Source organism: Panthera leo, chromosome E3, assembly GCF_018350215.1.
Source record: "Panthera leo isolate Ple1 chromosome E3, P.leo_Ple1_pat1.1, whole genome shotgun sequence".
In the NCBI taxonomy this organism is placed as follows: domain Eukaryota; kingdom Metazoa; phylum Chordata; class Mammalia; order Carnivora; family Felidae; genus Panthera; species Panthera leo.
Genome location: NC_056694.1, coordinates 17560083 through 17693015, shown reverse-complemented (window position 1 = coordinate 17693015; position 132933 = coordinate 17560083). Strand labels below are relative to the sequence as shown.

The window sequence follows — 132933 nt, the reverse complement described above, 5'->3', positions numbered from 1 at the left end:
CCAGGCCTACACATCTAACTGGCTGATTGTTATTTTGGGGGGTATTTTAATTGACTATTCAACTACACTTCACTCCTGTTACTGACATATCAGACCTACTGTTCCTTTATCTGACCCCTTTTTCAAGGGTTTCCCTAGCAATCCTGAGAGTCTGTTATATATTAGAAGCTAAGGATAAGTCAGTGAAAAAAAACAGGCAAAGATCCTCTCCTCAAGGAGCTTACACTGCAAGGGGAGAGTATATGGACAATTTCTAATAAACAGAGGTGAAAGGTATTTCCAGATGCCTCCTTTACCCTCCCTCTCTTTCCCATGCCCAAAATTCCACCCGTTTGTAATACATTGCCTCAAAATTTAGTAGCTTAAACAACAAACATCTATCATCTCAGTTTCTGTGAAGCAGGAATTTAGGAGAGGCTTAGCTGGATGGCTGTAGCTCAGGGTTTCTCATGAGGATGCAAGCAAGGTATTGACCAGGGCTGCAGTCATTTGAAGGTTTGACAGGGCCTGAAGGATTTGCCTCCAAGTTCACTCACATGGCTGTTGGCAGGAGGCCTCAGTTTCTCCCATGTGGGTCTCTCTATAGGGTTCCATAGAGCTACTTACAACATGTCAGCTGGCTTCCTCCAGAACAAGTGATCCAAGATAGAAAGAGCAAAATAAAGTGTCTTTTCTTTAAGTTTTGTTTATTTATTTTGAGAGAGAGAGAGAGCGGGGGAGGGGCGGAGAGAGGGAGAGAGAGATTCCCAAGCAGGCTCCGAACCGTCAGCGAGGAGCCTGACTCGGGGCTCGATCTCAGGAGCCATGAGATCTTGACCTGAGCCAAAATCAAGAGTTGAACACTTAACTGACTGAGCCACCCAGGCGCCCCAAAAGAGAATGTCTTTTCATGACCTGGTGCCCAAAGTCTCATACCATCGGTTCTGCTTTCTTCCATTTATTAGATTCAAGGCACTAGGTCAGCTCCTACTCAAGACGGGGGCGGGGGGGAGAGGGGGGAGTTAGCCTCCAAATCTGAGGGGAGAAGATTCTAAGAATCTATGGATATATTTGGTTTTTTAAATGTTTATTTATTAATTTTGAGAGGAGGGGGCAGGAGGAGCAGAGAGAGAGGGAGAGAGAGAATCCCAAGCAGGCTCCATGCTCAGTGTGGAGCCCAAAGTGTGGCTTGAACTCCCTATTGTGAGATCATGACCTGAGCTGACCTCGAGTCAAATGTTTAACCGACTGAGCCACCCAGGCACCCCTCTATGGATATATTTGTAAAACCACCACACCTCCCACCCTGTTATATCTAGTCTATTTTAATAACTTGCCCTCCCATATAATAGAGTAACTTGCCCATACTCCCAAACCCATCTTGTCCAGGAGTTGCTAAATCTTTCTAAAACATCATCTTAATGTTGTTTTGTCCTTCCTCAAAAATCTCCACTATAAAACACATGACACATTGTAAAGGTTATCACTGAAGCGTTGTTTCTAATACTGATAGAAAACAACTCAAATCCCATCAATAAGAGAGTGATTGAAGAGAGTATGGTGGAATCACACAATGGCAAACTAGGCAGCTGTTGAAAATAACACAGAAGTGCTCTAGGCACTGCTAAGGAAAAAGCTTCCAGACTCATCGAGCAAAGAGCAGAACAGTATATGTAGTATGCTACCTCTTAAGTATAGACAAAGCCAAGGGGAAAATAGTAGATATGGAAATTTGCTTTTGTATGCACAAAGAAACTCTGCAGGGTAGATAAGAATCCAATAAGAATGATTTTCTATAGGGTGCCGGGACTGACTAGAAAATTATTTTTTCAAGTTTATTTATTTATTTTGAGAGAGAGAAAGAGTGCAAGAGTGTGCTCATGAGTGGGGAAGGGGTAGAGGGAGAGGGAGAGAGAGAATCCCAAGCAGGCTCTGCACCATCCGTGCAGAGCCAGGAGCAGGGCTTGAACTCAGGAACAGTGAAATCATGCCGTGAGCGGAAATCAAGAGTCAGACACTTGGGGTGCCTGGGTGGCTCAGTCGGTTAAGCGTCTGACTTTGGGTCAGGTCATGATCTCACAGCTCGCAAGTTTGAGCCCCGAGTCGGGCTCTGTGCTGACTCCGTCTCTCTCTGCCCCTCCCCTGCTCACACTCTCTCTCTTTCTCTCAAAAATAAATAAACATTAAAAAATTTTTAATAAAATAAAAACAGAATTGGGGCGCCTGGGTGGCTCAGTCAGTTAAGCATCCGACTTCGGCTCAGGTCATGATCTCACGGTTTGTGAGTTCGAGCCCCATGTCAGCTCTGTGCTGACAGCTCGGAGCCTGGAGCCTGCTTCGGATTCTGTGTCTCCCTCTCTCTCTGCCCCTCCCCTGCTCATGCTCTGTCTCCATCTGTCTCAAAAATAAATAAAACATTAAAAATAAATTAAAAATAAAAATAAAAACAGGATAATCAAAAGTCAATAGTTTCTTATTACCTGCAAACATCCACTCATTCATTTGTTCTCTGACTCACCTAACAAATCTTTATGGATTCAAGCATACCAGTGCCACTCCCCGTCTTTTTCCCCCACTACATTTCCCCTCCAACTAAGCTGACCTTCGCTGAGCTCTAACTAATCTTTCCACCTCCCATTTCTTTGGGTATTCGTCCCCCCATGGCTGACCTTTATGCCTTAAATCTGTGGCCCTAAATCAGTGGTCCTCAACAGGGGGCAGTGCTACCCATAGGGACTGTTCTGTGAATTTGTGGGGGCATTTTTTTTTTCTTTATCACAGTGGTGGAGGACCTATTGGCATGTAATGGGTGGACCCAGGGATATCAGTTGTCTTGCATAGTACCAAAGAGCCTTATTCAATGAAAAAAAAAAAAATGTCCCTTGCCCTCCACCATTTTCAGAAGGCTCCATGGACATTCATGTAGGTAAGAACACATTTATAATTATCCAAGTACAGAACCAACATTCATTTTATATATATAAACATAAAGTTATAAATGGTTCTAATCTCAGGGGCCTGTCTCGCTCAGTCAGAAGAGCATACGACTCTTGATTTCAGGGTCATGAGTTCAAGCCCCATGAAGGGTGTAGAGATTACTTAAATAAGTAAAACTTAAAAATATATTTAGGGGTGCCTGGGTGGCTCAGTCAGTTAGGCGTCCGACTTCAGCTCGGGTCATGATCTCGCAGCTTGTGAGTTCAAGGCTTGTGAGTTCAAGCCCTGCATCGGTCTCTGTGCTGACAGCTCAGAACCTGGAGCCTGCTTTGGATTCTGTGTCCCTCTCTCTGCCCCTCCCCCACGTGCACTCCCCCTCTCTCCCCCCCCCAGAAATAATAAAACATTAAATATATGTATATTTAAAAATTTTAAGAATAGTTTTAATTCTGACTTTTTCAGAGAGGCAGACAGCCATATATATCAAGGGAAAATTGTATTTTGTTTTTTTGGAATTTCACCAAGAATTGTTGGCATTTTGGAAAATCGTGGCACAGATGGCCAATTTGAATTTGAGTCACCAATGCAACCCATCTGTGACAGTCTGAGCTTGTAGCTACAGAATTCATGAAAATCCTGTATGTAGATGCAAGCATATGATGACTTCATTATGATCACTTCACTAAATCTTTTGGCAAAGCCCTACCCTAGCATTCACACATTGAGATATACATTACTTAAGTTTTTAAAGAATAATATACAGAAAAGTGCACAATTCTTAAGTGTAAGCTCAATGAATTTTCTGGTGAACGTAACCAGAATATAACTGGTGAACTGGTGGATATAACCAGTACCCAGATCAAGAAACCAAAACATTTCTAGCACCTTAGACCCTCCCATGCACTCTCCAATCACTGTCTTTCCCAAGAGTATTGGCTAGTCCAATCTCTAACATTATAGATTAATTTTGCCTCTTTTATATTATTATTTTTTATTCATCTGTATACCCAATGCAGGGCTCCAGCTTACCACCCCAAGGTCAAAAGTCGCATACTCTTCTGACTGAGCCAGCCAAGCACCCCTGGTTTTCCCTTTTTTTATGTAATACAAATGGAATCATACTATATATATAATATGTACATACATATACAGTATATAGCATATACATACATACATACTCTTTCGTGTCTGGATTCTTTTCCTTCTAAAGTTCATATTGTTGTCTGTAATTTGTATTCTAAATCATGTATAGTATACTCTTATACTACTGGATACACATTTTAATATAAATGGCCTGTCTTTTATATTGAGGGTTATATTGAGTTTTTAAAAGTCGGACTGTAGGGGCGCCTGGGTGGTTCAGTCGGTTAAGCGTCCGACTTCGGCTCAGGTCACGATCTCGCGGTCCCTGAGTTCGAGCCCCTCGTCGGGCTCTGGGCTGATGGCTCAGAGCCTGGAGCCTGCTTCAGATTGTGTGTCTCCCTCTCTCTCTCTGCCCCTCCCCCGTTCATGCTCTGTCTCTCTCTGTCTCAAAAACAAATAAAATGTTAACAAAAAAATTAAAAAAAAAAAGTTGGACTGTAAATGAGTTACTTCTCTATTCATTTATTTCATCATCATTAAAGGAGCATTCAAAATATTTATTCTAAACGGCGTGCAGGGTCGCCTGGGTGGTTCAGTCCAACTTTGGCTCAGGTCATTACCTCACGGCTCATGGGTTCAAGCCCCGGGTCGGGCTCTGTGCTGACAGCTCAGAGCTTGGAGCCTGCTTCGGATTCTGTCTCAGTCTTTCTCTGCCCTTCCCCTGCTCACGCTCTCTGTCTCTCCCTCTCAAATATAAAATAAAATGTTAAAAAATTTTTTTAAATAAATAAAAGGCATGCATTATTTCCAACAGGCTGACGACCGAATTGCAGCCTCCTGAGTCTTGCCCTCTGGCCCTTCGGACGATTGGGGTGATCCATACACAGTCTCTCTTCCCGACCCCCTTTCCTTTAAATCTCAGATGATTCATCACATTCTCAGAGAAGTCTTCTCTGGCTCTGTTTCTGTGCTCTTTTGGGAAGCTGTGTACAAGTGGATTTTAGTGTCTATCTCCCTATGCCCTGTGTCCATTTACTTGTCTCTCTGAGGAAAAGGACGCTCACTGTCTCATTCACCGTGGTAGCTTTTGTGTCTGGTATGTGGTTGGAATTCAACAAATGTATTGAGCAAATAAATGGACACCTTAGCCTTCTTGACCAGCCAAGGACATTGCTGTCCTCCATTTAGGCCTCTTTCTCTGAAGGAGAGATCACGGCTGTGTGAATCTGTCAGGTGTGTGGGTCATGGTTCTCCCTGCCCCCCAATTGCCATTCTAGCCCTGAATACCACTGTCCCTCTGCCCCCTCAGCCTGTGACATCAACCACGGTCATTTCCACAAGCCTCTACCTGGACTTGTTTTCTGAGTGCTCCCTAGAGCACTATCCCTCTATCTGAAACCACAGGATGCCAGGAAGTGCCTTTAGACAACATGGGAGCGCTGCAGTTCAACTTCTTCCATCCCAGTTGAGCCAGCTGTCCTCACAGGCACCATCTGCGTGCATTTTCTCCTCCCCGCCCCCTCCTCAAGTGTGATGGGAGCATTCAAATGCCTTTAAGGATTATGTCTACAACGCAGACTTTAAGCCTGTCTTGGAAATGACCGACTGTCTGAAATATCTCTTTAGTTACCGCAGTAGGCACTTTCAGATATTCTGTTTCATTTAATGCTAAAACACTAGTATTTTTGTATTCTAAATCATAGAATAAGTCTGCGACCAATCAGGAGAGAGAAACCACACAGTAATTTGAACAAGGACAAGTTTGTTATAAAGAATTATAGGGGCAGCGAGCTGGCTCAGTTGGTGGAGGGTGCGGCTCTTGATCTTGGGGTCGTGGGTTTGAGCCCCGCGTTGGGTGTGGAGATTGCTTAAAAATAAAATCTTAAAGGGGGCGCCCGGTGGCTCAGTCAGGTAAGCATGGTCAGGTCTTGATCTCAGGGTCATGAGTTCAAGCTCCGTGTTGGGCTCCACATTGGGTGTAAAGCCTGATTAAAAAAAAAAAAAGAAAGAAAGAAAGAATAGAATAGAATCTTTAAAAAAAATTATCAACTGTAACAGGGAAATAGAGAAATGAGGGTTTGGAATGTGTATTAGTTTCCCAGGGCTGTCATAACAAGTTACCACAAACTAGGTGGCTTAAGACAACACAAATCCGTGCTTTCATAGTTCTGGAGACTGGAAATCTGAAATCAAGGCATGAACAGGGTCATACGCCCTCTGAGACCCTGGGGAGTATCCTTCCTTGCTTCTTCCTAGCTCCTGGCAGCTGTTAGCAATCTCTGGTATTCCTTGGTTTCTGGATACATCACTCCAGTCTCTGCCTCTGTTGTACATGGCATTCTTCCTGTGTCTCTGTGCGTGTCTTCACATGGCATTCTCCTTTCTATTTGTGTCCAAATTCCCTTCTTCATACAAGGACACCCGACGCTGGCTTAGGACCCACCCTAATCCAGTACGACCTCATTGATTATACCTGCAAAGATTCTATTTCCAAATAAGGTCACAATTAAAGGAATTGGGGGTTAGGATTTGAACATATATTTGGGAGGGGGAGACACAGTTCTGCCCGCTACAGATAGCAGGAAGTAAAGAGAATTCTAAAGAAGGCAGGAATAGGAGATATAAGAAGACGCTAACCCTTCGCTGGGGATAGAACACCCAAGGAAGAGCCTCTATCTGGGCCTCCCTGGGGCTGAGATCCAGAACTTTTTAGAGAGAGCACAGAAGTGGCTGGGGTGTCACCTCTGGTGGAACATCCTGGATATCTTCCCTCTGGGATGTCAGGGGAAACTAGTCACAGGAAGGCATCTCACCAGAGGCACTCCACTAGGAAACTGCAAGAGGCACATCAGGGAGAGTTTCTGGCCACTGCGCGCTGGTGCTGGAGAAGCTGCAGGGACTGCAGAAGCTGGGGGCTGGGGAACCCACTTACACGGCACGAGCTTGACCATAGGGCTCATTGGAACCAGGAAGAAAATCCTTTCTTCCTGCAATGCCTCCCCAGCTGTCTACTGACAATTTAGTACGATGCCAGCTGGCAAAGAAAATATATTTAAAGGGCCCAGATCCCTTTTCACAGAGGAGGCAAAAAGAGTGAATTTGGAGCTGAGAAGTAATAAATTGGTAACTGATACAGTGACACATCATTGTTTCAGATATTAGTGGACACTTCCCTTCACCTTCTTTTTTATTTTTAATGTTTATTTATTTTTGAGAGAGAGAGAGACAGCTCGAGTGGGGGAAGAGCAGGGAGAGAGGGAGACAGAATCCAAAGCTGGCTCCAGGCTCCGAACTGTCAGCACAGAGCCCAGCGTGGGGCTTGAACCCACAAACCGTGAGATCATGACCTAAGCTGAAGTCCGATGCTTAACCAACTGAGCCACCCAGGCGCCCCAACCTTCTTTTTTCTTTTTAGGTTTATTTATTTATTTTGAGAGAGAGAGAAAGAGAGGGGGAGAATCCCAAGCAGACTCTGCACTGTCCGTGTGGAGCCTGATGCGGGGCTGAAACTCAGGAACTGCAAGATCATGACCTGAGCCAAAATCAAGAGTCAGATACTTAGCCACTTAGCTGACTGAGCCACCTAGGCACCCCTCCCTTCACCTTCTTGATTCTCTACTTCCCCCAACCTTCTCCCTTCCTCTGAAACCCTCACCATAAGCCCTATCACTTCACCATCAGTTCTTCTGACCTTGACACCTCCCTATGATCTCTCCCTCAACAACATCAACAACAACAACAACAACAACAACAACAACAACAACGAGCCAAGTATAGAACTGATGGCAGGTGGCTCTCTAACTGGGGAAGAGGAGTTAGACCATAGGTAGGACCAGCTTTTCTCAGGATTTGCTTACAAATTCTAGCAATAGCTGACCAGAGAGGAAAAGCCCTCAGAGGTGGATCTTGAAAGCTCCTCAGCTGGGGAACTAAGTTGGTCAGGCATGTGCTGCCACCTGGCTGGAATAAGTCCTTTAAGGTGGAGAGGACAGAAGCTGCAGGAAGTAGTAGAGCCAATGGCAATTTTGTGTACAGGGACTTAAACACCAACCTCCTGGGAATAAGCACCTGTTTATCCCCAGGGCAGAGCATGTAGGAGGAGTTGAACTCTTGTTAAATGGTCGATGGGAACCACAACAGCAACCCAAACCCGAAGCTTCCTGTCATTTTTCGGGGGTGGTTCTTAGGAAAGCTCTGTCATTGACCATCCCACCCATTCCAGTCCCCTGCAGCCACAACCCAACTCAACCCACCCCAGCTAATCTGGAGCTCGGGCTAGAGGCTTCTGCAGACAAAGGTACTGAGCAGAGCTGGCTTGAGGGCCAGAAGGGATAGGGTACTCTGAGAGAAAGAAGAGGTGGTTTTTATCTTTTTTTCTTTTTTGACAGAGAGGGAGAGAAAGAGAGAGAGAGAGAGAGAGAGAGCGCGCATGAGCTAGGGAGGGGCAGATGAAGAGGGAGGGAGAGAATCTTAAGCAGGCTCCATGCAGGATCCACTATTAGATCATGACCTGAGCTGAAATCAAGAGCTCAACTGACTGAGCCATCCAGGCGCCCCCATCTTCCTCATTTTACCGGAGACTTCATTTATCAGGCACATTCAGGTGTGTCTTCTCATTTGATCTTTATCTTTCAAGTCGATTTTCAGATAGGCATGATAGAGTTCATTGCTCCCATTTCACAAGTGAGACCACTGAGGTCAAGAATAGTTAAGCAGATGGGAGACCCAGACTCAAAGGGACCCATAACTTCTTTCTTTCTTTTCTTTCTTTCTTTCTTCCTTTCTTTCTAATGTTTATTTATTTTTGAGAGACAGAGAATGGGTGTGTGCACATGAGCGGGGGAAGGACAGAGAGAGAGGGGGGACAGATGATCCTAAGTGGGCTCTGTGCTGACAGCAGAAAGCCTGATGCGGGGTTCAAACTCATGAATTGTGAGATCATGACCTGAGCTGAAGTTGGACACTTAATCAACTGAGCCACCCAGGCACCCTAGAGTTTCTGAACAATGATGCACCGATGGGCCAACCTCCAGCCACATCACCTGCCCCACTGGAAGTTGTGTGGGGCCTCTTGCCAGTGGATCAGCACACATTGACCAGGCCCTAGAGTGTGTACACAGGTGATGGGTGAGGTAAGAGTTGTTGAAATGGTAGTCACAAAAAAGGCAGAGGTAACACGGTGAGGCTATCAGGTTTGCTATTGCTGACCTGAGCTTAGGGCCGAGACACCACAGTCTACATTAAACTTCAATTTGATAAACGCCAGCACCCCAAGTTAGGTCTTAGGGCTGGGCCGTCCCTGCCAAATTCTCAGACCCAGATCTTTTCCTTAAGCCTATGTCCTTTGCCATTGCCTGACTTCTTCAGGAGACCCAGAGAATCAAAACTCTGATCAGGCATGCTCTACCCTTGAGCGCTTTTCTTGCCTTGGGGCTGGGGAAGCACCTGTTTAAGAAAGTGAGAGCCTACAGAGGGCCTCTCAACTCAACAAGGTTGAGAAGGATCTCCAAGCACTCACAGCTGCAAGCATCATCAGACAGCCAGCCCCCATCCAGGGAAGAGAGAACACTTCCCACTGGAAAAGCTGTTGTTCCCCCAACACCAGAAGCCTCATCGTGGATTTCCAGAGGACCCAGCAGGCCTTGTGTTACAAAGAGAATTGCTGTAGGCTTGGGAGAGCTATCTGGATGAGCCCTTGCTTACAGAGTGGGGGAGTCTTCACTTTCCACACCGGCTCTTGCTGAGTCTGTTCTTTCCATATCATTCTCACTATGTCAATACGTTTATCACGAAGTCCCAGAAGGCAGAATTCTGCTGGGTTGGGCTGCACCTTCATCTCAGACCCAGGATTCTAGGCTTCAGGCTTTCTTATTCCACCAAGAAAATTAGGTACTGGTTTGGACGAGGAAATTCTGGGGAAGGAGAACTAGTGGAGGTACAGGCTCTGGTTACGCGGTGAGAGCCGCTTCACAGTTCAAGAAGCTAGTACCTGCCCACTTCCTCCCCACTAATAGCCCGACTCCTGGTAAAGGTTGCATGATGCAGACTCTCCCAAGCAGTGGGAATGCACCCTCGATCCCTTACTACTAAGGGCTATTTCCAGGCCCCTCTTGAAAGAAGGTTAGTGGGAGCCCGGAACAGAGAGGCAAGCTGCCGGACCCTACGGAGCACGCCAAGGTGGGTTATTGGTCCCCTGCAAAGGCGCCCCTATACTGAACACTCGGCGTGCGCCGTAGAAACCCCCACACCTCCAGGAAGGTCAACGCCCCAGCCTCCTCCCAATTTTGGCCCAGCCCAGCAGTCTCTCCGGGACATAGCGCAAACACAGGAGCTGGAGGTGGCATTATCCTTAGTCTCTGGCCCCTAGCCCCTCCCCAGATCTTCTCAGCGACGTGGGAACCCGGCTGAGGAATCCCGGAGGGTAACCGGAACCGCCCTCGATGAGGCCTCTCTAGGAAATTGGGAATTTCACTTGTCGCTAGCAACTCAGTTCACGTTTATTGGCCTGAGAACCAAAAAAAAAAAAAAAAACAAAAAACCGGAAGATGCCCTTAAAAAACGTGGCGGCACTCTAGTCACTACAGCTGCCTCAGTAGTTCAAGAAACTTGGCATAGTCTTCGGCCACTGACTGGCCTTCACAAAACGACTCCATCCGGTCCACTTCGGTTCTTCGAGGACAGAGCTACCTGCCCTCAACTATAATGGCGGCGGTGCCCAATTTGGCTTCTTGCCCCTAGGGAAGATGGCTGCCAGGTGGCTTCACTTAGTTTCTCACCACCCCGGAAGACGGGGATTGGCGATTGGGCGGCGCCCGAAGGCTCCGAGAAGAAGGCCCTCGGCGGTTGGACAGTGCTGGGTAAGGCTGGTTTTAAAGGAGCCGGAGGTGGGAGCCGTCGAAGACCCGGGATCCGCGGGAGGCGGCGGTGAGCGGCGCGCGGGGGAGGGCACCGAGCGGCTGGAGAGAGGGCGGGAGGAGGGAGGGAAGGAAACATTTGAACCATCTGGTCCTGGGCTGGGGAGAGCACTGGGCGGGGAGCCGGGGAGGGGTGGAGGATGGGGTCGGTGGGTGGGACCTCCCGAGATTGGAGTGAAGGGGGTATCTGTTTGACAGTGGATCCCCGGGGATCCGGACTGAGTTCGTGATGCTCAAGCTCGGGCTGCCCCTGTCTGAGTGGAGCTTTGCGGAGCCCAAACTTACAGGGAGAGGAGGATCCTCGCGGCGTCTGATTGGAGGAACCGCGCTGTAGGATTCTTTCCACAGGGATCCAGTGTAGGGGATCTGGTGGGGCGGGGGGTGCCGTCGGTGTGTGAGAGTATTGCTTCTGAGTTCTCGGCCACTCGCTGGCAGTGGATGAGGAGTGCAGAGGGATCCGGCAGAAAGTGAGCCTCCCAGGACCGGGATCCCAGCTGATCCCGGGGGATCTCAGGGCGGATTCTAAAGGGACAAAGGCCCCACCAGGAGGCTCGGGGCCGTGGGAGAACTGGGGCCGCTGCAAGCCAGGTTCTCCCGGGAAGTGCCAGTCTGGGCGCGGGTGATCCACTGATTTCGGGCGACGGCAGCGGGAAGACACTCGCTCCGGACGGCCAGCCGGGGGCGCCCTTTTACGCCCCAGGGCCCCGGCCTGTGGGCTACCGGGAGCCTTGGGCGGACCATGAAGGGCGGAGCCCCAGGGGAGGGGCTGGCCCTCACTCCCCGCTCCCCCGCTCCCCCCCCATCCCAGGCTGCAGCCTGGGATCCCCCAGGGACTCCCCGGAGCCGCCGCTTCCCCCATGGACTTGCCCGGGGACTCCAGGTGAGAGCGCACCCCGCCCGCCTGTCTTGAGCACGGGAAACGGGGAGCCTGGCGACCGTACCGGGGAAACCACAGAACTAACGACAGACCCAGGCGACTGTCTTCTGCTTCTCTCATCCTCCAGCCCACCTGGCCGGCCACGTCTGTGCCGCCAGCCCCTGGCTCGAGCATTATGGGGAGCCAGGAGCCCCAAACGGCCGAGGCTGCAGTCTCTGGCAGCCCCTTCGCCCTTGGAAAAGGCCTCTCGGCGGGTCCTGGCTGTAGTGCTGGAAGATGTTATGGCTGCCCGTATGGTGAGCCCCCTGAACTGAAAGGCCCCTTCTTCTTCAGGTCCTCTCTTCAGTACCAAGGTGAAACTAGATCACTAGTGAGGATAATTGAGGTCCAGATACCTCATTCTCACACCCTGCTCAGGCAGTCTCACTAATACTAGAGTTCTGCTTAGCTCTCAATCCAACCTAGATTTGGGCAGAGTCTCTGGTGCCCATTCCCCACTATCAACCCAGCATTGGTGGTTCAGTGGTAGAATCTCGCCTGCCCCACCATCAACCCTGTTGGGCTGCAACCACATCTCTACACTCTTAAGTATGAGAAACCCTTGCTTTCTTCCCGGGCAAATTTTTAAGCTATCCTTGGGAAGCAGGCTGAGGACTTTGGCTCCATTGCACAGATTAGAAAAAACTGAAGCCCCAAATAGGGCAGTGACTCACCCAAGGTTACTCTCTCCCTTTCATTTCGCCAAATAGCCAGGGTGAGATTACTGCAGCTCAGGACACTGTAATATCTGGCCCCTGATTCAGTTCAACTCACTTCTTTGGGTTCGTAAGTGAATTCTAGCCACAGTCTCTGTCACTTTGATGGCACAGGGCACTGTTAGGTTCAGGGAGGCCCTGTCCAGTCTGACCTCAGTCCATCACCTTGCTCTTGACACTTTCTCCTCAATTAGGTTCCCCTGGTGCCCCAAGAAGAGACCACCACCCCACAACACCGCAGCAACCGCCGAGATTCTGTCCGAAACCAGCCGCCTGCCTCGCCATCCCAACAGGCTACGTGGTCCTCGCAGACCAGGTGAGCATGGCAGGATAGAGGGTAAACGGGACACAACTGAACCCCTCTGATATTCCTGTGTCCTCTCTAGGCCTCCCGACCCACTGCACTTATGCCGAGAGCCCTTGAGCCGCACCCACCGGCCCCCTTCTACCCTGAGACGGAGATCAAGGACAACCCCTGGCCCAGAGGAAGGCCCTTCACAAAAGGTGGACTGGGCCCCCCAGCCTACTCTGGTGGTGATGCTAGAAGACATTGCCAGCTCAAGACCCGCAGCTGAGGTATGAGTATTTTGGGGTAAGGATGTCAGGGCTCGTTCAGCTGGGGTAGCTTTTGCTCTGAGTAAGGAGAATATTATTTTAGATGGAAGACATCGAGGAAAGACGTATATGGAAAAGTCTTTGGTGTGAACCCCGGCAGGCCTTTGGAGACTTGAGAGGGTCGGAATGTGGGTAGCTAAGAAGGCTGAAGGGGGCTTCCTTGCCTCCCCCAAAACATTCTTTGTTTACACCCAGGGCTTTGCTGATGAGACTCCCAACTTCATCATCCCAGCAAGAAGGTGAGAGGGCTGGGGAAGGAATTATCGAAATGTCCAGGCAACACCTGTTACCCAGGCAACTAGAGTTAGGGGCATCAGAATTTACTTGTCCAATCCTTCCTTGTAGCACCTTCAGAAGCCTTAAGGGACAGGGGAGGTGCTGGCTCAGGTGGGATCTGGACCTGGAAGCTCCCTCAGCCTTTACCTTCCCCTTAACCCCAGAGCCAAGCCCATGACCGTGGTTCACCAGCCAATGCTTCCGTCCAGGGACCTGGATCCCCCATTCCAGCCATCTGCCTTGCCTGAAGACCCTCTGGAGAGCCCACCAGGAGGTAAGGACTCAGAGGGATGAGATTTAGGGCTCTGGAAAATCCTAGCTGAGTTTAAAAGTATCAGAGGCAAAGGTGGGGGTAGGGCTTAACTCCTTCCCCTCAGGGAGCTCAGTGTGTGAAGTTGGGGTGTAGACTTCAGAGGTCTGAGGTTCAATTCCTCAATTTAGGACTTAGCTTTTTAGGGGTGGGCTTAGACTTCTGTGGGCAAAGTTTAGTGTTTGGGGGAGGAGCTGAGGCTACTGAAGTAGGGCTTAGACACCTGCAGTTGAGGAATGCCCATCTGAGCCTCTCCTTTCCTTAGCCCCGGATCCTGTACTGGAGCCCCCATCGATCCCACCGCCGTCCAGCCTTTTACGCCCCCGCCTCAGTCCCTGGGGCTTGGCTCCCCTCTTCCGTTCCGTCCGCTCCAAGCTGGAGAGCTTTGCTGACATCTTCCTCACACCCAACAAAGCCCCACGGCCCCCACCCCCATCACCTCCCATGAAGTTGGAGTTGAAGATTGCCATCTCAGAGGCTGAGCAGTCTGGGGCTACTGAGGACACTGCATCTGTCAGTCCCCGGCCCCCTATCCGCCAGTGGCGGGCCCAAGACCACAATCCCCCAGCACCTCTTTCTAAGCCCTCTCTGGGCCGAAGCCACTCCTGCCCCGATCTGGGGCCCCCTGGCCCAGATACCTGCAGCTGGCCCCCTGCTCCACACCACCCGAGCCGGTCACGGCTCCGGCGGCACACTGTGGGTGGTGGAGAGATGGCCCGAGCCCCACCACCCCCTCGGCCCTGTCTCCGGAAAGAGGTCTTCCCTCTTGGAGGAGCGGGAGGCTCTCCTCCCCTCATCACATCTTGTTCGTCCACCGCATCTACTTCCTCCTTCTCTGAACCTGCAGAACCCAGGTAGTGCTCTCAATAAACCCTTCTTAAAGCCCTGGCCACAGTCTGGGCCCAGCCTCCTTCCCTACTATCCAGTGGGCAGGAGATGGGGATATTGCTATGAATATTATTTGTCCCTGAGCCTTGACCTTATCGGCAGGTTGGGCTCAACCAAGGGGAAGGAGCCAAGGGCCTCAGAGGACCAGGTGCTTTCAGACCCTGAGACCAAGGTAGGAGTAGAGATGGGGGGAGGAGACAAGTGGGACTCTGAGTCCATGCTGCACCCTTATCCTCTGCCCTGTTTTGCAGACCATGGGAAAGGTTTCTCGATTCAGAATACGCAGGACACCAGTCCGTCCTCAGCCAAACCTTACACCAATGGGACTGCCTCGACCAATCAGGTGAGTGGCTCATTGTACATGCAGCTGCCTTGGCCAAATAGGTGTAGGCTTGGACCCTCTGAAGTGGGGCTCTGTCTTCTCTCAGGGAGGAGTCAATTTGGTCTGAACATGGTTTGCACTTAGAACTATATGTCTGTCTCAGGCAGCACTCCTGGCCTCAGTGTGTCCCAGAAACTAAAATATAGACCACACCTTGCTTATCCTTTTTTCAGGGCACAATGGCCCTGGGTTTTTCAATGGCCTCTGCTCTTTGCTCCCAGGTTGAACAAGAAGGAGTTCAGCTTAGAAGAAATTTATACCAACAAGAATTATCAGTCACCTACAACCAGGAGGTGAGAAACTCTGAAGGCTTGGGGGTAATAGAGGGAAGGCTGGAACCAGGGGCCACGCTGGTAACCAGCACCCCTCCCTGCCTGGTCCAGGACCTTTGAAACCATCTTTGAGGAGCCCCGGGAGCGCAACGGGACTCTGATTTTCACCAGCTCAAAGAAGCTTCGGCGGGCTGTAGAATTTCGGGACAGCAGCCTTCCTCGATCCCGGCGGCCATCTCGTGGAGTCCGGGCTGCAGCTGGCAGGACCCTTACCTCCAACCTGGCCCCCAGCCCAGATGTGGGACCTCTGCTGCAGCAGCGGCTGGAGGAGCTGGATGCCTCACTCCTGGAGGAGGAGGAAGTGGATAGGGAGCATCCCCATCGGACCTAGGAGCTCCATCTGTTTGTCCGTCCATCCTGAAGCATCTAAGGCAGTTATATTTTTTTCTTTATATTTCTAGTAAAGTTTTCAATATGTTTCTGATTCTTTTGTATGTCTCTGGCTAAGTTTGAGATTGACTGACAGTACCAGCTGATGTTTTTACTTTGGCTCCCAAAGACTGGGAAATGGGGGAGGTGCCAGGGAAGGCAATGAGGGTTTGATACGGGAAGTGGGGGAATGGTCATCGGACATACTTCCTTGATTTAAGAATTTTCCTGTGTGGAGGGATACTTGAGAATCTGTTCCAGAAGATACTGACTCTGAACCCTGGGCAGGGTTCTCTAAATTCACTTACATCAAGGAGGAGACTGAAGGACCCAGAGTGGACCAAGGCCTTGATCAATATGGCCCTGAATTCCTCTGAACATGCAGGCCAGGATTTGCTTCTGGATTCAAGACATAAGAGTAATCAGCTGTAATTGAGCACCTACAACAACCTGTCATGTACTTGCCCTGCAGATAGCACTATGAGAGGGAATTATACCCATTTTACACACAAGCAAGCTGGGGCACCTGGCTGGCTCAGTTGGTAGAGCACGTGACTCCCATCTCGGGGTCATGAGTTTGAGCCCCACATTGGAGGTACAGATTTTTTTTTTTTTTTTTGTAAGTAAAGGAAGGAAGCTGAATGTGTAATGAGATGTCCTTGTTAAAATGGTTAACCCAGGCAAGCAGAGGCCAGAAGTGGCATTCTCCATCTTTGGTAACTTAGGGCCAGAACAGAGCAGTGGCTAAGAGCACAGTAAGGCTTCTTGAGCCCAAATCCTGTGTAGGAAACTCAATGTGTATTAATTCCCCTCCCCCTCTGTAAAACGGGGCTAATATCAGTACCTTCCTAAAAGAACTCTTACTGTCAAATGAGTTAATATGTGAGAAAGTGGCCGTGGCCGGCACACAAGTGCAAAGTGTTTCCTATTAGCACGCGGAGACCACTCTCCCACGCAATGAAACGATAATGAGGACGCAGCTTCCTTCTAGCGCGTCTGGTGCTCGCAAGGCATGCCGCGTGCTCGAGCCACCCGGCACCGAGGGGATCCCGCTGAGTTGCCAGCCGCTCAACAGTACTGCCAACGCGCGTGCGCGAGAAAGCCAGGCGGCCTGTGGACTTAAGGCAAGCGGCGGAAAGGGAGAGGCGACGTAACTTGCTTTCGAGAGGCACTTTCCGCGGCCGCACGCCGCCCAGCGGCCAACCGCCTCCTAGAACTTGCGCACCACCTCCTGGCTCCTAGTCTCGACGCTGTCTGAAGACGGGCCAATGAACAGAGAGCAGGAAGAGGCGGGGTCACCTGAGGGACCGCCCCAAGCGCTTACTTCTAACCAGTCTAGTCACAAGACCTGATGAAGGGCGGGGCTAATCTGACGTATACCCAATCCAAGATTTGAGGGCGGTTACATATTACCCATTCCCCGGAGCTTGACTCCGCCCTTCGCCTTGACGTACACTTCTCAACCTATCAACGACTAAGCTTGTGGAGGGGTGAGGGGAAAGGGGCGGAGTGTGGGAGGAGGCCGAGAGAGGAAGGAGGCGTAGGCTGAGGAGGAAGAGGGAGGAGGGGCAGGGAAGTCCTGACGAAGAAGAGGCCCAGGACTCCAAAGGAGACAACAGGAGGGTGCGCTGGAGCTACCCCGCTGCCCAACGGCTGTTCCGGATCCCTTACGGCGCAAGTCAGGCAGAGACGGAGGAAAGGAGGAAGAGACTTTTATGTCGGCAGACAGAGAAGCTCTACCCGTCACCGTTGCCTCACATCCGGGGCTTTGGAGGGCTGGACCCGCGGCCCCGCCCCCCCCCCTCGCCTTTCATGGCGACCGGAGGCGGAGGCTGGAAGAGCTGGGCCTGGAGGAGGCCCCTTTAAATCTCCTTAAAGGGGCGGCCACTGAACTCGGCAGACTACATCGGCAGCCTTAAAGGGGAAGCCATCGAACAGAAGCTTGACAAATTGAGAACTGTGCTGTTGGGAGAGCTGGAACGAGTGGGGATTCTCACCGCCGTTTCTCTCCCACGCAAGAAGTCCTTTAAAATCAGCTTAAAGGGGAAGTGGCCGCTTGTGGAGGACCAGAAACTTAACTCCCGGGCCCTTAAAGGGGCGGCCTGCTGTTTGGAGGACCCTGGACTCCTTAAAGGGGTGGCCTCTTTTAGCCGGAGGACTTGAGACACTTTTAAAGGGGAGGTCTACGTTTCGGGGCGAGCTTTCGGTCCCTTTTAAAGGGGTGGCCCTTCCTCTTCCTCGGGGAGACTTGTCTCGACCCCTGGCAGGGGGCGGCCACTGCACTAGGCCGGCTGGACACCATCGGGTCGTTTTAAAGGGGTCAGGGGCTGGACAACTTGAGGCCTCGCCTTAAAGGGACGGCCGCCCCGTTTTCAGCGTCTCGGCCCCGCCGGCCCCACAGGGGGGGCCCTCGGGCTTGTCGCCCCGGGGGCGGCGCCGGCTCCCCGGGCCTTGGCCTTGGGGCAAGCTCGGGGCCAGTAGATCCTGCTTTAAAGGGGAAGCCGTGGCCTTTTCGTCCCTGTGCAGCCGCCAGCGCCGCGCCTGCGACCCCGGGCCTGCGGACAGGTCGCTTCGGGCCCCGCCGCCTCCGGATGCGGCGCTGAGGGCGGTCGCCATGGAGACGGCAGCGGCCGCGGCTCCGGGCCCGGGCTGGGCCGCTGAGGGGGAGCGGCGGCGGCGGCGCTGCTCGCGCCGAGACCGAGACCGGGAGCAGCGGCGCCGCCGAGGTCCCGGCGGCGACGCGCCCCGGGCCCTGTTGGCCGCCCCGCGCGGCTCCTCGTCGTCCTCGTCGCCGCCACCGCCGGCCAGGCCTTGGTCGTCAGCCTCGTCTGGAGAGCGGCCCGGAGGCCCGAGACGACGGCGGCCCCGTCCCAGGCCTCGGCCCCCGCGACCCCGAGCTCGGAAGCGGCCTGCCGGCTCGGGCAGCCGCGGGGAGGAAGAGGAGGAGGAGGAGGAGGGGGGCGCAGACGACGGGGAGGCCGAGGAGGAGCCTGAGGAGGAGGAAGAAGAAGAGGAGGACTTGATCGATGGCTTCGCCATCGCCAGCTTCGCCAGCCTTGAGGCCTTGCAGGTGGGGCCTGGTGGGGCTGGGGACCTTTGGGGGCTTCAGAGGGGCAGGGAGAAGGGTATCGTGCCTGGAGTGGGTGGAGTTGAGGGGGGAATGCTGGCACCCCAAACCAGAGCAACCGGCTCCTCTGGCCAGGCCTCTGCCCCACCCTGGGGTGGGAGGAGGTAGAGTTAGTCTCCAGGGACCAACCAGGTTATCTGGTCTGAGAGCCACTTTGGTAGCCTGGTCACCCCCAGAGAGGTCGGGAGCTTTCCTTTCTCCATCTACTTTAGTCCCACCTCCTCCTCCACAGAAGGATGCATCTCTTCAGCCCCCAGAGCGACTGGAACATCGGCTGAAGCATTCTGGGAAGCGGAAGAGGGGGGGCTCCAGTGGGGCCACTGGGGAGCCAGGGGACAGCTCTGATCGGGAGCCTGGCCGGCCCTCTGGGGATCGGGCCCGAAAATGGCCCAATAAACGGAGAAGGAAAGAGGTGAGCTTGTCATAGATCCTTGTCGTTTAAAACTGGGCAGAACGACCTTCACATAGACCTGTTTTTCATCAGTAATGCCACTGCCCATCGTAAACAGTGATTTTATTTTCTAAGGGCAAAGAAGGCAGAGCAAATTTGAGCCCTCTACTCCTCATTCCGGGTCTGACAGAGACATTCCTATAGTCAGACTTTTCTGCTTTTGGCTGGCTCTGTTTCAGACACGTTGATAATTCAGAGCTGTATCAAAGAGATTTCACTGAATCGTAAATGAATTAGATAGGGTCTCAGCCCTCTCTCTTGAGGCAGTAGTAATCTCCCAAGAAAAAAACAATCTGTGAACAAATACCTAGACCAAAATCTGAGAAGCTGTAGAAGGCAGAGGTCTGGGAGAGATGCTGTAGAAACCCACATGAGGAAGCCACTCATTCTGCCTGGGGGATGGGAGGAGGGTTGTGGTTAGGGAAAGCCCCCTAGGATGTCTTAGTCAGGCCTTGAAGGATAGTCATAATTGTGTTAAGAGAAGAAACGAGCCAAGTTGTTTTGAGCAAAAACACAGAGATGTGAGAATGTATTTGGAAGATAGAACATTGGGAACGGTGGGCACTAGCAGGAGAAGTAGCTGGAAAAGGATTGAGCATGTCATGAAAGACCTTGAGTTCTTTGCTGGGGAGTTTAGACTTTATCCAAAGGCCTTGCCAGTCAGCCTCCCTTACCTCTGGACTCTGGTCTTTCTCAGGCCTCCTCCCGTCATTCTCTGGAAGCTGGATACATAGTAAGTGCTCTCCACCTGTACTGGTCCCTCCCCTCTCAATTCCTCTTTGGAAGTCCCCTCTCTACCTTGGGCCCCACTCTTCTTCCCTCTTGTGACATCTCTGTCTTTCCTTCTCCCCAGTGCGATGCAGAAAGCGATCTGGACGAGAGGGTGAGTGGGGGTAGAACTTGTGGGGTGGGCAGTGTTACAACTTGTAAAATGTACTGCAGCTTAAAGGTCTCCTATGTGCAGCAGACAGAGCCTCCCCTTGAGTGGGGAACATAGGTTAGGGTGGGCCAGGATTGCATGTGGGGAGGGGGAGGGAGATTGAGAGGGTAAATGACTTCTTTTCTTTAGTAACTAGCGCCAGATGACCAAAGATTAGAAAGCCCATGTTTTGGTAATCCCACGTTTTTCAAAGCCCTTGGAGATACCAGTGGTTCTCCACAGAAATCCTAGGTGACTGTGAAACTAAGCTGGTCCTTCCTGCTAGCAGTTAGTCTGCTCTCACAGATTAGAGTCCCAAGCAGAGATTATGGCAGTGAAGATTCTAAACTGTTGTGGTCAGTGTCAGAACAAGTCTTATAAATTAGATTTCGGTTTTTGCATCAGGCTTGACGTGCTTGTTTTGAAATAATGTGTTGTAGCAGTTGATGCTCTACTCCTATGACTAACTGAGTTTGTATTCCCTGATGTGTGTCTTGTTTTAGCTTAAAAAGTTGGCTGGACAGGGGCTGTGGTGAACCAGAGAGTTCTTGTCTGTCTTAAAGGAGGTGACCACTGTCTAGTTCTAGCTAATTTCATGCAAGAATAGGAGCCAGTTTTTAAGAGAACCTGCAAGTCTGAGTTTTTATGAGGACGTCTTGCATTTATCAGCAATTAATTTTCAAAGATTTTGCTAACACTTGTGGACCAAACTGATCTGTAAGTCAGGTAGACATGTGGGCCAGCAGTTAGTGATCGCTAACATTTTTGCTTTGATGTGTCTACTTCTTTGCTATGTAAGTTCTACCTTGATTCAGTTCTCCTGGTCTAATTTCAGGCTCAGCTATCCTACCCTTTTTCCCAAGGATAGGCTCTCTGGAGCCCATAGTCTTTGCTGGATTTTAGCTAAGCTGGTGAAATAGACTTATTACCATCACTTATTCCTAGCAGGCTCTAGAGGCTGTTAGCCTTCCTGGGTTAGAGCCTTCCTGAGCAGAACCTGACCCTGTCCCTACCCTTCTTCCCCAGGTCTCCGATGATGACCTCGATCCATCCTTTACTGTCTCAACCAGCAAAGGTTGGTCTCAAGGGCTGGGGCTGGAGACAAGGGAGGGAAGTTGGGTGAGCGTGGGCCTCAACTGAATATGTCTGCTGTCCTGTCCTCACAGCCTCGGGCCCCCACGGCGCCTTCAATGGGAACTGTGAAGCAAAACTCTCCGTAGTCCCTAAAGTGTCGGGCCTGGAGCGGAGCCAGGAACAGCCCCCAGGGCCCGACCCGCTGCTAGTGCCTTTCCCCCCGAAGGAACCACCGCCTGCACCGGCCCCTCGGCCTCCTGTCTCACCCCCTGCACCCCTGCCGGCCGCCCCCAGTCTGCCACCCCCACCCCAGCCCCAGCTGCAGCTTCGGGTCTCGCCCTTCGGCCTCCGCACTTCTCCCTATGGCAGCAGCCTGGACCTCAGCACTGGCAGGTGAGTGGTCCAGGGGTTTGGTCTGATCTGGAAGGACCTGGTCATTTTGGCGCCAACCCCTGCATTCTGTGGCTGGGACATGGGATGGTACCTGTGGGATGTGACTTGAAGAAAGGATTCCGAGGCTGAAAAGTTTTAGAGACGCTGGGTGAAACAGATTTAAAGAAGTTACTTGCTTGCGGGACTTACCAGAACCTTTCCACCCTACATTCACATGCAGGGAAATCCGCTTTGTGCCGTTTCTCAATTTTATTTGCTGGTGAGACCTTCTTGCAGGGCACATCTGCTAGGAATACTGTTCTTCAGAACATACTTTGGGAAATGCTGACATGATGATTAAGGGTGCTGGCTTTGGTGTCAGTCAGACCTGGACTCAAAATCTTGCTCTGCCACATAGTGACTGTGTGATTTTTGACAAGTCACTTAATCTCTCTGAGCCTCCATTTCCTCCTCCTGTAAAAAGAAATAGCAAGAGTACCTTCATCCTAACAAAGCTATTGTGAGGATTAATTATGAGTTAATGCAGTGTTTCCCAAAGTGTGTACGTGCATCGTCAGTGGTGCGTGAGATAATTTGAGCTGTTACGTGAGTAAATTTTTTTCAGTTGTTACTTGCTTTAGAAAAACATGACTAGTATCTCAAACCCTTGATTTCACATGTGTGGCTTGGGCGAGGCTAAGTGAAAAGCCAAGAAAGAGTTAAATTAAAGAAAGAAGTAAATGGTACAGGTGGTTGCACGGACGCAGCAGCAGTTGGGAAGGTGGTGTGACATGTTGGAGATTTGGATTAGCATGTAAAGCAGGTGCCAGCACTTGACCTACAGTAAGTGCTTGTTAAAGGGTAAGAATCACTGACACTATTATTATCATTATCGATGCTGTTCTATTGTTGTCATTTTCATTATCGTTCTTTTTCTTATTCTTGAGAGAACTAAGGCTCAGAGAGGGGCAGTGACTTGCTCAAGGTCACCCAGGGTGTCAATGGCAAGACGGGCCTAGAATTCAGGTCACCTGACTCCTAGGCCAGGCCAGGGAGGTGCTGCTTCCACTGTCTTAGGGTGGGAACCCAGGTGGCTTAGGTTGTAACTAAGCGGCAAAGTGAACGACATGTTTCGTGCTGCAGTTGAGTCAGAAAAGGGCAAGTCATGTGGCCAGAGACGTCCGGGCAGCTGTGTGGAAGAGATCTGGAGAGGGAGAGCGTGGGGGTCGCTGGGTGTGGGAGGTACCTCAGTCTGAGGATGGGCTCCCTGGGCGGGGGTGGGGGTCCTGGGGGCCGGGTTCTACCACCTTCCATGTTGGAGAACCAGGGTCAAGGTATCGCCCAGGCTTCTGACCCCCTCCCGTCAGAGCTGGCACCTCCCAACCCCTCACTCATCTCCCCACTTCTCTCCCCAGCTCTTCACGGCCGCCCCCCAAGGCCCCGGCCCCTCCCGTGGCTCAGCCTCCCCCCTCATCATCCTCTTCGTCCTCTTCCTCCTCATCTGCCTCCTCCTCGTCCGCGCAGCTCACCCACCGGCCCCCGACGCCCTCACTGCCCCTGCCTTTGTCCACCCACAGCTTTCCCCCCCCTGGGCTGCGGCCCCCCCCACCACCCCCCCACCCCTCCTTGTTCTCCCCTGGCCCCACCCTGCCCCCACCCCCACCCCTGCTGCAGGTGCCAGGGCACCCTGGGGCCTCAGCCGCTAACGCCCTTTCTGGTGAGTTTGGGGTCCTGGCCGGGGGGTGGGGGGCCATGGCCCCGGGCTTGGGCCCAGTCGGCTTTGGGGCAGCTGGACCTCAGCAGACATCAGGGCTTGAGGAGGGAGTGGCTAAAGGCCAGAAGGGAAGGCCAGTCACCTGGGCCCAAGGAGGCTGACCTGGTGGCGACAGATATTAAAGCCTTCTCCCCCTCCCCTCCCACAGAGCAGGACCTGATCGGCCAGGACCTGAACTCTCGCTACCTGAATGCCCAGGGTGGCCCCGAGGTGGTGGGGGCAGGGGGCTCCGCCCGGCCCCTGGCCTTCCAGTTCCACCAGCACAACCACCAGCACCAGCACACCCACCAGCACACCCACCAGCACTTCACCCCTTATCCCCCGGGCCTGCTGCCACCCCATGGCCCCCACATGGTGAGCTCCTCATTGGGCTGGTGATGAGGCTCAGAGACTTGGGGGGAGGGTGTGGCTTCCAGGGGAAGATCATGGGTCCCTGGCTGGCAGCTTACTCTTCCCTTCTCTTCCCTAGTTTGAGAAATATCCAGGAAAGATGGAAGGCCTTTTCCGGCATAATGTGAGTGTGTGTGTGTGTGGTGTGTTATGTGATGGATGCATCAATGCGTGTGGCCCTGACTGTTGGGGATCCAGTCTTCAGCTTCAAAAGCAAGAGCCTTGAGCCTGGGAGAGCTCCCTGGGGGATTTTAGGGTGGAGGCCAGAGGATTGATGGGCAGACGAGACGTGGGCTGCCCCTCCACCCCCAGCTTGGACTAGTCCCCTTCTCTCCACAGCCGTACACGGCCTTCCCTCCCGCAGTGCCCGGCCTCCCTCCGGGCCTCCCGCCGGCTGTCTCCTTTGGCTCCCTGCAGGGGGCCTTCCAGCCCAAGGTGAGCTCCCAATCCAAATACCACCACCTCCCACCCTGTACAAACCCAGACGCCCCGGATCCACATACCTTCTTCCGTTCCCCAAAACCACACCCATTCTCCTGTCCTCCCCTTGTGGACCTAGATTTCTTCAGAGCCAATGCACCCTCCCTGTCCCAGCCCCCAGCTTGGTTCCAGACCCCTTTTTATGCCTGGCGCCAGCTCTCCTGACTGATCCCTCCACTCCCCTTTCCCAGAGCACGAACCCCGAGCTGCCACCACGACTGGGGCCAGTGCCGAGCGGGCTTCCCCAAAAGGGGACACAGGTGAGGGGGGCCAAGGCAGGTCCTGGGGGAACTAGAATATCTGTTGAGGGAGAGCAGGGTTGATTGAAAGTGAACGACTGATCCCTGCCTTTAATACACGATCAGGGGCATCCCTGAGAATCGCACGAGAGGGAATTTCTGTAAAGGACAAGGTTTACCATGCATGAGGAATAGGAAATTTCATGAAGTTGTCCCAGAAGTGAGCTTACTAGGAGAGTAGTTTTTGTAGGAGTTTTCTAATTTTTCAAGTTACAAAATCCTTTTTTTTTTTTTTTTTCAAGTGACATCACACCAGGAAGTCCTGTCCATAAAACAATGAATGAAAAGATAAGCTGCTCCTTTGTGAAGTGGCACAGGGAGCAGCCTTAGAGCCCACGGCTCTGGGAATATCATGAAAAGCACAGGATGTGTTTCCTAAAGGGTAGACTAGACCAGAGATTTTGCGATCTCTTTTAGCAGCAGTAAAGGTTTTTTTTACTAGAGGAATCTTCAGCAGAGTCTCACTATGTAAAGCTGTTAGTAGGATAGGTTCTGAGATTGAGAAAGCTGCCTGTCTGCCTCCTCACTCCCCGGTCCTCCAAGCAGGGGCACGTCCTTGGGGCCTGGTTCAAGACCTTAGTGCTGGAGGGGAGATACCCAGAGTGGGAGAGATGGGGAAATCAGTCTTGACAGAGGCAGGCAAGGCCCGAGGGAGCCACACAAGTGCTCTGGTGTTTGGGTGGGGATTGGGGACTGTGGAGACGAGGTGCCCAAGACAGTAAACAGGTCTGAATCGCCGCCAATCTCTGCTTTGCCATCCCCAGATCCCCGACCATTTCCGGCCACCTTTGAGGGTGAGTTTGGTGAGGACCTCAGGCTGCATGAGGCTGCGGGCTGGTGTCAGGGTATTTGGCTAAGGGCGGGTCTTGCTTGGGAATGAGCGAGAAGCCCAAGACATGGAGGCAGCCAGATGTGGAACAGCAGAAAGGGAAAGGCTTACAAGCTACAGACCTGGGTTCTGATGTAACTGGCCGTGGGACCTTGGGCAAGACAGTTTATCTCTCTGAGCCTCAGTTTCCTAGGCTGTGAAATGAACCTAGTCATCCCTCAGTTGTAGGGATGATGAGTGGGGATGTTGTGTGGCAAGGCTGGGCCTAGGACCAGGCCTGGAGTGGGCGATGAGTGAACGTTCTTTCCTTCCCTTTCCCTTTGGTTATCCTTCTGGGGCGGCAGAAACCAGGGAAGTGGTGTGCCATGCACGTGCGCGTGGCTTACATGATCCTGAGACACCAGGAAAAGATGAAGGTACTGGGGCCGGAGGGCTGGGGAGAGCGAGAGTGGGCCAGCCTGAGCCCTGGGCATCTGCCTTTGGCAGAGCTTGGCCGAATTGCTTGGCTCTGTCCCGGTCACTGCCTGAGCATTTTCACAGTTAGTACTAGGTTGTCTGGCTACCTAGGGGGAGGTGGTCTGAGAAGGCTCTGAGAGAGGCAGAGGCTAGGCACCCAAGCCCCTTCTTGGCGCCCGCCAGCCCTTGGAGGGGACCTAGGGGTGGAAGAGCAAGAGCGGGACTTCACCTGGCTCCTCACTCACCACCCCTCTCCCTGTCCCACGCAGGGCGACTCCCACAAGCTTGACTTTCGGAACGACCTCCTGCCCTGCCTTCCGGGGCCCTATGGGGCCCTGCCCCCTGGGCAGGAGCTCTCCCACCCGGCCGCCTCCCTCTTCACTGCGACTGGTGAGTCTGGCCAGCCCTCTCAGGGCCTGAGGTTCCCTGTCTATAGCCCAAGGCCCACCTTGCGCCCACTCAGCCTCACCAGAATCTCCCACCTCTCTGCCCCAGGTGCCGTCCACGCTGCAGCCAACCCTTTCACCGCAGCTCCCGGGGCCCACGGAACCTTTCTGAGCCCCAGCACCCACATTGGTAAGAGCCAAGGGCATGTTGGGCAACCCAGGCCTTGTCCCTGACTTCAGGAGTTCTCAAGCTGGGGATGGAAATTAGACTTGAGAGGCGGCTGGAATGGGGGTAGGCCTGGTTCCACTTGATTCGTGACCTTGGGCGAGTTACTCTAACCCCTCTGAGCCTTGATCTTGTCACCTGTGAAGTGGGATAGGGAAGGGAGAAGCGATTGCCAATCTCTGCCACCTCAGACACTGTCTCTGAAATAGCCAGTGGTAGGGGGTATAGTGTGCCACCTGGGAGAGGAGGGTGGAGGAAGGCTGTGCACGCCCAGGTGAGAACGTAGTCGCTGGCTCCTAGCAGTCTTGTCAGGCTTCGTGGGGAGATTTAACTCGGGTCTGTGTAGACACAAGGGAATTGAGCCTGATAGCATAGGATTAGGTGTTCCTGGAAGAGGAAGTTGTGACACGTTCCCCTAGCGGGGTAGGTTAGTTGTTCTGACTGGCTATGTGCATGAAGTTAGGGTCAGGTTGGGAAAGGCCCTGCATGTCAGGTGGGAGGAAGCCAGCAGAGATCTTCGGGTGAATGGTTTGCTCTAGAGCCAGTCTGGGTGGCTGGTGTCGGGGGATTGTGGGGTAAGACCTTGACCTCTGGAGTCAGAGAGGCCTTGGGCTGGGGGTACCATTTACTGGCTAGATGACCGTTGGCAAGTCACTTCACTTCTCTGAGCCTGTTTCCTCATCTTTAAGTGGGAGTGATCCTGTCTGCCTAGTGGGGCTTGTTGTTTGTGAGGTTAAACAACACGATGCATGTCAAAGCCTAGTGCCTTGCCAGGCCTAAGGAGGTGTTCAGCGCCTGGTGGTTAAAACCAAGACCCAAGCGGCCGAGAGCTCTGGGGCCTGCTTGCTAATAAGCTGCCTCTTCCCTGCCAGTCTTGGTGCCTGATCAGAGCCGGCTACCGACGCTCTGACCATTCCCCTTTTCTCCCACAGATCCCTTTGGGCGTCCCACAAGCTTCGCCTCTTTGGCTGCCCTCTCCAACGGGGCCTTTGGAGGCCTGGGCAGCCCCACATTCAGTGAGTGCGGGTGGGGTGGGGCGGGTGGGTGGCTGTGGCAGTGGGCTGGGGAGGGGGGGGTTGTCCCTGAGTGGGGCCTCCTCCTCGTGGCTCCTGTCACTCCCTGCTTCGCCCTCTGTCTAGACTCCGGCGCCGTCTTTGCCCAGAAAGAAAGCCCAGGGGCTCCACCAGCCTTCGCCTCCCCGCCAGACCCATGGGGCCGCCTGCACCGCAGTCCTCTGGCCTTTCCTGCCTGGGTCCGGCCCCCTGAGGCCGCCCGGACTCCAGGCTCAGACAAGGAGCGGCCTGTGGAGCGGAGAGAGCCCTCTATCACCAAGGAGGAGAAAGACAGGTGTGCTTCCCCGCCCCCCCTCCACCCCCCCACCCCCCCCACTGCCCACACCCCTGGCCCTCCCTCCCCGAAGCCTGGTCTGGTCGCAGCCTGGTCAGACCACTGGAGTACCTCCATTCTTTCCCACAGGGACCTCCCCTTCTCACGGCCCCAGCTCCGAGTTTCTCCTGCTACTCCCAAGGCCAGGGCTGGCGAGGAAGGGGCCAGACCGGCCAAGGAATCAGTGCGGGTAAAGGAAGAACGGAAGGAGGAGGCCGCCGCCGCCGCCGCTGCCGCCGCCGCCGCCGCCGCTGCCGCCGCCGCCGCCGCCGCCACCACCGGGCCTCAGGGCCTTCACCTACTGTTTGAGAGGCCCCGGCCACCCCCTTTTCTGGGCCCTAGTCCCCCAGAGCGCTGCGCTGGCTTTCTGGAGCCAACCTGGTTGGCAGGGCCCCCTCGCCTTGCTAGGCCACCCCGCTTCTATGAGGCTGGCGAGGAGCTGACTGGACCAGGGGCTGTGGCTGCCGCCCGCCTCTACGGTCTGGAGCCTGCCCACCCCCTGCTATACAGCCGCTTGGCCCCGCCACCGCCACCTGCTGCGGCCCCGGGAACCCCTCACCTTCTCAGCAAGACCCCCCCAGGAGCCCTTTTGGGGGCACCACCTCCACTTGTGCCCGCCCCCCGGCCTAGTTCCCCACCTAGGGCCCCTGGCCCAGCCCGGGCTGACAGGTGAGGGAAGGGGAGGGGCGGGGGCCAAGCTCCATCCCCCTTTCCTTTTGACAAGGTCCTAGAGCTGAGGTTTCAAGCCAGGGCTAGAGGGCAGAGGTCATGACCTCACCAGCCATCTCTGAGGTCATGGAACCTGGGAGCAGAAGCCCCAACCCCCACAAGATCAAGCATCAGATGGACCTTGGGGTCACTGGGAGGGCAGAGGTCACAATCCTCTAGAGAGAGGGGTGTGTGTGTGAGTGTGTGTGCGCGCGCGTGTGTGTGTACATGTGAGAGATGAGAGTGGGGGTCATTTCAGAGGTCATAGCTCATGATCTCCTGAGGTACACCATCGCCCCCTCTGAGGGCCCCTAGGCCCTTGGCCTGCCTCCCCAAGGGCTCACTAAGCCAGAGGCCAAAGTGCCCCCCCTCCCCTTCACCTACCACCCAAGTCCTCATGCCCTCTCAGGGCTGGGGGAGGAGGGGCTAACGGAAGGGGGGTTCCATGTACATATTTATCTCCCCTTCCACATAGCCCCCCAGACCTTTTGTACATTTTTACAGGGGTGCCCCTCCCAATAACCCCCCTTCCTGGTTAATTAAATCCTCAGACTGGTGCTGTGTTCCTAGCCTCTGGCCTCTCTGTGGGGGGAGGGGGGATTGTAGAGGGAAGAGCTGGGAGGGGACAGGCAGGAACCCAGGGCTTATCCCTGGAAATATGGAGTCAGCAGGAGACAGAGCAACAGGGGAAGGGACCTGGGTACCTAGGCTGGAAAGAAGGGCAAACGCTTCCTGCTTGGCTAACAGCCCAGGTCCCCCCCGCCCCCCCAACTTGTTCCTGTTACCTCTGTGTGCCACCATTCCCAAAAGGCTCAAATCTCTAAGCTTCAGACTCCACCTCTTAGTGGCTCAGTCCCCCTACTCCATTTCCAAGTGCCCCCAGGACTCCTGGGCCCTGCTCCCCAGAACCCTGTTCCCCAGAATCCTGCCCTAGGCTGGGGGGGTGGGGGGCAGAGAAGGTCACCATGTACCACACACCAAAGAAGGGGGTCGGCCCGGGGGTGGGCCACACAGGCAGCTTCTTCAGCAGCCTCTCGGCAGCAGTCCCAGCCTTCCCAAAGCAGCAGGCGCCCCCAGGCTGGGGCCCAACCTAGAAGGCAGGGGTCAATTTAACAAAAACATAACGTTGACTTTTTTTCCCCGGTGGGGCTTATTCTGTAACATGACTTGCGGATATTTATATAAAAATGAGTGTTACAATGAGGCCCCTTGGCTGCTCTTTCAGTGTGGGGGGGGGGGGGGTCATCCGGCGGCGGGCAAGGGGCATTGGGTCAGGGAGGGATGAGGGAGGACAATACTGAAGACAGGACATGTCCTGGAAGGTTCCCCTTCCCACCTGGGAGAGTGGTTCTTTTACTTGTAGATGGATGAATTGGGGTGTTGGGCATTGACGTTTTTCACACATTTTTATATAACCCAGGGGTACATACTATACGGGTTCAAACCAGACAGAAGGATGGCAAAACTAAATTTCCCGTTCACCTGCCAACCCACGCAAGCCCCATGCCTTTTCTGAGGTAACCACTCGCGATCATTTGATATACGTTCTTCAGGCCCATTTCCGTGTGTTTACGTACGCGTACGTGTACTTGCGTAGTTGTGTTAGAAAAAGATCTGCAGTTTTTTTAAACACTAATTTTTATGTGTGGTCACTATAAAACAAATGCAAATACATACTACAGAGGGAAAGTGCCTCATAATATCACCCCTCAGAGATGACTGCTGCTAATTGTCAGGAGTATATTCCCCCAGTTATTTTTCTAGCTAGAAGCTTAAAATACCGTGAAAAAAAAAAAATGGGATCCTGTGAAATGTACTATTTTTCAAATGTCCTAATTTTCCTTTTTTACACTTAACATTATTTTTTGATGTGATCATTGAAAACCAAGTGACTAGGGGCACCTGGGTGGCTCAGTCGGTTAAGCGTCTGCCTTTAGCTCAGGTCATGATCTCACGGTTCTTGAGTTCGAGCCCCACATCGGGCTCTGTGCTGATAGCATGGAGCCTGCTTGGGATCCTCTCTCCCCTCTCTCTCTGCCTCTGCCTTGCTTGTGCTCACTCTCTCAAAATAAATACACTTTAAAAATGTTAAAAAAAAAAAAAAAAAAAAGTCCAAGTGGCTAAACCCAGCTAGAGCCGCTGGCTCCCCCGCAAGCCACCCAGAATTGTCTTGTCCCACTGTATCCATCGCCTTAGAAGAGATGCGTCTGACATTCTCTACTGTCACTCACTGTACATACCCAAGACTTCTAGGGAAGACTCAAGCCTAGATCGCTCCAACAAGTCACAAACAGGTTGACCAGAAGAAGAAACTTGGCTTGTAGACAAGATTTCACATGGCAGTCCTCGCTTTCAGCTTCTTTAGAAAAATCTAAAAATCCGTTGACGCCATACCTGCTTTCCCTATGACTGCCCCTTGAGATGGGGCATGATCTTTCCACATTGCCACTGTCTCCCCCACTCTATTGTTTAGGAACGAGCCATTGTCACTATTGAGGGTACTTCCCTGATCCCCCATAAACATTTGGGTGTGAAACTCTCAGAAAAATGCTTTCTTTTTTTTTTTAATGTTTACTTTATTTGAGAGAGAGAGGGTGGGGGCATGTGCACATGTGTGAATGGGGGAGGGACAGAGGAGGACAGAAGATCCAAAGCCGTCTCTTTGCTGACAGGAGAGAGCCACATGAGGGGCTCTAACTCATGAACCATGAGATCATGACCTGAGCTGAAGTCAGACGCTTAACTGACTGGGCCAACCAGGCGCCCCAGAAGAATAATACTTTCTAGATATGTATATCCAATCTCTCCTGGATCCCCCCACAAGTAACTCAGATACCCAGTCATCTCCTAGATCTGATGCTGTGCTCTCCAGCCCAATCCATTTCCATCTCTGTTATCAGCACCCAAGTCAGAAACCCACCTCTTACCTCAATGGATTCACTTGTCTGAACTGCCTTTTATTGTTTCAACCACTCTCACTTCGTCATGCCAGGCACTGAATAGTGGCTGCGGATACAGAGGTAAACAAAAGTCCCAGCTTTCCTGAAGCTGACATGTGTGGACTGGGAGGAGCAACCGTACATGCCTCAAAAAGAAAAAAGGTTGGAGGACAGGAATCCCCAGGGCTGCCTCTTGGGGCCTGTCCTCATAACCACCGTGCGCCATTTGAACCATCCCCACACGTCCTAATCCCAACTCAGGAGCTCCTCAGGCAGAGGGAAAAGAAGAATCCAGAAAGACTGTCAATGCTGAGGAAAACACGAAATCACTTCACTGTCCTGAGGCTGCTATTTGGAAATGCAGTTCTTTGTTCTGGATGAGCTCCGAAGTGCAGCTACGTAAGCTTGAGCCACGGGCTTATATGTGCACCACGGTTTATTTGTGAAATGGAGGGTTTTTTCGTTTTAATTTGAAGATCTAACTGGATCTATTAAATGATTGCTGAATTGGGCAGCACCCCATCTAGCAAAGAGAGAGGTGCTCCGAAAATGGAGGATTTTATTTTTTATTATTTATTTATTTTTAATTTTTTTTTTTTAACGTTTATTTATTTTTGAGACAGAGAGAGACAGAGCATGAGCAGGGGAGGGGCAGAGAGAGAGGGAGACACAGAATCGGAAGCAGCCTCCAGGCTCTGAGCCATCGGCCCGGAGCCCGACGCGGGGCTCGAACTCACAGACCGTGAGATCATGACCTGAGCCGAAGTCGGACGCTCAACCGACCAAGCCACCCAGGCGCCCCTAAAATGGAGGATTTTAAAAACAATTTTATTAAGATATAACTCACATACCATATAAGTCACTCACTCTTTTATGACTGGTTTCACTCACTCAGCATTGTAAGTATCCAAGGTGTATCCGTATTGTAGCTTGCATCCGTACTACTTTCCTTTTTATTGCCAAACAGTACTCCATTATATGGACGTACCACATCGTGTTTATCCATTCTTCAGTTGCAGATGTTTAAGTTGTTTCTTTTAACTACTATGAATAATGTTGTGAAGATCCGTGTACAAGTTTTGGTATGAACACATTTTTTTTTCTAATTTTTTTAACGTTTATTTATTATTGAGAGACAGAGAGACACACAGCATGAGCAGGGGAGGGGCAGAGAGAGGGAGACACAGAATCCGAAGCAGGCTCCAGGCTCTGAGCTGTCAGCACAGAGCCCGACACGGGGCTTGAACTCACAAACCGCGAGATGATGACCTGAGCCAAAGTCGGACGCTTAACCGACTGAGCCACCCAGGCGCCCCGAACACATTTTTTACCTTAGAGAGAGAGAGGGGAGAGGGGCAGAAGGAGAGACAGAGAATCCCAAGCAGGATCCATACTTGATTCTGCCACCCTGGGATCATGACCTGAGCTGAAAACAAGAGTCGGACGCTCAACTGACCGTGCCACCCAGGCGCCCCAAGATGAACGCATTCTAAATTCTCTTAGGTATGTTCCCCGGATTGGAATTATTGGGTCCTATGGTAACTCTTAACTCTTAGTTTATCATTTTGGGGAACCGCCAAACTAGTTTCCAAAGTGGCTGCACTATCTTACATTCCTATCAGCAATGTCTGAAGATGGAGTTTTAATGGGTTCTCCTAGTATTACTGTGTGAATTCACTAAGTTAACTAGCACAAACTTCTTAGAACAGTGCCTGGCACAGAGTAGGTGCTCAAAAACTTATTGCTGTCCTTATCGGTGATGCCTTTCTGATCAGAAACTCTTAGAAGCAGATATTAGAACTCAATCAAGGAGAATGCTTCCTTACACGCCGTTTGTTGGGAAGGCACGTCTTCCACAACAGACTTTGAGGTGAGGAGCACATATCTAGTGGCACAGAAGGAAGAAGGAGCCTGAGCCAGTGAAGAACACAGATTAAGAGCCTTCTTCATCAGACAGATCAGAGTTTAAGTTTGGTCTCCACCAACCAGCTCTGTGAATTTGGTCTTTAGCTGGTTTCCACTTTCCAGAGAAAATGACAGTTCCAGCCCCCAGGTTCATTGTGATGGTTACATAGAATGATGCAGACAGAGGGTACTTAGCACAGAATTGAGTACACACTGGACGTTCACTAAATGAGAGTGTTGTTACTGATCGCAGTGGGAAAGATTATAAACAGGTCCCTTACTTCAAGATGGGTAGGTTGAAGTTCAGAGAAATTTATATGATGTATGGAGTTAGAAGAAAGGAGACATACATATTTGGAAAGATTTAAAAAATAAGCTTGATTATTTTTTATTCTTTTTTTTTTTTTTAATTAGAGGTGGGAAGAGAGGAGCAGAGGGAGAGTGAGAGAGAATCTAAAGCAGGCTCCACTCCCAGCATGGACCCCCACGCAGGGCTCAATCCCACAACCCTGGGATCATGACCTGAGCTGACATCAAGAGTCAGACACTCAACCAACTGAGCCACCCAGGTGCCCCTAAACTTACTATTAGAACAGTCATAGATGTAAAAAAAAAAAAAAAAATGGCAAAGATAGTAAAAGAGTACATAGATTTTTTTATATCCCCTAAACTCAGTTTCCTGTATTAACACCTATTAACATCTCACATTTTTAAAAAAATTTTTTAAATGTTTGTTTTGAGAGAGAGAGAGAGAGAGAGAGAGAGCGCATGCAAGGGGGGGGGGGAGAGGCAGAGAGAGGAGACACAGAATCCTAAGCAGGCTCCAGGCTCCAAGCTGTCAGCACAGAGCCCGACACAGGGCTTGAACCCACTAACCATGAGATCATGACCTGAGCCGAAGTCGGACACTCAACCAACTGAGCCACCCAGGTGCCCCAACATCTCGCATTTGTTAATCAGTTAATCAGTATTGATGTATTATTGACTTAAGTCCATATTTTATTCAGATTTCCTTAGCGTTTTTTTTTGTTTTTGAGAGAGAAGGTGTGAGGGGCAGAGAAAGAAAATCTCATGAGGGGCAAAGAGAGGGTGAGAGAGAGAGAGAGAAGCGGGGCTTGTGTTCACCCAAAGCGGGGCACGAACACACCTGAAGCAGGGCAAGAGCTCACCAGATGTGGGGCTCAAACTCATGAACCGTGAGATCATGACAAGAACCAAAGTCAGATCCTTAAACAACTGAGCCACCCAAGCACCCTGGTTTTGTTTTGTTTTAATAATTTCATTCATGGGGCACCTGGGTGGCTCAGTTGGTTGAGCGTCAGATTTTGGCTCATGGTCTCACAGGTCGTGATCTCACAGTTTGTGGATTCGAGCCTCTGTGCTGACAGCTCAGAGCTTGAAGCTGTTTCGGATTCTGTGTTTCTCTTTCTCTCCGCCCCTCCCCTGCTCACACTCTCTCTCTAAATAAACATAAAAAAACTTTCATTCATTTTTTTTTGAAAGAGAGAAAGAGGGCGTGAGTGAGCAAGGGGCAGAGAGTGAAAGGGACAGAAAGAGAAGAGAGAGAGAGACAGAGAGAATCTCACAAGAGGGCTTAAGCTCACCTGATGTGATGATCGAACTCATCATGAGATCATGACCTTGGCTGAAGTCGGATGCTCGCTCAACCAACTGAGCCACCAGGCACCCCAGATTTCCTTAGTTTTACCTAACATCGTTTGTGTTCCAGGATCCCACCACAAGGATACCACATTACACGGAGTCATCATATCTCCTTAGACTCCTTTTAACCATGACTTTTCTAGACTTTCCTTGTTTTTGGTGATCTTGACAGTTTTGAGGAGTATTCATCAGGTATTTTAGAATATGTCCCTTACTTGGGCTTGTCGTCTTTCTTAGGATTAGACTAGAGTTACGGGTTTGGGGAGGAAGCAGGGGTTTGGGGAGGAAGCAGAGGTAAAGTGCCGTTTTCATCACATTGTATGGACGGTACATGCCTTCGAGATGACTTATCACTGTGGCTGAGGGAGGGCTTATCAGCTTCCACTGCAAAATTACTCTTTCCCCTCTTCTTTGCACATTTTACTCTGAGAGGAAGTCGCTCTGCACAGCCCTTACTATAAGACTTGAGAAATTATGTTCCACCTCCTTGAGGGCAGAGTATCCACACAAATTACTTGGAATTCTTCTGCATGGGAAAGTTGTCTCTTCTTGCTTTATTTATTTATTCTATCATGTATTTATGCTATGATGGATTCATGGGTATTTCTTTTCTGCTTTAGGCCATACTCCAGTATTACTTTACTTATTACTCCCCAGTTTTCAGTTGGCTCCTATGCCCCTTTCATTGTGGGGCTTTTTGCTTTTTTGGTATTTTTAGCCCAGACTTACTTTTTACTGTTTATCCTTTTGTATCTTTGGGTCTTTGTCTCCCAGTGTATGTATTACCTGTTCTTAAAAGTTAAAACAACTGCCAGTGTAATTAACATAAAAAGTCTTGTAGCTTGTAACAAAAGACAGAGTCAAAAGTGTCCTTCTTTCCCCTGATACCCTCCTGCCTTGCTCCATTTCTCCTTTCCAGAGATACCATGTTGATTTCCTGTTTGTTTCTCCAGCACAATTCTTTTTCTTTTCCTTCTTTTAAACAAATGTTTACATATAGTACACACTGTTCTGTGTGCTGCTTTTCTCAAGTAACTATCTCTTGCGGGTTATAGCTTGCCTTTGTAAGGCTATACCATAATATATTTAGCCATTCTCCATTAGTGAACATTTAGGTTCTTTCCAGTCTTTTACCACTGGAACAAGGAGTGCTGCAGTGAATACCCACCTCTTTGTATACCTGAGCAAATAAATCTGCAGGATAAATTTCTAGGCAGAGATTTGCTGAGCCAAAGAGTCCATGCTTTCAAATTTTAGATGCTGCTGAGTTCCCCTGCACAAACCTTGTGTCAACTGCCAATTTTCATGCTCGTCCACAGTGTTGAGAGGACCTGTTTTCCCATACGCTTGCTAACACAGAAAACTAACAAGCTTTTTGATTTTTGCCAATTCCACAGGTGAAAGATCGTGCCCTGTAGAAATTTGAATCTGCATTTCTTTTAGTGTGAGTGAACCTGAACATCTTGCTGGACATTTAAAATTCGTGTTTTTGTTTTCTGTGAATTGCCTCTTCAAATGTCTGCCCGTTCCCCTCTCCCCCTGCTCTTTGGGTTTGTTTGTTTAATAACCTTTGTTTTTTTGCCTCAGTGAAAGCTACTCATTCATTTCTTCCATCAACAAATATTTATTTACCTACTGTATATCAGACTCTGTTTTAGCAATGTGACACTGACCAGAAAGGGCAAAGGTATTTTTCTCTGGGAGATTAAAATTCTAGAGGGGGTAGATGGAGAGTAAAGGAATAAATACATGTTGGTTGGCAATACATGTTATGGAGAGAAAGTAAGGTATGGGCTAGAAAGTTCTGGGGTGCTATTTTATATACAAGGATTAAAGAGAGTTTCTCAAAGGGATTTTAAGGGAGCAGAGGTGGGAATGAAATGAGGAAAGGAAGCATGCAGTCATCTGGGAGAGGAATGCTTTAGGCAGAGGGAACAGCAGTGCGAAGTCCCTGAGGTGGAAATGTGCTAGGTGGGCTGGAGCCTGAGGGCTAGTGTGGCTGGAGCAGGGTGAGCTGAGGGGTTTGGGATATAAGTGGAGACCAGATCATGCAGGGCCTTGTAGGCCTTTGTAAGGACTTTGGCTTCTATTCTGAGTGAGGTGCTAGCCACTGCAAAGTTTATTTGTTTATTTTGGCTGTACCTTTTTTTTTTTTTTTTTTTTGGAGAGTTTTAGAGCAGAGGAATGACATTATCCAATTTAGCTTCTTTTTTTTAAGTTTATTTATTTTGAGGGAGAGAGAGAACACGAGCAGGGGAGAGTCGGGGGGGGGGGGAGAAAGAGAATTCTAAGCAGGCTCTATACCATCAGCACGGAGCCTTACGCAGAGCTCAAACCCACGAATCGTGAGATCATGACCTGAGCTAAACCAAGAGTCGGAAGCTTAACCCACTGAGCCACCCAGGCACCCCCCATAATTAGATTTTTAAAGGACCATACTATAGCATGGTCTGTGAGTTGAGCCATTACAATACACACGTCACTGGGGCATTTCTCATCATTAGCCTGTTCTAACTGGAAAATGTAGGGGGCTGGCCTGTTTTAAGCAAATCCAGTGTGTGAAATTTCAGATGGACCTGATTTTCTCTAAGGGACTGGGCAGTCATTGCCATAACCATGTGTTCAATATGACAGGGCTAATGTGGTGATCCCAAGCTTCTAGGCCCAGGGTTTTTGCTTGTGGATAACAAATAACCTACCTTTTTCCCCATTGGAGGGAATCATCTCCCCAAAGCTCAGCAACCACTCTCTGGAAGTGCCTCCTGCTGACACCTTCATACAAAGCCATAAAAATTTGTGTTCAAGAATGTTCCCCGAATTAGTGGTAATAATTGAACAACTTTGTGAATATACTAAAAATGCTTGAACTGTATACATGAAAGGGTTGGAATTTATGGTATATGGATTATAATTCTGTAATAACAACAACAATAAAGAACATTCCCAGAAACCCTGTTCACCGTAGCACGAAGACTGGGAACAACCCAAATGTCTATCCACAGAGATCTATTAAATAAACTCGTATGACCATCAGTGGGTAAACATGGAGATGTTAAAAAGAATGAGGTGTAAAAATTTTTTAAAAGGTGGGGGGAACGCCGGTGGCTCAGTTGGTTGTGTGTCCAACTTTGGCTCAGGTCATGATCTTACAGTTCGTGGGTTCAAGCCCTACGACAGGCTCTGTGCTGACAGCTCAGAGCCTGGAGCCTGCATCGGATCGGATTCTGTGTCTCCCTCTCTCTGCCACTCATATTCTGTCTCCCTCTCTCTCTCTCTCTCTCTCAAGAATTATCATTAAAAAAATTAAAAAGAATGATGTGTGTCTGCATTTGCAGAAACAGAGAAAGCTCTCTGTGATGTACTAAGTTTTTAAAAATTAAGTTGAGGAATGCCTGGGTGGCTCAGCTGGTTAAGCGTCCAACTCTTGGTTTCAGCTCAGGTCATGATCTCATGGTTCGTGGGACTGAGCCCTACATCGGGCTCCATGGTGACAGTGCAGAGCCTGCTTGGGATTCTCTCTCTCCCTCCCCCTCTGCCCTTCCCCTGCTGTCCAAATAAATAAATAAATAAATAAACTTAAAGAAAAAAAGGATTACTGCTAATATTGGTCTACCTCCAGCACTGACTGCTTGGGTTGCCTATTTAATAGTAAGAATATAATTAATCTCACACTTATATAGAGAGGCAGGCATGGCTGGTCTGATCATGTCCATTTTATACATAAGTACAATGAGGCACAAAGATGAAAAGGGCTTACAAAATTAGTGACAAATTCAAGACAGGCAGAGTTTAGGGACGTACAGAATACGATTTTCAATCCCTGCTTTGCAGGCTATTTGCTTTGAGACTTGAGGCCAGTTAACCTCTCTGAGCTCGAGGGACAAGGCTTCAGACCTCACAGGGCTTCAGGGATTAAGAGCTGCTGGAAAAGAAAAAGGCCTCCTATAGTGCTTGGAGCATGGCAGCTGTCCAGGAAATAGCTGCTATTAGGGTAATTATTCTGTAAATGTTCTGAATGATTATAATATTTATGGACTGAGGCATCGCCCGTGTTAGGTGCTGAGGTCAGATGAGAAACCAGGTCTTTGCGGTCACTCTTTCCCTAATACCAGTTCCTCGCCCTCCCGAGCCCCACTGTGAATGAGGAGGAGAGGCCCTCAGTGATGCAAATGAATGTTGACTTTTCATTAACAAAACAATGAGCCCGCTGACACAGACGAGGGAAATGTTTAAAACTTTGAAAGGAGAAAAATCAGTTCGCAAGTGTGTGTTGATATACTCACACCCTGCTCTACTCCTCAATAAACATTTCCCAAGACCTGCTGAGACAACCCCAGGTTGGTCTCCGGTTGAGGTCTCTAAAATGCTCTATGAACTGGGGCCTCGCAGTGTCTCAGGCTAATGACGCTAACCCCTCAGGTTCGCTGGGCTGGTGGGGGGCTTTGAACTGTGTAGGAAGAGCTTGGGACCTCTTAGAAACAAAGCAATTTTTCTTGTCTAAGGAAATCAGTTTATTTTACCCCAAACCTCCCCATCCCACCGTTAATTTCAGGAGAAGCGACTGTAGAGTCCCTGGAGGATGCTGACCTCAACACCTGGGGGTCACAGAGCCGCTGTCAGTCTCCTGGGGAAGACATGGGGGAGGAACATGGGGAGGAACAAGGAATGAGGACACCTACAAGCCATAGTGCGGGGGCGCAGGCCAGGCTGGTTAGGTAAGCCACAGAGAGATACTAAAACAACCCCACAACAAACCAAATACTGTTTTTCATATACGTGAAGATATTCACTACAAGTGTATCCGCTAAAGTATTGTTTCTAGAACCTAGAGAATGAAAACAATTCCACTGTCCAAAATGGGAGATTGATTAAACACATCATTTGACATTCACAGAATGAAAGGACCAATATGGCTTAAAACTTTTTTTTAATTTTTAAAATTTTATGTGAGAGACACAGAGAGACAGAGAGAGACAGAGACAGAGACAGAGACAGACCATGCACAGGAGACAGGGGCAGAGGTCGAGAGAGAGAGAATCTCAAGCAGGCTTCATGCTCAATGGGGAGCCTGACACGGGGCTCCATCCCACGACACTGGGATCACAACCTGAGCCAAAATCAAGTCAGACCCTCAACCGACTGAGCCACCCAGGCACCCCTGGCTTTTAAAAATATAACATAGATCTGGGGCGCCTGGATGGTTCAGTCGCTTGAGCGTCCAGCTCTTGATTTCAGCTCAGGTTGTGATCCCAAAGTTGTGGGATTGAGCCCTGCATCAGGCTCCATACTGAGCTCGGAGCCTGCTTGGGATTCTCTCTCTGCCTCGCCACCCCCCCATCCCTTTCTCCTGCTCATGTACTCTCTCTCTCTAATAAACAAACAAACAAACGAAGAAATAAAGAGTTTTAAATATATGGTAGATCCTAACATGAAGATCTGGACTAATCTTCAAGATTTATTATTTAGGAAGTGGAGATATCTTGTGTTCATGGAGAGGAAAACTCAGGATTGTAAAGATACCATTTTCTCCAAATTGATTTGTAAGAGTCAATACAATGCTACTAAACTTAAAACAGAATTTTTTTATGAAACTCAACAAGTCAGTTAAAAAATATATAGGCAGTGGGGTGCCTGGCTGGCTTAGAAGAGCATGCGACTCTTGATCTGTAGGTCATGAGTTCAAGTCCCATGCTGGGTATAGAGATTACTTTAAATAAATAAATAAATAAATAAATAAATAAATAAATAAATAAGAGAGAGGGAGAGAGAGAGGAGTAAAGGTCTAAGAACAGGAAGACGTTTCTAAAGAAGAATAGAGAAGGCTTGTTCTCCCAGGATTGTTAAAAAGCTATAGTAATGAAGACAAGACAAGTTGGTGTTGGTAGCAATAGGAATTCACCAAAATCGACTAATGAATGTAAGAAGCTCTGATAAGTGATGGGGGGTGGCATAGCACATCAAAGAAGGGACTATTTGGGGCGCCTGGGTGGCTCAGTCAGTTGAGTGTCCGACTTCGGCTCAGGTCATGATCTCACGGTCTGTGAGTTCCAGCGCCGCATCAGGCTCTGTGCTGACAGCTCGGAGCCTGGAGCCTGGAACCTGCTTCCGATTCTGTGTCTCCCTCTCTCTCTCTCTGCCCCTCCCCTGTTCGTGCTCTGTCTCTCCCTGTCTCAAAAATAAACATTAAAAAATTTTTTTAAAAAGGAGGGATTGTTTGGTAAGTGGAATTTCTAAAGGGAATTTCTTTCCAGACTTGGGGTAACAAAGAATCTCTTAATTAAAACACAAAAGAGTAATCATAAAAGAAAATATTAATAAATAAAAATATATTAAAATTAAAAGAATTAAATTATAAGCTACAGATTTGAAGAAGATATGTGCAAACACATGTAATCACTCAAGGATACATATCGAGATACTCTGAACACCTTCTGCAAATCAATAAAGAGCATTAAGCCCGTGAAAAACAATGCGTAAAAAGCTTGAATATGCACGTGAGAGAAGAGGAAACATGGTTGAAAATCGCATGAAGAGATCCATGCTCAGCATCACTAGTAGTCAAGAAAATACAAGGCACAACAAGCTGCTTTACTGGTTTATATGCAGTCTATGGCACAAATTAAGAAGTCAAATAACACCAGGCGTTGGAGAAGAGAAATACGTCTTCTGTACATAGGTGGTGGGAATGTATATCTATTCAGCCATTTTGGAAAGGCAGTTTATCATTTTCTTGTCAAATTGAATACTTACATACTTAAAACCCAGCAATTCCACTCTTGGGCAAATATCCAGGGGCAAGTGTTGCACCTGTGCTCCATGAGACATACATATGAATAATCATAACAGCAGCGAATAAATAGCAAAAAAAAAAAAAAACAAAAAAAACAAAAAAACACACTACCAACAAAAGAAAGAATTCAACCGCCCTTCAACAGAAGAATGGATAAATACAGGGGTGCCTGGGTGGCTCAGTTGGTTAAGCGTCCCACTTCAGCTCAGGTCATGATCTCATGGTTCGTGAGTTCAAGCCCCGCATCAGGCTCTGTGCTGACAGCTCAGAACCTGGAGTCTGCTTCAGATTCTGTGTCTCCCTCTCTCTCTGCTCATGCCCTGCTCACACTCTGTCTCTCAAAAAGTGAATAAACATTAAAAAATATTTAAAAATTAAAATAAAAACAAGTTTTTTAATTCAGCACAGCTGATGTTTTCCAGCAGATGTTTGTTTTAAGAGCTTGCTAATTAGTGGTATTGATGAGGGAGGGGCAAGCAGGCACCCTTCATACCCTGTGGGTGGCAGAAAAGTGCAGCTACTTTGGAGGACAATATTTAGTAGTGTCTATGGAAATCTTAGATGCACATATTCTGATCTGGCAAGTCTCTTCCACTTTAAGAATTTTCTTTATAGGGGCGCTTGACTGGCTCAGTCAGTAGAGCAAGAGACTCTCAATCTCAGGGTCATGAGTTCGAGCGCTATGGTGGGCATAGAGATTACTTTAAAAAAAAAAGAATTTACAGATTCACTTGTGCAGCTCAAGATCAAGTGTACAAGGCTGCTCATCATAGCGCAGTACAAAGTTAGCTACACACATGGTATATCCACCTATATTCAGCACCTATTTAAAAGTAAGAGATAAGTCTGTATGCATCAACCTGGAGAGACATTACACCTATTGAGTGTAAAAAGGCAAAATGTAGAGCAATATATATAGTATGACATCATTTGCAGGCAGAAAGACACAGATACTCATGGAAAATTGCTAAGCAAATGCAAACAACTGTTAACACCGGTGCCTTCTGGGGAGTGGAATTGAAAAGGTGAAGGGAAGGACATACTTTCTGTTTTATATTTAATACTGGATTTTATTTTTTATGAAGAGCATACACTTATTACTGCTACAATAAAAAAAATTTAGGGGCGCCTGGGTGGCTCAGTTGGTTAAGCATCCAACTCTTTGTTTCGGCTCAGGTCATGATCTCACAGTTCGTGAGTTCTAGCCCCGAGTCGGATTCTGTCCTGACAGTGTGGAGCCTGCTCCAGATTCTATCTCTCTCCCTCTCTCTGCCCCTCCCCTGCTCATGCGTACATGCTCCCTCTCTCTCTCTCTCTCTCTCTCTCTCTCTCTCTAAACAAATAAACTTAAAAAATCTAATTTAGAAGTTCAAAACAAAATACTATATGTCAATTATATCTCAGTAAAGCTGGGGCTAGTTCATAAATTATAAAGAAGCAATGTGGTACACCTGGCTGGCTCAGTCAGTGGAGCATGTGACTTGATCTTGGTCTTGGGGCTGTGAGTTCAAGCCCCATGTTGGGTGTAGAGATTACTTAAAATCTTTAAAGAAGAAGAAGAAGAAGAAGAAGAAGAAGAAGAAGAAGAAGAAGAAGAAGAAGAAGAAGGGTAAAGAGAAGCAATTGTTTTGTTAAGGAAAAAAAATTTAAAGAAAATACAGAAGCATATGAGGAAGAAAAGATGAGTTTTTGCCTTCTTATCCTCAACAAGATGTCACATTTAACAGTTTGGGGTATAATCTTTTAAAATTTTTGTCTGCTTGTGTGTGTATTTATATATACATATATATATATAATACATATATATATGTATTATATATATATATGTATATATGTATATACATTTTTTTTCAAAATGAATCATCTAGGGGATACCTGGGTGGCTTATTCAGTTGAGCATCGACTTTAGCTCAGGTCATTATCTCATGGTTTGTAAGTTTGAGCCCCACATCAGGCTCGCTGCTGTCAGTGCAGAGCCTGCTTCTGATCCTCTGTCTCTCTCTCTGTCTCTCTCTCTCTCTCTGCCCCTCCCCCACTCGAACCCTCTCTCTTAAAAATAAATAAAACATTTAAAAAAATGGAATCATCTATGTTGTTAGTTTTTTTTTTTACATTTTACCATGTCCACAGTTTACCTCTACAATATCATTTATTTCCAAAACCAGAAATAATTGTACATTTTTCTGATTAGACAAGTGTGATTCACAAAGAAAATATCTCTATAACTGTGTTGCTAAATAAGAAATGCAAGTTGTAGGACAATACGTACAGTATTATCTCATTTTTGTTTAAAAAAAGGAAGAAAACAGAACGTGTGTGTGTGTGTGTGTGTGTGTGTGTGTGTGTGAGGTCTGAAAAACCAGTCTATGAGGATAGCCATTAAACTCTGTTCAGAGTATTTAAGTGTGGGGGAGATTGCAATGAGGTGGCTTGGGATATTTATAGTGCATTGCTTTCATAATAATGATGATGCATGTATGTGATCACAATTGTTTTAAAACTTCAGACAAGCATACAAAAATCTGAAATTATCTCTAAATCCTACCACTCAGAGATACCCCCAGTCAATATACTAGTGCACATGCTTTCTTCTTTTCTTCTTTGCCTATAGAAACATATTCATCCTCTCAATTTATAAACTGGAATCCTACAAAATATACTACTCAGGAGGCTCCTGGGTGGCTCAGTGGGTTAGGTGTCTGACTTCGGCTCAGGTCATGATCTCACAGTTTGTGAGTTCGAGCCCTGTGTCGGGCTCTGTCCTGACAGCTCAGAGCCTGGAGCCTGCTTCAGATTCTGTGTCTCCTTCTCTCTCTGCCCCTCACCCCTTATGCTCTGTCTCTGTCTCTTTTTCTCTCTCTCAAAAATAAACATTAAAAAAAAACCCACACAACTCGGTGCCCTGCTGTTTTCAATATGTTCCATGTCAGTACCTCATTGTAATGACTACACATTATGCTATCATAACAACCATCCCATAATTTAATCATTCGATCCCTTGCTTTTGACGTTTTGTAAACTTTTTAATTGTAAAGTGTAACACACATTAGAAGAATGTATAAAATACATGTATTTTTAAAAAAGAGTAATAATTATAAAGCAAACATTTATGTTACCTCTTCACCAGAAAATCTATTTATTTATTTATTTATTTATTTATTTATTTGAGAGAGCTCGAGGGAGGGAGGGGGCAGAGGGAGAGACAGAGAGAGAGAGAGAGAGAGAGAGAGAGAGAGAGAGAGGGAATCTTAAGCAGACTCCATGCTCATTGCGGCACCCGACTCAGGGTTCACTCTCACAACCATGAGATCACGAGCCAAACTCAAGAGTCAAATGCTTAAACGACTGTGCCACCCAGGTGCCTCTAGAAACATTTTAAAATTGTTTTTGGGGCACCTAGGTGGCTTGGTCTGTTGAGTGGTTGACTCTTGATTTCCACTCAGGTCATGATCTCACAGTTCATGGGATAGAGCCCTGTGTGGAGCTCTGTGCTGACAGCAGGAAACCTGCTTGGGATTCTCTCCGCCCTGCTCCTTCCCTGCTTGCGCGTGCTCTCTCTCTCTCTCTCTCTCTCTCTCTCTCAAAATAAATAAATAAATAAACATTTTAAAAAAATTAAAAAAAAATTTTTTTTAACCTTTATTTATTTTTGAGACAGAGGGAGACAGAGCATGAATGGGGGAGGGTCAGAGAGAGGGAGACACAGAATCTGAAACAGGCTGAGCTGTCAGCACAGAGCCCGACGCGGGGCTCGAACTCACGGACTGCGAGATCACGACCTGAGCCGAAGTCGGACGCTCAACCGACTGAGCCACCCAGGCGCCCCTAAATTTTTTTTTTAACTTAGAATGCAAAGTATTTTATTTTTAAACTTCTGGGGCGCCTGGGTGGCTCAGTCGGTTAAGCGTCTGACTTCCGCTTAGGTCGTAATCTCACGGTTCGTGGGTTCGAGCCCCGCGTCGGGCTCTGTGCTGACAGCTCGGAGCCCGCTTCTGATTCTGATTCTGTGTCTCCGTCTCTCTCTGCCCCTCTCCTGCTCATGCTGTCTCTCTCTGTTTCTCAAAAATAAATAAATGTAGAAAAAAATTTTAAAAAAAACTTCTAAATTTGAAAACAAAACAGCCTCGGTTAAATAATAGTTTTTCCAAAGCTCAATGTGCTCATTTGGAGTTCCATTTTTCTGCTTGCTGCACAAAACAACTTCCTACAACTCCTAGGCAGGAACACTACTGGTTTTGATGATCTGTGATTGGATGAAGGGATCAATCTCAGTTGGTAATATACTTTTTCCCCCCTTGGTAAGGGCTTAAAAAATTTCCAGAACAGATGCATTTTTCTAGTCTTGCACACAGACACTCTGATTCCAAATGTCTCCTGAGAGGCGTATACCATATACAGAAACCCATGTTCGTTTCTCACCTTCACATACTTCAGAAATCGGCGTGGACACACTCACCGTGCTGTGTCCATTCACTAACAGGAAGAACGCCTGATGAGCGTTGAGCTACAAAAGCCTCCTAATGATCTTGAGGAGCTCACGTAGGTTGACGTGATCACGTACAAGGAACTTGGTTCTGTCCAGTACAGGAAGTTGCTTCTCACCCTTGAATCGGGTCTATTATCACCCGGATGTTCGTAGGATGCGGCTCTCGGGTAAGTCGAACGTGTACTCTTTGTTGGAAGGTGCCGCGCTGCTTGAAGGTCTTCTCCGACGGCACTGCGCGGGAGGTGAGGTGGAGGGTCCCGGCTCTTCCACGCGGCGGCGGTGGCGCAGACTCGAACTGTTAGAAATTGTTTTTAAGTTTAGGGGCGCCTGGGTGGTGCACTGCTCAGGGTGGAGGGATCGAGCCCTGCAACAGGTTCCGTGCTGAGTGTGGAGCCTGCTTAGGATTCTGTCTCTCCCTTTCTCTCTCTCTGTCTACCCCCACTGCTCGTGAGCTCTCTCTCTCTCAAAACAAACAAAAAAAACTACAATATTTTTAAAGTTTATTTACTTTGAGAGAGAGAGTGCGAGAGAGTGCAACGGGGGAGGGGCAGGGGGAGAGAGAGAGAGAGAGAGAGAGAGAGAGAGAGAATCCCAAGCAGGCTCTGCACAGCCACCACAGTGCCCAATGCAGGGCTGGAGCCTACAGACCACAAGATCATGACCTGAGCTAAGATGGACTCTCAACTGACTGAGCCACCCAGCACCCCCCTCCCCAATTGTCTTTTTAAAACATTTTTAATGTTTTTTTTTTAATTTTTTTTAACGTTTATTTATTTTTGAGACAGAGAGAGACAGAGCATGAATGGGGGAGGGTCAGAGAGAGGGAGACACAGAATCTGAAACAGGCTCCAGGCTCTGAGCTGTCAGCACAGGGCCCGTCGCGGGGCTCGACCTCTCGGACCGCGAGATCATGACCTGAGCCACCCAGGCGCCCCCCAAAATTTTTAATGTTTTTAATGTTTATTTTTGAGAGAAAGACAGACAGACAGTGAGTGGGGGAGGGGCAGAGAGAGAGGGAGACACAGAATCTGAAGCAGGCTCTAGGCTCCAGAGCTGTCAGCACAGGGCCGGCGGTGGGCTCCAACTCAGGAGCGTGAGATTATGACCTGAGCTGTAATTGGATGCTTAACCAACTGAGCCACCTAGGTGCTCAAAAATTAAGTTTCAAAAAAATAAGAAAAGCACAATGAACACCTGTGTACTTTTCTCCTAGAATTAACAAACATGAATTCTGTTATTTTTTACTTCCTTTTTTTAAATTAACAAGACAACAAAATATAATGTATTTTATTCTTTTAAAAATTGAACAATTTGTTTTTATTTTCATAAGTAATCTCTACACCATATGTGGGACTTGAACTCACAACCAAGAGATCAAGAGCCACATGCTCCACTGACTTAGCCAGCCAGGCACCACAGAATTTATTTTATTCTAACACCTTTAAAATTTATTTTTATTTTTTATTTTACAGAGAGGGGAGGGGCAGAAGGAGAGAGAGAGAGAGAGAGAGAGAGAGAGAGAGAGAGAATCCTAAGGAGGCTCCACAGTCAGCTGTGTGTTGGGCTCAATCCCTTGACCCAGTATCACGACTGGAACAGAAATCAAGAGTGGGATGCTCAACCGACAGAGCCACCCAGGTGCCCCATTCTGACACCTTTTTTAGAATAAAGTACTTGATGTTCACTCTTTTGTGAATACTTCAATGGACCAAGCCCAGTATTGACCTCAGCTCAATAGTCTCCTTTGGTCCTTTTAGTGAAGGGTCTTGTGTCTTTCCAAAAAGACTTCATTAATCTTTGAAAAATTCTTGCCTCCAGAAGATATTATAGACTCACCTTGTACCTTTCAGCGTTAGTCACAGACTCGGCCTTTTCTGCAACTAGCCCTTATTCCTTTTAGACACTATAATCTGGATGCTAAGATGCATTGTTGAAGTGCAGAATTGTCAGAATAAATGCAACTTGACAGATACAGGCAAAGTTCTCTTTGCTCTGAGAAATTATTGTGATCACTTTTAGATTTCCCTGTTTATCATGAGGGTAACCGTCTTTTCGACATATTTACTGGCCACCTGAGTTTCCTTGCCTCCCAACTGCTGCTTCTTTGATCGTTTTTTCTGTTGTTAAACTTTTATGTCATGCCCAGGGGCGCCAGGCTGGGTTAGTAAACACAGCATACGACTCTTTTTTTTTTTTTTTTTTTTTTTTTTTTTGAAAAGTTAAAAATTCCTTAATTTTTTATTCCTGGTACCACTACCACAATTTACAGGGCAATATACCTGATGTAATGAAAAGAAAAAGAAAAAGACAAAGCTACAACAGATAAAAGACCTCAGGAATGTACATCTAATTGACACTACATTGCATTAATCAATAGCTGCACTTTTTGCAAACTGTGGCTATGACAGTCCTGAACAAGAAGGGTTTCCTGTTTCTCAGGGTCGTGAGGTGAGTTCAAGCCCCTTGTTGGGCGTGGAGCCTAGTTAAAATAAAATTTGAAGAAGTCTCATGTCCTATCCATTTTTTTCCGTTTCTAAATAATGCTGTGATGAACATCTTTGTACATGCATATTTGCTCATCTTACTGACTCATTCCCTAGAGTGAGTTTCTAACATGGAATTTCTGGGGCAAAAGATATATATTAAATTTACAATTTTTTTCTTTTTAAGAAACAATCTTTTAAAACTCAAAAAAAAAAAAAAAAAAAGATGCGTACATGTGCACTCCCCCTGCAGCAGCATGTGATCGCCTGTCTTCCCACACCCTTTCTAGAACTGAGTGCCACAATTTTAGTTTCCTTCTTTGAGGGTTGGGGATGTTTTCAGTTGGGGTGTTTGCTTAAGATTCAACATGTAAAGTCCCTGCACAGCGTTGGCTGTGTTCTCAAGAGGTCCCAGTCCTCTCAGAGAGAAGAGACGTGTTCTAGCAGCTCCCCACCCTCTCCTAGCCTCCTGGGACCTCAGCCACTTTACAGCTGCCTTCCGGAAGCTCCTCTCAGAGGTCCCCCCGGAAGAGCTGTTTGCTAAATCTGGCAACCCTACCCCCAGGTTCCCGTTCTACTCCCACCTAAACTGCAGCAGTGGCCTCCAGATCTCACCCCTACTGTCCATTCTCGACATGGCCTCTGCTCAAAGCCGTCCTGCTACACTCAGAATTCCATGTGAACTCCTTAGCTTGGCCTTCAAAGCCCCCGCCAAATGCAGGCCTGACCCTTCACTCAGACCTCACTGCCAACTGTTCCGCCATCCCCTGCAGCCCCCTGGGCCTCCTGGTTGTTTCCTGTTAGGATAAGCTGGGCTGGCCTCAGAGTCTTTGTATTTATTTACCTCTGCTTAGAATGCTTTTTCCCCAAAGCATTCTCTGTTCAGATGTCACCACACCAGAGAGGGCCTTGCCAGACCACCTTGTCTAAAACAGCACCTCCCATGCCCCAAACCTGCTTTTTTTTTTTTTTCATAACACACAGTACAGCTCATTATTTTATACTTTGACTTGCCTGATGTATTTGTTCTTTGCTTTCCCTCACCAGGAATGTAAGATTGATAAAAGCTGGAACTGAGAGCATTTTCCTGGTGTGTTTTTCCAGTATTATCTCCCTGGTGCCTAGGATGATGCCTGGCACTTCTCAGACCTGGATCTGACAGGCTGTCCTGCACAGCAGTTAAGGGGATACCCGTGAGTCACTCTCTCTGGGTTCAAGCCCCTGCTCTGTTTGCTGCTTCCCAGCTGTGTCACTTGGAACAAATGACTTAACCATCCTTTGTACCATTTGTAAAACAAGGATGATAATCTACTTTAGTTGGGTTATTGTGAGGGTGAGGGCAGGCCAAGCTCTGCCTTCTTTTTTTTTCTTTTCTTTTCTTTTTTTAAAAGTAGCCTCCACAGGGGCGCCTGGGTGGCGCAGTCGGTTAAGCGTCCGACTTCAGCCAGGTCACGATCTCGCGGTCCGTGAGTTCGAGCCCCGCGTCAGGCTCTGGGCTGATGGCTCGGAGCCTGGAGCCTGTTTCCGATTCTGTGTCTCCCTCTCTCTCTGCCCCTCCCCCGTTCATGCTCTGTCTCTCTCTGTCCCAAAAATAAATAAAAAACGTTGAAAAAATTAAAAAAAAAAAAAAAAGTAGCCTCCACATTCAATGAACGTGGGGCTTTCACTCACGTCCCTGAGATCAGGAGTCACATGCTCTACCGACTGAGCCAACCAGGGGCCCCGATTGGATCATTGTGAGAATTAAACTAGTTAAATCATGTAAGAACATAGGCTGGTGTTCAGTGTTTGTCACTATTATAGTTTTTGAGTGGATTTAACACATATGGGTTATTGCTCTCATACACACATGCAAACATCAACCAATCTCTATCTATTGATATTTAGTATGTACCTGTCACTCCCCCAGACAATGGGTATAGGCTCTTACACAGAAGTTAACAAGACATATGTGACCTCTCTCTTACCATGAGTCTCCGGGAACTCAAGTAATTATTCCTAGTGTTAAAGTGTTGAGAGGCAACAAAGCACAGAATTTTTCAGGAGATACAACTTAGTCTGAGGGCCAGGAAGAGATTCTGGAGGCAGTGATGTTACTCTGTAAGTTCTGACTGGGTGGAGAGGAAAGAGAGAACCATGTGTGAGGAAGCCCAGAGTGGAGAAGAGCCTATATAGCAGGATGGCCAGTGTGGCTGGAGTGCAGGGGCTGGGAGAGAGGAAGCTGGAGGATCTGGCAGGGACTACCATATGGGGTTTTGGTGGCCTCAGAAAGGGGTTTCATGGGAGCCATGAAAGGACTCAAAGTTGGAGAGTGACTGTCAGCTAAGCAGTTAGCACAGTTTCCCTGGCTGGTGCTGTTCAATGACCTCCAGAGATCACCTTGTCTAAAATGGCACATCTCCTGCTGCCCCCCCCATCTCTGTCTTTCTGCACCTGATTTATTACGTCATAAGCCCTGACATTCTCTCATACTGTCTTATGCTGGTTCTGGATTCACCCATACTGGAATGGAAACCCCCACAAAAGCTGGGACTTTGGGGAGGGGGAGAAACCGGCTGCAGGGAGACTGATTAGGAAGTTGGTGTAGATGGCCCCAGCTCTAGAACTTGTACTTGCTAGGAGGGTTAGGATCAGCCAGCCGTCTGGCTGGTAGAGAGCAGGAGGCTAGAGGACTTAACAGCTTGAAGCCTCATTTGCATAGCACTTTACAGAAGACTGAGAAAAAGGCAATTGTCCCTATCAAAGAATGGAGTGTGGAGGCAGTGGAGATAAGGGTAGTGAGGAAGGGGGACTAAAGTCCAGCAGTCTCAAGGTGCCTGGCTGGCTCAGTTGGTGGAGCATGTAATTCCACTTCTCAGGGTCACGAGTTCAAGCCCCACATTAGCTGCAGAGCTTACTTCAAAGAAAGTCCCAGCAGTCCCAAAAAGCCAGTTCTTGGTACTGTCCTTGCTTTTAAGTCATCCAGGGCTAAGGATCAGGTGTGGGGCCGGGGAGAACTAGAATAGAGAAATATTAAGATGTAACTGACACATCTGGTGGCTGGATGTGGGGCATGAGGGAAAGGGAAGGTGATGGCTGCGTTTCTAGTTTAAGTAACCGGACGGATACTGGTGCCATCGCTTCAGAGCAGATTTTGTGGTTCAACTCATGAGTTCAGTTATGGATGTATGAGTCTGAGGTGCCTGGGAGACCAGGAGGAATCCAGGAGTTAGATGGGAATGCAAGTTCTGAGCTAGGGAGAGTGCTTGGCTTAAGAGATGATACTTGGAATGCACAGTGAAATCATGACAAGATGCCTTTTTCTTATGAGATCTCTTTAGGCAAATTACCAGAAATGCTTACATGCAAATGCTTTCTGGTTGCAAGCTGGCTTCTCCACTTTACCTACACTGCTCTCTAACCCCCAGATACTTCTAGCAATGGAGGGTACCTGTAAAGAAGGGGTCCAGAAGCTAAGCTTCCTTAGCTTCAGGGTATCTGTCTCTGCCCTTGTGGATGTGTTGGATGAAAGAAGGCAATTGGGGGGACAATCTTGAGGAATGCCTACAATTGATGGAGTGGTCCAGGAGAAGTGGCCTGTGAGGGAGACTGAGAGGGAGCATTCAGGGAGGTAGGAGGTAGAGGAGACTGGGGAAAGCTTCACAGAAGGCAAGAAGAATGGCTGTTTAAAGGATCGTTATCATCAGCAATCAACTGTCTGCCAAGTTCTACTAATTCTTCCTCTGCAGAGTCTCTCCCTCTATCTCCACTGCCACCTCCTGGCCAATAGTCCCCATTACAACTGGGTAATTCCTTTGGCTTCTCTATTTCCAGCCTCTAGTAGAGGCTGGATCATGCCAATACCTCCTCAACAACTTTCAGTAGCTCCCTGTCACCTCCGAACTAATCCCCCGCTACCTAGCCTGGGATGCTGGGCCTTTGGCCACCTAGTTCCAGGTGACTTATCTGTCTCAGTCTGCTCCCTCATAAAAAAGAATAAGCTCACATATTCACTATCCCCCCAACCCTCAACCTTGTTGCGTCTATGTCATCTTCCTGAAGTGCCCACCCTGTATGCCTAAATTTTTCAAGGCTAGGCTCAAACGACATCTCATGTACCCACTGGATTTGACTTTACCTTTGACCACCTCCTTTTGTGGCATCAGAAACACTGCCCTAATTTTTACCAAGCTCACAGATCATCCCCCGATGAGACTAAATTCTTGAGAGTTGAGACTGTCATCTTCCCTCCTGTCTCTCCCATTTAACCTGGCACAGGGCCTGACACTCAGTGGGCAGAGAAAATGCCGGTCAGGAGAGCATACCCACTACCACTCGTGTGTAGAACAAGAGGTCTCAGATTCAACTGCCTCCGGGAACCAGACAGATAGGACAAATGCATGAAGTTGCTCAGTGCAAGACAATTGGGAATGGTGGGGCCTATGGCAAATAGGAGTCTTCATTTTTCTGCCTAACGTATTACTAACATTCAGAACATTATATAAATCTGAAAACTGAACTTGACCTGAAGATCATGAGTTTCAGACTCTGAAATATGGGTCCAAAATACACCCCTGCATTAAGGTGGTTCTTTAGAGCTTTCAAAGCAATTTTATATCAACAACTCCATCTCCACCTTATATGTGAGAAAAATGTGGCTCAGAGAAGTGAGGTGCTTAAGGAGATATAGCAAGGAATTAGTAGCACAAGGCGAGGTCCAACCCATTCAGACTCTGGCCTGGCCTACTGTCTTCTGGAGGTGTTGGGAAGAGGGTCTAAAAAGATGGGCTTCATTCACTTTTTAAAAATCAAGACTAATTTTTTAGGACAATATTATGTTCACAGCATTGAGGGGAAGGTACAGAGGTTTCCTATATACTCCCCATCCCAACACATGCACTTTTTCTCCATTGTCAACATCCTCCATGACGGTAGAACATTTGTTATAATTGATGAACCTACATTGACACACTATAATCACCCAAAGTCCGTGACTTACACTATAGTTCACTCTTGGTGTTGTACAGTTTATGGGTTTAGACAAATGGGCAATGACTTGTATCCACCATTATGGTATCATAGAGAGTATTTTCTGCCCTAAAACCCCTCTGTCCTCCTATTCATCCCTCCCTCACTGACCCCTGACAACCACCGATCTTGTTAGTCTCCGTAGTTTTGCCTTTTCCATAACGTCATACAGTTGGAATGATACAGTAGGTAGCCTTTTCATATTGGCTTCTTTCACTTAATAATATGCATTTAAGTTTCCTTCATGTTTCTTTTTTAACATTTATTTATTTTTGAGACAGAGAGAGACAGAGCATGAACAGGGGAGGGGCAGAGAGAGAGGGAGACACAGAATCTGAAACAGGCTCCAGGCTCTGAGCTGTCAGCACAGAGCCGGACGCGGGGCTCGAACTCACGGACCACGAGATCGTGACCTGAGCCGAAGTCGGACGCTCAACCGACCAAGCCACCCAGGCGCCCCTCCTTCATGTTTCTTGATGGCTCAATAGCTCACTTCTTTTTAGTGCTGAATAATATTCCACTGTCTGGATGTATCACAGTTTGTTTATCCATTCACCTACTGAAGGCCACCTTGGTTGCTTCCAAGTTCTGGTATTTGGAATAAAACTGTATAAACATTTGTGTGCAGGTTTTTCTGTGGACAGAAGTGTTTTGTTTTGTTTTTTCAACTCCTTTGGGAATAAAAAAAGGACCATGACTGCTGGTTTGTATGGGAAGACTATGTTTACTTTTGAACAGTTAAAAAATTTTTTTCTAATGTGTTTTTATTTTTGAGAGAGAGAGAGAGAGAGAGAGCGGGGGAGAGGCAGAGACAGAGACAGAATCAGAAGCAGGCTCCAGGCTCTTGAGCTGTCAGCACAGGACTCGAACCCACAAGCCCTGAGATCATGACCTGAGCCAAAGTCGGACACTTAACCGACTGAGCCACCCAGGCACCTGAGTATGTTTACTTTTGTAAGAAACCAGCAAACCATCTTGCAAAGTGGCTGCACTGTTCCCGCCAGCAATGAATGAGAGTTCCCACTGCTCCACATCCTCCTCAGCATTTGCTGTTGTCAGCGTCCTGAATTTTGGTCATTCTAATAGACATGTAGTAATATCTCATGTGGAGCATCGTTTCATATGTTTATTTGCCATCTGTGTGTCTTCTTTGGTGAGGTGTTTGCTATCTTTGGCCCATTTTTTAATCAGGGTGTTTTCTTACTACTGTGTTTTAAGAATTCTTGGAATATTTTTGAATATTCTTTTACCAGATGTTTTTTATAAATATTCTCTCCCAGTCTGTGGCTTGTCTTCTTATTCTTTTGTCTTCTTGTCTTTCACAGATATGTTTTTAATTTTAATGAAATCCATATGATCAATTATTTCTTATATGGATCATGCTTTTGGTGTTGTATCTAAAAAGGCGTCAATACCATAGCCAAGGTCATCTAGGTTTTCTCCTTTGTTATCTTCTAAATTTTTTTAATGTTTATTTATTTTGGAGAGAGAGAGAGAGAGAGAGAGAGAAAGAGAGAGAGACAGAACATGAGTAGGGGAGGGACAGAGAGAGAGAGGGAGACACAGAATTCGAAGCAGGCTCCAGGCTCTGAGCTGTCAGCACAGAGCCTGATGCGGGGCTTGAACTCATGGACTGCGAGATCACGACCTGAGCTGATGTCAGACGCTCAACCAACTAAGCCACCCAGGCCCCCCACTCCTATGTTATCTTCTAAGAGTTTCACAGTTTTGCTCTTTACATTTAGAGCTGTGATTCATTTTGAGTTAATTTTTGTGAAGGGATGTAAGGTCTGTGTCCAGACTAACATTTTTGCTTGTGCATGTCCAGTTGTTCTAGCTCCATTTGTTGAAAAGAGTATTTAATTTTTTTTTAATTTGAGAGAGAGAGAGAGAGAGAGAGTGAAAGCAGGAGAGAGGGGCGGGGGAGAGAGAGAATCCCAAGAAGGCTCCATGTTCAGCATGGAGCCTGATGTGGGACTTGATCCCAGGACCCCGGGATCGTGACCTGAGCTGAAATCAAGAGTTGGATGTTCAACCAACTGAGCCACCCAGGCACCCTGGACAGAGTATTTTTGCTCCATTGTATTCTTTGCTCCTTTGTCCAGATCAGTTGACATATCAATATGGGTCTATAACTGGACTCTCTATTCTGTTCTAGTAATCTATTTGTCTATTCTTTTGCTAATATCACTCTATCTTGATTACTGCAGCTTTATAGTAAGTCTTGAAGTCAGGTAGTATCAGTCTTCCAACTTTGTTCTCCTTCAATAATATCTTGGCTATTCTGGGTCTTTTGCCTTCTGATATAAACTTTAGAATCAGTTTGTTGATATTCACAAAATAACTTGCTGGGATTTTGATTGGGATTGCACCAAATCTATAAATCAAGTTGGGAAGAACTGACATCTTGACAATATTGAGTCTTCATCGTTCACTTTTCATTCAACCAAGATTTCATTTGGCAAATGGAACAATCTCCTTTTCACAGGATTGTCTGAAATATTTTTCATCATTCAGTAATTTATCTAGAGTACTATAAACCTGTGACAATGCCCCTGCTCTCAGGGAGCTTACCTTTTGGGGGGAGGGGAAGACAATAAACAAGGATACAAATAAATCAGTAATTGCAAGTAAGTGTTGTAAAGAAAGCGTGTAATACGGAGTGACTGGCAGTCAAAGGGCTATTTAATGTCAGGAACTTCTCTGAGGAGGCAACATTTGAACTAAGACTGTCATGAAAAGGGAGAGCTAGCCATGAGAAAAAATGTCAGAGGGAACAATAAAGATGAAGGCTCTGGAAGCAGAAATTGTTGGATGTTTTGGAGCAGGGCATGATGGCTACAGTATAGCAAACAAGGGGTAAATGAGGTTTTTAAAAAAAAAAGTAGGCAGGGGTCCTATCTTGTAGGGTTATTTATTTTTAAAATTTAAGTACAAAATACATGCTTTGAGGTATATAAAGTATACAAACTTTTAAGCGCGCAGCTCAGTGAATGTTTACACCTGTATATATACCCATGGAAATGACCTCATCCACGTTAAGATGTGGAATAATGGTCAGCAGACTTTTTTTGTAAAGTACCAGATAGAAAATTGTTGACTTTGTAGGCCTGTGGCCTCTGTTGCAACTACTCAGCTCTGGTACTGTAGCAGGAAAGCAGCTATAGATGCCATGTAAATGAATGGGTATGGTGGGGTTCTGATAAACCCTTAGTTGTGGACACTGAAATTTGAATGATGTATATTTTCATGTGTCACAAAAGGAGTTTTCTTTTGGTTTTTCCTCAACCATTTTCAAATGTAAAAACCATTCTTAGACTTGTGATTTAGACCTGTTAGCATTCTTAGTTTGTGGGCTGTACAGAAACAAGCGCTAGACAGGACTTGCTCTTTGGACCATAGTTTACCAACTCAGGACACACATTCCTAGTATCCCCCTAGGGAGCTGTGGCTCTTCCCAATTAAAATCCGTCTCTCTCTCAATGGTTATATTTTATTTTTAGCAACATCAATTACTTTTGCCTGCTTGAACTTCATATAAATGGAATCGCATGTGTATACTCTTGTGCCTAGATTCTTCATAATGTCAGCCCTATGGAGATTTTGTCACGACACATAATTTGGGCTTTCATTTAAGTGAGCTAAGATGCCATTTGGGGATCTTAAGCGTGACAGCAATATGATCTGATTTATACATTACGGTCACTCTGGTTGCCATGCAGAGAATGAAGTAAAGGGAGACAGGAGTGGATGTGGGAAGCTCATGGGTAATCCAAGCAAGAGATGATGATGGCTGGCCCAGGATGATAGTCGTGGAAATAGAAGAGATTTGAGGTTTATTTTCAGTTTGTGCTCATGAATCCAATACCAGTTATTTTGTTTTTAATCAAGTATTATAATACAAGTAATTCACACTAATAAATTTCCTGAATAATCTTTCTGAGAGTGGCATAGTGAATTTACATGTATAAACCATGTTCCTATCCTCAAGGGGTTAATAATACTTTCTGGGGTGGCGTGGACAGACCATGAATCCAGATACAATGCAATCAATTAGTACTCTATGAAACCCAGGAAGCTATGGGAGGAGTATTAAACCAGCCTAGGGGTGGTCAGAGCAGATCACCTGGGGCTTGTGGCCCTTGAGCTGAATTCTGGAGGAAGAATAGCTGGAAAAGGATGAGAACATTTATGGGAAGAGAGAGCTCTTGGTAGCTCAGTGTGGTTCTATGATGGGATCTCAGAAATTTGTAAACTTGGTGTGAAAAAAAAAAAGACTTTGAACTGGACCTAAGTGGATGGACATTCATCCACTTTTTCAATCAAATTATCTGTCCTGGATGCTTCCATATGTCTTGAGACTTCAGCGTAGGCCAGAGTTGGTAAACTGGCAGCCTGTGGCTGAATTTGACTCTTAGATGTATTTTGGCCCCCATTTCTGCAGGGTAACTGGAACAGTCGTTTGAACAGCGGCTGTTCTCTCTGGACAGAGCATGTGGTCTCCAGTTCCTCATATTCCTCACCTGACCCTCTTCACTTTATTTACATGACGTGCCGGCTCTTAAAGGTTTTTGAACTTTCTTTAAAAAAAATTTTTTTTATTGAAGTACAATTAACATAGAATGTTATGTTTGTTTCAGGTGTACAGGTTTTTGAGTTTTCAACCCCTGATCGTTGCTGTAAGAAAAATATGGGTCCAAATCAGTGACACAGATTCGATCAACTCTTTGAGTAAAATGGGTTAAGAGCTAAACTGGGTGGACGAAGAGGAGCTGAAGAACTTTTTCAGGGCTTCCTAACCTGACTCTTAGGGTGGGCTTTAGGTGGCAAATTGTGTGTGTGTGTCCTTGTGATTTAGGCTGTGTGGCTGTGAACCCTGGCTTTGGGCTCTGTCACTGGTTAATCTAGGAGCCTCAATTCATTTGTAAAATGGAGCATTGTTGGGATTAAAAGAGAATTAGTGCACAAAGTGGTCTCAACAGAAGGTAGCTGTTATTATTCTTTCCTGGGGTGAGGGTATCTCAAAGGAGTTCTTAACCTAGAAAGTTGGCCAACAAATGGCATATAGTTGCTTGGGAGCTATTGGGGATACCACCCTTGCGCAAAACGAAGCAGCTCTCTATAAAGTGGACTGCCTTGGGAATCCAGAGGCCCAAGCTCTACTGCTAATTTGCTGAAAACACCTGACATATTGCTTCAGCTCTCTGGGTGATCTATTAAAAAACGGGAGACTGGTCCGAATTGGCAGCCGCAATGCAGCTCCACAGGCACCTTCTCCGGTGGAGGATAAAGACTCTGTGCCGCGGGGCAAGCGCGGAGCCTCCAAGCGGACTACAACTCCCAGTATGCTTTGCGCCTCGGGCAGCGCCCTACGCTAGCACGCGAGCCTTCCCGTTCCCCAACGTCCAGTTACTGCCTCTCGCGAGAAGACGGGCCGCGCCGGCGGTAGCGATAGAGAGCTGTGGTGGTGGTGGTGGTGTTGGTGGTGGCGGCCGAGACGGCGGCGGCCATTTTGGTGGGGCCTCGGAAGCGGCGGCGGCGGTTCGCCGAGAGTAGCGTCTCCCATTTTTCCCACCCACCGTCCGCATCTCTGTGCCGTGAGAGGAGGCAGTGGAAGCAAGGCGGCGGCAGTAGCCGCGAGCCCCAGGGGAATTTAAAGGCCGCGAAGGCGGCGGCCAAGAGGGGGCCCTCCCCCCTCCTCGGCGGGAGGGGGGGTGGTGCGCACGCCCCCGAGGACGCAGGTAAGGAGAGGGAGACAAGATGGCGGACGCCCCACAGCTCCCCCTCCCCTGACGGGTGACTGCGCGCGCATCTTTCCGCCACCGCCTCTCCTCCCACCTTCCCGGGGTGCTGCGCGCGCACCTTCGGCCGGGGCCCCGGGGCCGGTGCGCGAGGCTGTCGGCGTGCGCCCATAGAGACAGGCTGAGGGGGGCCAGGCCGGCCAGCACTGGGCCCGGGCGCATCTCCTCTCCCCTCACGCCCGTCTGCGCACGCGTGCCTGAGCGAGCGAGCGAGCCCTGAGAGGACGGACCCAGGTGCGCTCCTGCCCGCCCACCAACCCCAGGCACCCCCCCCCCCCAGGGGCGCGCGGGAAGAGGAAGGGGGGCGTGGGATGAGAAGTCGGGGCGCGCGCCCACCATATCCAGTCAGTAACCAGGACCTGGCGGCACGAACCCTCCCTTATGTCAGCCTTTCGCGATCTGGTGTTGGGGGGCTCCCTGACGGGTAGGGATGAGAGACTTCCAGCCTGCGACCCTTGCGTGCGTGGGTTTGGGCTCTGGCGGGAGCCCCCGGGCGGTGCGCGCAGCCGGCTCTCTCCACTTCCAGTCGCGCACGCGCGGGCCCCTCCCCCAGTCTGTCGCGCACGTTGGGTGGGGTGGGAGTCCGGGAGGGGGCGGGGCTATCTTAGGGTTAGTGGCGACTTGGGGCAGAGGTCAGGGGTCACGTCGGGTCAGTCTGTTGGAAGGAGTTGGGAGACAGCAGTGAAGCTGGGGGTCAAGAGTTCAAGCTTCTTGGATTCTGGTTAGTTCGGGTCCTGTGAATCTGTTGTGGAGGAAGGAGTGAATCGAAGGCTGCTCCGTGGTTAAGGAATTTCCTTAAACACTGGGGAAACACTTCCGGGCCTTTGGTGGGTTTACCCTGCCTGTTTCCGGGGCATGGTTCTTTGCTGAGCGGTCTTTCTCTCTTCTGATTTCTCCTCTAATGTCTCCTGCTGCAGTTCTTGTGTTTGGGGAAGTGTCTCATGGCGCAGGTATAGGAGTTACGGGGTTCTTCCCTGAGGAAGGGTGGATTCTGTGATTCTGTTCAACCCTCACTGGAAAGAGCAGGCTGCCAGGCAGCCAATGTCTTTTTGAGCTTCTGGATGTGACAGGTTTTTTGTTTGTTTTACTTTGTTATTTGCTCTTTTATTCAGTGGTTGTAGCCTTTTACACTTAAGCTTTTTAAACTTTTTTTTTTTTTTTTTTTTTTTTTTTGTTTCACTACAGTGCTCCTCCTCTAGCCAGAATCTTATGTCTCTAGGGAGTTCTGTTTTCGCAAACCGTGATTTTGCTTTTATTTTTCTGAAACATGAGCCTTTCTTACTACTGTTTAATTCTCTTGTTTTCAGCCTTCGATTCGGGTATGTTTAAATGCTTCAAAAGTTACTGTAAAGAAGGTTTTGATGGATGTTGTTGGTAAATGTGGATTCGTTTCTCACTCTGTTTTCCTTCCCTCTGTTTGTTTCAGGCGTGATTTCCCTCAGTACGGCGGCACCGTGGAAGTACAGACTTTCACAGGGGGTGTGGTCTCAGCTCACACAGGTGAGGGTTCATACACCATTTTTTTGTGTTGATGCTAATAGAGATATTTGAGATGAGAGAAATTATAAGTCAGTATTTTTGGTTTGGTGATATTGGTGCAGCAACAAAAGTGGGAGTGTGGATAGAGAAAGGCCTGATCACCCTAGCCCTACCAAGGAGAGTAGCACATTTTCCTTGGTCTTGGCATCAGACTACCTCAGCTTAAGTCTTTCTGTTAGCTTATTACTGTGTGACCTTATGCAAGTTACTTGGGTCTCTTTGTGTGCTGACTTCCTAAATTATAAAAGAGGGAAAATGTTAGAATGCCTCAATTAGGTTAGGGATCTTTTCTGTATGCTTCTATTCTCAGTATATGGAAGGAACTAAATAAAGATTTATTAAGGTGTGAGAAGTGTTTAGGTCACAAGATAGTTGTGAGGATTATAGAACGTATCAAGTCAGTGCTTAAGAAAGTATGACACATAGTTGATGCTCAAGAAATGTAGACCATAATCATTGTTCATTTATAGATTCTTCAATGTGATTGTGGGGTTTTTTTTGTTTTTTTGTGGGTTTTTTTGGAGAGTCACTTGCATGTGTGTGTGAGTTGGGGGGAGGGGAGAGGGAGAGGGAGAAAGAGAATCTCAAGCAGTTTCCATGCTCAGTGTGGAGCTTGATGTGGGGATTGATCCCACAACCCTGGGATCATGACTTGAGCTGTAATCAAGAGTTGGACACGCAGGGCACCTGGGTGGCTCAGTCGGTTAAGCATCGGACTCTTGATTTCAGCTCAGGTCGTGATCTCATGGTTGGTGAGGTTGAGCCCCATCTTGGCCTCTGTGCCGATAGGACAGAGCCTGCTTGGGATTCTCTCTTTCTGTCTCTGCTTCTCTTCTTCTTGCTCTCTCTCTCTCTGTCTCTACAAATAAGTAAACTTAAAAAAAAAAAAAAATTTTGGATACTCAAAGAACTGAACCACCCCGGCATCCTTTTTTTCCCAAGGATTTATTCATCTTTTTAAAACCCATTTCTACTCTTTTAACCCTACCTAAGGTGCTCCAGAGGCCGGTGGACCTGAGCGGAGGCTGGGACGCCCTAGTGGGCCCCGGGCCCTGGAAGGCGGGTCCCGGTGGCCGGTGGCCCAGAATGAGGCCAGCTCCCAGCATGCCCTGCAGCCGGACGCCAGCCCCTCGGCCAGCAGCAGTGGTGATAACGACCCAGTCATTCTTCAGGCGTCCAAAGAGGAGCCTGGGAGTGGGACCATGCAGAGCAGCCCCTCCCCTGCTCACCCTCAGCTCCCAGTCCTGCAGACACAGGTTTGAAAGTGGGGAGGGTTCCTTCTCTGCTTCTGCTTTTGTAAACTATTAGCTCGGATGCAGAAGAAATATGGCAAGTTTTAGCCACATTTCCATGATCCTAACTGTCTGTGTTTGGAAAATTTTTGGTGGTCAGCTTGACCATCAAGCCTGTTAGATATGTTCTATTTGACATTTAGTGTAATGTTGATTTCTGAGTTTGGAAACCTTTTGTTACCTGAAAAGGGTTGAATTAGGCCAGGTTGGATATGGAGGTTGAAACCACATGCTCCTAAGACTGTGAGCTTTGAGAATAGATAATTTTTTAGAAGTTGGAGCAACGTAAGCATTATGGATGGTGTGTGGTATTTGCTCTTTTCTCATACCAAGGAAGTGCAGGAGTAGAAGAAACATGGATTTTGAGAGCAGACATACCTAGATTTGCATAGAGTGGCTTTTGATGGGTATGGATTTAATACTTACAATTTTTCTGTGTACCTGGGAAATTTTGTGACATGCAGTTGTTTGTCGTTTAACTGAGGTAGGAATTTCAGTGGCACCCTGTGAGGCTAATATGCTGGAGTGATTTTTATGAGTGTTCTCACTATCAGCATTTAAGTGAGACCATGTTCTCTACTTATTATTGTTTGTGCAGTACCTTGCAAAGTAATAGGTGGGTGTTTGAGAACAGTTACCAGCTCCTCTCTCCTTCCCTTCCCACCTTCCTGGTAAAGGAAACTCCCAAGATTGATGAGGAACCTAAAGAGGTTTAGGTGATCTTCGTTTTTGTTTTCTAAATGTTTATTCATTTTTGAGAGAGCGTGAGCAGAAGAGGGGCAGAGAGAGAGAGACAGAGACAGAGACAGAGACAGGATCCAGAGTGGGCTCTGTGCTGACAGCAGCAAGCCTGATGTGGGGCTTGAACTCATACGAGATCATGATCTGAGCTGAAGTTGGACGCTCAACCAACTGAGCCACCCAGGTGCCCCTGTTGTTGCTTTTTGAACATGGTGGTAACTTAAATTTATTTTAATAGGTGAATCTGCCATACTTGCTGTGTAAATGAGGGAAGAATAGAGAGTTGTTTATGTGAGTGAAATCATTGAGGCTCTGAAAGGATCATTAGCATTTGAAGTTATATGCTATAATATTATTCTTGAATTTGGGAACTGTGTAAATGTCAGGCTCTAATTCCTCTCGCATGCCAAGTATCTGTGAACTTGGCTCTGTTATCTTTAACATTTTATGAAAAGATCGTCCCAAATATTTGTGTTTATAAAAATGAGGTTGATAATTTACTCCGTAGTTTTTTCTTGTGAAGATAGAATGAAATAATATGCTTAGAACTTCTGGCTCAGTGCTAAGCGTTCATTTTATTTATGTTTTTCTAGATGGTGTCGGACGGCATGACAGGCAGCAATCCTGTGTCCCCTGCCTCATCCAGTTCCCCAGCCTCTAGTGGGGCAGGTGGCATCTCTCCCCAGCATATTGCTCAAGATTCCTCTCTGGATGGACCTCCAGGGCCCCCAGATGGTGCCACAGTGCCCTTGGAGGGACTCAGCTTACCCCAGGCTGCTGACCTTGCTAACAAAGGCCCAAAGTGGGAGAAGAGCCATGCTGAGATTGCAGAGCAGGCCAAGCATGTATGTACTGGAAATGCCTATGAGAGTTTTTGGGAGTCTTCCTTCTTTAACTTCTCTGTCCCATGGGCCCTTTACATTTCTTTCCTTGTGGATTTAGAGTATAGGCTTTGCCTTAACTTACATGATCTTGAGCAAGTTGTTTGATCTGAACCTCATTTCCTTTTCTGTAAAGTAAACATCATGTAATAGTTCATGGACTTACGAGGTCTGTGTTAAAGGAGAAAATACACGTAGAAGTGCTATGTCAAATATAAAGCTCTGGACATTTGCTGGTTTCTGCTTCTCATTTCTGTCCTCTAGCCCCTATTATTTACCTAGCAATAAGTGTAGTCTCTGAACCAGCAGCATCAGCATCACTTGGGAAATTAGAGATGCAAGTTTCTTGGTACCTCTCTTCTACCTATCCATTTAAAGCTTGAGGGGTAGGCTCCAGCAATCTGACTTAAAAAGCACTCCAGATGATTTTGATGCATGCTTAAATTTGAGAGCCATTGGTCTAATACCCAGGTCTTTCTTAATGTTTCCTTCACTGTCAGGCCATTTAGTTCCCTGTCTCGTTTCTGGCTGTAATTTCCTCTGATTTAGTTTTTGTCAGGAGAGGCCAAGCATAATAAAGGCAATTGTCTTGAGTTTTTTAAGTCACTTCTGTTAAATAAAAAAAGTTTCAAGTGCTTTCATCGTATTGCTTATGAAATTTGACCATTATAGAAAGTTAATTTTTTTTATCACAAAAACTGTTGTTAATCTTTTAGTATTTTCACAAAAAAGCGTACATTGTTATAAAAGTGTTTTTCAAAAACAAACAGGATTGTGTATGTGGGGCTTTGTAACCTATTTCTAAGCATGAACATACTCTTGGGCAAGCAGATTTCTACAGTGATGAAGATCCTTTCTATCTAGTCTGTAAGGAAGCATATACTCCTTGCTTCTCTGGAGGCTCCCCATGGATTTCATTTTTCTAAGTCTTTCCAATATTCAATTTTTTTTTTTTTTTTTTTTTTAACGTTCAGTTTTATTTTTGAGAGTGAGCGGGGCAGGGGCAGAGAGAGAGGGAGACAGAATCAGAAGCAGGCTTCAGATTCCCAGCTGTCAGCACAGAGCCTGATGGGGGGCTCGAATTCACAAACCACGAGATCATGACCTGGGCTGAAGTTGGACGCTTAACCGACGGAGTCACCCAGGTGCCCCATGTCTTTCCTATATTCATGGGGTATGGAGATTGAGTGAAATAATGGAAAGAATATGAATTCTGGTGTCTAGACTCATTAGATGTATTTTGAATTCCCGGCTCTTACCACTTTCTGGTTGTGTGATCTCAAGTAAATTGCTTAATCTCTTTGATTTTTTTTTTTTTAATTCACCTGTGAAGATTGTAATACCTACCTTGTAGTATTGGTATGTGGACTTAAGACAGACATAAAACACTCAGTTCAGACAGTGCTTGTATGTAATCAGTGCCCAGGAATTCACCTATGTTCCTGAGGTGGACTTTATGTCCAGTAACTTGATTGACCTAGCTCTTCCTCATTAGGAGGCTGAGATTGAGACTCGGATTGCTGAGCTGCGGAAGGAGGGTTTCTGGTCACTGAAGAGGCTGCCTAAAGTGCCCGAGCCTCCCCGCCCCAAAGGCCACTGGGACTATCTATGTGAGGAGATGCAATGGCTCTCTGCTGACTTTGCTCAGGAGCGTCGTTGGAAACGGGGTGTGGCCCGTAAGGTATGTCCTCAACTGAGCCTACCTTCCATATTTTTTTTCTAGGTTTCCTTTTCCTTTATACGTGGGTTTGTTGGAAGGCAACCAAACAGAACAGTGTAGGGTGCATATTAATGTCCATAGTCTCAAGAGGCAAGCTCTGACTTCCCAAATGTCTTGGACTTGATTTTTGTTTTTGTTCTTGACGTGAGGAAGGGATAGGAGACTGGCCTTGGAGTTTTCACTCTGGTTCCTCATTCCCACAGGTTGTGCGCATGGTCATCCGGCACCACGAGGAGCAGCGGCAGAAAGAAGAGCGGGCTCGGAGGGAAGAGCAGGCCAAGCTACGCCGAATCGCCTCCACCATGGCCAAGGACGTCAGGCAGTTCTGGAGTAACGTGGAGAAGGTCGGCAGCAGGGATTGGGAAAGGGAAATGCCTTAGGTGTCCTAGGTGGGTAGCATGGTAGCAGGAGTGGTCGAAACGTCTCCTTGAGAGAGTGAATATTCTAATTTCAAACAACTCTAATGACATTTCTGTTTTGTATTGGATGTCTCTAGTGTTGAGTGCCAAGAAGAAAGACAGTGGAAAAATATGGCCCTGCCTTTGGGGAATATTAATAGGACTTTTTGATCCCTCTAGGCCATCTGTCCTTTGCAGGGCATTCAGCATGCTTTTTCTAAACCTCTACTATTTACCTGCTTAAATATTTACATCAAAGTTCTCAAATTGTTCTTACATATTGTTTGTTGTTTCTCAAGTACTACCAGGTTTCTTTCTGTATTTTAGTTTTGTCTCCTGCCAGCTCCTTAACTTCTCTTTTCCACTTCATTGTTCTTTTGTACATTTCTGGTAATTTACCTATGGTCTTTTTGCTGCCAAGCAATGCCTTTCTTTTCATTTCCACTTAGGGAACACGTACTTAGTCTTTAAGATTCAGCTCCAGATACACTTGTAAATCTTCCCTGCTGCCTGAAGTTAAACTGGTTCTTCTCTTTCTTGTGCTCCCTTTGTGCTTTCATCAAAAGCATCTTTAGGGTCATTTAGCTCTTCCCTCTTGGAAAGCCAGCTCAGGGCCTAGCATAGAGGAGGCTTCCCTAAATATTGGATAAAAGAATACATGAATATTTTAGTGACCGTCCATTTCACGCTGTGGCAGGTGGTGCAATTCAAGCAACAGTCCCGGTTGGAGGAAAAGCGTAAAAAAGCTCTGGACCTGCACCTGGACTTCATTGTGGGGCAAACTGAAAAGTACTCAGACCTTTTGTCTCAGAGCCTCAACCAGCCACTAGCATCCAGCAAAGCTGGCTCTTCCCCTTGCCTTGGCTCTTCCTCAGCTGCCTCTAGTCCTCCACCCCCGGTTTCCAGGCTGGATGATGAAGGTGTGTGTCCTCTTTGGCTCTGTTACTCTTCCTCATGTACCCTTTCCAGAGCTGAAAACCCACCCTGTGGCTTGCAGGGCCCCGTGGACTTTGTGACCTTGTTCTCCTGCTATAGATGGGGACTTCCAACCCCAAGAGGAGGAGGAAGAGGATGATGAGGAGACGATTGAGGTTGAAGAACAACAGGAAGGCAATGATGCAGAGACCCAGAGGCGTGAGATTGAGCTGCTTCGACGTGAGGGAGAATTGCCATTGGAAGAGCTGCTCCGTTCCCTTCCCCCTCAGCTGCTAGGAGGGCCTTCCAGCCCCTCGAGAACCCCCTCATCTCGTGACAGTGACACCCGAGATGGGCCTGAAGAAGGTGGTGAAGAAGAAGAGCCCTCTCAAGTGTTAAAGGTATAGGGAGAATGGGTAGAGGAAGGGCTCAGAGTGGGAGCAGAGGTAGAGGTTCAAGGACTGAGTTCTGGTCTGTAAGATCATTTGTGGTTTTCAGGAGTCCTCCCTGGTTAAGGGTGATTGGCTCTCATTTGGGGATGGATATGGAAGAGCCTGGGTTTGGGGCAAGTTGTATTTTGAGATGGGCATTTCCTAATGCTGTAATGGAAGAGTATACTGTACTCTTTAATTGCCTCACGGTCTTGAAAAGATAACTCTGGTTCTTGCCACTTCTGTGAAATGGTCCTAATACTCCCTATTGGTTTGTAGGTTTGGACCTGGGATGATAATCTTGAAGTCTTTTCTGGACCTAAGCTCTCTCTTTCTCCATATGTGTGAGCGCATGGGGATGGTGTTGGGGGCCTTATCTAGCACTTTCACAGGTCCTCCCCCAGGCAGTGGGGCCAGGATTTGGTAGCTGGTGCTGAAAGAAAACCCTTGATTGCATCTTTGCCCTGGGACTGTGCCAGTGGCAGCTGTCACTCAGTGGGACAGAGAGACTGTTCTGTGATATCATGTTCAACATTGTACCTTTCTCCTGCTGCTCTAACCTTAGGTCTTCTCCCTTTTTATCTTTTGCCATACAGGTGAAGCCCTCACCCTCTGTCACACAGCGCAACAAACAGCCCTGGCATCCAGATGAGGATGACGAAGAGTTTACTGCCAATGAGGATGAAGGTCAGGCTTGTTCTCTTTGTCCTGTTGCCCTTTACTCTTTGAATCGTCTGGACCTACCATTTCATGTTTTCTCTTGTCTTCCACTGGGATTGTGTTCTATGATTCTGTTGCCATTGATTTTGCTTTATTCTCTTTCCTAGCGGAGGATGAAGAGGATACTATAGCAGCTGAGGAGCAGTTGGAAGGGGAGGTGGATCATGCCATGGAACTGAGCGAGTTGGCTCGAGAAGGTGACATTTCAGCAGACGTTTACTGAACATCCATTTGGTGTCTCCTCTGTGCAGAGTGCCAGGGATACAGAGATGAATAAGACACTTTTTATCCCCCTTGGAGGAACTCCAGGTCTAATGACAGAGACAGATGTCAACAAATAATTATAAATAGAATTTGAGGACTGGGTGTGATGTAAGTTTGAACAAAGTGATGTGACAGCTTAGTGGAACTAATGTAAGAAGCTTATTTGACTTGAACCTCAAAGAGAGGTTTAGTTTGATATTATCTTTCACAGCGGGAGGCAGCAGCATCCATGGTTCCAGCCCAGGCTGTGGGGCTTGGCTTTAGTAGCTGGCTTTAGTGCTGAAAGTAAACTGTTTCACCTCCCTTCAGACCTGGGCCTAGTAGTGTCTATAGAAACTTAGGTAAAATGATCTGGCACCACTCAGACCTCCCTTTCTCCTTTGCCCCCTTTCCCTTGAAGTTCCCAAAAGCTTATCCTTCGTTTCTTCTCCAGGTGAGCTGTCTATGGAGGAGCTGCTGCAGCAGTATGCAGGAGCCTATGCTTCTGATGCCTCTGCCCCAGGCTCTGGGAGTAGTGAAGAGGAAGATGAAGATGAGGTTGAGGCTAACAGCTCTGACTGTGAACCAGAGGGGGCTACAGAAGCTGAAGAGGTTCCTCAAGAGGATAGTAGCAGTCAATCAGGTGGATGTGTGGTCATGGGCACATCGGAGGGGAGACACTGGAGGAGTAGGTGTTGTGAGCACTTAGCCTTCGTTTTGTGTTTTAGAATCTGCTGAGGAGCAGAGCGAGGAAGAGGAAGATGAGCATTCAGAAGAGGAAGAAACAAGCGGGAGTTCAGAATCAGAGGAATCTGAGTCTGAGGAATCTGAGGAGTCTCGATCACAGAGCCAAGCAGATGAGGAAGAGGAGGAAGATGATGACTTCGGGGTGGAGTACTTGCTTGCCCGGGATGAAGAGCAGAGCGAGGCAGATGGGGGCAGTGGGCCTCCCACCCCAGGGCCTGCCACTACTCTAGGCCCTAAGAAGGAAATTACTGACATCGCTGCAGCAGCTGAAAGTCTTCAGCCCAAGGGTTATACCTTGGCCACTACGCAGGTATTCCCAGGCCCCAGCTTCTGTTTTCTCTTACCTTGACTTTGCTGTTTCTCAGCGACTGATACCTCATTTCTACCCTGATGCCTCTCTTCCTCCTACCAGGTGAAGACCCCCATTCCCTTGCTCCTGCGGGGCCAGCTCCGAGAGTACCAACACATTGGGCTGGACTGGCTGGTTACTATGTATGAGAAGAAGCTTAATGGTATTCTTGCTGATGAGATGGGGCTAGGCAAGACAATCCAGACCATCTCCCTACTTGCCCACTTGGCCTGTGAAAAAGGTAACAAGGCAGGGCCTTTCATCTTGGGCTGCTTGGCCAGCTCCCTGCAAAGCTTGTTTAATGGTGACCCTAGCTGCAGGATGGTAAAACACTCACTGTTTTGCTGCTGTTTTAGTAGCTTCATTGACTCTGGTTAGTAACTATAAAGATGTTAGCTTAAGTGCTAGGATTCTTAGGAAGGACCATCAGGACAGAATGGTCAGGGTTATACCTCAGGAACCAGAACAGAACCCCAAAGTTTGGGGCACCTGGGTGGCTTAGTTGGTTGAGCGTCTGACTTAGACTCAGGTTATGGTCTCGTGGCTTGTGAGCTTGAGCCCCATGTCAGGCTGACAGCTCAGAGCCTGGAGCCTGCTTCGGATTCTGTGTCTCCCTCTCTCTCTCTCTGCTCCTCCCTGCTCATGCTCTGTCTCTCTTTCAAAAGTAAAAAAACATTAAAAAAAACCCAAAAACTCCCAAAGTTATATTTCCTTACCATCTCTCATTCTTTTTTTTTTTTTTTTTTTTCTTTTCCTGCTTAAAATCTTTCTAAGTTTATTTTGTTTTTTTAACTGGAGGTGTAATTGACGTACAACATTATGTTTCGGGTATACAACATGATGTTTTGATACTAGTGTGCATTGTGAAGTGATTAGTACAGTAAGTCTCATTAACATCCACCACCACACGTAGTTAACAAAAATTTTTTTGTGTGTGATGAGAACTTTAAGATTTACCCTCTTAGCAATTTTGAAATATGCGATGCAGTATTATTAACTATAGTCATCATGCTGTACGTCTCTCATTCTTTTGTTAAACAGGTAACTGGGGTCCCCATTTGATCATTGTCCCCACCAGTGTGATGCTGAACTGGGAGATGGAGCTGAAACGGTGGTGCCCCAGCTTTAAAATCCTCACTTATTATGGAGCCCAGAAGGAGAGGAAGCTCAAGCGGCAGGTTTGCCCCTCCATGTGATCACTTCCCCCCGAATGATTGCTCTTTTACTCTTAGGCCCTTTCCTCGGAGGGGCTTCTCCCCCTACCCTTTCTGTTGCTCCCTTCTGCTTCTGGGACTTTGTCTTTCTCCCAGTCTGATTTATGTTCCTTGAGGACCTTAGCATATCTTCCCTTTCTCCTTTCTTTTCTTTTCACCCCACTATCTGGTGCTTTCTCCTAATACCTTAGGGCTGGACCAAGCCCAATGCCTTCCATGTGTGTATCACGTCTTATAAGCTGGTGCTGCAGGACCACCAAGCCTTCCGCCGCAAGAACTGGCGCTATCTCATTCTGGATGAGGCTCAGAACATCAAGAACTTCAAGTCGCAGCGTTGGCAGTCATTGCTCAACTTCAACAGGTAGAGATGGAAATGGGGGTTTGTAGGAGGGTTGACTTGACCTGAAGGGTGAGATGCTTGGAAGGTTGGGACCTTGCTGACCATCTTCCCTCTAATTTCCTCTGTTTCTTTGCAGCCAGAGACGCCTACTCCTCACAGGAACTCCCTTGCAGAACAGCCTCATGGAGCTGTGGTCTTTGATGCACTTTTTGATGCCCCATGTCTTCCAGTCTCATCGCGAGTTTAAAGAATGGTTCTCTAACCCCCTAACTGGCATGATTGAGGGCAGCCAAGAGTACAATGAAGGTCTAGTCAAACGTCTCCACAAGGTAGGGCCTATAACAGTTCGTCAGGGGTATCGGGAATAATGAATGAAGGGCAATACCTAGAAAACCTTTATGGAGAGAAAGTCAGTGCTGGGCTAAATTCGCTGTTGTCAAGTAGCAGCGTTCTAGTGACTAACCCAATGCCAAATTGAGTGACCTCATTTTAGTCATCATTTTACCTTTTTTTTCCTTATGGTGACATTTCTGTCTTTATTCTCTGAGTAGAATGACACTGCTGATCAGTCATTGCTTAGATTTTTTCCTTGCTGAGCTTTCTTCAGCTTTCATCGGGATCTCTTTTTTCTTTGTTTTTGTTTGTTTTCTTTTTTTCTTTTGTCTTCTCTGGCTCCTCTTCCTTTGTCCAGCTTTTAATATTCTCAATATTGTCTCAATAACGTCTCAATATTCTTATTTTTATTTTTTTCTCAATTGACATATCTTAAGGCCTAAAGATCCTCTGTGTATTTTTATTCTCGTGACTCTCTATACCAGTCAACTTGTATTTAAATTTGACTTGATTTCTTTATTTTTTTTTATTTCTTTTTTTTTTTTTTTTTTAAATTTTTTTTAACTTTTTTTGTTTTTGAGACAGAGAGAGACAGAGCATGAGTGGGGGAGGGTCAGAGAGAGGGAGACACAGAATCTGAAACAGGCTCCAGGCTCTGAGCTGTCAGCACAGAGCCCGACGCGGGGCTCGAACCCACAGACTGCGAGATCATGACCTGAGCCGAAGTCGGACGCTTAACCGACTGAGCCACCCAGGCACCCCTGACTTGATTTCTTTAATTGAAAGTTTCTCCTGAACTCATTCTGTTCTAAGTCAAACAACTCAAGTCTTCTAGCCTACTGTATCTACTCCATGTTGTTCAATCATACCATCATTTTCGTAAATTAAACTAGAAACCAAAAGGTTTTTAGTTATATCTCTTTCCTTCATTTTATTCCTATTTTTCATTTCTTCCATGGCAATTTAAAGACTATGTCCTGGGGCTCCTGGTGGCTCAGTTGGTTGGGTGTCCGACTTTGGCTCAGGTCATGGTCTTGTGGTTCATGGGTTTAAGCCCCACATCGGGCTTCATGCTGGTGGTGCAGAGCCTGCTTGGGATTCTCTCTCTCTCTCCCCCTCTCTCTGCACCTTCTCCACACTCCCTTTTTTGAAAATAAATAAATGAACATTAAAAAAGTTAAAAAAAAAAAAGAATAAATGCACATAAAGACAATGTCCTCTCCGGTTTTACCTCTTGGGATTTTCAGATTTGCCTTTTGTTTTGTATGGTGTAGTCACTGCCAGTTTTTGTTTTCAGCTTGTCTCCTGGATTTACTTTCATAATATTTGCAGATTTATAGTTACTCCTTGAAGTGTAATTTGAGCCATCCTTCTTGCAGAGTTAGTTGCTCTGCCCTCATTGTTTTTGTAATACTTTTTTTAAGGTTAGTGTCGTCCTCATCATCGTTATGCATATCTCCTTCAACAGGTAGTAAAGTCCTGGGAAGAGGGCTTACTTTTGACTCATCTTTGTGTGATTGGTTCCTGGCATGCTTCATGGCTTCATGGCTTCATGAGTGTTTACTGAAGGGTTAAGCCAGTGCTCTGCTGGTCATCAGGCCAAGACCCAGCTAGAGGGGCTAGGTTAGGGCTCAGTGCCCATTTTTCTCCTGTCAGCCACCTGCTTATTTGCTTTTAGGTTTTGCGGCCTTTTTTGCTGCGCCGAGTTAAGGTGGATGTTGAGAAGCAGATGCCTAAAAAATATGAGCATGTTATCCGCTGCCGGCTCTCCAAGCGCCAACGATGTCTCTATGATGACTTCATGGCACAGACCACGTAAGGGAGGACAGAGGGTGGGCCCTGTGATGCTGTGTTAGAACAGATGTGACTGTCAGGGTGCTCCATGTATTTTTTTCCTCTCTCCCAGAACTAAGGAGACTCTAGCCACAGGCCATTTCATGAGTGTCATCAACATTTTGATGCAGCTGCGAAAAGTCTGCAATCATCCAAACCTGTTTGACCCTCGACCTGTTACCTCCCCCTTCATCACCCCAGGAATCTGCTTCAGCACCGCCTCTCTGGTGCTAAGGGCCACTGATGTCCATCCCCTCCAGGTAAGTAGTTGCTCCCAAGATAATTGGCCCTATTCCAATCCTGCATCTTTTTCTTTAGGCTGCCGTCCGATCTTTTGCATCCTTACCTCCCTGTAATCTCAGCACTATTCCCTCAGTTTCATTGTTTTCTAGCTGTGTGATTTTTGGGCAAGCTAATTATTAATCTCTAACCCTAAGTTTGCTTGCCCTTGAAAGTACTGATTACAAGGTCTATTATCTGTGGTATGTTTGTGAAAATTGTGTTAATGTTTTTGGAAGTGCCTAGCATATTAGTAATACTTACAATGTTTTGTTTTCCTGTTCCTTTCCCTCTTTTTGGTTGCCTTTCCCCCCCAAACATTTGGTTTTGTTACGATAAAATACACAACAGGTTTTACCATTTTACCCATTTTTAAGCATATGATTAGTGGCATGAGTACATTCACATTATTATGCAACTACTGCCACCATCCAACTTCAACACTTTTTTCATCTTTCCAGATTGAAACACCATACACACTAATAGTAACTCTGTATTCTCCCCTTTCCTCCAGCCCTTGGCAGCCACCATTGTACTTTGTAGAAGTTTGACTATTAAATAGAATCATATAGTATTTGTTCTTTTGTGACTGGCTTATTTCTCTTAGCAAAATGTCTTTCAGGTCCATCCATGTTGTAGTATGTGTCAGAATTTGCTTCTTTGTTTAAGTTGGATAATTCTGTTCTGTATCTTTGTGTATCTATGTGTAGTCACACATATGTGTGTGTATATATATTGCATTTTGTTTATTTGTTTATTCATCAAGGGACAGCTGGGTTATTTTCATCTCATTATTACAAATAATGTTACTGTGAACGTGGGTGTACAAATATCAGTGTGAGTCCCTACTTTCAGTTCTTTTGGGTACATACCCAGACATTGAATTGCTGGATCATATGGTAGTTTTATTTTTAATGTTTTGAGGAATTTCCATAGTGTTTTCCATAGCGCTTTCTCCATTTCACATTCCCACCAGCAGTACACAAAGGTTCTAATTTATCAACATCATTGCCAGCACCTTTTATTTTCTGTTTTATTATAATAGCTATCTTTTTAATGGGTGTGAGGTGGGGGTACCTCCTTGTGGTTTTGATTTGCATTTCCCAATGATTAGTGATGTTGAGCATCTTTTCATGTACTTACTGTATATTTCCTTTGGAGAAAGGTCTACTCAAGATATTTGCCAATTTTTTAATTGGGCAATTTTTAAATTACACTTAGTTGAGTTGTAGGAGTTCTTTATATGTTCTGGATATTAACCCCTTATGAGGTACATGATTTGCAAATATTTTGTCCCATGCTATGGCTTGTGTTTTCACTCTGTCAATAGGATCCTTTGATGCAGTGCAGTTTATCAGTTTTTTTTCCTTTTGTTGCCTGTGCTATTGGTGTCATATCCAAGAAATCATTGCCATATTGGTCCCTTTGACACCATGCTTTTGTGTTCCTTCTTGTACCAGCGGATAGACATGGGTCGGTTTGATCTTATTGGCCTGGAGGGTCGTGTCTCTAGATATGAGGCTGACACATTTCTACCCCGGCACCGCCTCTCCCGCCGGGTACTGCTAGAGGTGGCTACTGCTCCTGACCCCCCACCCCGGCCCAAACCAGTCAAGATGAAGGTCAACAGGTACCAGGGCTGAGGGATAAAGGGATGGGTTCCTAGAAAAAGTGGCTAAAGCTAGCTGGGGGCAGAAATTGGGGTGGAAAGGAGAGAGTTGGAGGCTAGGCTGGAATGTTTATGTGGGATTGATGCAAAATACTGTGAAGGATTTGGGGGAGAGAAAAACTAGAAGAGGGAACTGGGAGGGGCCCTCATGTTTGTCACTGATCTTTCTCCATTTCTTTGCTTGGTGCTTTTCAGTCATCTCAAGTTCCTTTCCCTTTTTCTCCTTTGTGTCCTTTCCCTTTACCCCCTTTGCTTTTGTTACCTTGTCATATACTTCTGCCTCATTTTCCTTGTTCCTTTTTTTTCCCCTATACCTTATTCTCCTTCTCTCCCTACCAACCTTCTTCTTTTTGTCCTCATAGGATGCTGCAGCCAGTGCCCAAGCAAGAAGGCCGGACAGTGGTGGTGGTCAATAGCCCACGGACCCCCCTGGGCCCTGTCCCGGTCCGACCCCCTCCAGGCCCTGAGCTCTCCACCCAGCCCCCACCTGGCCCAACCCCCCCAGTGCTGCCAGCACCACTGATGGTGTCAGCCTCGCCTGTTGGGCCCCCACTTATTCCAACATCGCGGCCTCCTGGCCCCGTTGTGTTGCCTCCACTGCAGCCAAACAGTGGGCCTCTGCCCCAGGGTGAGTTACCAGGGGGCTAAGATGCTGGGGAGTACCTCATGTATATTATTCAGATTGGGGAAGAAATAATGAAATTGGGAGTGATGAGGAAGCTGGATTGGAGATAGGTGTGCTGTTTGATGGGTTGGCAGCGTGCATGGAGGCTTTTGGGAGCAGGCTAAGGCTCTAGTTAGGGTATATCTGACAGGTGTTTGCTTTGTGTCTACAGTGTTGCCATCCCCCCTGGGGGTCCTGAGTGGGACCTCAAGGCCTCCTACACCAACCCTGTCCCTAAAGCCAGCCCCACCTGCTCCTGTTCGCCTAAGCCCTGCCCCACCTCCAGGCTCATCCAGCCTGTTGAAGCCTCTGACAGTGCCACCGGGCTACACTTTCCCTTCTGCCGCCACCACCACCTCTACCGCCACAGCCGCTGCTCCCACCACGGCAGTGCCGACTACTACTCCTGCGCCACAGCGCCTCATCCTGTCTCCTGATATGCAAGCTCGCCTGCCCTGTAAGTTCTCAGGAGTCTGTGAGTGAAAGACTTGAGATGGCAGAAAGGTTTATGTGCCACAGGGTTGGAGAAAAGCCAGGAAATGTGAAAGTAGTAGGTAGCTAATGTACATAAAGCATTTTGCCATGTGCTGGAAATTCATAATCAAGTAAGAGCTGTCAAGTCCTGAGGCTGGTAAGGGAGATGACACAGAGATGTGTAAATTGTGATAAACCTAGCAGCAGAAAGTTATTTGAGGTAAAAGAGCAGCACAGAGTTGGGAGTGGTGATAAACTCAGCATGGTGGCAGACCGTTAGAGAACGTAAAGGAGATTGCTAGGCAAACAAGTGGGATTGGAAGGAGTAGCACATCAAAGGCTGAGTTTGTTGGAACCTGATAAATTGAGGGGGAGGATTGGAGGAATTGGAGGCTTGTGCCTCATCAGGTGAAGGGGCATTAGGATGACCCTTGTTTACATTAGACTCTTTCTTTGTTCCTAGCAGGCGAAGTGGTCAGCATCGGGCAGTTGGCCTCACTGGCACAGCGTCCAGTGGCTAGTGCAGGGGGAAGCAAACCTCTCACCTTCCAGATCCAGGGCAACAAGCTGACTTTGACTGGTGCGCAGGTGCGCCAGCTTGCTGTGGGGCAGCCCCGCCCGCTGCAAAGTAGGTAAAACCCACCCCCTGTCCTGCCTTTTTTCTCCACTTCCTTGTCTCTGTTTTTGTTGCTCTTTTCAAACGTCAGCCTTTATGTTTCTTTCCCTAGCTTTTGGTGGGTGGGGCCCAGGGGAATGTTTGGAAGGGGTCTTTTGAAAAAGGGATGAGGTCATTCTAGAGAAGTTATCCCCTCTCTGTTTTTTCCTTTTCCTCTTGCCCTTGCCTCTACCCTCCTCCGGCTGATAGCTGCTTCTCTTTCTTTCTCTCTTCCCTTAACCCAGGGAATGTGGTGCACCTGGTGTCAGCAGGGGGGCAGCACCACCTCATCAGCCAGCCTGCCCATGTGGCTCTCATCCAGGCCGTGGCCCCGACCCCTGGCCCCACCCCTGTCTCTGTGCTGCCTTCTTCGACCCCCAGCACCACCCTTGCCCCCACTGGCCTCAGCCTTCCGCTTGCTGCTAACCAGGGTGAGGCGCCTGGCCTTCCTATTTACTTAGCCCTTGCTGGCCTTGGTCTTTTCAGGCATGCCCTGGGCTACTGTCTGTCCAGCCTTCCCTCAGTGTTGTTTTCCCTTGTCAGTATCTCCAGTATCTGTCTGCTGCCCTCTCCTGCCCCTGGACTTCTTCCATCCTTTGGGTCTCTTGTTTCTTTTCTACCTTCTCCTCAATGTAGCTTCCTCTTGCAGTGCCACCAACCATGGTGAATAATACAGGCGTGGTGAAGATTGTAGTGAGACAGGCCCCTCGGGATGGACTGACTCCTGTTCCTCCGTTGGCCCCAGCACCCCGGCCTCCAAGCTCTGGGCTTCCAGCTGTGTTGACTCCACGCCCCACGTTAACCCCTGGCCGGCTACCCACACCTACTCTGGGTACTGCTCGAGCCCCCATTCCCACGTCCACTCTGGTGAGGCCCCTTCTCAAGCTGGTCCACAGTCCTTCGCCTGAAGTCAGTGGTGAGTCCAGGTGGCTTAAGAGCAGATGTTTTTGCCAGGAATGGAGATAGGGTGGCCCCGAGGGGTTTCTTAGTCACAACAGATTCCTTGTTTAACAGCATACTGACTTGCTTTGTAGTAGGCCCCAGAACTAGGCTGCCGAGCCCTTGCCTCATTTTAGAATTTACTTCTTAGAACGTTGGAGGGAAAGGAAATGTTAAATTGTCAGATTCCTTGAATCTTTGACTTCATGGTGTGGGAGTGAATGTTTTCTGGGAAACACGTGAAGTGTGGGGGTAAGGGAAAGGATAATAGGGCAAGAAAAGAATTCTGGGGCTAACTCATGCTCTGTCTCCACAGCTTCAGCACCCGGAGCTGCTCCCTTGACCATCTCTTCTCCTCTCCCCGTGCAGTCCCCACTCCCTGGGCCAGCTTCTCCAATGCCGGTTCCCAATTCCTCTCCCCTTGCTAGTCCTGTGTCCTCTACAGTCTCCATCCCAGTGTCATCTTCACTTCCCATCTCTGTCTCTACCACGCCTCCTGCCCCGGCCTCAGCTCCACTCACCATCCCCATTTCGGCCTCCTTGCCTGTTTCGGCCTCTGGCCCGGCTCTGTTGACCAATGTGACTCCAACACTGGCACCTGTTGTCTCAGCGACTCCTGGACCTCCCTCTTTGGCACCAGCTGGGGCTTCCCCATCAGCGTCAGCTTTGACTCTGGGTTTGGCCACAACTCCATCCCTGTCTTCATCTCAGGCAACTGGTCACCCTCTGTTGTTGGCTCCAGCCTCTTCACATGTTCCAGGGTTGAACTCAGCCATGGCCCCAGCATGTTCACCTGTATTGGTACCAGCTTCTGCTCTGGCCAGCCCTTTTCCGGCAGCACCAAATCCAGCTCCAGCTCAGGCTTCCCTTCTGGCTCCAGCACCTTCTGCATCTCAGGCTCTAGCCACCTCTCTGGCTCCCATGGTGGCTCCACAGACAGCAATCCTGGCTCCTTCTCCAGCTCCTTCTCTGGCTCCTCTTCCAGTCCTGGCCCCATCGCCAGGTCCTGCTCCTGTCCTGGCTCCATCGCAGACTCCGGTTCCAGTTCTAGCTTCTTCATCTACTCCAGGAACTCCTTTAGCTTCAGCTTCTTCACTGGTGCCAGCCCCAGCTCCTGTGTTGGCTCCATCATCAACTCAGACTATGGTACCAGCCCCTGTTCCGTCACCTCTCCCAAGTCCGGCTTCTACACAGACACTGGCCTTAGCCCCAACTTTAGCATCCACCCTTGGGGGCTCATCTCCATCTCAGACCCTCTCTTTGGGAATGGGGAACCCTCAGGGGCCTTTTCCAGCTCAGACATTGTCATTGACTCCAGCGTCATCCCTAGTACCAACTCCAGCCCAGACACTGTCTTTGGCACCAGGACCACCACTGGGTCCATCTCAGACGCTGTCTCTGGCTCCCCCTTTGACGCCAGTTTCTCCAGTGGGCTCAGCCCCAGCTCACACGCTGACTTTGGCTCCGGTATCGTCATCTGCTTCACTCCTAACCCCAGCTTCAGTGCAAACATTGACCTTGAGCCCTGCCCCAGTTCCGGTGCCCACCTTGGGTCCAGCTGCAGCCCAGAATCTGGCGCTGGCCCCAGTCTCAACACAGGCCCCAGCTTCCCAGGCATCTTCCCTTGTGGTTTCGGCATCTGGCGCTGCTCCCTTGCCTGTCACCATGGTATCCCGGCTGCCTGTTCCCAAGGATGAGCCTGAGACACTGACGTTGCGCCCTGGTCCCCCCAGCCCTCCTTCCACTGCTACCTCGTTCAGTGGTCCCCGGCCTCGACGCCAACCCCCACCACCACCTCGTTCCCCTTTCTATCTGGTAAGTTTTATTGCCTCAAAGGAGAGGGAAGGCAGTTGGGTTTCTTTGGAGTGTTGGTAGAGTGGATGGAATAGAATAATGTCATTTTTATCTTGGTAAATTACAAAGCCTAGTTTTGTAAACCTGATGCTTGAGTGTGCGGTTGGACAAGTCCCTGGGCCTGTACTCTTATCTGTATAATGGGAATAATAATCCATATTCTGGCATGGTGGCTCAGTTGGTTAAGCATCTGACTTTGGTTCAGGTCATGATCTCACCATTTGTGGAGTCAGGCCCCACATTGGGCTCTGTGCTGACAGCTCAGAGCCTGGAGCCTGCTTCGGATTCTGTGTCTCCCTCCGCCCCTCCCCTGCTCGCACTCTTGTCTCTCTCTCAAAAATAAACATTTAAAAAATAATAATCCATATTCTGCCTTTCTCAGAGGGGTACCTGAGGACCTATTGTGCCTTTATTTATTTATTTTAAATATTTTTAAAATTTGTATTTATTTTGAGAGAGAGATAGCATGTGCACAAGGGAAGCAGAGAGAGAGGGAGAGAGAGAATCCCAAGCAGGCTCCATGCTGTCAGTACAAAGCCTGATGTGGGGCCTGAACTCAAAAACCATGAGATCATGACCTGAGCCAAAATCAAGAGTCAGATCCCCAACCAACTGAGCCACCCAGGTGCCTCCCTAATGTGCTTTTACAACTATGAATTACTGATATGTTCAAGGCTGTCTTGTTATTGGTCTTTTTGGTACTTGCTCACTGTTGAGTTAGTGTTGGCATCTAATTGCCCCATCTTATAGATGAAGAAACTAGCCCACTATATGATGTTATAAATTATAAAGGTTACATGAGTTGTGAGAACTCAGATGTGCTGACTCTGTTGCTTTCTCCTTTCCACACAGGAGGCATTCCACAGAGATAGACTTTTTTTGGTTGCTAGAACCATTGCGTTTATTAAGTATTTGAATTTCTGAGGGAAGTCATGGAATACAGTTCCCTAAAGATGATCCTCTGAGTGATGGTCATGTTTTTTTTTTTTTTTTTTTTTAAACCTTCACGGTGATTAAGTGGGCAATAAAAGAACTCTGTTCCCTGTCCTTTCATGAGCTTTGTGATAGCTGCTTTTTTTCCTGTCATATGTATGGTTCTGTATATGTTTGGTTAAGTTCAGCTTACAGTTCAAATGAGAGTAAATAACACAGGAACTAACAGGAAGAAAGATCTAAAAAATCGTTCCAGGCCTTCTTGGTCTTTTTCTTCTTTTCTTCCCCTTTTTTTTTTGTTTTCTTTTTTTAAGTTTATTTATTTTGAGAGAGATGGAGTAGGGAGGGACAGAGGGAGGGATAGAGAGAGAATCGCAAGCAGGTTCTGCTCTGTCAATGCAGAGCCCGCTGGAGGGCTCGAACTCACAAATTGTGATATGATGACCTGAGCTGAAATCAAGAGTCAGAGGCTTAACCAACTCAGCCACCCAGGTGCCCCTCCCTTTATTTTCAGAGCTGCTTCTTATTCTTTGCCTTAGCCCCAGTCGCCCACTCCATCAGTGCCACTGACTCCACCTTTCATCTTTTTCTAATGCTGTCAGGTTGGTCTGGCTTGTTCAAAGTAGAAGAGAACTAGATTCTTGCCCAAGGGTGGTAACCCTATGGTCTATGTTAAATTTTGTTTGCTCTGCAAGTAGGTAGAAGCTTCTTAACGCTTTTTTTCTTTAAGCAGCTTGAGATAAAGATTACATACCATCCAACTAATCCACGTGAAGTGTACAGTCTAGTGGCTTTTAGTATATTCACATACGTGCAACCATCATTGCAGTCAACTATAAAACATTTGCATGTTCCTAAAAAGAAACCCCACACCCTTAGCCGTCATCTTCCAGCCATTCCATCTCTCCTAACCTTTGGCAACCATTACTTTCTGTCTCTTTAGATTTGCCTATGGAGTCGTATGGTGTATGGTCTTTTGTGACTAGCTTTTTTCATTTAGCTTAGGGTTTTTGGGGTTCATCCACATTGTAGCATACGTTGGTACTTCCTTTTTTTGTTGTTGAATAATATTCCATTGTGTGGATATACATTTAATATGTCTATTCATCAATTGATGGGGTCACTTGGATTATTTTTACATTTTGGCTCTTATGAATAATACTGCTATGAACATTCATGTGTAAGATTTTGTGTCTTTCTTATGCTTTCACTTCTATTGGATGTATGCCAGGAACAGAATTGCTGGGTCAGATAGTAACTGTGTTTAACTGTTTGAAGACTACCAAACTGTTTTTCAAAGCAGCTGTACCACTTTACATTCCCACTGGCAGGATATAAGGGTTTCAAGTTCCCCACATTTTTGCCAACATAGCTATCCTAGTGGATGTGAAGTGGTATCTTGTGGTTTTGATTTGTGTTTTCTTTCTTTAAAAAAAAAAAAAAAATTTTTTTTTTTTTACATTTATTTATTTTTGAGAGACAGCATGAGCAGGAGAGGAGCAGAGAGAGAGGGAGACAGAATCTGAAGCAGGCTTCAGGCTCCAAGCTGTCAGCACAGAGCCCGACATGGGGCTCAAACTCACAAATTGCAAGATCATGGCCTAGGCTGAAGTTGGATGCTTAACCAACTGAGCCATCCAGGCACCCCTTTGATTTGTGTTTTCTTAATCGCTATCGCTAATGATGTTGAGCATCTTTTCAGTGGTTGGCCCTTGTGTATCTTCTTTGAAGAAATGTTAGATATTCAGATCCTTTGCATTATTTTTAATTTTTTTTAATGTTTATTTTTGAGGGAGAGAGTGCAAACAAGAAAGAGGCAGAGAGAGGGAAAGACACAATTTGAAGCAGTCTCCAGGCTCTGAGCTGTCAGCATAGAGCCTGATGCAGGGCTCGAACTTGTGAACTGCGAGATCATGACTGAGCCAAAGTTAAGCCAAAGAATGCTTAACCAACTGAGCCACCCAGGCACCCCTGATTTTTATTTTTTAAATTTTTATAATTTTTTTGAATACTTTTTTTTAAGTAATCTCTATACTCAGTGTGGTTTTGAACTCAAGACCCTGAGACCAAGTGTCACATGCTCTACTGACTGAGCCAGCCAGGCACCCCTGCCCTTTTTAATTGGGTTATTTTATTTTATTTTATTTGAAAGAATTCTTTATATATTCTGAATACAAATAGCTTCTCAGAAATATGATTTGCAAATGTTTTCTTCTTTGCTACTACTCTTGAGACCCTGGCCTGTTCTGCTAGGATGCTTTCCTTTTTCACTTTGATCACTAGGAGCCAAGAGGTCAAGTTTAAAGGGAATAGTCAAGAAGGGAAATTTGGGACACTACTTTTATTCAGGACTGTCTGCTAGGATCCGGCCTCCTTCATCTGTTCATTCTAATAACAACTATTTATTGACAGCCTACTAGGTGCCAGATAACAGCTAGATAGTGGGTGAGAATAGCAGAATCAAATATGTTTTGTGTTAATATGGGGCTACAGTTTCGGATAGAAAACATTAATCAAAGAATCATACAAATGTGGTAAGTGCTGCAGAAAAGAGTTTTGTCACAACCTGTGAAACCGAAAACGCTAGTGATGGGGAAGAACTGGATCAAAGTTCTATAGATTTCCTATCTGCCAGGGCGCTCCCCTTTTCTCTCTTAGGGTGATGATACCTAGATGTCTGATTAGATGTTGCCATCCTACCCCATTCCAGTCTGGCCCTTGGCAGAAACCTGCCATGGATTTGATTAGCCCCTCTGTGTCCTGGTCAGGAATTTGAGGAAGGCTTTCAATAATTGTTTTGGATCCACTTCAAGGAAGTAAATTAACTTGAGTGTTGCAGAGTTATTTAAGAAAATTCCCAGAAATCCTCTATTTTATAAGCTTGTTGGATATTCAGGTCTTAATTTTAAATATTCAGGCATTCTGCTTTGGTAGCATACAAGGGAAGATCAGTTTTTTCTTGCAGAGAAGTTACTTCATTTAACCTTATGAGAGGTATAACATGCATTATTGACAACTTGGAAAACCACTAAAAACATAACGTAATTTTGAGTCTTACAGTTTACATCAGTTATGGTTAATTCGGGGAGGAATGGTCAGGTTTTCTGTGAGGATACTGATTACTTTTTCTGTGTGTGTGTGTGTGTGTGTGTGTGTGTGTGTATTTTTCCTCATCCCAGGACTCTCTGGAGGAAAAGCGGAAGCGGCAGCGGTCTGAACGCCTGGAACGGATTTTCCAACTTAGTGAGGCTCATGGGGCCCTGGCACCTGTGTATGGGACTGAAGTCCTGGATTTCTGTACCCTGCCCCAACCTGTTGCCAGCCCCATCGGCCCTCGTTCTCCTGGCCCCAGCCACCCCACCTTTTGGACTTATACCGAGGCTGCCCGCCAGGCTGTACTGTTTCCCCAGCAACGACTAGACCAGCTGTCAGAAATCATTGAGAGGTTGGCAGGGCTAAGTGTTAATGGGAAGCGGGTCTTGGGGCCTCTGAGTGGATGTAGTGGTTAGGGCTGGTGAAGGTGCACTTCTGGGGCCTTTCAGAATTCCACCTTTTATACTGCTTGCCTTCTTTCTTCACAGGTTCATCTTTGTCATGCCTCCTGTGGAGGCACCTCCCCCTTCCCTGCATGCCTGCCACCCACCTCCTTGGCTGGCCCCACGTCAGGCAGCCTTCCAGGAGCAGTTGGCCTGTGAGCTCTGGCCCCGGGCTCGCCCCTTGCACCGTATTGTGTGTAACATGCGCACCCAGTTCCCTGACTTGAGGCTCATCCAGTATGATTGTGGTAAGTTCATTGTCCAGTGAGGATCCCTTGACCTCTTCCCCTCTTTTAGTAGCGATACTGCTACTTCAGAGAGCTGCTGTACATGAGGTCTTTGTGAATTTCATTAAACATTAGACAGTTGTTCAGGTTATGCTTATAGGCAAGACAGAGAAATGTAGGCCTTTATGCTACATTCTTGGCATTTGTGAATTTGATGAAAGTTGAAAATGTGTGCTAACTCATTTATTCATTGATTCAGTGATTATTTTGTGAATATCTGTTGTATTTTGCTAACCATTTGGGATACAGTGACAGATAAGATAGTACAACAGAGTTTTCAGATTCTTGGGGAAAAGTGTGTGGTACAAGACGGCATGGTAACTAGTTTTTCTTTTGGGAAAACACAAGGAACTTTTTTCTTGGTTTTGGTTAGGATACATTTGACTGCAAATAAGAGAAAACCGACCAATAGTGGCTTAAACCACAAGAACATTTAGTGTTTACTTAATGAGAATTTCTGAGAATAGTGGTATATGACTGGCTCAGCTTACTGGTGTTTTCATGGATCCAGGAACCTTCTGGTCTTTCTCCATTGCTTATCATCCTTAGCTTTTATCTTTGTAGTCTCATGTTTATTTCTTAATGGTCTTACCATGGCTGCCATAACTCCAGGGAGCACAGCAATGCTTTGAGCAAGAAGCAGGGGTTGAGACAAAGACTCTAAGCAAGTTTCTCTTTTTTGGGGGGTGGAGGGCCGAGTTCTCCCCGCTGACTGTGCTTCACGACTCATTGGCTTAAATTGGGCCATTTGCCCATCCCTAGATTAATCACTAAAAAAAGGGAAATGGCAAAGAGGAACTGTGGCTCATTTAGACCAATCATGATTTATCGTTTAGGATTGGTTGGGGCTCTCTGGGATCAAGGGCTCTCTGCCAGGTGTCCACAGTGTTAAATCAGGTTCTGTTAAGCAAGAATGTCTTTTGGACACAGGAGTGAATTGTTTCTGCCACAACGCTGCAGAGATATTTCTTTCTTTTAAAAAAAAAAATGTTTATTGGGGCGCCCGGGTGGTTCAGTTGGTTAAGCGTCTGACTTCAGCTCAGGTCATGATCTCATGGTTTGTGAGTTCGAGCCCTGCTTTGGGCTCTGTGCTGACAGCTTGGATCTTGGAGCCTGCTTCAGATTCTGTGTCTCCCTCTCTGCCCCTCCCCTGCTCATTCTCTCCCTCCCCCTCCCCCCCTCTCTCCCTCTATCTCTCTCTCTCAAAAATGAATAAAAGTGTTTATTCACTTTTGAGAGCGAGAGCACAAGCAGGGGGAGAGAGAGAGAGAAGAGAAAGAGAATCCCCAGCAGACTCCTCGCTGTCAGTGCAGAGCTCCACAAAATGTGAGATCACAACCTGAGCCAAATCAAGAGTTGGACGCTTAACAGACTTGAGCCACCCAGGCGCCCCTTAATATTTCTGTAGTAACGTTTTTTGGGAATTTCTTAAATGCTTTAGAACATCAGACAACAAAATTTTTATCAATGTGTACTCAAACATTTTATTTTTTTAATATTAAAAAATTATTTTTAATGTGTATTTTTGAGAGCGGGAGAGACAGAGCATGAGTGGGGGAGGGACAGAGAGAGAGAGGGAGACACAGACTTGGAAGCAGGTTCCAGGCTCCGAGCTGTCATCACAGAGCCTGACGTGGGGCTCAAACTCACAGACTGTGAGATCATGACCTGAACTTAAGTCGGGTGCTTAACTGACTGAGCCACCCAGGCGCCCTTCGATAAATATTTTAGTAAAAAAAATAATTTTGTAACGTATGAACCCATTTAGAGTAGATCAGTTGAAAGTCTATTAAAAGCATTCAAAACGATTAATCAGAAATGTTATAGAAGTTAACTTTTATGTTTGATGGGAGGTTTAACTAGATAACCTCATAAGATCCTCTCTCCCTGGTTCTGATCTCAGTGCTCTTCAATCCCTGTATGTTAGCCATGACTGCCAGCTGGTGTTGTTGACATTTGTCCTATAAATCTATCTGTTTCAGCGGGCATAATTCATTGTAGTACCTAAGGATTGTAGTACCACCATTGAGGATTCCTTTTTTTCCCCCATGGGTCTGTATGTTATCCTACCTCTGGTTAGACCCAGAGAAATTAGATCCAAGAAAGGAGCAGACTAAAGAGGGGACTCCTTAAGGGAAGAAAATAAAGTTAAATTTTTGATTTCCTAGGCTAATTGAAACCCTGGCCTAAAGCTTTTATTATCTTTCAACTACAACCTTTCAGTACTAAGTGTTCTCCCTATTCCAGCTTAGAGCAAATTCCCTGTACCCGTTCATATTTCTTTAGGGAAGTTGCAAACATTGGCAGTGCTGTTGCGACAGCTCAAGGCAGAGGGCCACCGGGTGCTCATATTCACCCAGATGACTCGAATGCTGGATGTATTGGAACAGTTTCTTACCTACCACGGCCACCTCTACTTGCGTCTGGATGGGTCTACTAGAGTTGAACAGAGACAGGTAACCCAGGCATCTGTAGCCCTCAAAGGCTTACTTCAGCTACTGTCTCCCAGAAGGGGCCCCACTAAGCCTTGGGTCTGTTTTTGAGCCTCTGTCTCCTAATACTACCTTTTTTTTTTCTCTCTAGGCTTTGATGGAACGATTCAATGCAGACAAACGCATATTCTGCTTTATCCTTTCAACTCGGAGTGGGGGCGTGGGTGTAAACCTTACAGGAGCAGACACTGTTGTTTTTTATGACAGCGACTGGAATCCCACCATGGATGCTCAGGCCCAGGATCGCTGTCACCGGATTGGCCAGACCCGAGATGTCCACATCTACAGGTATTGCCTAGTCTTCCCTCATGTTGTATCCTCTTTACTGATAGGGTTTTATTAATGTATTTGGCTATTTACACATGCCTTCATCACTCCCTAGACTCATCAGTGAACGGACAGTGGAGGAGAACATCCTAAAAAAGGCAAATCAAAAGAGAATGTTGGGAGACATGGCCATTGAGGGAGGCAACTTCACCACAGCCTATTTTAAACAGGTACTAAGATCTTCCAGCCTATGGAGGAGAGAATTACTTCTGCTTATTAAAGAGGATGCTTTGGCCTCAACCTGCCTTTTCAACTAGTGGCACTTCTATTTCTAAGAGCTGTCATCTCATAGTTGTAGACCGGGGCCCAGCATTCTATTGGCTGACACTTCTTCCTCTGTTCTCTCCAAAGCAGACCATCCGAGAGCTGTTTGATATGCCCCTGGAAGAGCCACCTGGCTCATCTGTACCCTCTGCCCCTGAAGAGGAGGAAGAGACTGTGGCCAGCAAGCAGACCCATATCCTAGAGCAGGTGAAAAAAGAGTGGGCAATCTATAGAGCAGAGCTAATAGTTATGATGTCTATGGTTTCTCAGCCCATTGAGCTTTTGTAGGGGGAAAGGACATTTTTGCTGCTTCCCAGATTACTGTTGACCTTTTCTTTCTTTTTTTCTTTTTCATGTTTATTCATTTTTATTTTTGAGAAGAGAGAGAACATGGGCAAACAGGAGGGGTAGGTAGAGAGAGGGAGAGAGAGAATCCCAAGCAGGCTCCTTGCTGTCAGCACAGAGCCCGATGCAAGGCTTGATCTCACAAACCATGAGATCATGATCTGAGCTGAAAGCAAGAGTCGTAAGCTTAACCAACTTAGCCACTCAGGCACACCCCTACTGTTGGCCTTTGATGGTTGGGAGTAGATTGTTTATTGGTTCACAAGATTTCATAGAAAAAAGGCTTTGGACTCCTCAGTTACAGATTTGAATTCTAACAGTACTTCTTAATAATTGTTTGTTAAGTCAAGTGTGTTTAATCTTATGAGTCTCACTTTCCACTTTTTGAAAGCTAATGAGAAGGAAGTAACTGAGGTTTAAATGGCATAATGGATGTAAGAAGTGCTTTCTATGTGGTGTAACCTCTTATTTTTCAAACACCAGTGCATAGTAGAATCACTTGGAAAGTTTTTTGGTTTTTAATTTTTTTAAAATAGGCTCTACACCCAACATAGGGCTTGAACTCATGACCCTGAGATCAAGAATCACACATTACACCAATTGAACCAGCCAAGTGCCCCGAAAAACTATTTTATTTTATTTACTTTTTTTTTAAATAATTTATTTTTAAGTAGGCTCCATGCCCACTTGAATGTGGGGCTTGAGTTCATGATCTTGACATTAAGAGTCTCATGCTCTGCTGACAGAACCAGGCAGGTGCCCCTGAAGAGCTTTTCATTTAAAACTGTTTTTATTATTATTTTTTAAATATTAAAAAAATGTTTTTAATGTTCATTTATTTACTTCTGAAAGAGAACGTGCTCCTGTGCAAGCAAGGGAGGGACAGACAGAATCCCAAACAGGTTCTGTGCTGTCCACACAGAGCCTGACATGGGGCACAATCTCACAAACCATGAGAACATGACCTGAGCCAAAGTCAGGAGTCAGACACCTAAGCCACTGCGCCACCCAGGTGCCCCTTAATATGTTATTTTTTTTTAATGTTTATTTTTGTGAGAAAGACACAGCGTGTGCGTGGGGGAGGGGCAGAGAGAGTGGGAGACACAGAATCTGAAGCAGGCTCCAGGCTCCAAGCTGTCAGCACAGAGACTGATGTGGGGCTCCAGCGCATGAACTGTGAGATCATGACTTGAGCCAAAGTCGGACGCTTAACTGACTGAGCCACCCAGGTGCCCCAGTATGTTCTTTTTTAATGTTTGTTTTTTTTTGAGAGAGTGCATGCATACAAGTAGAGGAGTGGGAGAGGGGCAGAGAGAGAGGAAGACAGAGGATTAGAAGCAGGCTCTGTGCTGACAGCAGAGAGCCCAATGTTGGGCTTGAACTCACGAATCATGAGATTATGACCTGAGCCAAAGTCGGACACTGAACTGACTGAGCCACCCAGGGATTCCCCCCTCGGCTCCCTGAGAGGTTTTTAAAGGATTGATTCCTGGGACCCCATCTCAGAATATACCAAGTTGTGATTTTGGGGGGCAAGGGCTGGGCATTTGTATTTTTTCAGAAGTAGTAGAGACCATGGAGATGTTTTTTCCCTACCAAGTGCCTTGCCCTCATTGCTGAGCACACTCTAGGTTGCATCTCTTGGTGACTTTGGTATGAGCTTCCTGGATATTCATTTCAAGGAAAAGACAAGATGTGGTAGTGTGTTGTCAAGATGGATCTTGAGGCAAAGAAGAATTGGGGATTTTTGCGTAAAGCTTTCTGGGGGCACCTGGGTGGCTCAGTGGGTTAAGCGTCTAACTTCGGCTCACGTCATGATCTCACAGTTCACAACTTCAAGTCCCGCATCAGGCTCTGTGCTGACAGCTCAGAGCCTGGAACTTGCTTTCGATTCTGTGTCTCCCTCTCTCTGCCCCTCCCCCACTCATGCTCGCTCCTCTCTCTCTCTCTCTCTCTCTCTCTCTCTCTCTGAGAAATAAACATTAAAAAAATAAAAACTAAAGCTTTCTGGGACTTTTTTTTTTTTTAAGGTTTACTTTGAGAGAGTGAGAGATCACCATTGGGGGAGGGGCAGAGAGAGAATTCTAACACATCCTACACAATCAGCACAGAGCCCGATGTGGGGCTCGAACTCACAAACTGTGAGATAATGCATGACCTGAGCCATAATCACTTAACTGACTGAGCCACCCAGGCGCTCCTCTGGGACTGCTCTTTAAAATTATTTTTATTCTTATTATTCACGTATTTATCTTGAGTGAGAGTGCACATGCACAAGCAAGGGAGGGGCAGACTTAAGCAGGCTCCGCGCCCAGCGTGGAGTCCAGCTTGGGGTTCAGTCTCAAAACCATGAGATCACAACCTGAGCCAAAATCAAGTTGGACCCTTAACCACTGAGCTGCCCAGGCCGCCCTGGGACTTTTTTTTTCTCTCTAGATGTTTATTTTTGAGAGGGAGAGACAGAGGGCAAGTGGGGAAGGGGCAGAGAGGGACACAGAATCCAAAGCAGGCTCCAGTCTCCAAGCTGTTGGCACAGAGCCTGACGTAGGGCTCGAACTCATGGACCACGAGATCGTGACCTGAACTGAAGTCGCCACTTAACTGACTGAGCTGCCCAGGCAGCCTAGGATTGTTTTTTTTTTTTTTTTTTTTTTTTTTTTTTAAAGGAGATCTAAGGCTGACTTGAATGGAAAAGGAAGCAGAGCTAGAGATTTCTAAAAACAGTTCGTCACTGGTGGGCCGCCAAGTCAAATCTGTTTCATCCTATGTGGAAATACTGCATTGCTTTGGTAACTCTGAGGGCCCAGAAGAGAGTTGAGTTCTGTTGTAAACCTGGTTTGGTGTAAACTTGGCTTCAGATTCTTGCCAGAATCGAACTACAAGATGTAAAGTTCTTTAATTTTTGTGGTTTTTTGCTTCCCGCAGGCACTGTGTCGGGCAGAGGATGAAGAGGATATCCGTGCAGCCACCCAGGCCAAAGCTGAACAGGTGGCTGAGCTTGCAGAATTCAATGAGAATGATGGATTTCCTGCTGGTGATGGAGAGGAGGCCGGCCGGCCTGGGGCTGAGGATGAAGAGATGTCCCGGGCTGAGCAGGAAATCGCTGCCCTTGTAGAACAGGTCAGTGTCTGACCCACTAGTTCTTAACCTCACCCTTCTCAGCTTCTTCCTCTGGACCTTGTGATCCTCCTCCTATCTTCCCTGGTGAAAATAATCAAGGGTGATGGGCCCTGGTTGCCAAGTCCCTATGTTCATCACTGCTTCTTCTTCCCACAGCTGACCCCCATTGAGCGTTATGCCATGAAATTCCTGGAAGCCTCACTGGAGGAGGTGAGCCGAGAGGAGCTCAAGCAGGCAGAAGTGAGTATTTCTAGGGGGTGAGGATAGAAGTGGGAAGTTGCTTCTTTCTAACCAGTCCCAGTCTGCTTGCCTCCCTCTGACCACCCACTGTTTGGGCTCTGTTGTTGGTAGGAGCAAGTGGAAGCTGCCCGCAAGGACCTGGACCAAGCCAAGGAGGAGGTGTTCCGCCTACCCCAAGAGGAGGAGGAGGGGCCAGGGGCTGGGGATGAGGTTTCCTGTGGGACTGGTGGAGGCAGTCACCGGCGCAGTAAGAAGGCCAAGGCCCCTGAAAGGCCAGGGACTCGCGTCAGTGAACGTCTTCGTGGAGCCCGGGCTGAGACTCAAGGGGCAAACCACACTCCTGTCACATCCACCCATCATACCCGCAGCACTTCCACACCCCCACGCTGCAGCCCTGCCAGGGAGAGAGTTCCCCGGCCAGCACCTAGGCCTCGACCCACTCCAGCTTCAGCTCCTGCTGTAATTCCTGCCCCAATCCCTGTTCCAATCCCTGCCCCGATCCCCATTTCAGCCCCAAATCCAATAACCATGCTTCCTGTTCATATCTTGCCTTCTCCTCCACTTCCCCCTTCACAGATTCCTCCCTCTTGTTCTTCTGCCTGTACCCCTCCTCCTGCCTGTACACCTCCGCCAGCTCATACTCCACCTCCAGCCCAAACCTCTCTCTCAACTCCTTCTTCCCCTCTCCTGCTTGGTCTACCTTCTGTGCCCGTCTCCCCCCCAGTCACCAACCTCCCCTTGGGCTTGGGGCCTGAGACAGAACTGTGTGCACAAGCATTGGCATCCACTGAGTCCCCGGAGCTGGCTGATATGGCCAGTTCCGAGACTTCCCCACTTACTCTTGTGCCCCCTAAGGATCTGTTGCCAGTTGCTGTTGAGATCCTGCCTATATCAGAGAAGAACCTTTCTCTCGCCTCTTCTGCACCTAGCCCAACCCTGGAGGCTGACAGCGTCCCCAACGGTCAAGAGCAGGAAGTGCCAGAGCCTGCTGAGGGGACCATCCTCACAGTGCTGCCTGATGGTGAGGAGGTGCCCTCCTGTCTGAGTGAGAGCAATGGGCTGGAGCTCCCACCTTCAGCAGCATCTGATGAGCTACTTCAGGAGCCGTTGGAGGCTGACAAGAGCTCAGAAGAGCTGGTGGAGGCCCAGACCCCAACCTCCAGCCCAGAGAAGCCACAGGAACTTGTTCCAGCAGAGGTCGCAGCCCCATCAACCTCATCTTCGGCCACCTCCTCACCTGAGAGTCCTTCACCTGCCCGGCCCCCTCGGCGTCGCACCAGTGCTGATGTAGAAATTAGGGGTCAGGGGGCTGGTCGGCCAGGGCAGCCTCCAGGCCCCAAAGTGCTTCGCAAGCTGCCGGGACGGCTAGTGACTGTGGTAGAGGAAAAGGAACTGGTGAGGCGACGGCGACAGCAGCGGGGAACTGCCAGCACCCTAGTGCCTGGGGTCTCTGAGACTGGTACCAGCCCGGGAAGCCCATCTGCCCGCAGCATGTCGGGGCCAGAATCCTCACCTCCCACCGGTGGGCCCTGTGAAGCTGCTCCCCCATCCACACTGCCCACCCCAACCCAGCAACCCTTCATAGCTCGCCGTCGCATTGAGCTGGGGGTGACTGGTGGGGGCAGCCCAGAGAACGGAGAAGGGGCACTTCTTGCCATCACCCCTCCTGCTGTGAAACGTCGGAGGGGGAGGCCCCCCAAGAAGAACAGGTCTCCAGCAGATGCTGGGCGAGGGGTGGATGAGGTACCTTCATCCACCTCTAAGGGAAAAACCAATGGGGCTGACCCAGTCCCTGGGGCTGAGACCCTTATTGTTGCGGAGCCTGTCCTGGGACCCCAGCCTAGTCCTGGGTCCCAGCCTCTTGGACCCCAGCCAATTCACAGACCCGAGCCCATCATCCTATCACCTGTGGAGAAAAGAAGGCGTGGGCGGCCCCCTAAGGCACGAGATTTGCCCATTCCTGGGACCATTTCCTCTCCAGGGGATGGCAACTTAGAGAGCCGGACACAGCCACTCCCGCTACCACCTCCCCTGCCACCACTCCCACCACTCGTAGCCTGTCCCACTGCTACTGTCGCCAACACTGTCACCAATCTCACCATTTCAACATCCCCACCCAAGCGGAAACGGGGTCGACCTCCCAAGAATCCACCATCACCTCGGCCCAGCCAGCTCCCCGTCTTGGACCGTGACAGCTCTTCTGTCCTCGAGAGCTGTGGATTGGGGAGGCGGCGGCAACCCCAGGGCCAGGGGGAGAGTGAGGGTAGTTCCTCTGATGAGGACGGAAGCCGCCCCCTCACCCGCCTGGCCCGCTTGCGGCTTGAAGCAGAGGGAATGCGGGGGCGAAAGAGTGAAGGGTCCATGGTGGTGGCTGTAATTCAGGATGACCTGGATTTAGCAGATAGTGGGCCAGGCGGGTTAGAATTGACACCTCCTGTGGTCTCGTTAGCTCCAAAACTGCGCTCTACCCGGCTGCGTCCAGGGTCTCTAGTTCCCCCACTAGAGACTGAGAAGGTGCCTCGCAAACGGGCAGGGGCCCCAGTTGGCGGGGGCCCTGGGCTGGCAAAGCGGGGCCGCCTACAGCCCCCGAGTCCCTTGGGACCTGAGGGTTCTGTAGAGGAGTCTGAGGCTGAAGCCTCAGGCGAGGAAGAGGAAGGGGATGGGACCCTACGTCGCCGGCCTGGCCCCCGTCGACTTGGTGGGGCCACCAACCAAGGGGACCAGCGTATCCTGCGCAGCAGTGCCCCCTCCCACCTGGCTGGCCCTACCGTTAGTCACAGAGGCCGCAAGGCCAAGACGTGAGTGGGCTGCCCCTCCACCTGGGCTTTCCGCCATGGCCCCTCTCCCTCCACAACCAGGCCTGACTCTGTTAACCACTACTTGAAGTCTTTTGAGGGGGAAAGCCTCCAGGGAGACATAGGGGCCTTCTCCCTTCTTTCCACCAAAGTAGGGGGTAGGCAACTGGTTGTCATGGAAACGGGGCTCTTCATATACCCCCTTCCCTTCCACCCCACAAGGCTGGGCAGTGTTAAGGGTGGCAAGATAGTCTCTGTCCCCACCCCCTTGTACTTGATTCCCCAGCTATCTTTCACAGCCCCCACCTTTAGGGGAAGGGGGAGGGGCTTCTTCTCTACCATGAGTTTTTTTTTTTTTTTTCTTTTTTTTTTAAGAAGAAAAAATAATAAACTTAGTTTCTGTATGAGCATCCGCGTAAGGAGGCTTCTGATTTTCTGGTCTGGTGGAGGGTTGGGTGGGAACTTGGGCATCGTTTTCCTCCTCTCTCTTGTTCTTGCCAAAACCCTAGTACCTGATCTGTAACCCAGAATTATGTGTCTTTGAGGTAGAAATCACCCAAGAGGAGGGAAGATTGGCAAATCTGATCTGGTAGGGTGTCTTTCCCTAAAGTTTCAGTTTTAAGTCACTCCAACTCATACTTTCTCTCTCCTCCTATTCCCTTAGTTCTGGACTTTCCCTCAGAGCTCTCTGATGCCTCAGATTTTCCCCTGCTTTTACTCCTCTTGCTCAGGTGCTTTCACTCCTTTTCCAGAAGGCAGGCATCCTACCTCCAGTTGCTCCATCCCCCTTTTGCTTCCCTCCATCTAGCCAAACTAGTTTGAGTCAGCCACACCCCATTCCGAGCTCCTGGGGCTTTTCAGGAGGTGGCTGGCCACCCAACCCCACCCCTGGGCTTGGCTTGGAGACCTGAGTCAGCTCCTTCTCCACCCAAGCCAAATCAAACCTGAGGCAGGAGCCGAAACTCACAGTCCCTCAAGGCCTATAGCCAGGTAAGAGCCCCTGTTCATTTTTACGTTTCCTTTGATCACTTCTGGACCCTCTCTTTGCATTCCCCCCCAATGACTACATCTGTGTTTACCTCAGCAGTTCTTTTCCCATACCCACTCTTCAGCCTTGTGGTAGAGATTCTTTGCACTCTTCTTATCTTGCCTTTCCTCTTTCCATCTATCCTTTGTTACTTGTGTTCAGAGAACTGCAAATGGTTCTGTTTTGTGTAGGATGTAGGGGGATGGTTGGAGATGAGGGTGGAAAGGTGGTTTGATGCCAGAGCTCAGAGGACTTGAGAAGTTAGGGGAATGAGAAGTGATTAAGCAAGGCATCATTATGTAGGTTTCTGTGTGGGTTATGAGGTCAGACTGGTCCTGGGTTAAAATGGAGAGGGGAGGTAGCAGGGAGTCAGCATAGCAAAAGAGGCCCTGATTTACGCAGGTAAGGATTTTCTGGTGTTCAGTGTCCTCAGCTATAAAGAGAGCTTGAATGGATAATTTTCCCCTTCCTTTCCCCCATCCCTGTGTTGTCATCCACCGTGTTTTCACATGAAATGATTGCTTTGCTTAAAGTGGGGTATAGGGCTTAGGGTGCTATTTTGTGACCCCTCAATATTCAAGGGCAGCCTCTGAGGAACTTCAGGAAATTTTAAGCCCTTTGAAATACAGTTTAAAGTCACTGACTTATATAGTCTGATTCCTAGCAGCTTTTGAGATGGTTTTTCTCCTGCTTGTCAGTGTGCTCCTGTCATTTTCCTTTTCCCTACATGTCAAAACAGCAAAACAGATAATGCGATATTCACACCAGCTTGCCTTTAAAGGCTCCGAATCTTAGGCTGAGAAAAAAGGATTCCGGCCACACATTTCCTCTCTTGGTCTATGAGTCACTGGAGGAATTCCGCATAAGGCAGCTTACCTGACAGTTGGGCTAGGTCACGAGGACAGATTAGAGAGAGGGGTGGAGTCTGAGCACGCCAGGCCAATGGCTCAGTTGTTGGGCTTACAAGTACCTTGACTGTATCGCCCACAGGTGATGGAGGACGAGGAGAAGGCAGTGGACACCTTGGTGAGCAACATGGAAGCTGCTCATTCTCCATCCCCCATCCGCTGCTGCTGGCTCCGCCTCCGCTACCTGGCAGCTACTAGCATTATCTGTGGCTGCTCTTGCCTGGGAGTCGTGGCCCTTGTGTTTGCCATCAAGGTGAGGAATGCAATTCCTATGGGAGCAGGGGGGTGGGTGTAGTTAGGCAATGGTTTGGTGTATCTGATCTATATCTACAGTGATCACACAGTTACTAAGTACTTGTCAGAGCTTGGCTCTGGGCCTGCTGTCAAAGGGCTCACCGTCTAATGAAAGAGAGAACTGCGAAAATGGATAATTATGGCTGGAATGCAGGTCATCAGTACTGTGACAGAGGAAATACAAGGCATTTGGGGAGCTAGGGAGTGTACGTACGTGTGATTACATACATGTGTATAGTAGAGTAGGTGACAGGAAAATAACCTTAGGGGATGAGTGACTAAAGGTGAAAGGGCGTTCCAGGTAAAGGGAACAGTGTGTACCTGGACTATTAGTTCTGCGTGACTGGACCACTGAGGAATAGTGACAGATGAAGCCAGAGGGCCCAGATTCCCAAGGGCTTCCAATGCTGTGCTTGGAGTTTAAACTTTATCTTCAGAGTACTGAGGAGTACTTTCTTTTTTTTTTAATTTTTTTTAACGTTTATTTTTGAGACAGAGAGAGACAGAGCATGAACGGGGGAGGGTCAGAGAGAGAGGGAGACACAGAATCTGAAACAGGCTCCAGGCTCTGAGCGGTCAGCACAGAGCCCGATGCGGGGCTCGAACTCACGAACCGCGAGATCATGACCTGAGCCGAAGTCGGCCGCTTAACTGACTGAGCCACCCTGGTGCCCCCTGAGGAGTACTTTCAAGAGTTTTTGGAGAGGAGAGTGACATGGTCAGGTTTGTGTTTCAGTGAGATCTGCTCTCAAGGCCTGCATGGAAGATGGATTGGAAGGGGCAGAACTCGAGGCAGTTGAGCAGTGATTAGAGTGATCTGTAGCAGTTGGGAAGAAGCTGTGGAGTTTTGGAGAGGGCTTCACCATTTCCAAACACCTAACCAAAACTGCACATGGACCTTTTGAAAGGCCACATGGGATAACTTAAACATCATGCTGGAATTTTCTCAATCCTAGTTGGATTTTAACTATCAAACTGTATTCTTATCATCATGAGAATTTCTGGGCTTCATTAGGTCAAAATCATAAACAATCCTTAATAATGAGAGAGTTGAGACTCATGGTGCTAATAAGAATGGAGTGTTGTTTGACTGGACGTGGAGGTGGGGGGGCGGGGCTAAATACTCCAAGATAGCTCGTTGTTTCTTGCCGAGGATTCCAGATTCTAAATGAACCTGGGATGAGTAGAAAAAGATAGGGAATAAAAGGATTGAAAAGTACTTTCCCATATGTGATCTTGTGAGCTGACAATGGCTACTTGGAGAAGTACACAGAGCAGAGTGGGTACTTGCTTTGCAGATGAGGCTTGAGAGATAGACATTGGAAAGGGAGGTTAGGGGTTTGGGTGTCAGGTTTTGAGCCATGACAAGGATGGAGGATTGGTGTGGGACAATGGGTACTTTGGGTCAGAAGCAGGGGAGAACCTAACCAAAAACCTGCCCCCACAGGCGGAAGAGCGGCATAAGGCAGGCCGGTCCGAGGAGGCAGTGCACTGGGGGGCCCGGGCCCGGAACTTCATCTTGGCCAGCTTTGCCGTCTGGCTTGCTGTCCTCATTCTGGGCCCTCTGCTTCTGTGGCTGCTCTCCTACGCCATCGCCCAGGCTGAGTAACCCTGGGTGGCCTCTGCTGAGAATCAGCGAGACCTCCTGGATCCTGCAGTGCGGCATTGCTAGGGTCTGGGGCGAGCAGTGGTCCTTCCTGGCTGGAAGGATGGTGCCTCTCTCAAAGGGCTTTGGAAGAGCTCTTCTAGACCTTTCTAAAAAGAGGCAGCAGCTGAGACTGATGAGGGGAGGCCAGCCTGCTCTGTTCTTTCAGTGCCCACCACCCCCTAATTCCCCCAGCCCATCACATCCTAGGGGCCTCAACCCAGAGGTGGGGTTGAAAACCAGGCCTGATTTTATTAGAATTTGTTTTGTAATAAAAAGCTTTTTTAGTGGTGAAATGCTCCTGTCTAATTGTTGTTCCCCTACTTTCCCCGGGTTCTTGGCGAGAGCCAGACTGGACATGTGACCGATGGCAAAATCTGCATTTCCCTTTACCTAGGCACTCCAAGAGAAAGAAAGGATTTTTTTTTTCTTTCTCTCCACCCCCTCCCTTCTGCTGGTGGTTTCCCTTCTTGGAAACACCCCAGCTTCTCCTGTGCACATCAACAGAGACCCTGTGGCCAGATAGGAAGAGTAGTAGCAGCAACCACTATTTACTGAGTGCTTACTATGTTCCAGGCTGTGTTCTAAGCACTTTATATTTCTTAACTCCTTCAGTCGTCACAGTTAATCGATAGCAGGTACCATTATTTACATTTTATAGCTGAGGAAACAAGCACCCAATGTCACCGAGCTAGTGAGAGGCAGAGCTGGGATTGAACCCAGATAGCTTGCTTCCAGAGTCAAAAGAGGAATGGAAGGGTTGGATAGCAGTCACAGGTAAGTCTCTGCCCTGTGTGTGAAGCTTTGTAGGATTATAATGAATTTTCATATCTTGGGCCTCATGGTAATCTTAAACATATTTTATTTCAAATTTCGAAGTATACATGCAGGAAAATATCCCAAACAAATACAGAGTTTATAAACTAACGCAAAGCAAACATCTGAAAATCACCATTCAATCAAGAAATTGAATATTGCCTTTACTCCAAAACCTCCTTTATATCCCTCCCAATACCACTCCCTTCCTTTTTTCCCACAAGTAACTACCATTCTGATAAGTTTTTTTTTGTTTTTTTTTTTTAAGTTTATTATTTTGAGAGAGAGAGGGCATGAATGGGGGGAATGGCAGAGAGAGGGAGAGAGAGGATCCCAAGCAGGCTCTGCACTGTCAGGGCAGAGCCCAATGTGGGGGTCAGACTCATGAAACTGAGATTATGACTTGAGCTGAAATCAAGAGACAGACGCTTAATCGACTGAGCCACCTAGGCACCCTCCATTCTGATTTCTAACAATGGAATTTAGTCTTGCCTGCATTTAAGCATTGTATAAATGGAATCATATGTATTGTTTTCATATCTGGCTTCTTTAACATTATTGCTGAGATTCATTAATATTTGATTCAGCTATAGTTTTCATTACTGTATGGTATTCCATTATATGAATATATTACATTTTATCCATTTCCTGTTGGTGGACTTTTGGGATGATTACAGTTTCGTGATATTATGAATCATGCTGCTGTGGACATCCTTGTACATGTCTCTTGGAGTACATGTGCTCTGGGAATTGAATTTTTGGATTATTTCACCATAATTTAGAGACCAGCAGAGCATGTAAATGAATTAGAGATATTTGTTGCACACCGAAGAGAGAAGATTAAAGAGAAGAAGAGGCACATGATGGTGGTCTTCAGCGTTCTGAAGTGCTCCAGGAAATAAAAGTGAAGAGACTCTATTGTTGGTCCCAGAGGTTAGAGTTACAGCAATGGATAGAAGCCATACCTAGGGCACTGGTGGTCAATCTTGTCTTCACAATAGAACTGCCTGGGGAGCCTTAAAAAGTACTTAATGCCTGGGCTTTTGCCCCTAGGGATTCTGATTTAATTGGTGTAAGCTGCTGCCTGCACATCAGTATAACACATTTTAGATTTCATACAGAAACTTTTTTAAAGGTAATATTTCATTAATCATTTTCAGTTTCTAGAGGAAACTATCCCATTCCCCCAAACTGATTAAATGAGGTCTTGCTATTTTTTTAAATTTTTTTTTTTTTTGATGTTTATTTTTGAGAGAGACAGAATGCGAGTGGGTTGGGGCAGAGAGAGAGGGAGGCACAGAATCCGAAGCAGGCTCCAGGCTCCAAGCTGTCAGCACAGAACCCGACACGGGGCTCGAACTCATGAGCTGAGAGACCCAAACCAAAGGCGGGCGCTCAACCGACTGAGCCACCAGGGGCCCCAAGGTCTTGCTACTTTTAAACTCAATTTTGAAAAATTTCAAGCCTACTGAACAAAAGAATAGTACAATGAACTCATGTGCTCTTCACCTAGATTTATACTTTTTTAACATTTCACATTTGTTTTAGATCTTTCTAAATGCACAAACTGTTACTGTGGAACCATTTGAGAGTAAGTTGAAGGCCCTTCTTTCCTAAATACTTACAATTTAAAAAAATGCTTATTTATTTTGAAAAAGAGAAAGCAAGAGTGGGGGAGAGGCAGAGAGACAGAGAGAATCCCAGGCAGTTTCCTTGCTGTCAGTTTAGAGCCCAATTTCTTGAACTGTGGGATTATGACCTGAGCTGAAATCAAGAGTTGCTTACCTGGCTGATCCACTCAGGAGCCAGTGTCAGTTTTAGTGTAAGTATGGTCCCAGATTGTTTTTTAGTTCAATTTGTTAGATTCATTACTGTCATCCTTAAAATGTTTGGTTGAGGTATAATTTATATGAAGTAAAGTACACAGATCTTAAGTGTGCAGCTTGGTGAACACCTCATATGAAGACCTCTATATAATCACCACCTAGGTGAGTAGAACATTTCTAGCACATCAGAAGGCTCCCCCATGTTCCTCTCAGCCTCATTAATCTTTGTGTTCCTGGTTTTGACCAGTGGAAATTCCTTCAACTTGGTTCTTGTGTCCTGCTATGTCTCCACATTTCTTCACTTACTTTCTGGCCCAAGCCTGGAATTGGCCATTTCTCCCAAGGAGTCCTGGTTCCTTGAACTGAGGACTATTATTTTAAAATGACTAGAGTAGAAGTGCCTGGGTGGCTCAATCGGTTAAGTGTCTGACTTTGGCTCAGGTCGTGATCTCACGGTTTGTGAGTTGGAGCCCTATGTGAGGTTCTGTGCTGACACCTCAGAGCCTGGAGAGTGCTTCAGGTTCTGCATCTCCCTCTCTCTGTGCCCTTCACCCACTCACGCTCTCTCTCTCTCTCAAAAATAAACATTTAAAAAAATTAAAACGACTTAGAGTAGCTGTACTCATTCTTCTGGGATGTTATTGCTTTTAGGCCCTTTTAGAGATTAGAGCTAGAACACATCTAATTTTATCTGTTTTAAATCTGTTTTTTAAGTCATACGATTTTAATCAGTCATAAGGTTCTTTCTCCCCTTTCCCCATCCCAAATTCCATATTCCCACAGGAAGAAACTTGGCTGCCAACTACATCAACATGTTTATTCATTTGCCCAATTTCTGAATAATTATCCCATTGTGCTACCAAACAGCCTACTAAAGTTCAAGGTTTCTTTGCGATTTTGTTCAGATTGATGGTATAAAGTCAAAGTACTCAGTTAAAAAGTTACTTGGATTCGTTTTTCTCTTCTATGGTTGTGATCCTAAAGTGACATTTCTAAGATAGTTGCTAAAGATTAAATGAATTCATTCTGTGCCTTTTTTTTGCTGGAACATAACCTCCACAAGGGTGAGGACTCCCCCCCCCCCCCCCCCCCCCCCCCCCCCCGCCACTGCTGATAGTCTAGCGTTTAGACGCTCAGCAAATATTTATTGAATGAGTAAGTGAATGCCAGGGTTGAGCTATGCACTGAAAAGGCTTATGAAGTAAGTTGCTCCGGGCAGTATCACAATTTGGCAAGCTTAGAACAGAGTGTGATAATCCCCCAAGGCTTTTAGGAGGCGGTGGTGGAAGACTGGGAAATGTATAACCCCAAATGGTGAGCACGAGGGCTTTGGAGATACTGAAGAGGCGCAGCAACCAGAGGACTAGGAAGCCTCTTCTGGTTGACAGGCTCTGACTCGTCCAAGTCCTCACCTAGTGGCACGTGGGGTTCCAAGCTGCATGCTCTGAGGATTTTTTTTTTTTAAGTGTTTACTTTTGAGAGAGCAAGTGCACAAGCGGAGGAGAGACAGAGAGAAGGAAACAGATGATCCTAAGCAGCCTCTGCACTGACAGCAGAGAGCCCAATGTAGGGCTTGAACTCACAAACCCCTGAGATCATAACCTGAGCCGAAGTCAGATGCTCAACCGAGCCACCCAGGCGCCCACTCCAAGCCTTTTAAAAGCAGGGAAGTGACTTCTCAAAGCAGTCATTCCTGCTGCCAGGCTGCCAATATAAAAGTTTAAAAAAGAGCCAAATTCAGATAGTGATGCTAGGAGGAAAGGAAGGGGCCATGACCAAGTCCGGGAACCTGAGATGCAGCTAGTCCCGCGACCCAGATACTCAGAAGCCACGCTTCCGGGTAAACCTAACTTCCGGGTACCGTTGGAAGCCTCCAAGCCCTCTAGACAACGAGCTCCGCCCCCTGCTGTCCCCAGCAGATCCTGTGCACTAATTGGCTGCATCTGAAGCCCCGCCCTAGCGCCCTAGCCTTCGGTAACTCCGAGCTCCAACGCCCGCGCCAGCCTAGGGACTCCCCGCTTCCTATTGGACTACGAACTTCCAATCGGAAGGGACTTTGAAGCTCAGTCTTCAGGCGGCGCTGACCACTCGCCGACAGGATGGGGGCGGGGCCTGAGGTCGTTGCCGGCGCCGCCCTGGGAGTAAGGTAAGGAACTGGAGGCGAACCCGGGACAGAGAGGCTTCGCGTCGACCCTGGCTTCTCTCTCCTCACCCGCCGGTGAGACTGCGCGAGACCCCACGACCCCTCCCAGTGCCCGCCCAAGTGCGCCTGCGCAGCAACAGCCACCTGCCCGTGTGCCCCTTCCTTTCTTCCTTAGCACCTTTTCCCTTCCCCTCCCCCGTCCCCCTCCCTGCCCTGCCACCCTTCCCGCCCCCTAGGCCCTTTCGCAGGGTCTCCCCAGTCCTGATCCTTCCCCCACCCCGTCCCTATCCCCCAGGATCCTGGCGCCCCAGCCGCAAGGGCTGCGCCTCCGCGAGCCGCGATGTGTGTCCTCCCAGAGCCTGTGGGCCTCACTGCCCTCCCTGCCCTCCGTTTCCTCCACACAGGCCCCCACCACCTTCAGAATGACGCTGGACGTGGGGCCGGAGGATGAGCTGCCCGACTGGGCAGCGGCCAAGGAGTTTTACCAGAAGTACGACCCTAAGGACATCATTGGCAGGTGAGGCTTCATTCAGCCAGAGAGACAGAGTTCCAGAGAGATGAGGTCCTAGCCAGAATACACGATTCCATCTGAGGGCTGGATAGTTCTAAATGGGAAGGAACAGTGGTTAGTGGAGCAACATTTGGTGACTAAACTCTTTCTGAGCCAACCTCCATTTTTTCCAAATTCACACATTTATGTGTTCAGCAAGCATAGTTGAAGTAACTTACTGTCGGCCAGACATGAAGCTAAGCACAGGGAGGGTAGAAGAGTTGTTTGTCCTCCAAATGAAGTGACTGAAAGAGACACAAAAAACGTTCAAGTAGTATCAGGCTGTGTAAATAGTGTGATGGGGCTGATAAAACCACAGCTTCCCCCCAAAGGGGGATATTTGGGTCTTGAAGGATGAATAGGAGTTCAGCATGCAGAGAATAGAAGGAAGGCCTCACTTGTAGAGACAGTGCAGATACACTTACTCATCAAAGATTTCCTAAGCATGTATAGTGTGCTGGGTGCACTGTGTGAGGCACTAGGAATACAAGACCCACAGGTTTTCTGTTTGCCTGGAGTATATGCTGGTGGTAGAGATGGAGGATAAACACAAAAACAAGATAAAGGTCATCATATGCTGGGATGATGGAATGAGAGTAATTAATGGGACTGAGACTTGAAGGATGAGAATGAACAGCTTGTGAGCTGAGATAGGATATATTTGGGGCAGAGGGAACAGCACATGCAAAGGCTCAGGCTAGAAAGCGCCTGTTCAAGCAATAGATAGAAGATCATGGTGGCTAGAATGTAGTAAGAGTGGCACAAGGTGGAGGAAATTAAGTTGGAGAGGTAAATAGACATTAGATTATGTAGGGATTTATGCCATGATAAGACATTTAGATTTTATTCTAGTGAAATTGGTGGTTTCAAACAGGGCAGTAACATGATCTGATTTACATATTTTTGATTTGGGGGTAGGAACTTAAACTTTCCATGCCTCAGCTATAAAAATAGACCCTACCTTGTAGGTTGCTGTGAGGATGGAAAGAATATGATACACTTTAAAAATAAGTTTTTTTCTTTACATTTATTTTTGAGAGACAGAGTGAGTGGGGGAGGGGCAGAGAGAGCGGGAGACACAGAATCCGAAGCAGGCGCCAGGCTCTGAGCAAGCTGTTAGCACAGAGCCCGACGCGGGGCTCAAACCCACTAACCGTGAGATCATGACCTGAGCCATCGTCGGATGCTCAACCGACTGGGCCACCCAGGTGCCCTGATACGCTTTTTTTTAATGTTTTATTTATTTTTGAGAGAGAGTGTGCGAACAGGGGAGGGGAAGAAAGAGAGGGGGACAAAGGATCTGTGCTGACAGCAGCAAGCCTGATACAGGACTCGAACTCACGAACTGTGAGATGATGACCTGAGCCAAAGTCGGACACTCAACCGACTGAGCCACTCACATGCCCCTTAGTATGATACTCTTAGAACACTTCCTGGCATATGGTAAGTGCTCAACACAAATGTGTTATTACATTTAAAAAAGGTTATTCTGGCTCTTGTGTAGAGAATGGATGGGAAAAGGACAAGAGTAGATGTGTAGAGATCAGTTAGGAAGCTACTGATGGATTCAGGCTAGAGATGGTGATGTTTAGAATAGAGGAGCGGTGGTAGAGATGGGGAGAAGTGGATAGATTTAGGTGATGATTTGAAGAGAGACTTGATAGTTTCCTGAAAGACTGGTTATGGACCATGAGGGAAACGAAAAGAAACAAGAGTAACGTCTCAGGTTTGGATTTGAGCGCCTGAGTACTGTTTACTGAAATGAAGAAGTGTGAGAAAGATCAGATTTCTGGCAGGGGCAAGCAAGTCAGGAATTCCATTTTGGAAATATTAAGTTTTGAGATATCTACCTGGAGCTGTCAAGTGGGTACATGTGTCTGGAATTGGAGAGAGAGCTGGGCTAGAGCAATAAATCAGAGGCGTTAGCATATAGATAGTAGTTGGTGAGAAAATAGAAACGAAAGGGGGCCTAGGCTTAGGCCCTGAGGCCTGTCACCATTAAGGGGTTACAGAAGGAGGAGTCAGTAAGGGAGACTAAGATATAAGATAGCACCTGTGAGTTAGAAATAAAAGCACAAAAAGAACGTGCCTCTGGAAGGTTGGCATGGTCTGCTGTGACCCATGCCGCCCAGGCCAGGAAAGCAGACAGGGGTGTGGCTATTAGATTTGTTCAGACTCTTTTAAAATATATCACATGGAGATGTCACAAAGGCCTTTGGGATCAGGAATTCTGGAGAGGACTCAAGGTTTGAGACACTGCAGCAGGAGCCAATTGCACAGTTGGTATTTAAGTCCCCTGGGACTGGTTGGAGGTCATCAGGGGGGAGAAAGTGTCTGGAAGAGAAGTGAGCTGAAATCCAAGTCCTAAGCTGACATAGGGTTTCAGGACTAGATAAGGGAGGATTCACCGAGGCTGGGAAGAACCCTTAGGGAAGGACAGTGTTTCCACTGCCACAGAGTACAGAAAGACCCATTTTGGAGAAAGCAGGTCAGAGGGTAGGGCCCCTGTCATCTCATTCTGGCATTACAGTAGTAGCATCCTCCCTGGTCTCCACTGTCTTTTCCCTGCATAGTAAATTACCTGCATACTTTTACTGAATGACTTTTCCCAGAGTACCAGTCTATTCATGTATAAAGGCATGAAGCTTTGGGGCGCCTGGGTGGCGCAGTCGGTTAAGCGTCCGACTTCAGCCAGGTCACGATCTCGCGGCCCGTGAGTTCGAGCCCCGCGTCGGGCTCTGGGCTGATGGCTCGGAGCCTGGAGCCTGTTTCCGATTCTGTGTCTCCCTCTCTCTCTGCCCCTCCCCCGTTCATGCTCTGTCTCTCTCTGTCCCAAAAATAAATAAAAAACGTTGAAAAAAAAAAAAATTTAAAGGCATGAAGCTTTAAAAGAGCTTGATGCATTCTAGAAATTGATAAGTTGTAAGTCACTGAAATAAATATTGAATAGCAGAGTAGTAGCCAAAGATGAGGCTGAACAGAAACTGAGACCATTTCTGAGTGATGGGTGAAGGAACTGGGATTTGACTTCTATCTTGCAGGTAATAGGGATGCAGTATGGAGAGAAAACAATTTTAAGTGCACTCCACAGTTAACTATAAGGTTGGAATTCTTAGGTCTCATTTCAAAAGAGCACAGTTGTTCTAGGGGGTCCCACTAAGGAATGAGGGAACTGTTAGGGAATTTAAGCTGGAAAACTTTTCAGCAATGAATGACATGATTCTTATGACAGGACTGTCATAAGAAGCTCATTCTGGAAGCAGTGTGGTGGATGGGTTGCAGTGGCTGAGACTGGCAGCAGGGAGATCAGTGGGGAGGCTGTTAACAGCTATGGGGGTGGAGAAGTAGGAAACAGAATTGAAAAAAAACACAGAATGGAGTGGACTGGTTGCATGTGGTGGATTGTGAAGGAGAGGAAGAAGCCAAGAACTGTACCAAGATTTCTAGCTTGGGAGTCTGGTTGAATGGCATTGCCATTTAGTGGAGATCAGGGAAGTGAAACTGTGAAGTGGCCAAGAGTAAGGCAGTAGGTGTGGGGAGCACTGCGGCAGCTGGACGGGTCTTGTCCCACTTAAGATGGGAATTCGTTTTGAAAAGAACAAGAACACGCTGACCAAACAGCGCACTTGGCCAGAGGGTCAATAGTTTATATCTCTCGATGGAACTAGAGATGTGGTTGACAGGCATTCTAAGCAAAGGGAGTTACATAAGGGCAAGGAAGCCTTGAGAGCACGGCAGTAAAGTTATGTGGAGGGCAGCCAGGGAACCAACGTAGGAAATGTGGTGTGAGGGCCGATCTTGGAGAGATTTGCACTTAGCCTGAGGTACTTGTAGGGTCATATGGAATTGGTGACAGATTCCCAGCAATGAAATACCTGTCTGGGACTTTCTCTTCACCATGCCAAATGGGCTTTTCTGCTTCTATCTCCTTAATGTTTTTCAACATCTCTTCAAGATGTTTTTGGCCACGTTTCAGAGCCGGCAAAGTGGAAGCCCAGAGACCTTAGGTCATTAGGTTACATGGAGGTTAATTAGTGGCAAATTTGGGGCCTACACCAAGGTCTCCTAATTCACAACTTTGGTCTTCCAGTCAATGGTCCAATATTTATTTGGAGCCCCTTGCACTTGACGTATTTTAGGAGAACTTTGGGATTTGGGTGGGGTAATCAGGGAAGTGTGAGTAAAATTTGGAGTGAGGTTTAGGTCATTTCTTCCCACTTTCTCCTTGTGGGGTTCCAGGGCAAGCAAGAGGCAGGCTCTGGAGCTCAGTGTGGAAAAGACTTGCCTAGACTTATTCACGGAGGGAGTGGCAGAAACTGGGTTCAAACCCAGGACCTCCACCTGCCTTCTCTGTGAGATTTGTGTTGCACCTTGCTGGGTATCCAGGTTGCTTGCTGAGGCTACTGTGAAGCTACTGTAGATCAGAACAAGCTCCCCGGGAGGCAGCCTTGTCGCCCAGATGGATCTTCGGAATCTGGTGCAGTGGGTAAGAGGATGCCGAGGCACCACTCTGCGTGAAAATGACAGAGCAGGAGGCCTGACTCTTGTGCTGTCTCACTCTGGCAGAGGAGTGAGCTCCGTGGTGCGCCGTTGTGTTCATCGAGCTACTGGCCATGAGTTTGCGGTGAAGATCATGGAGGTGACAGCTGAGCGACTGAGCCCCGAACAGCTAGAGGAGGTGCGAGAAGCCACGCGGCGAGAGACGCACATCCTTCGCCAGGTCGCCGGCCACCCCCACATCAGTGAGGCTGCCTTCCCTGCTCCTGTTAGCTGACAGCCACCTCCTGCTGGCCCTGCCCATAGCCCCGTTCCCCCCACACTGCCTCCATGCCTCTGCTCCCTTCGTCATGGCTCTGCTCCACCTCAAAGTGTGGCCAGCCTTTGGGTCCCTACTGCCTCCTTTTGGTTCTCCTTCCTTCCCAGTAACAGCCCACTGCCACCTTGGGGTGGAAAGCCCCTATAACATGCATCCGCTCCTTTCCATCTCCGTATTTCTACCTTTCTGCCTCTTTCCCAGTCACTCTCATCGATTCCTACGAGTCTTCTAGCTTCATGTTCCTGGTGTTTGATCTGTGAGTATCTCCCTGCCCTGATCTGAGAAGCCTCCTCCTCCCCTGCACGCGTGGCCCCAGCCTGACAGCGCAGTGGGCTAAGACTACCTTGCTCACACCTTCCTGTACTCCTGGCTTTGGCCCCTCTCCCTGGGTGCCCTGATTGGGCAGGTTCTTCCAGAATGTTAGTGACCAGCCAATTTAAAAGGGTCTTCATGACCCAAGGGGCCACTGTCCCAGTCCCCCATGGTCGAAAGGTTAGCAGGGAAGAAAAGGCTGTTTTAAGAGCTGACCACTTATCAGCAGGTTCTTGCTCATCTGTCTCTCGCTGTTTTAACACCCTACCACCTTACATGGTGTTTGTCTCTGCCCATCAATTCGTTTTCTGGGTAGTCTGAATCTGAGTGTGAGATGTTAGAAAATATAATGTAAAGCAGCGCAAAGGTACCTCAAAAGAGAATGGTTTAAATAGCAAATATTTAAGAGAGACCCTTGGAAAAAATTCACAAAGTCTTCATACAGAAATGACCCTCTGCAAAAGTTGGCCGGGGGAGGTAGGAAGTGTCTGTTACCTCATCACACAATGTTGCAAAACACTGATATGCCCCCAGTCAACTCCGGATTTCAAGGACTGATGCAGAGTTGCAGTTAATAACCTCAATTTTTAAAGACAATATAAAATAAGGAAAATTCAAAATAAAGTCCTATTCAACTTTTTACTACTGTTAACTGTAAAATTTTGGTCATGGTCTAGATTCACTTTAAAAGGTCTTCTTCGAGTTTACTCTCACATAATAAGGACCTCCTATAAAATAATTGTTGCAAGAAGGTACTTATTCTTGCTAAAATAACCCTCTCATGGCACAGTGCATATATTTCAACTACCAATCCCCTGGGCCAAGCTGCCCCGGGCATCCAGTTCACTCTTGGAGCACTCTGTCTCAAGACCCTTTGTTTGTCTAAGAGGAATCTCTTTACTGGCCTCTTCCGTGGTATTTTCTGTGAGCCACTGGCTTATTTTCTCAGCCTCTTGTAAGGTACACCTACCTCCCAATCCCTCCTATCCCTTAGGATGCGGAAGGGAGAGCTGTTTGACTATCTCACAGAGAAGGTGGCCCTCTCAGAAAAGGAAACCAGGTAATGGCTGAGCCTGCGGCCGGTGGGGTGAGCAGGGGGCGGGGTGGGGCCGGGCAGGGAGAAGCAGAGGAGGAGACTGCACCTCCCTCAGGTCCATCATGAGGTCTCTGCTGGAAGCAGTGAGCTTTCTCCATGCCAACAACATTGTGCACCGAGACCTGAAGCCTGAGAATATTCTCCTAGATGACAATATGCAGATCCGACTTTCAGATTTTGGGTTCTCCTGCCACTTGGAACCTGGCGAGAAGCTTCGAGGTGAGGGGTCCTGGTGCCCTAAAAGGCTTGGGAGGGAAGGAGACCCAGACCTGAGGCTGGTTAGCTGGGTCTGATAATTGAGTACCCAGGTAACCAAGCAAAGAGGAGAAGACAGTGAGCATTTGCCAAGTATCCTCTAGGTGCAAAGCATTGTATGTATCTCACAGTGGGCTTCCTGATCTGGGGTGGGCGTGGGTGGAGAGTCATTTTCAAATGAGGTAGGCCTAAGATTTCCTGGAAGTATGCCATGGAACACAGTTTGGCAGTTGCTGGGATGAAAGAATTGGTACCTGAAGTGATAGAAGCAGCTAAAAATAATAGGATCAATAATAGGATCAAGTCATGGCGGGCTGTGCTTTAGGAGTCTAGACTTGAGCCCGAGACCACAACGGGGAGCCAAGGAAGGCTTTTAAACAAGGGACTTACTCAGTATGAGCCTTAAGAAATCCTATATTCCCATTCGTTCTCCTTGGTTTGAGTGGTGATTCTGCCACACAGAATAGAGTTTATAGGAGGAGGAGTCCATTTGGGCAGAAAGGAACGTAGAAAAGATTGAAGTTTTGCTTTCCATTTATGTTATACATGTAAAAACGTGGCACAAAGTTGTGTAAGGAGTGGGTAGGTTGGGTTGCAGGTGGCAAATGATATGCTTGGGGAAGACTTTGAAGTCCATCCAAAAATGAGGTTTTCCCCAGGAAGGCCACCAGGAACCTCGGTGGGTATTTGGGTTGTGCAGCAAGGTTAGGGTCTAGTACTGCCCTCAGTGGAGGGCAGGCAGGAGCAGAATGGGAACGCTTATGGTCCTGGCAGCGTTGAGGCTCCAGCAGAGGTCTGGAGTTAGGGGCCCTTGAACAGGCCCTTGAGTTAGGGGTCTGGTGGCATCCATCAATCTCAGCTCTCTCTCCCCAGAGTTGTGTGGGACCCCAGGGTACCTAGCACCGGAGATCCTTAAATGCTCCATGGATGAAACCCACCCCGGCTATGGCAAGGAGGTCGACCTGTGAGTTTATGGTCTCCCCCCACTTCCTTTCTCCTTTGTGTCTTGTCCTTCAACACATTTGCCTAGCCCTGTCTGACTCTGGTCTCTTTCCCAGCTGGGCCTGTGGGGTGATTTTGTTTACACTCCTGGCTGGCTCGCCACCATTCTGGCACCGACGCCAGATCCTGATGTTACGCATGATCATGGAGGGCCAGTACCAGTTTAGTTCACCTGAGTGGGATGACCGTTCGGACACCGTCAAAGACCTGGTGAGCTGGGGCCATGAGAGGGTGAGGAAGGAGGCCCAAGAGCTGCCTCTCATGCTCTGGGGTTTCCCCTAGATCTCAAAGCTGCTACAGGTAGATCCTGAAGAGCGCCTGACAGCTGAGCAAGCCCTACAGCATCCCTTCTTTGAGCGCTGTGAAGGCAGCCAACCCTGGAACCTCACCCCCCGCCAGCGGTTCCGGGTAAGCCTGAGAGTGTCAGCGTCTGGGCCTGTTCCTCTGTCCCATGATCTTTCTCCTATGGTGGATGCCCCACTGGAGCTCACATTGCCTCTTCTTCCCAGGTGGCAGTGTGGACAGTGCTGGCTGCTGGACGAGTGGCCCTAAGCACCCAGCGTGTCCGGCCGCTGACCAAGAGTGCACTGTTGAGGGACCCTTACGCGCTGCGGCCAGTGCGGCGCCTCATCGACAACTGTGCCTTCCGGCTCTATGGGCACTGGGTGAAGAAGGGTGAGCAACAAAACCGAGCAGCCCTCTTCCAGCACCAGCCCCCTGGGCCTTTTCCCGTCATGGGCCCTGAAGAAGAGGGGGACTCCGCAGCGATCACCGAGGACGACACCGTGCTGGCACTGGGCTAGCACCTCAGCCCAGGGGAACCCCAGAAAGCAGGACTCTCCCGGAGGAGGATTTTTATCATTCCAGCCCTTACGGGCTCTGGCCTCAGGCCCCCCTGCCTGGCCATGCCGCCACTGATATATGACCATAAAGACCAGCCCTGTACACCTGTCCCCACCAGCCAGGGCTTTGGGATCAGAGCTAAGGTGGAAGGGCGCTGCTGCTCGCAACACCATGCCTAGCCTTGTCAATGCTGCCTGTGCTGCACCTGCAATAAAATCTGCTGCACGCCCGAGAGAGCCAGTGCCCTATGTCTGCTGTCTGGCTTCAGCGGGGAAGCCCAGAAGATGCTCAGGAGGGGTGGGGGGGCGGGGATGGGGCTGCTCTGCCCCAGGCCTTTATTGGGGAAAATGCTGGGGGTCACTTGGTCTTGTTCTTGCCTTTGCCAGGAGGTAGCTGGAAGGGCCGCTCTAGGATGGTCAACTTGCTGTTGAGCCTTTCCTCGCTGGCTTTGAGCCGCTCCTCTATCAGCTGTTGGAGCTGCCCCAGCTCCTTGCTCATCTGGGTCTTGATGTAGGCTCGCAGGATGGAGACCTGGCCTGCAGAGGCAAGGAAGAAGGGGCAGGTCAGCAGAGATGCCATGGGGCTGAGGGATTGCCCCTAGCTGGGCAAACACAACCTCCAAGGTGCGCCTGGGGCTACACAGGTAGCAATCAGGAAAGGCTTCAGTTCAGGAAAGGTCAACTAGCCCTTCTGTGGAGAGAGGAGGGTGGACTGGTCATGCTGGACTCTCTGGATTGCTGATGAGCAGATAAGTGGCCTTACACAGGTGATTTAATCTTTGCATATCTCTGCTTCCTCCTGTGTACAATGTAGATAGTGCTAGCACCTAGTGCCTAGGACTGAGGGAGGGTTAAATGTAAGATGCTTAACACAGGGCCTGCCTGGCACCCTGTTACTGCTAAATGTGTGCTGGTTGTTACTGTTTGGTTTTATAATTATCCTTTTCTGGAGCTCCTCTTCCGCCCCCCCACCCCCACCCCCGCACTTTTATTACCTGGTTTGTCATCTTGAATTTCTGCATAAGGAATCATTTGGAGAAAGGACACTGTGCCTAAAACAGACCTGAAGTCCTGATGTGGTCTAACCCCTTCATTTTATACTTGCTCCAAGTCACAGGGGAACCTAACCCTTCCAGCTCCTCACTTGGCTCTTGCTCTGGCTGGACCACTGTTTCCAGCTCCTCCTCCTGTGGGGTGACTGCCTGCTCTCCCACCTCCTCGCCTTCTTTCTCTGCAGGCCAGAAGCAGGAAGAGGCTTCAGCTTCAGCTCCAGCCCCAGCCCCAGCCCCAGCCCCAGCCCCAGCCCTCTTCCTCACCTGTCTCATCCTCTGGCCAGAGCTCAGGCGGCTGTAGCCCTATGTAAGTCAAAGATAGGTCCAGCCTCACCTGGGAAGAGGGAGGAGGAGGGAGGCTGAGAGGAGGGCATCTGCACTGAGTGAAAGGGGGAGATGAGAGGTGGCCTCTGTACCTGGGGTGTGAAGACATATTTGTAGAGCTTGAAGTGGCGGAAGTAGGTGTTGACCACATAATCTGCCAGGGCAAGCAGCTGTTCCTCCCTAAAGAGGTTGATACTGAAGGGAGGCCGCTGTGGGGATGATTGGGAGTTAGGGGACTGACCACCCCCAGGAACCCTGACCTTTTCTCCAAGTGCCTGGCAGTCCAGGAGCAGGGAGAGCCCCTTGCAGCCTTCAGAGAAAGATGAGGGTGACGAGTGTGAGAGAGGGCAGGAGACTGGGCTAGACTTTATCTGGGGGGAGACTGAAGATTCCATTCCAGAGGAACTGACCCTGAGTCCATGGCAAAAAAGAACACTGGTGAAGTAGCGGTAACATTCCTCCACGTTGCCCAAGGGGGTTGCTGAGGGGGAAAGCAAGATGTGACAGTGAGTCCCCTCCCTGATAATCATTCATTCATTTCACTCACTCACCAGCTACTTATTGCACTTTAGAAGTGAGCAAATCTAGGTTTAAGTCCTGGCTTATTCCAGTAATTCACTCAACAAATACCGAGTACCCCGTGCACTGTTCTAGGGCACTGAACAAAACAAACAAGGTCCCGTCTGTAAGTGACATACAATAAAACGAGAAATATGTAATTTCACCTCTTGTTAAACATTGTGCAGAAAAACACAGTTCTAAGAATAAAGTGGGGGGGGGGGTGGAGGAGGAGCTGTTTTATTGAGCACTGTGTGTATATTTACATCTATTACACACAATATTTCTCAGAACAGTCTCATGAAGTTGGTGCTGTATATGAAGAAATGGACGGTTTCAAAGCTGAAACAACTTGTGTGTGGTCATATTGCGTGTAATGACAGAACAAAGATTCCAAGGGAACTACTGCTTCCCTTGGTCACTTTTGCCATCCCAGTCTCCTCTGTCCCCTGGGCTCAAACCCTTAGGTAGCCTGACCCTCTCACCCACACAGGTCTTGTGAAGATCTTGGAGCAGAGCACAAGCTGTTGATGTCTGTTCCAGTGAGAAGCCCTGCTGGCGGCAGAAGATGAGTGCATGGGAGAAAAGGTCCAGGATGATGGCATCCCGCAGGCTCTGCTCAGGAGAGCCTAGCCCCAACAGCTCAGCTAGCACCCTTAGGAGAGAGGAAGGAATGAGCGAGCCTCCCCACACCGATGCACCACATGCTCTGGAGTTGGGCATTCTTCCCGCCCTCCCAGCCCAGCCCTCTCAATCTCCCCAGGAGACAGCTTCTCTGCCCTTCCCTCATCCCCCCATACTCCCTCATCTCCTCAGTGTTGGTGGTCTTCTCCAGCCTGTGCATGGAATGGATGTCCAGGTATTTCCTGTTGTAAGAAAAGAGGTGAAAAGGTGTTGGTGGCCATTGTGCATTAGTCTCCTGGCAGGGCTATGATGGCTAGAGCATTGAACTGGGAATCAGGAGACCTGAGTTTGAGGATTAGCCCTTCCACTACTCTCTCTGGATCCAACTTTCTCCACCTTCAAATAAGGAATATGGCTTAAATGAACTCCTTTGGTCCTCTTCGTTTATAAAGCCAAGGATTAGGAAATTTAAGCTCTTGTCTCTGCCACTCCTCATGTGGCTTCAGTGTCCCCATTTATACAGTGCTCCACAGCAGTTGATATTCCATTTACATCCTTAGTCTTTGGCTCCCTTCTTCCCATCCTCCCTCGTTGGACTGGGGAGGCAGGAAAGCTGGAGACCTAGTCATCTTGGGTAATTGCAGTTTCCTCATCTGTAAAATGGGTAATGCTCTAGCTGTTTGACAGAACTTTTGGGGAAGAATAATGTAAATGTAAAGTGTAACTTTTCCCCAAGGCTCTTCACACTCACCACATGCAGATCCGGGGCCGGGGCAGCGGCGGCTGCGGAGAGAAAGCGGATTGGGCAGGCAGAGCTTGTCCCTGGCCCCAGTCCCTGACCTGTTGCGGATCTCCAGCTGGCCTAAGAACCCGCTAACTTGCCTTCTCATCTTAAAGATTATGTACGAGCAACGCCGGCAGGCCAGGCTTTGATAGGCCCTAAGTACCATTCATGAGCATTTTACAGTCGGAGTTACACACCCCCGCCTCTTCACCAAGGCACCCAGGAAACGTCTTGAACTTTAATAAACATAACGGCGGGTGGCGCCCTGCCGGGGAGCCCTTTTACAAACATTCATGAGCGGACCACTCTGTCCCGCCCTCACCGGGAACAAGTTGGCTGCAGGATCTTCATCCGCTTCTACCGAGGCCGCGGTGCCGGACTCAGGCCGCACACCTGTTGCTATCCGCATGACGGACTCATCCACTGAAGTGAGTTCCCTCTCGGGTTCCCGCTGCAGTTCGGAGGGCTGTTCAAGCTCCGACTGCATCTTCAGTCCTAGGAATTGGCTGGACTTCTGACGGATCATCTCGTCGCTCCTCTTTGCCGTGGGTCACCACTGGCTCTGTCCCGCCCAGGTCCTGGGAACGCCGGTTCTCGGGCAGCGACTGCCAAGGCCTGGCCCTCTAGCGACGCCTCAGCCAATCGGCTCCGTAGAAAGACCGGGTGCAGCCAATCCGCAGGGGGCGTCTCCCTCCGTTTCAACGGCGACCGTTGCTAAGGGAGCTCGTGGAGGGAGGGAGGAAGTGTAGGGCGCTCGCCAATCAGTAAGAAGAGAATGCGCATGCGCAATAAGTTTCAAGCACCGCCCCCGCGCCCTCCCTTCAAAGTGGCTGACCTGAGGCAGGCGATGCCTTTAGGACTAGGGAATGTAAGTGCGGTATCAGTTGCCACGGGAACTGTTTACTGGCCAATCACCGAGAGAAAGAGGAGGTGTTCAGAAAGAAACCAAACGGGACCCTAGAGGTGGGACAAAGCGCGACCAATAGAAACAGGAAATGAAGTTTCGCCACATCCGGCATTGCCTGCGGCGCTTGCGCTCTGGGCTGAAGAGGCCGGTGACGTCCGGTGAAGTCCAAGATGGCGCTAGGCTGATCCTGCTGCAGGTGAGGGGCCCGGGGCTGGCGGGGGCGAGATCCAGCAGGTGTGTGCTGGGGTGCTTGGGGCTGCGGAGCGCTGGCAGCCTCCACATCTATGCTCTCTGTCTTCTGCAGGTGACAGAAGTGCCACCTACGCCTGCCCGACGTCCCTCGGGAGACCCTGCGCCGCTCCTCGTCTCCGCGGCCATGTCTGGACCCGGCAACAAACGCGCCGCCGGCGACGGGGGCTCAGGGCCCCCAGAGAAGAAGCTGAGCCGTGAAGAGAAGACCACAACCACGCTCATAGAGCCCATTCGTCTTGGGGGCATCTCTTCCACGGTTCGTGGCTCTTGCCTCAGTCCTCACAACTTGCCAGACTCCCATCTCTGTTCTCCGTCCAAATCGTCCAGAATTTTACTGCCAGTTGCCCAAGCTTGGCACGGTTCACTTTACAGAACACACTGTTGAAGGAAACGGAGGACACGATTTTTGCCTTCCTTTTACAGATAAGGGAAACATGTTCCCAGGGGGCATATGACTTGTCAAAGACTTGAGAGTTAGAAAGAGGTAGTAGCAGAACTCACAACCAAGATGCTTTCTCTGTGGGTGTCTGAGCCTCTTTAAATCCTGTTAGCGGTTAGTCTGGGGATTTTCTCTTCTCCATTCCAGTTGCTTTCCTTTCTTTCTCTCTGTGATTGGTTTCTTGGGCCCTGCTTGACCCTCTCCTTGGCCCCTTTGTTTTCCTTGGTAGGAGGAGATGGACCTGAAGGTTCTGCAGTTCAAGAACAAGAAACTAGCAGAGCGGTTGGAACAGCGACAGGCTTGTGAAGATGAACTCCGAGAACGAATTGAGAAGCTGGAGAAGCGGCAGGCCACAGATGATGCCACACTTCTCATTGTCAATCGCTACTGGGCCCAGGTGGACGCCCCTCTGCTTTCCAAGACCTGGCCTTGATCCTGCTGCCAATCCTCAGACTCCTCTGCTGGGAAAAGGGGTATCATGCTGGGAAGCACCTGAGGGATTTGTAACATTTTTGGTGCTTTCTCCCTTCAGCTGGATGAAACCGTGGAAGCCCTTCTCCGACACCATGAGAGCCAGGGGGAGCTGTCTTCAGGGACAGAGGCCCCTGGGACCCAGGAGGGACTGACACGTGATGAGACCCCTGTCACAGAGCCAGGGACATCGGAGCTGAGGGGTAGGACCGGAGCCCTAGGATCTGGGGAGCTTAGTTAAGCTAAGAAAGGTCCTGGAATGGAGGGGACTTTTATGTTAGTCTCTCAAATTTCCCGCCGGTCTTCTCACTCGTGCGCGCGCACACACACACACACACACACACACACACACACACACCTGATTTCATGTTTGGGTGGCAAAAGTGCAGTGGATAAGACCCCAGGCCCCGGGCTTTGGAATCTGAGTGACTTGGTTCATAGTGCGTGTCATGTTTGACACTCATTTAGTTGAAAACTATTAACATTGAGTACTGGTTCAATTAACTGGTTCAATTAACTGGCTCAATTAACATTGAGTACAGCCTCAGAAGAAACAAAGACAGGAAGAAACGTTGGCCCTGCCCTCAGGGAGGAAGTGATTTTAAGCCATGAGTAAAAAGTACAGGGGCCCTTGAGAGGGAATCAGTGTATGCACACATGTGTGAGGTTCTAATTTAGATGGAGAAGGCTTCCCTGAAGAGTGATTTGGGAGCTCTGTGGCCTTGAGTAAGTTATCTCTCTGAAATAAAGTTGTTATCACTTTGAGGATGGGGATACCAGTGTATTACAGGCATTGCGTATGTTGATTCAGTGAGCCGTAGAGTGAAGGGCTCAGGCTGGAACATCGTACGGAGTGGTGGTAATTGCTGCTGTTATCCTCACAAAGGTCTGTCCATCCCTCGCAGAGCCTCTGCCGGTGCAGCCGCGGCCCCCTCTCAGCGAGCCAGCCTTGGCTTTTGTGGTAGCACTGGGCGCTAGCAGCAGTGAGGAGGTGGAGCTCCAGCTGCAGGGCCGGATGGAGTTCTCCAAGGCAGCTGTGTCCCGGGTCGTAGAGGCCTCAGACCGCCTACAACGCCGGGTGGAGGAACTCTGTCAGCGAGTATATAGCCGAGGTTGGTTCTTCCTTCCCCATCGCACAGGTGTCTACCCCCATTTGCATCTTGATTGTATCCCCTCAATGCCCCAAGCCCAGAGGCAGCCATAATTCTCCAAGGAATAAATCAGCCACGTTCTCAGGGAAAGGGGTGGGTTGTAGATGGGGCCCTGGCTCTGATTCCTGGGGTTGAACTCTAGAGAGATGGGTGGGAGGAGTTGTCGATGCTTATGGGGCCCCTGCCTTCCAGCTGGAGACCTCTTTGGAACACTTTGCGCAGATTTTGGTGGCAGTTGTTGATCCGCAAGGCATAGTAGCAAGTGCCTGGGCTTTGCAGGTTGACAGGCTTCTCCCAGCCCTAGTCCTGTCATTCTAGCCTGGGCGTTCTTGGTAAATGGCTCTCTTCCCTGAGCTGGTTTCCTCCTTTGTACAGTGGGGATAAAGACTCCTGGCTTTGTCATGAGAGATTGGCAAGACAGCTGGTGGATCACATGGGCACTCACAGAATGAGTTAGTACTTTGCCCCATTGCCTTGGACTTCGCTCTTACCCGAGCCCTGCCTTCCCAGGGGACAGCGAGCCCCCCAGTGAGGTGGCTCGGGCGCGCACCCGGGAGCTGGGTCGTGAGAACCGGCGACTGCAGGACTTGGCCACCCAGCTACAGGAGAAGCACCACCGCATCTCATTGGAGGTGGGATTAAAACCGGGGCAGGATTTGGGTTAGATGGGCACCCAGGTTCTCAGGGAGCCAAGTCCCTTGCTCTAAGCATCTTCCCTATCATTGTCTAGTATTCTGAGCTCCAGGATAAAGTGACATCAGCAGAGACCAAGGTGCTAGAGATGGAGACGACGGTGGAGGACCTGCAGTGGGACATCGAGAAGCTGCGCAAGCGTGAGCAGAAGCTCAATAAGCATCTGGCGGAGGCCTTGGAGCAGGTGGGGCTAGGGTGCTGGGTCAGATGGAGTCAGGGCTAAATACTTGGAGTCCTTGCTTCTCTCCTCCACTCCCATCTATCTGTCTCTCTACAGCTCAACTCTGGCTACTATGTGTCTGGGAGCTCCTCGGGTTTCCAGGGGGGCCAGATCACACTCAGCATGCAGAAGGTGAGCAGCCGCCATTCTTGGCAGCCCCTCCCGTAACCTTTTATCTACCTTACCCATGAACGTTCCCTCAGAATTAAGGACAGACCACCCACATGGTCTCTGAGGCCCTTGCCTGTACTCATGCTGCTTTGTCTCATTCGTTTACATATTCAGTAAATACTGTTGAATGCTAAATGGTAGGGACTGCTCGGAAGCAGGCATATCAGAGGACAATATAGACAGAAATCAGAGGTTTTTTTGGAGTTTGGGTTCTGGTTGAGGGAGCAAATAAGTACGTAGTACATAAGGTGGCGATAAGTGCCTCAAAGAAAAAGCATAGAAAAGAGACCAATGGAAATATGTTGGAGCTGACTGGCGTTCTTAGCTGGGTAGCTGAAGAAGGGCCTCACTGAGCGGGCTCTGTGACTTCTTGGTCGTTGCGCTATTTTGTGGTGCTGTGAGGGTCACTGTTTCCTGTGAACTCTTTATTTCAGCTTTTTCTTCAGGTGTTTCAGGAAGGCTTCCCTGACTCCCTGTCAGCCTTGGTTGCCAGCACTGACCGTGCAGTATTTTCTCCCACTTACCTGGGAGCCCTTAGGAAAGTGCTTGGGTTTGGCCTGTCCTTAGGGCTTCAGAATCCATCATTGTCCCCGTGTGGTGGGGATGGGAGGGAAGCATGCATTCTGGCCTGGCCCTACCTGCCATAGTCCCTCCCGCTCCACAGTTTGAGATGCTGAATGCAGAGTTGGAAGAAAACCAGGAATTGGCCAACAGCCGGATGGCAGAGCTGGAGAAGCTACAGGCCGAGCTTCAGGGGGCTGTGCGGACCAATGAGCGCCTCAAGGTGGGCTGTATTTAGGCCTGGTAGGGCCTGAGCCTGCCAGGTAGTTGCTGGGCCCTGAATCCTCCTGCTGATCACTTTTGGGCACCTTGCTCCTAGGTAGCCCTGCGGAGCCTTCCTGAGGAGGTGGTGCGGGAAACGGGGGAGTACCGGATGTTGCAGGCCCAGTTCTCACTGCTCTATAATGAGTCTCTGCAAGTGAAGACCCAGCTTGATGAGGCCCGGGGGCTGCTGCTGGCTACCAAGAATTCCCACCTGAGACACATTGAGCACATGGAGGTATGGCCCTGGAACAGACTTAGGGTCAGGGCCTTTGGAGGCCTTGTGTGCTACCAGGGATCCCTTGGGAATAAATTCTTCCTAAGCCACTGAGGCCTGAGGTGGGGGGGAAGAAGAGAGGGGTTTGCCAGAGGCTAAAGGGTTGTGTGGGTCCTTAACACCTCAACCTACAGAGCGATGAGCTGGGGCTACAGAAGAAGCTGCGCACAGAGGTTATCCAGCTGGAGGACACGCTGGCCCAGGTACGCAAGGAGTACGAGATGCTGCGCATCGAGTTTGAACAGAACCTGGCGGCCAACGAGCAGGCGGGTATGTGGTGAAGACGGGGTGGAGGTGGGGCCTTATCTGGGATTGCCGGTCCCTGGTGGGGGGCTACTGCTTATCCAGATGCAAGGGGTTAAGCCCCTTCCTTTTGCAGAGCCTCCTGTCCCTGGCCAAAACAGGGATCATAGCACCTGGCTCAAGGGCACAGTGAGGGTCACAACCAGCTGAGGTGGCTGATGGAGCAGGCACAGCCAGAAGATGAGCTGTTGGCCCTGTCTGTGGTTATCTGGCCTTACAGTGTCTTTCTCTTGGAGGTATTCGTTCATTTGTGGATGTATTAAATCTGGCTCTCTTCCAGGCTTTGGGATTATATTAGTAAACAAAATTCAAAGCATCTTTGCTATTGTGGCCTAGTAGCGTAGTGGGGGAAGACAACAAAGTAAAAAATAGAAGGTGTATATTAGATAGTGGCAAATATATCAAGAGAAATAAAGCAGGGGAGAAAGATATGAAGTGTTAGAAGATTGTGGTTTTGGATGGGGAGGTCAGAGAAATGAAACTCAGAAGATGACATCTATTTAAAAATATGAAAGAAGCAGACTAATTTACTTCAATGAATGTTACAGTCGTGTGCTCCTTTGAAGGAAATTTGGAAATACCAAAAAAAGTCTACATTAACAGAAATAACATAAACAGGAGGTTCGAGAGTTTTCTTCTAAGCCTAGGTTATTACTTTGATAAGGTCACACTCCGTACAGGGCCTCAGTTTCCCTCTCCTTCACAATGGGAGTGATGGCTTTGGCTCCCCTTCTCCCACCACTGAGGAGTTGGGCTCTTAGCCCAGAGGCCAGTCTAACCCCTTACTTTCCAACCGTCCCCCAGGGCCCATCAACCGTGAGATGCGCCACCTGATCAGCAGCCTCCAAAACCACAACCACCAGCTAAAGGGGGATGCCCAGCGATACAAGCGGAAGCTGCGGGAAGTGCAGGCTGAGATTGGCAAGGTGAGGAAGGGGATGCCTCGGAAAAGCCTTGGCTAGACCCCAGTAAGCACTGTCTCACCTCAGCCCTGTTCTCTATCTTTGCAGCTCCGGGCCCAGGCCAGTGGCTCAACCCACTCCATTCCGAACCTGGGCCACCCAGAGGACTCTGGCCTCAGTGCCCCAACCCCAGGGAAAGAAGAGGGTGGGCCAGGCCCTGTCAGTGCCCCTGACAGCAGAAAGGAGGTGGCTTCAGTGCCTGGTGCCACCACTGCTGCCTCCTCAGCAAAGAAAGAGGAGCTGGCCCCCTCTGAGGAAGATTCCCAGGCCTTAACTCCTGGGTCCCAGGGCCCCTCCTCCCGGAGCCGAGAACCTGAGGCCAGGCCCAAGCGGGAGCTTCGGGAGCGGGAAGGGCCTGGCCTGGGACCCCCATCTGTAGCCTCAGCTCTCTCAAGAGCCGATCGGGAGAAGGCCAAGGTGGAGGAGGCCAAGAGGAAGGAGTCAGAACTCCTTAAAGGTCTCCGAGCAGAGCTCAAGTGAGACCCTGTTTTTGTCTCCTTTCCACCCCTACCAAAGTGGCCTCCGGCCCCAGTCACCAAGCCTTCCTCCTGTGCTTCTCCAGGAAGGCCCAGGAAAGCCAGAAGGAGATGAAGCTGCTGCTGGACATGTACAAGTCAGCACCCAAGGAACAGCGGGATAAGGTGCAGCTCATGGCAGCCGAACGCAAGGCCAAGGCTGAGGTGAGGGCAGGTAGGGCCTGTAGGGCATACACAGAGGCTGCCCTGGGGGGTTCTGACTAGAGCAGGGCCCTAGGTCAGCAGGAAGCAGTGAGGAGAGCTAGCTCTTTCTTTCTGGTGGCTGTAGGTCGATGAACTGCGAGGCCGCATTCGGGAATTGGAGGAGAGGGACCGAAGAGAGAGCAAGAAAATTGCTGATGAGGATGCCCTGCGGCGCATTCGGCAAGCCGAGGAACAGATCGAACACCTGCAGCGCAAGTTGGGTGCTACCAAGCAGGTATGACCCCCTTGTGGTCCCCTGCTTCTGAATATTGGGATACCCTTAACTCCTTGATGGGTACTCCTAGCAGATGCTCTGGGATCACTCTGTGGTCAGTCCTTTTTTCCTGTGGTTTCCCCACGATCATCGTGTCCATCTTCCGTTTTCCATCTTGTCCCTGTCCACCTGCTGCAGGAAGAAGAGGCTTTGCTGTCGGAGATGGATGTGACGGGTCAGGCTTTTGAGGACATGCAGGAACAAAATGGGAGGCTGCTACAGCAGTTACGGGAGAAGGATGATGCCAACTTTAAGTTGATGTCAGAACGGATCAAGGCCAACCAGATTCACAAGCTACTGCGGGAGGAGAAGGATGAGCTGGGCGAGCAAGTTCTTGGCCTCAAGTCCCAGGTATGGCAGCCCTGGGCTGTAGGGTGGAGCTGGAGAGGCACCAGCTCCCCAGCACTGAGTCTCCACCCCTGACCTCAGGTGGATGCCCAGCTGCTGACTGTGCAGAAGCTGGAGGAAAAAGAGCGGGCCTTGCAGGGCAGCCTCGGGGGTGTAGAGAAGGAGCTGACGCTGCGCAGCCAGGCTCTGGAGCTCAACAAAAGGAAGGTGAGGCCAGGCCCGAGGGCAGAAAGCAACCTGGGATGGTGGCTCACAGCTAAAGCCCTGCTCTACCTCCTCTCCCGGCCCAGCTCACGTCTCCAATACTTACTGTGTTCTAGTTCCTGTGCTGAGGCCTGTCTATGCTGGGTTGCATTTTGGTCTTACAACAATCGTAAGATGGTATTTGTTACCTGTTTTTCATAACTTAGGAAATATAAGCTCAGGCAGAGCAACTGACTTACTCAAGAAAGAGTGGACCTGAAATTGGGGCCTGGATCTCCTTGGCTCCAGAACACACTTTTTTTTTTTTTTTTTTTTTTTTTTAAGAGAGAGCACGTGAGCAGGGGAGAGGGGCAGAGGGAGAGAGACAATCTTAAGCGGGCTTCATGCTGAGCATGGAGCCTTATGTGGGGTTCGATCCCATGACCCTGGGATCGTGACCTGAGCCAAAATCAAGAGTCTGACACTCAACTGACTGAGCCACCCAGGCATCCCCAGAACTTGCGTCTTGAGCACTAAGTTGGCTAGATGTAAAGTAGGGATGCTGGTTCCTGTCACATAGTTGAATTGAAGTTCTGGAATGTCTAGGTCATGGGAAAGGCTTAAGATCAATGTTAGTTTTAGTTTGTTTCTCCTACTGTGCTTCCCCCCCCCCCCCCACATTTAATTCATTCATTAAAGCAGTATAATTCATCCCCTTGCCATGTACCCCCGGCACTGAGTGCTAGAGAGAACCTGGAATAAGAGGGTCCTACCGGGAATGGGAACTTCAGTCTTGAGGAGGTAGATAGCCAGATATCCCACAGGTAAAATATTTTACTGCAGATTCCAGTAAATCTTGTGAAGGAAACTAAGGTGCTGTGAAAGAAAAATAGGGGGAGCCGGTCTCCAGAACCGACATGTAAGCTGAGGGCTGAGGGAGCCACTGGAAAGAAACCTGTGTGTTGGGGGTGTTGAGGGGAGAAGAGAGAAGAGCCCTGTGGAGGTTCAGAGATACGAGAGAGAGTTATGCAGGTAGGAAGTGAGCGTGTCAGGAACTGCAGAGATAGAGGTGAAGGTGGAGAGGTCAGGAGGCAGAACTAGCTCCAGTGAAGATCCTGGACTTGATCCCAAGAGCAGGAATCACTGGAATGTCGGACATAGGCATCTGTAGACCATGGCTCCACATGCCTGACTCGCCAGGCTCAGGCGAGCCCACCCTTAACCTGTTCCACCTACCCCAGGCTGTGGAAGCAGCCCAGCTGGCCGAGGACCTAAAGGTGCAGCTGGAGCACGTACAGACGCGGCTGCGAGAGATCCAGCCTTGCCTGGCAGAGAGCCGGGCCGCTCGCGAGAAAGAGAGCTTCAACCTCAAGAGGGCTCAGGTGTGTGCATGGGGTAGGGACAGGGTTGTTCAGGGTCACTGATGTGGCCTAGGGGCGGGTGGTTCGAGATGAGGACCCTTGCACTTAGCCTAGCCCTTCTCCTGCCCCAGGAGGACATCTCCCGACTGCGGCGCAAGTTGGAGAAGCAGAGGAAGGTGGAGGTTTACGCAGATGCCGATGAAATTCTCCAGGAGGAGATCAAGGAGTACAAGGTGGGGCCGTGGGGCTGAGTTGTGCCCCAACAACCCAGGAATCTTAGATGGGGAGTTGGCGAGGGCTATAGTGGATAGCCTGGGGACCCCAGAAATCAGGTTGGATAGAAAAGGTGGGCAGGGCCCTAGTTGTGGAGAATCAAACAGCTGACGAATGTACATGTGCTCATGCCAGGCACAGTGCCTGGTCAGGTGTGGGAGGGCTAGGAACTAGCTCTAGTCTCTGATTTCTGGAAACTGACCGTCTGTTGAAGGAAGTAGCCAATATTCTGAGTGATGAGCGATATGATGGCTAACCCCACGGCAGCTCTGGGGGTTAGCAGGTTTCCTGGAAGGAATGTCCTCCAAGGGAAACCTGAAGAATGAGGGTTGACTGTGAGTAATGAGGACGAGAGGGTTCCAGCAAAGGGAAAGGTAGAGGTCCTTCACTGAGAGTGGTATGCTGGAGCACAGATCGCTGGACACTGCAGTTGGAAGACAGAACGTAGGTTTTGTGATGAGCAGGAAAGCTGAGGGTCTTGAACAGTGTCCGATCCTGAAGGGTGTGGTGAGTCAGGTTGAGACGCTTGGCTTATCCTGTAGGTAGTATGGAGACATCAAGGGGGTTTAAACCAGAGAGTTATATGGCTGGATTTGGGCTAGAGGGGGTAAAGACTAGAGGCAGAGAAATCTCTTAAGCAGTTGCAGTCATTGAGGCAAAAACTGGTAGGGAGCTAGCCTCGGGTGTTAGAGACAAGTAGAAGAGGTGAGGAGATATTTAGGAGGCAGAAGTGCTTGGACTCAGGGATGGATTGATTCATGGAGTGAGGGAGAGGGAGATCCTGAGAGCTCCTGGGTTCCTGATTTGAGAAACTAGTGGCATGTGGTAGGATTAGGAAGACCTCAAAGGAGTAGGTGTTGGTGGACAGTGTTGTATCTCAGGGATGTTGAAAATGTGCCTTTGGGAGGCTGGCTGGGAAGGCATTCGAAGCAGAAGGACTTTCTGGATGATGAGGTTGGAGGATTGTCTGCAGGCAGAGGCAATGGTGGAAGCCAAATAGAACTGTGGTCACCCAGGGAGGGTCTGTGATATGATACGGGATGGGTCATTCTTTTCCCTTAGGAATCTCAAAGCTTAAATGATAAAGGAAGAGAAGCCTGCAGTTTGGCCTTGAAGGGGCAGGGGCAGCTGGGGGAGGCCATGGGGAGGCAGAGGAGGGTTTCTCCAGAAAAGATGGACTTTGATGGGGATGGTTTGACAGCTAAGGGAAGAGGTGATGCTGGGGTGTGGGCTGGCCTGGGCTTTCAAGCGGGGCAGAGGGAGAATGTCGGGGAATGTTGAGTTGAGGGAGTTCCTGGAGTTGGACATGAGACCTGGTGGCCGGTAGATGTTTCAGGAGGTTTCACTCTTGGTAGAGAAGAGTGAGTCCAGGGACCCAGCAGGATCTCTGGGCAGCACCAGGGGTGGGCCCAGTTGAGGGTGGAGATGGGAGATTTCTAGTGGCACTGCTATGCCCAGCAGGTGCAGATGAAGAGAAGGTAGATCGTCAGCTTCAGCCAGGATTGGGCTTTTGCCAGAGAAGGCCAGAGTGGCAAGAGATAAAGCCCCAAGGCAGGGGAGTCCCGGCTGGGCCTTTGGGTTATTGGCTTTTGAGCAGGGCGGGGAGAACATGTTGCCCACTGGCTACCACTGCCTGGGTTAGAATCCAGATTCTGCTACTTTCTGGTTTTGAGACCTTGGCCTCTGAGCCTCAGTTTCCTCATCCGGAGAGTGCCCATCCCCATCTCTCAGGGTTATGGTGAGAGTTAGATGCAGTCTGCTGTGTGGTGGGCTTAGCCTGGACCACCTCCTGCTGTCAGCTTGGGGTCTGGGGGCCATCAGGACTGTCCCGAGCTGATGCCTTTGCCTGGCCCAGGCGCGGTTGACCTGCCCCTGCTGTAACACCCGCAAGAAGGATGCAGTCCTTACCAAGTGCTTCCACGTTTTCTGCTTCGAGTGCGTGCGGGGCCGCTATGAGGCCCGCCAGAGGAAGTGCCCCAAGTGCAACGCAGCCTTTGGTGCCCACGACTTCCACCGTGTCTACATCAGCTGAACCCGTAACTCAGGGGACTTTGGAACACCCATGGACCCTGGGGGCTGTGCCTCCAGTCCCTCCCTCCCTGCCCCACATTCAGTGGCCCTTACCCTCCATTCCGGACCCTGGGGGCCCAGCCCCTCTCCACCTAGTTGGTTTGGGGGTCCCAGTGCATGCTAGTGGGAGTGAGATCTGGCAAGCTCAGTTATACCTTTTCCACACAGGGCTACAGCCTAAGGGGCATCTGCCCTGCAGGAAGGGTCAGCTGTGAGAGGCCTGAGGGTCCAGAGCATTCAACTGAGCTTCCTGGAAGCTGACCTTAATCCTTCTCCAGCTGTCTCCCTGGGCCCATCCCTGTCCGAAGGGTGAAATCCCCCAGGCTGTGACCTCCCACTCAAGAGGAGGCTCACTACCTGCTTGCTTATACACCCACAAGTGAGGACCAAGGGTGGGCCAGTTTCCCCACCTCCTGAACTCTTGGGCCCACGGAGACTTTTCCACACTTGGGTGGGACTTCCCTCCTGTGGATTCACTGGGCTCTTTGGTCTGACCCTTATGCTAAGGGCTGAAGGAGGTACCCCCCCTGTAAGGGGGGGGGGGGCGGGAGCACTGTCCTCTTCTGGGAAACTCTGGCTGTTGCAGTCACCTTGCCCTCATCTCAGGGGTGCTGAACCAAGATCATCAGTCTTTATCCTAATCAGCCTCCCCCCACCAATCTGTTTCTCTCCCAAGTCCACTTACCCCACCTCATGCTTCCCAAACTCTGACCCTGCTTTCATCCTGGTGGCCTTAACTTCATGGAGGCATTATGTCCCAGGAGGGGAAGGGACAGACTAGCGGCTGGGCCAACTTCCGATCATTCCAGGTAGAGGAGCTTCATCTAACACCCTGTGACTGAGCCTGTCCCCATGATGCTACCTGTGCTGTCTGCCCAAGCAAACTCCCATGGTTGTGAAGGCAGCAGGCAGGGGCCTGGAAGATGGAGCTGCTGACAGGTGCAAGGGTCCATTCAGACCCACAAGCCCTGCTCTGGAGATGTCTTGTATAGGCTGTTAATGTTATGAATAAACATCCAACCCTCAGCCTGCATGCAGTCCAAGTAGCCAGGCTTCCTGCCCTAAACGTGGTCCCAGATTTTAGCTGCTACACTTCCGGCGCTGTCCTGCCTGGCAGGTAACCCCCCCCCCCCCCCCCAAGGGCCTGCACAGCAACCTCGCGTTTCCCACCCCCAGCATCTAGTTACATTTGGATTGCCTTTGTGGATCCTAAACTGGGCTCGTGGGAGGAGCATGTCTGCAGGGAGAGAGCATCGTTCTCCACTGTCACCGGCCTGCCCCTCTTGCTGCTACGGAGGAGGGCACTCCCACGATCCCGGCGTCCCTGCCGCCCTGTCTGCACGCTCTCGCCACGCCCCTCTCAATAATTGGTCGCTGGGATGCCGGGGGTCTCGTACTGCATCCTGGGAAATGTAGTCCCTTAATCATCTGGTAACAAGGTCTTCCGTGGAGAGAGCCGGTTCTAGGGTTGTACCGGCCAAAGGCAGACCTGGACGCAATCTGCGGGCTATCCCTCCCCAGCGGCTTCACTCGCCCCTCCCCTCAGGCGGACAGAGGAGAGCAGCGCAGCGGATGACTTCCTTCATTGTAACTTTTTCTGGCTGCTGCCCGTGTTCTGGGGAACCGTGTGTCGATTGGCGTCTGTGGGTTCAGCTTGCTGTGAGGTCTGCGGCTGGGGCCATCGCTGCGGCTGTGGCGGGGCTCGCGCCGGGGCCAGTGCCGACTGGGCTGGGTGCTGGAGTTGGGCGCGGGGTGACGGTAGTGGCCGCAGGCTTGGCAGCAGTCCCGCCTTCGCGGGGGCTCGCGGCCTTGTCAGCCTTTGGGCCCCACCTGGCGTCCAGCGTCTCGGTGGGGCTGCAGTGGCTGGACCAGGTCGGACTGGAGACGGAGACGCGGGCCACAGTGACTTCCGGCGCTGGGCTGGCCGCGGTGGGCACGCTGGCGGAGACCCGGGCCGCGGCGGGGGATGGCATCGGGCCTTCCAGGAAGTGTCCGCCGCCTAGGGGCAGCGGACGCCAGGATGGGAAAAACGCAGCATATTGCATCATAGAGACGCGGGCCGGCTCTGAGAGGGCTACGCCCGGGAGAGGTCGGGGTCAGCCAATCCTCTGTGAGCACTACTCGCTTTTCTCAGGAGTCCCCTCCACACGGGCTTTTTAAGTAAATACAAGCTAACTACACATCACTTTCTGAAAAGTCTCTTCTTGACCAGTCTCCATACCCTGAGAAGTAAAAACTCTGTGAGTCTTTAATAAAGTAGGTACCAAACCACTTGCTCAAGCCCAATGTGTGGGATAAAGATGCCAGAATTTCAGTGGCAGGAGCAAGCACTGATGTGGTGGGAGGAAAAGAGTATTCCCCATGAATGTTGGTTTGCAATCAGTTTGCCCAGTGCTGGGAAACTCTGTCTTTGGGGTTGGTCAGGTCTCTCCACTCAGGAAGTTTGACCCCTTACAACTCCCAGTAGCCCCAAGTGGCTTCAGTGGCTGTGAAACCCTGGGCCCTTGGGATGGGCAGGCCAAAGTTCCTCCAGAACCAACACTGACCTTAGCTGGCCTCTTATGGGTGAGCAGATATTGGCCTCAGTGGGGAAGGTGCCTGTTTTAACCAGAATTGGGGCTACTGTGTGATTGGCTACAGGGTCCAATGGAGCATTTGACACTAACCACTCTCTTTAATCTTGGACTTGTGGTGCTAACTGTCCTGACTGTCCTTATACTTACTGTCTTCTGTTGGTCCTGTTCCTCCACCCCTAAGCTACATCCTCTCCTCTCTCTGCCACTCTTCCTGTGTGTTCGTCCATGGTTTTGGCTACAGCTAAGCTGCTAAGACCCAATCCTCCAGCCCAATTCTCTTTCCTGAGCTCCAGACCTAGAAAAACACCACCAGTTGTTGGGGAGCAGGAGGGGGGCGAGGTCATGTCACTCTCCTTATAATCTCCTTAAAGATCCCAGTGGTGCTCTACCCCCAAGTTCTTCAGACAAGATGCTCTATACCCTGGCCTGTGTTCTCTACCTTACCTTAATCTCTACCCCCTCTGTGATCTAACCACCCACTCCCTGCCACATAACTGCTATATACTCTCTATCCCCCACCCCACCCACCCCTGGCCCCTGTTCTCATGCCTCAGGTCACTTCCTCCAGCCAGTTTCCTGACCCTCTGTTGTGGTGGGCACCACGTCTGGGTCCACAGCCCCTTCTGCTAAGTCTCTGAACCAATCACTGTGCTCCAGTGCCTGTTCTTTCCCCTGAAATCCCCTCACTTTACTGAAGACCTCTGCGCTGGAACCAGGGCAGGGAACACAGAATCCAGGAGAGCCTTCATTGCTCACCTCACCCTCCTCCCTTACCTACTACTCTACTCCTCGTTTTCTACATGGGGAAAGGGAAGGCGAGACAGTAAGCCTGCCTTGCGAGTCAGGGTCAGAGAGGCATGGAGAAAGTGGAGAGAAAGCTTCTTGGCTGGGGCAGGAGGCTCCCTGCAGGCTGGGACAGAGGCAGGCTACAGGTTAGAGCAAGTGCTGACCTCAGGTGGCTGCTCGGGGAGCCATGGCCAGGCCTAGGCCCAGGAGATAGCACTGAGGCAAGCCTGGCATTGAGGATTCATTAGAGCAGCCCCACCTGGCCAGACAATGTGGAGCCCAGGCCAGGCCCAGGCAGGCCCAGCGCTGGGGGAGGAGAGACTTGGTTGGGTGCAGAGCCTACTCCCGGTCATTCTGGTTTCCCTCGCTGCCATCCTGTGGATCTTGGGCAAGTGGCTGCCCTTCTCTGAGCCTCTTCACACAGTGAGGGCTTATGGGCTACCTCCTGGGGATGAGAGGACAAGCCAGGTCTCCATCCAGGTCTCTTCAGGGTCTAGGAGGCTCTGGCCCAGAGGAGGGCTGACCGGGCCCCAGGTGAACCAGGGGAGGTGGCTGCCAGCTTTTGGAACCAGAGCTTAGGAGCTTTCCCTTGTGGCAGTCTTGGGAGGAGCGCGGTTGCCATGGTCGGAGAGGCCCCCCTGGGGCTGCATGGCTGGATGGGAGCCCACCAGTGCCGGACGCACCAGGCAGCCACCCAGGAGTCAGCATGTCATGCTGGTGCCAAAGCCAGGCACCAAGACCTGCTTGGCTCTGCCACCATTTCAGCACATTTCTCCCCCTTTCTCCCAAGGATATGGATTTTTGAAATCCACAAACCCTCAGGCTCCTATCTGCAAGCACCAGATAGGGATTTGAGGGCATCTGAATGAAGGGTGCAAGGGTGGCCTGGGCTGGGCTGAGCTTTTGAGGTTACAAACGGACCCGGGCTCTGGGAGAGGACAGGCTCCTTCAGCTCTTTCCAGGCTCGAAAGGGAAGACAGAAAACACCCGGGAAATCTTATTCCCTTTATTCTCTTCAACTAATCAACATGACCACCGGTGACACAACACTGTTATTGACACACAACACTCAAAAGTGGGGCCTCTCTTCACTCCATGGAGACAAGTCAGGTGAGTGGGGCTTCCCTAATGGGGGCAAAAGAGTCTGGGGGCTGCTCACCTGAGGAGCGGGTGTCATGGGATCCCACCTCTTGGTCGTGATGGTTTCAAGTTTCCCCACCATTCAGGATTCATTCCTGCTTCTGTTGAGTTCCCATGTGACCTCCGTAGCCATAGCAGTTCCAAGTTGTACCCTAAGCTCAGATCGATGTCCCCTCTCCCCCCTTGCTTTCACCAGTGACTCTGTGACCCTGTCTGTTGGGCTCCTCCCCCAGGGCACTTCTGAAGTCAGGCCTGCGTGGAGCTGGACAGAAGGGTTTGGGGACACCACGCCTTCCGGACTAAGTTCTGGTGGGCAAGTGCCACGACCGACCCCTGGACCTTTGCCTACTCTGGTCAGAGAGACTCTGGACACTGCCACCTCCCCAAGCCAGCTCCCTGCTTAGTTCCTCCTAAGATGTAGCTCGCTCTGGGAGGGAAGCACCTGGGTAAAGGCGTTTGGGGAGGTGGGCAAGAGAGAACAGGTCACCCCCCAGAGGTCTCTGATTCTGCCCCTTTCCTGCTACGAAACCCCAGACCCCACCTAATCGTGTCCACATCATCCATTCAGTACCGGAGCCAAGACCGCTGGCCCTCACCCATCCCTACAACATGCGAGCATCCTACTACGTGTGCTACACCCTAGTCCTCAATAGGCCTACAGTTGGCCTTTGACCATACTGACCACCTCCCCTCCCCCCCGGGACCGGCCCCTGAGCCCCAAAGGCTGCTCTCCAGGACTCTCCTGGAGACAGATTCCTCAGACCTGTTTCCGAGGGGCGCTGCTTCTAGCTTTACAAGGGGTTTGTCTCTACAACTGAAGTTTCTTTCTACTATCACCTTAACAAAAAATCTTTGACTTGGAGAATGGTCTCCTCTTCCTCAGTCTCATAGGGACACCCCCTTTGTTGACGCTTCTGTCAGTAGAGATTCGGCAGGCAGGCTCCTCCTCCCCTCTCAGTAGTGCTTTCTGACCTGGCACTTGGGTGGGGTGGGGCTTTACACAAATGGCATAAGGGTCTCCCCACAATCATCCAAGACCTGCCTTTTCCTTCTCCCCAGCAGGCCTGGGTTTTTCCTCTTGCAGTGTTCTAGATTTTGATCCTTTGAATTCAAGGTCATCCCTTTGGGGGCAGGAGAGATGAAGGGTGAAGGGCTTTCACCTTTTGAGCTTTTGGGTAATGGAATTAGAGGTCTCTTCCACAGCTTTGAGGAGTCCAGTTGCCCTCTCCAGGGATGCGACTCCTGAAGGGCCCCCTCACCCGGCATCTCAGTTCTGACTCCAGGACCACAGTGCGTTAGTGGTACCAGCGTGGGTCAGTGGGCACTTCTTTTAGACCCAGCACTGGACAGAGTCCTCGCTTTCCTTAAGGGTCTCCAGGGTGACGCTGTGGGGTTCTTGTTACAGATGTTTGAAGAGTTTTCACT

The 132933-nt window shown here is 49.0% G+C and overlaps 7 protein-coding genes, 2 long non-coding RNA genes, 1 other non-coding gene and 1 pseudogene across 29 annotated transcripts; 8 read left to right on the top strand and 3 right to left on the bottom strand.

The window, feature by feature from the left end:
• Positions 1 to 10003: 10003 nt before the first annotated feature.
• Positions 10004 to 15772, top strand: PRR14 (proline rich 14). Of its 3 annotated transcripts, XM_042922398.1 has the most exons (13): positions 10010 to 10176; positions 10738 to 10923; positions 11722 to 11793; positions 11918 to 12086; positions 12740 to 12861; positions 12932 to 13121; positions 13356 to 13399; positions 13646 to 13710; positions 14012 to 14600; positions 14737 to 14806; positions 14886 to 14977; positions 15238 to 15309; positions 15400 to 15772. In XM_042922398.1, exons 1-13 carry the CDS (start codon positions 10064 to 10066, stop codon positions 15677 to 15679), a joined length of 2064 nt encoding a protein of 687 aa, XP_042778332.1. In that variant the 5' UTR covers positions 10010 to 10063; the 3' UTR covers positions 15680 to 15772. The 3 variants fall into 3 exon arrangements, with proteins under 3 accessions (XP_042778333.1, XP_042778332.1, XP_042778331.1); XM_042922399.1 differs by lacking the exon at positions 11722 to 11793 and having other exon boundaries at positions 10004 to 10176; positions 13601 to 13710; XM_042922397.1 differs by lacking the exon at positions 10010 to 10176 and having other exon boundaries at positions 10742 to 10923; positions 13601 to 13710.
• Positions 15773 to 16831: 1059 nt separating this feature from the next.
• FBRS (fibrosin) lies at positions 16832 to 29798 on the top strand. Its single transcript, XM_042921790.1, has 18 exons — positions 16832 to 18787; positions 19077 to 19256; positions 19993 to 20028; positions 20149 to 20178; positions 21241 to 21289; positions 21381 to 21681; positions 23076 to 23377; positions 23583 to 23788; positions 23904 to 23948; positions 24164 to 24259; positions 24496 to 24564; positions 25368 to 25397; positions 25777 to 25848; positions 26158 to 26278; positions 26384 to 26464; positions 27433 to 27516; positions 27640 to 27847; positions 27977 to 29798. Exons 1-18 carry the CDS (start codon positions 18332 to 18334, stop codon positions 28557 to 28559), a joined length of 2949 nt encoding a protein of 982 aa, XP_042777724.1. The 5' UTR covers positions 16832 to 18331; the 3' UTR covers positions 28560 to 29798.
• A 16305-nt stretch (positions 29799 to 46103) lies between these two features.
• On the bottom strand, positions 46104 to 49623 carry LOC122210301 (annotated as a pseudogene).
• Positions 49624 to 59271: 9648 nt separating this feature from the next.
• LOC122210010 (Snf2 related CREBBP activator protein) lies at positions 59272 to 94246 on the top strand. Of its 6 annotated transcripts, none has more exons than XM_042922378.1 (34): positions 59272 to 59607; positions 61094 to 61167; positions 62200 to 62462; positions 63833 to 64084; positions 65616 to 65801; positions 66044 to 66184; positions 66936 to 67158; positions 67274 to 67554; positions 68181 to 68271; positions 68412 to 68501; positions 69002 to 69190; positions 69276 to 69604; positions 69707 to 69884; positions 70685 to 70821; positions 71049 to 71218; positions 71334 to 71526; positions 73209 to 73345; positions 73437 to 73623; positions 75103 to 75272; positions 75674 to 75939; positions 76148 to 76432; positions 76916 to 77077; positions 77350 to 77535; positions 77754 to 78020; positions 78360 to 79858; positions 84010 to 84275; positions 84412 to 84614; positions 86940 to 87109; positions 87237 to 87433; positions 87528 to 87642; positions 87824 to 87943; positions 91007 to 91201; positions 91358 to 91441; positions 91553 to 94246. In XM_042922378.1, exons 3-34 carry the CDS (start codon positions 62409 to 62411, stop codon positions 94241 to 94243), a joined length of 9714 nt encoding a protein of 3237 aa, XP_042778312.1. In that variant the 5' UTR covers positions 59272 to 59607; positions 61094 to 61167; positions 62200 to 62408; the 3' UTR covers positions 94244 to 94246. The 6 variants fall into 6 exon arrangements, with proteins under 6 accessions (XP_042778312.1, XP_042778308.1, XP_042778313.1 ...); XM_042922374.1 differs by having other exon boundaries at positions 76913 to 77077; XM_042922375.1 differs by lacking the exon at positions 59272 to 59607 and adding an exon at positions 59633 to 59901 and having other exon boundaries at positions 76913 to 77077.
• On the top strand, positions 67962 to 68090 carry LOC122210408. Its single transcript, XR_006198054.1, has one exon. It is a non-coding gene; the product is annotated as a small nucleolar RNA SNORA30/SNORA37 family (small nucleolar RNA).
• An 895-nt stretch (positions 94247 to 95141) lies between the features above and the next one.
• TMEM265 (transmembrane protein 265) lies at positions 95142 to 98406 on the top strand. The gene is made up of 3 exons (XM_042922396.1): positions 95142 to 95226; positions 96254 to 96424; positions 97913 to 98406. Exons 2-3 carry the CDS (start codon positions 96257 to 96259, stop codon positions 98072 to 98074), a joined length of 330 nt encoding a protein of 109 aa, XP_042778330.1. The 5' UTR covers positions 95142 to 95226; positions 96254 to 96256; the 3' UTR covers positions 98075 to 98406.
• Positions 98407 to 102800: 4394 nt separating this feature from the next.
• PHKG2 (phosphorylase kinase catalytic subunit gamma 2) lies at positions 102801 to 112003 on the top strand. 2 transcript variants are annotated; one of them, XM_042922383.1, is made up of 10 exons: positions 102801 to 102898; positions 103300 to 103412; positions 108012 to 108187; positions 108463 to 108517; positions 109568 to 109633; positions 109725 to 109888; positions 110798 to 110888; positions 110983 to 111136; positions 111209 to 111334; positions 111436 to 112003. In XM_042922383.1, exons 2-10 carry the CDS (start codon positions 103318 to 103320, stop codon positions 111727 to 111729), a joined length of 1221 nt encoding a protein of 406 aa, XP_042778317.1. In that variant the 5' UTR covers positions 102801 to 102898; positions 103300 to 103317; the 3' UTR covers positions 111730 to 112003. The 2 variants fall into 2 exon arrangements, with proteins under 2 accessions (XP_042778317.1, XP_042778318.1); XM_042922384.1 differs by having other exon boundaries at positions 102889 to 102970.
• A 64-nt stretch (positions 112004 to 112067) lies between these two features.
• On the bottom strand, positions 112068 to 115763 carry CCDC189 (coiled-coil domain containing 189). 11 transcript variants are annotated; one of them, XM_042922389.1, is made up of 10 exons: positions 115433 to 115763; positions 115078 to 115109; positions 114503 to 114568; positions 114188 to 114357; positions 113555 to 113625; positions 113405 to 113454; positions 113237 to 113324; positions 113085 to 113154; positions 112913 to 112999; positions 112068 to 112305 (listed from the first exon to the last, which is right to left on the bottom strand). In XM_042922389.1, exons 1-10 carry the CDS (start codon positions 115634 to 115636, stop codon positions 112127 to 112129), a joined length of 1017 nt encoding a protein of 338 aa, XP_042778323.1. In that variant the 5' UTR covers positions 115637 to 115763; the 3' UTR covers positions 112068 to 112126. The 11 variants fall into 11 exon arrangements, 10 of the variants coding, with proteins under 10 accessions (XP_042778323.1, XP_042778324.1, XP_042778320.1 ...); XM_042922390.1 differs by lacking the exon at positions 113405 to 113454 and having other exon boundaries at positions 113237 to 113353; XM_042922386.1 differs by having other exon boundaries at positions 113085 to 113324; positions 114192 to 114357.
• On the top strand, positions 112992 to 114751 carry LOC122210015. Its single transcript, XR_006197872.1, has 2 exons — positions 112992 to 113127; positions 114196 to 114751. It is a non-coding gene; the product is annotated as an uncharacterized LOC122210015 (long non-coding RNA).
• Positions 115764 to 115849: 86 nt separating the features above from the next.
• RNF40 (ring finger protein 40) lies at positions 115850 to 128032 on the top strand. Of its 2 annotated transcripts, XM_042922381.1 has the most exons (21): positions 115850 to 116213; positions 116322 to 116525; positions 116938 to 117105; positions 117241 to 117382; positions 118085 to 118291; positions 118841 to 118962; positions 119061 to 119207; positions 119301 to 119375; positions 120079 to 120198; positions 120295 to 120474; positions 120648 to 120783; positions 121621 to 121742; positions 121827 to 122254; positions 122341 to 122458; positions 122583 to 122732; positions 122910 to 123122; positions 123201 to 123326; positions 124544 to 124684; positions 124795 to 124896; positions 126792 to 126972; positions 127175 to 128032. In XM_042922381.1, the coding sequence occupies exons 1-20, from the start codon at positions 116106 to 116108 to the stop codon at positions 126966 to 126968; spliced, it is 3186 nt and encodes a 1061-aa protein (XP_042778315.1). In that variant the 5' UTR covers positions 115850 to 116105; the 3' UTR covers positions 126969 to 126972; positions 127175 to 128032. The 2 variants fall into 2 exon arrangements, with proteins under 2 accessions (XP_042778315.1, XP_042778314.1); XM_042922380.1 differs by having other exon boundaries at positions 126792 to 128032.
• On the bottom strand, positions 122726 to 125736 carry LOC122210016. The gene is made up of 3 exons (XR_006197873.1): positions 125139 to 125736; positions 124076 to 124178; positions 122726 to 122903 (listed from the first exon to the last, which is right to left on the bottom strand). It is a non-coding gene; the product is annotated as an uncharacterized LOC122210016 (long non-coding RNA).
• Positions 128033 to 132933: the final 4901 nt, after the last annotated feature.

Bases quoted from the DNA above. Each gene is read 5' to 3' on its own strand.
- PRR14 (XM_042922398.1), top strand. From the start codon at position 10,064: ATGCACCCTCGATCCCTTACTACTAAGGGCTATTTCCAGGCCCCTCTT. The intron at 10,924-11,721 runs GTGAGCGGCGCG...CCCCCATCCCAG, and splicing joins GGGATCCGCGGGAGGCGGCG to GCTGCAGCCTGGGATCCCCC. The intron at 14,978-15,237 runs GTGAGTGGCTCA...CTTTGCTCCCAG, and splicing joins GGACTGCCTCGACCAATCAG to GTTGAACAAGAAGGAGTTCA.
- FBRS (XM_042921790.1), top strand. From the start codon at position 18,332: ATGGAGACGGCAGCGGCCGCGGCTCCGGGCCCGGGCTGGGCCGCTGAG. The intron at 19,257-19,992 runs GTGAGCTTGTCA...GGTCTTTCTCAG, and splicing joins ATAAACGGAGAAGGAAAGAG to GCCTCCTCCCGTCATTCTCT. The intron at 23,789-23,903 runs GTGAGCTCCTCA...TCTCTTCCCTAG, and splicing joins CACCCCATGGCCCCCACATG to TTTGAGAAATATCCAGGAAA.
- LOC122210010 (XM_042922374.1), top strand. From the start codon at position 62,409: ATGCAGAGCAGCCCCTCCCCTGCTCACCCTCAGCTCCCAGTCCTGCAG. The intron at 73,624-75,102 runs GTAAGTAGTTGC...TTCTTGTACCAG, and splicing joins CTGATGTCCATCCCCTCCAG to CGGATAGACATGGGTCGGTT. The intron at 91,442-91,552 runs GTGAGTATTTCT...TGTTGTTGGTAG, and splicing joins AGGAGCTCAAGCAGGCAGAA to GAGCAAGTGGAAGCTGCCCG.
- TMEM265 (XM_042922396.1), top strand. From the start codon at position 96,257: ATGGAGGACGAGGAGAAGGCAGTGGACACCTTGGTGAGCAACATGGAA. The intron at 96,425-97,912 runs GTGAGGAATGCA...CTGCCCCCACAG, and splicing joins CCCTTGTGTTTGCCATCAAG to GCGGAAGAGCGGCATAAGGC.
- PHKG2 (XM_042922383.1), top strand. From the start codon at position 103,318: ATGACGCTGGACGTGGGGCCGGAGGATGAGCTGCCCGACTGGGCAGCG. The intron at 110,889-110,982 runs GTGAGTTTATGG...TCTCTTTCCCAG, and splicing joins TATGGCAAGGAGGTCGACCT to CTGGGCCTGTGGGGTGATTT. The intron at 111,335-111,435 runs GTAAGCCTGAGA...TCTTCTTCCCAG, and splicing joins CCCCCCGCCAGCGGTTCCGG to GTGGCAGTGTGGACAGTGCT.
- CCDC189 (XM_042922385.1), bottom strand. From the start codon at position 115,636: ATGATCCGTCAGAAGTCCAGCCAATTCCTAGGACTGAAGATGCAGTCG. The intron at 114,569-115,077 runs GTGAGTGTGAAG...TTCTTACAACAG, and splicing joins CGGCCCCGGATCTGCATGTG to GAAATACCTGGACATCCATT. The intron at 112,306-112,912 runs GTGAGGAGCTGG...TTGCCTCTGCAG, and splicing joins CCAGCCAGAGCAAGAGCCAA to GCCAGGTCTCCATCCTGCGA.
- RNF40 (XM_042922381.1), top strand. From the start codon at position 116,106: ATGAAGTTTCGCCACATCCGGCATTGCCTGCGGCGCTTGCGCTCTGGG. The intron at 117,106-117,240 runs GTGGACGCCCCT...TTCTCCCTTCAG, and splicing joins TCAATCGCTACTGGGCCCAG to CTGGATGAAACCGTGGAAGC. The intron at 120,784-121,620 runs GTATGTGGTGAA...ACCGTCCCCCAG, and splicing joins GGCGGCCAACGAGCAGGCGG to GGCCCATCAACCGTGAGATG.